At 38.0% G+C, this 112,895-nt stretch overlaps 9 protein-coding genes and 1 long non-coding RNA gene across 17 annotated transcripts; 2 read left to right on the top strand and 8 right to left on the bottom strand.

Moving 5' to 3' along the window:
* The first annotated feature begins 15,249 nt into the window (after positions 1 to 15,249).
* On the top strand, positions 15,250 to 19,335 carry LOC121889955 (complement C1q-like protein 2). The gene is made up of 4 exons (XM_042402200.1): positions 15,250 to 15,303; positions 18,228 to 18,453; positions 18,609 to 18,737; positions 18,951 to 19,335. The coding sequence occupies exons 1-4, from the start codon at positions 15,250 to 15,252 to the stop codon at positions 19,229 to 19,231; spliced, it is 690 nt and encodes a 229-aa protein (XP_042258134.1). The 3' UTR covers positions 19,232 to 19,335.
* A 4,792-nt stretch (positions 19,336 to 24,127) lies between these two features.
* Positions 24,128 to 28,241, top strand: LOC121889954 (complement C1q-like protein 4). The gene is made up of 4 exons (XM_042402198.1): positions 24,128 to 24,181; positions 27,238 to 27,463; positions 27,619 to 27,747; positions 27,961 to 28,241. The coding sequence occupies exons 1-4, from the start codon at positions 24,128 to 24,130 to the stop codon at positions 28,239 to 28,241; spliced, it is 690 nt and encodes a 229-aa protein (XP_042258132.1).
* Positions 28,242 to 29,643: 1,402 nt separating this feature from the next.
* LOC121889561 lies at positions 29,644 to 31,094 on the bottom strand. The gene is made up of 3 exons (XR_006093565.1): positions 30,886 to 31,094; positions 30,346 to 30,523; positions 29,644 to 30,145 (listed from the first exon to the last, which is right to left on the bottom strand). It is a non-coding gene; the product is annotated as an uncharacterized LOC121889561 (long non-coding RNA).
* Positions 31,095 to 33,920: 2,826 nt separating this feature from the next.
* On the bottom strand, positions 33,921 to 39,701 carry LOC121889282 (E3 ubiquitin-protein ligase TRIM39-like). 3 transcript variants are annotated; one of them, XM_042401123.1, is made up of 15 exons: positions 39,627 to 39,701; positions 39,444 to 39,529; positions 38,997 to 39,084; positions 38,804 to 38,889; positions 38,459 to 38,546; positions 38,274 to 38,359; positions 37,835 to 37,922; positions 37,593 to 37,735; positions 37,376 to 37,489; positions 36,813 to 36,908; positions 36,622 to 36,725; positions 36,363 to 36,471; positions 36,095 to 36,239; positions 35,972 to 35,998; positions 33,921 to 35,293 (listed from the first exon to the last, which is right to left on the bottom strand). In XM_042401123.1, the coding sequence occupies exons 1-15, from the start codon at positions 39,637 to 39,639 to the stop codon at positions 34,758 to 34,760; spliced, it is 1,809 nt and encodes a 602-aa protein (XP_042257057.1). In that variant the 5' UTR covers positions 39,640 to 39,701; the 3' UTR covers positions 33,921 to 34,757. The 3 variants fall into 3 exon arrangements, with proteins under 3 accessions (XP_042257057.1, XP_042257058.1, XP_042257059.1); XM_042401124.1 differs by having other exon boundaries at positions 33,921 to 35,298; positions 35,977 to 35,998; XM_042401125.1 differs by having other exon boundaries at positions 37,647 to 37,735.
* Positions 39,702 to 42,846: 3,145 nt separating this feature from the next.
* On the bottom strand, positions 42,847 to 63,235 carry LOC121889536 (nucleolar protein dao-5-like). 5 transcript variants are annotated; one of them, XM_042401551.1, is made up of 45 exons: positions 63,136 to 63,235; positions 62,185 to 62,239; positions 61,923 to 62,072; positions 61,660 to 61,809; positions 61,509 to 61,546; positions 58,591 to 58,777; positions 58,276 to 58,464; positions 57,943 to 58,166; positions 57,655 to 57,736; positions 57,466 to 57,560; positions 55,797 to 55,889; positions 55,651 to 55,720; positions 55,471 to 55,556; positions 55,178 to 55,273; positions 54,100 to 54,192; positions 53,718 to 53,810; positions 53,228 to 53,335; positions 52,958 to 53,039; positions 52,833 to 52,876; positions 52,621 to 52,719; positions 52,393 to 52,491; positions 52,174 to 52,263; positions 51,616 to 51,694; positions 51,481 to 51,524; positions 51,305 to 51,397; positions 50,949 to 51,068; positions 50,399 to 50,477; positions 50,266 to 50,309; positions 49,752 to 49,844; positions 49,591 to 49,641; positions 49,282 to 49,363; positions 49,157 to 49,200; positions 48,951 to 49,049; positions 48,723 to 48,821; positions 48,504 to 48,593; positions 47,948 to 48,026; positions 47,803 to 47,846; positions 47,010 to 47,088; positions 46,875 to 46,918; positions 46,699 to 46,791; positions 46,382 to 46,468; positions 45,627 to 45,722; positions 45,371 to 45,548; positions 45,239 to 45,265; positions 42,847 to 45,088 (listed from the first exon to the last, which is right to left on the bottom strand). In XM_042401551.1, exons 1-45 carry the CDS (start codon positions 63,151 to 63,153, stop codon positions 44,559 to 44,561), a joined length of 4,515 nt encoding a protein of 1,504 aa, XP_042257485.1. In that variant the 5' UTR covers positions 63,154 to 63,235; the 3' UTR covers positions 42,847 to 44,558. The 5 variants fall into 5 exon arrangements, with proteins under 5 accessions (XP_042257485.1, XP_042257486.1, XP_042257487.1 ...); XM_042401552.1 differs by lacking the exon at positions 49,591 to 49,641; XM_042401553.1 differs by lacking the exons at positions 61,509 to 61,546; positions 61,660 to 61,809; positions 61,923 to 62,072; positions 62,185 to 62,239; positions 63,136 to 63,235 and adding an exon at positions 60,596 to 60,734 and having other exon boundaries at positions 58,591 to 58,802.
* A 758-nt stretch (positions 63,236 to 63,993) lies between these two features.
* LOC121889294 (E3 ubiquitin-protein ligase TRIM39-like) lies at positions 63,994 to 70,734 on the bottom strand. 2 transcript variants are annotated; one of them, XM_042401146.1, is made up of 7 exons: positions 70,674 to 70,734; positions 67,462 to 68,039; positions 67,212 to 67,307; positions 66,546 to 66,779; positions 66,204 to 66,351; positions 66,093 to 66,119; positions 63,994 to 65,991 (listed from the first exon to the last, which is right to left on the bottom strand). In XM_042401146.1, exons 2-7 carry the CDS (start codon positions 68,035 to 68,037, stop codon positions 65,426 to 65,428), a joined length of 1,647 nt encoding a protein of 548 aa, XP_042257080.1. In that variant the 5' UTR covers positions 68,038 to 68,039; positions 70,674 to 70,734; the 3' UTR covers positions 63,994 to 65,425. The 2 variants fall into 2 exon arrangements, with proteins under 2 accessions (XP_042257080.1, XP_042257081.1); XM_042401147.1 differs by lacking the exon at positions 70,674 to 70,734 and having other exon boundaries at positions 67,462 to 68,088.
* Positions 70,735 to 72,379: 1,645 nt separating this feature from the next.
* LOC121889953 (E3 ubiquitin-protein ligase TRIM47-like) lies at positions 72,380 to 73,834 on the bottom strand (the record flags this gene model as incomplete). Its single annotated transcript, XM_042402197.1, has 2 exons — positions 73,302 to 73,834; positions 72,380 to 72,593 (listed from the first exon to the last, which is right to left on the bottom strand). Coding segments are annotated over exons 1-2 (747 nt in total), but the record flags the coding sequence as incomplete, so codon positions are not given.
* Positions 73,835 to 75,731: 1,897 nt separating this feature from the next.
* Positions 75,732 to 84,887, bottom strand: LOC121889951. Its single transcript, XM_042402196.1, has 14 exons — positions 84,821 to 84,887; positions 82,696 to 83,704; positions 81,385 to 81,480; positions 81,005 to 81,235; positions 80,687 to 80,834; positions 80,540 to 80,566; positions 79,900 to 80,448; positions 79,088 to 79,115; positions 78,180 to 78,810; positions 78,012 to 78,107; positions 77,693 to 77,926; positions 77,187 to 77,334; positions 77,076 to 77,102; positions 75,732 to 76,969 (listed from the first exon to the last, which is right to left on the bottom strand). The coding sequence occupies exons 2-14, from the start codon at positions 83,659 to 83,661 to the stop codon at positions 76,392 to 76,394; spliced, it is 3,759 nt and encodes a 1,252-aa protein (XP_042258130.1). The 5' UTR covers positions 83,662 to 83,704; positions 84,821 to 84,887; the 3' UTR covers positions 75,732 to 76,391.
* Positions 84,888 to 85,647: 760 nt separating this feature from the next.
* On the bottom strand, positions 85,648 to 97,570 carry btr12 (bloodthirsty-related gene family, member 12). The gene is made up of 8 exons (XM_042400442.1): positions 97,530 to 97,570; positions 94,890 to 95,389; positions 94,418 to 94,609; positions 94,169 to 94,264; positions 90,426 to 90,659; positions 89,140 to 89,287; positions 88,160 to 88,186; positions 85,648 to 87,133 (listed from the first exon to the last, which is right to left on the bottom strand). Exons 1-8 carry the CDS (start codon positions 97,534 to 97,536, stop codon positions 86,595 to 86,597), a joined length of 1,743 nt encoding a protein of 580 aa, XP_042256376.1. The 5' UTR covers positions 97,537 to 97,570; the 3' UTR covers positions 85,648 to 86,594.
* A 563-nt stretch (positions 97,571 to 98,133) lies between these two features.
* Positions 98,134 to 104,447, bottom strand: LOC121889950 (E3 ubiquitin-protein ligase TRIM39-like). Its single transcript, XM_042402194.1, has 6 exons — positions 103,872 to 104,447; positions 102,759 to 102,854; positions 101,498 to 101,731; positions 100,121 to 100,268; positions 99,606 to 99,632; positions 98,134 to 99,377 (listed from the first exon to the last, which is right to left on the bottom strand). Exons 1-6 carry the CDS (start codon positions 104,445 to 104,447, stop codon positions 98,830 to 98,832), a joined length of 1,629 nt encoding a protein of 542 aa, XP_042258128.1. The 3' UTR covers positions 98,134 to 98,829.
* Between the last annotated feature and the right edge of the window lie 8,448 nt (positions 104,448 to 112,895).

Here is a 112,895-nt window from a genome sequence, read left to right as displayed (position 1 = left end):
CCAATAATCTTTGCACAAATTCAGATTTGATCCTATAGTTTGAAGTTTCACAGATAGGCTGCTGAACCAGGCCAGACACTCTGAATAATCGATCGTCAGTCACACTCATACAAAGGGTGCCAAATATATAACTCTTACAGTATTCATAGTTCTGCAGGACACAGTAGAAGAAACACATGATGAACATGTTGGAGAGAAGTGGGTGTAGTGATAAAAATGAAATGAAATAATTAAGGTGCAGCATAAGATGTTAATCAAAAGCCTCAAATTTGATTTAAAAAAGGCAGCAACATTGTGCATTACCTACAAGCTTGTCTGTGCTTCACTATGCTGGCAGTGGTACAGACAGAAAAGTCTAAAGTCTAGAGGTGTGTGATTTTGTTTTTTGAGAATGAGATAAAACTAAAATTGGCGGTTAAATTAAAAAATAAAAATTGATCAGTGTCCCCCAAAAAATAGGTGAAAATGGAGAGTACAGAGTCTCCCTGTTTGACATCAAATAATGAGAGAAATTAACAGTGTTTTGGAGGAAGTGAGGGAAGGAGGTCCAAAAGAGCCAAGAACTTACAAAATCAAAAGACTGAATATCTCCCAAATACAAAATGAGAAACAAAAATGAATGGGGAATCGCATGAAATGAAGGAGACAAAAAAATGGATTAATGTGAAAGACTGTGTTAAACTCGTCACACACTGACCGCATAATGTACAATATGTGTTTCAAGCTGGTGAAGCACAATAAGATGTAAGACAATGCAAACTTGAACCTTCCAAAGGATGTGGCTAGAAGTCAAATTTAAATGGATGAAAATCACAAACTTTGCTGTTTTAGAAGAGTCCACTTGACACCTGCAAGACAAAAGCTTGAGTTTTCCTTTCAGTGTGTGCTGTTTAACCAAAATGCAAAGTAATTTATTTCTGTGGCATGATTCTCCATCAAAAAATATAAAATGCTATTTAAGTTGCAATGGTCCTTGTTACTATGTTCAGTTGAGCTCAACACAAACTCAAAAGGCTGTTCTTTCCTCCTGCATGTTCTGAAATGGATGTTATTAATATCCTGAGCTTTTTTTTTTGTATTAATATGTGATCACATTTACAATAAAGAGAACTAATCATTATCACTTCAATCAAAGTGAAAAAGTTACTGCTACTGAGGTATAATCTTTTGTTGTGAATGGAAGCATAATCTAAAAGTGGCAACAAATGCATTTATAAAAGTTTAGTACAGATGAATTAATACATTTTTCACTTTCACACAGCTGAGAAACTTTGTGAGAGTAGAATTATTCTGAGCCTGCGATAAGTTCAATGACACAAAACAAAACAATAAAACAAGAACAATTCACTTTCTAAAGAGCACTATTTTAACCCAAACATGATGCAACCCGATACAAAACAGGAACATGAAGTAACTTTCATAACACTTTGCAAGATTTGAATCGAAGCAATAACACTGAGAAATAAACGACTTATTGTGAGTAACTATTATGTAAGTATTTCACATACACAAACACACAAGAGAAAAAAATCCCACTTTGTTAATCATTTGGATGTGTGGACTTTCGCTGCCATTTATTTAAAATGTTTAACCTTTGCTGAACAAGTATTTGACTTTTAATTCATCACAAGATTCATCACAATGATTTTGGTGGACACACATATGGCAATCTGAACTATTGTGTGCAACTCTCTGAATAGCCGTTATAGCCTTAACTCCACTGATTTCCTGAATCAATTATGAAACCTTGTTTTGAAAATCTAAAACCATGTCTTCTGTAAACCCAACGGGGTGTTAGCAAATACACTGAAGCAACAGAGACCACAAAATAAGCAACACTCAAAGATGTGATCAGACAGTTGGTTGTTTTTTCATTTGGCATGACAAAGCTTTATCCGATTCATAAAGCTGTCAGTTTATTTCTTTAGTATTGTATTGACCTCATCCATTTCAGCAACAAGGAAGTATTTTTGTCCGGTCCCAATGTTCGTTAAATGTAGTTTGCAAGACAGATGAACTTTCATTGTTTGTTAGTCAGTTATCAAATCACCAGTGAAAGCATTGGCAAGGCAACCATATACAAGTCACAGATTCAAATACGTCATCAGCAGAGGCTTAAAAGTGTGTTACAATGAAGTTGTTTGAATAAAATGTTCTTTCCGCAGGTATTTTCACCACACCTGTTACAGACATTTACTACTTTATCTTCTTTTATGATGCCGGAGGAACAAACCCAACAAATCTATCATTCTACAAGAACAATGAGTTTGTGGCTACGACCTCCGATCACAGTACATCGCACAACAGGGCTGACCCCGTCGGGGACCAGGTGTTCGTGTGCTTGGGTGCAAATACACATATTTTGGCAAAACACCAACAATACATGACCTCCTTCAGCGGTTTTCTGCTTAGTCAAGGGTGAAAAGGAGTCCAGTTTTTGTTATGTGTTTTATTTGTAACTGTGTGGACTGTTGGTGTTATCAGTATTTTTGGTGAGTGTTGTATGTTTTTATTATCTAAAGAGCATATTATCTGCTGACCTCCAGTGGTTTAACTTCTCATCTTGCTGCTGTGACCTAGAAGTGTACTTGAGGGTGTAATCAGTACACTACGACATCACTGTTGGGTGCTGTCACAGGTGCAACAGAGCATACTTCTGACCACACTCATCAGTGCTGCTTGGTGTGGTTATTATTATTAATTTAACTGTTTCCTGGAAACGAGATCTCCTTAAAGGATTACAGAAACAATGCTCTGAAAGTGACACATTTGAAAATTGTCATTTGCATATACTAACCACATTGTAATGATTCAAAGCTGGTTGAAAATTGGCAAAGTTTCCCTTTCACATCAGACTTTATCTCCTTTTGACAAGACCCTTAGAATAACCTTTCATGCAGTTGAACTGGTTGAAACCCTCAGACTCAGACAGGTCTTTAACAATAAACTGGTTAAAGGCATACTATGCAGGATTTTCCTAAAAAACAATCTATAGATTCATACAAAAATAATCTCTCTCAGTCATCACTTATGACCTACTAGAAGTGTGTGGCAGCAAACAGATTATTTTAATTGAATCATAATATCAGGTCGGGAGCCTTCTGCTGCCATCTGCTGGACAAAATATGAATATATGAATGCTGAAGATTATTCCTGAAGCCGTATTCAACTTATGCTTCTTTGTGTGTCTCACTCTATTCGGATCATCAGAAATACATAGTTACATATATTTTTCAAAAACCATGAATTGGATATAATTAGGAGAAGAGATATTATCCCAGGTGGACTACTTATGTTGGACTGTTTTTATCAAGGTAAAAAAAAATATCGTGTTATTGATGTTTACACCGGATGCACATATGAAATGTCAGTTATTTAAAAGACTTAGAGAATTAACTTTGGTGGGATGTAGTATTATTTTATGTGGAGATTTTAATACAATAACTGAGGAAAATGACAGAGTAGGCAGCACAGTGTTTAGACTGAGTCCTGAGGGTAAACTTTTAAATGAAATCTGTGAAGAAGCAAAGTTAACTGATGTTTATAAAGCTGTTAACCCCTTCGGAATCAATTTCACTAGGTTTGATTTCAAAACTAAAATGCGTTTGACCGGATGTTTGTGTCCTCAAATTTCAAAGTAACTCACTACGGAACAATTTTAAATGATTTCTCTCACCATCTTTTAGTTAAAACTTCTTTGTCATCTGGAACCTCAGCTAACAGAGGCTTGTGGAAACTTAATACACAGAGCTTAAAATATAAGGATTTGATAACGGATTTAAAACATGAAATACATAAAGTGATTCAATTAATTGTTCCAGATAAATCTGATACTAAACTATGGGAAATACTAAAATACAGACTGAAAGATTTCTTTAAATTTAAATGTAAAGAATAAAATAAATTTTAAAATAAAAAGTATGATGCATGAATAAATCGATATATTTGTTTGAGGCAGATGAAACAAAGATCAACTATAGATTAAGAAACAATATTAAACTTAAAAACATGAATAAACACCTGTAATTATGAATTATTATATAATATATAAACAAAGTAGAAAAAGAGGAAACCTTGTTCATGCTATTAAATCTGGACAAAAACAATTTCAAGTTATTAAGGGTTTATGTGCAACTAGAAAATAGAAAATAAGAAAGAAGAAAATAGAAACTGACACCACATCTGTGAACACTTTTTTGGCCATCATACAGAACGTCGACTTTTACCTCACTTAGTGGTGATATAAGAAAAGACGAGGTAGTACAGGCCATCAAACAGTTAAATACTGGGAAAAACCCCGGTCCAGACAGTCTGCCCACTGAGTTTTATCAGTTATATTTCGATTAAATCATAAACCTGCTCACTTCCATGTATAATGAAGGTCTGCACAGTGGCTGTATGGGGGACTCTTTTTATGAAGGTGCACCTTGCACCTCACTGTAAAAATTACAGCAATTTGCTGCTGTGATTTCTTACATTACATAATTGTTACTGTGATTTTACTAAAATGGTTATTTTGATGCAGTAACATAATGGTTTCCACAGTAGTATGAATATTAGTATATTTTTCTACAGTAGCTCAATGTTTACTGTGATACTCTATAGTGGCTTTATTACTGTGATACTCTACAGTAGTGAAATTATTACTGTGATTTTTACAGTGATGATTACTGTGGTTAAGGCCTAGACTTAATCATACATTAGAGGAAATTATAGATAAAGAGCAAACTTGTGTAATTAAAGGATGGGTAATGTGGGACAACCTTAGCATTTTAAGAGAAAAACCTTTAACATCAAAAGGTTTTTATATTATTGGTCTTTATCAAAAAACATTGAGATTATGTCTAGGCTGTGATGAAAACATACAGCTTTCGTGACAGCTTTATTCACATAGTAAGATGTCTGTATTTTAAACCAAGTGCTCGTGTAAATGTCAATGGGTTTTTAGTCTTTTGAAGTGGAGAGAGGAGTGAGGCAGGGCTGCCCGTTGAAGCTCTTTATATTTTGGCCATCAGCCCCCTAATTAAATATATAAACAATCGTTTTGCTGGAACATGTGTAGGCCATGCACACAAAGTCACTGCTATTGCTTATGCCGACATTACCGTCATTATAAAAAAAACAGTCAAAGATGGATGTTTAAACAACAAGTATTGATCAGAGCGGACAAAGACAGACAAAACATTAATATCGAAGTCAAACAAAAAATTAAAATACTTGGTCAAGAGGACTCATTGCACTCATTGGTCACATTTGTAACAGTAAATGTAGTGAAAGAAAGTGGGAGAAAAAAGAAGACATACAGAAATGGGAAAACAAAGATACTAATTATAAAAACAATAAAGATCTTGAATGAACTTTGAGAATGAATTTGACAATTTTATTGTTTGTGTTGCTGTTACACACATGTATTCATTTAAAGATTTAAGATTTTTGTAAGATCAGCATTTCAGCAGGATGCCTTCCCTCATGAACAGGATGGGCAGGTAGTAGGTGCAAGAAAACAATGGAACGATAGACACATTTCATCTGAAACTTTCTCCTAAAAAAGTTGTTGTTAGGCCACACACAAAAACCTGTTTTTGTTTCCACAGGTACCTTCACTGCACCGGTTGCAGGTGTTTATTACTTTACCATCTTCTATCATGCTGGAGGAGATTATGAGGGAAAGCTGAACTTGTACAAGAACAACCAGCTGATGGTGGTGACCCATGATCACCCATCAAACTCTGACTCAGCTGATAATGGAGGAAACGCAGTGTTCCTGCAGCTGCAGCAAGGTGACCAGGTGTATGTCCAGTTGCCTGCAAACTCACATGTTTGGGGAACCAACTACCGCACAACGTTCAGTGGTTTTTTGGTCACTCAAATATGAGAATGGATAAATAATTTACCATTTTATTGTGATACAGACTCATTTCTGACCATTAGAATTTAAATTCAGATGTCTAAAAAGAAGGCAGTCACTCACAATGTAAATCAGAGAAATAAATCACTTGAAAAAGAGTGTAATGAGTCCTCTTTTATTTACTGTGTTGTGTCATGAAGTTGGCAGTTTTGTTACATAAATAGATTTTAAAACAGTTACATGTTGCACCCAGAACATTGTTTGTTTGTAGGAAGATGAACAAATGTGTCACCAAATTCTGACATTGAATGGATTTATTTCATGCACAGTCATGCTCTGTAATTGCTTACTGCTGCATGACATGAATCATATGAGTAGTCAACAGAGTGTGTATGTACCTGTCTATAATCCATTGATATATACTTTTAAAGCTGCTACAGCAAGACAGTAAACTTAAAGTTTGGGTTGTTCAAGCTGGAAGTTGTAAATACTACTCATCAATGAAAAAGACCATTGAAACAACAACAATTGTGGCCTCACAGCAACAAGGGTCACACCTACACAGACTCTTGTTGCTATGCGTGTTTCACCCTGCGCAGATGTGAGTTTATTCCCACAATAAAAATATCAAAATGTATTTTCAATACAAAGGAGAAGGGCCTGTATAGATCATATATATACAGCATCTACAGATTAAAATACAGAAAACCCACATTTTCTTGTTTTATTGATTTTCAAAAGGCGTTTGATTTTGTTGATCATGATCTCCTGAAATATAAGCTTTACCAAATAGGTGTTGATGGAAAATTTTATCTACGCTCTCTGACGTTAAGCAAAGTGATGTTCTATCACTAACATTATTTGCTGTTTTTTTTAATGATTTGGCAAGAGAGGTAAAGCAGCTGGGGAAAGGGGTATTATGTGGCCATTTTGTTTGAAAAAGTTTATGTTCCAGATTTAGATTTGATAAGTTTTGAGAATGGAGCTTTAATTGAATATCTTTTTGATGATGTTTTTGCATTTTCTGAATGCCTTCCTAAATCATGGGGTAGGAGGAGAAAAGTGACTTATGATAGTTAAATTCCTCAGACTCTATTCTATATGGACTGCAGACTATTGGTTTATGCACTGGATCCTGGAGCATTATTTGTGGGAGGTTACTGAGGTACTGACAAACTCTTGAGTACACTTCTACATCACTGCAGCAAGGTATGAAATTCAACCAGTGGGTCAGCAAAGACATGATTGTCAGCTGCTAAGTAGTGTGAAAAAAAGCTAAGCAAATGTCATGTCTTAAACAAAGAGGTTTAAGGCATTTTACTGACAATATACAAATCAAATCAAACAGAAATCCAATACAGTTTCACAAATATTCTCTGTAATAGAAAGACACTGGATACAAATATTGGGAAGATGACACTGTTTGACCATGAGAGATCATATGACAATAGCTTGATTTAATGTAATCAAGCAATTTACATTCTAACTATAAGGTTCAGCAACAGATTGAGGTTAGCACACAGATTTTGCAGCTGAAAAATGTGTTTTGTATGAATGAAATGAAGCTATGTAAAAGTGGATCATCTATCACCTAATACTGGAAAATTGTAATTTTAAAGACATCAGAAAAGGTTCACATACACAACAGACACATATGTCTGACATTTTATGTCTGACAAGTCACTGGTAGCACATAAAACAGCGCCCTCTGCTGCACCAAACCAGTGCAGTGAAGCAGTACTGGACGTTACCAAGGTGTTGGACCATCTGATGGGAGTCAGCATTAAAGAGCCTAAAATGTTGAGTGGAGAGGCAGTGACTTGGTGACTGAAGTCTGTGGCTGGATGAGCTCACTGTGTAAACTGAATTTAGTTAAAGGCTTTTAGTCTCTTTTTCTTTTTCCTCTTGTTTTTCTTCTTCTTAATATTATTATTATATTATTATTATGAATAGTAGTATTAACATTACATTTTAAATGCTTTATTTGAATCCACTAATTACATTTCAAATAAAGTAAATACTAAAAAATTAAATAAATTAAATATCAACAGAGGTTATATACATCTTTTGTGCTAATGGTGTGTTCCTGCAGCAGTACCAAGGGGACAGGTGTATGAACAAACACACATCACTACCTTCAATGGTTTTCTGCTTAGTCAAATATGAAAAAAGGATAACTCTTGAATGATTTAACCTTTGACTGGGACACAGTTTTACACAGTTATTATTCATGAAAAGAAAACTGGTGCATTTATGACGGTTTGAATTGAGTATTGTTCATTGTTTAATGAGTCAAACAACATTTAATGTTGCAAAGCTTTCAGTTTTGTTACTCTTTACATCTTTTGTTCAGTGTTTATCAGTTTTAGATCAAGTGAATTTAAATTTTCTTGCTACCAAACGTAAAACAATTTCAGAAATTATAATATTTCATAATCAAGTTCACATCTTAAAACATCTTTAAAAATCTGTTCAATGAATGTTCAGCTGAACTCAATGGGTTTTTTTGACATTCTTAACTTTTTAGGATACATCCAAGCATGCATAGTACTGAGTTAAAACTCTTCAGAAATCCTCCATTCTTTTACTTTGAATAAAGTGACGTGATAGAAGCTTGTTATGTCCTTCATGCATCTTTCAGTTTTCTTTTTTTTTTGATGAAAAGAACAATCTGTTAAACATAATTTATCCACATAATCTATCCACAAGAATATGCACACAATCTTTTCTCATATGTCACTCACTACAGATAATTCATTAATACAAGTGTTAATATTACAAATGTGGCTGCTAATGTTGCAGCAAAATGATGCAACATTATGTTATTTCTAATGATTCAGAAAATATGAATGACAGGATATTGTGATAAATAAATAACATAGAAAAATATTAAAAACCCATTTTTCTGCACAGTTTGGTTGAAAGTTTTGAGTCTGTTGTACCTGTAACCACAATTAGCATCAGGAGCATGCTCTGCTGCACCTATAAGCACAACAACTGTGATGTTCTGGTGTACTGACACACTCTGGAGTACACTTCTACATCACTGCAGCGAGGTGGGAAATTCAACCAGCAAAGAAATGATTGTCAAGCTGGTTGAAGGCATTTAACCGACAATATACAAATCACAACAAACAGAAACTTAATACAGTGTCACAAAAATTCTCTGTAATGGAAAGACACACTGGATACAAAATTTGGGAAGATAAGACTGTTTGACCATGAGAGATCATATGACAATAACATGAAATGGACACATAATTTAAATGTCACATGAAAACAGTTTATTGTCATTAAGCAAGTTACATTCAAACTATAAGGTTCAACAATTGATTAAGGTTAGCACACAGATTTTGCAGCTGAAAAATGTGTTTAATATGGATGAAATGAAGCTGAAATGAAAGACATCAGAAAAGGTTGTGTGACCACTGTAATTATGTAGCAAAGAGACTATTCTGTAGCACAAGCATAAAATCACGTCAACATTTTTTAATAAGCAAAAAAAGCATAATTTAGCCAAGTTTGACAAAGCTGTAGATAGCAGGCCATTACTAAATCTCTGAAAACTTGGCCTTACACATGTCAAAAATATCATATGAAAGATTTATAGCTTTTACTCAGGATTTTTTTTTTAAATCCATCCATTGGCATGTACAGGGAATCTGAATGTTTAATATAATACAAAATACATATGCATTGTATTTTAAAGCATCACTTTATTCATCGATAAGAATTAACCATTCATGAAAAATATATAAACTCACATTTTTTGGTGAAAACAGGTCTCTTAAGACTATTAAGTTTTAATCAAACCAACAAACCAACTGCTATTTCTGTGAATGAAGAAGTTAACTGTATGTGTGATTCTGTCAGGGTGGATCACTGTGGCTGAGACCTGATACAAGAAATTCAAAGACTGAAGCATTAATCATGTACACAGGAAAATACTGTACTGCACATAATCTGCAACAGTCATAAAAATAAATACAGAAAGGACAATATGTGAGTATAACAGCAGCTGCAGCACAGTGACATCAACAAATGTAAAGCCAAACATTTTTTTATTTTTTACCAACACCATGAAAAAGAAAACAGAGAAAATGTTTTTAAAACTTCTCAAACATCAGCTCTATTCATTTCACCTTGCTTGATACAACACACTGTATTATCTGTAACATGTGATTTACAAAATATATGTAGCTCAAGATTCTTTCATATTTTCATGAACACAAATTATTCATTTAGCAAAGCTTGACAGAAAGTTTAGATGCAGGTTTGATTGCCTGGATTTTCTTCGTTGTATTTCTCATAATGGACAGGGAGGCAACGGTTATCAACCTTATCACATGCCACAATTACAGGATGATTCCTGTTTTGTTTATCAAAAACTGTGCAATCCTTATTGGATTCGACATCATATACCAACATGGGTGACGCGCTGATGCACAAGTTATCTTGCAGGCGCCGGCCAGCGCTGCTACAGATCTTCAGGACATTGTCACCGGCCTCTTTGATGAAGGACTGCACTTTAGCTCTGCCACAGAGTTTGTTATCCTTTAAGTACCTGTAAAATGAGATCATGTTAAGGTTCTGCTTTTTTTTGGCTTGCTGAGTGGCTGCAGCACTTTTGCTCTAACCACAAAAAGATTTTTTTATATTGAACAAAGCTCACATGTTCCTGCTGTTAACTAAATTGCACACGACTGCGTTTTTTTTAATGGGCTTTTTCATGGACAAAATAGCAGAGTTGTCATTGAGTATAATCAAATTGTCCTGTATCAATGCACAAAGGATTGTACAACACGGAACAAACTTTCGCAACCGACTAATTGCATTTACCTGCTTTTGACCAGTTTTTAGAGGACTAGTTTATATCTGAAGAGAAACAAAATGTGACCTTTTGCTACAACACATACTTGTTTCAGTTTGAAGCTAAATCTTTCTGTGTTGTAGTCTAACTGCCAGATCACTCAGGTAGGCTAATTATGGGTGATCCCATCCAAACTTAAACATTACACTGATATGGGATTAAGAAGAATCCACTAAATTACAATTTAGCATATGTTTTCAGCATTACTGGCTCTTTCACAAGAAAAAATAATTGATTTAACATTTTGACTCACTTTTTCCATGCATCTTCAGAATTTGTGTCAAAGTCATATTGAAGGATGTGTTTCCAGATGAAATCAATGTGGTTGCTCATGTTGTTTTCATCCTGACAGGGGATTGAGCAAACAAAGGCTAGACTGAAGATGATGGGAGTCAGGAGAATGATGTTCATTTTGTCTGGAGTGGAGAAAGAATGAGAGTTTGAGTTATTGAGCAGAGTAATTAGTTGTTCAAAAACAAAAAGTAATTTGTCAAATGCTGTACATGCAAGGTCTAAAATGAACACCCAGCAACTGCAATGTTTGCTAAATAAATCATCATCATGACATCTAGCTCTTGTTCCTCTGGAAGTATGATTTGAACTACAATACATTGAACAAAGCATCTGCCAAATAAATATATTACTATCAATAACCTACCACCATCTTCATCTGGACATGACATACTGTATGGGCTAACTTGTAGGTTTTCTCCATATTTTAAATAAAGGAGGAGACACCAAATAAAATGAATAAGTTGAGATTAAAAGTGAATCAAATTAGACATAAAATGAGAATTTTAGAGAGGATTTCTTACCTTTCTCTGTTGCTGCGTTAGTCTGGAGAGGAACAATACCGATTGATGTTTAAGTGCCTGTTAGAACTTCTAAAACGTTTCTCCCCTTTTAAACTTGCTCTCTCCACCACATCAACCAATTATCTTCAGCCAAAACAAAGCTTAACAGCCAATCAAAATACTGCATATACAGTCTGATTACCAGTAATTTAGTGTATGTGCATGTGTTTGACACAAACCAACTGCTGTTTCTGTAAATGGAGAAGTGAACTTTTGTTGTGACATACTGTAGGTGTGAACATGTCAGTGTGAGTCACTGTGGCTGAGACCTTATACAAGAAAATAGTGAGAACGAAGCACTCATCATCATGGCCCTTGTAAGTTCAACAAATGTACTGCACAGAATCTGCAACAGTCATTAAAACAAATACAGAAAGGACAACATGTGTATGAACTTCAAATTCTGTTAATATAACAACAGCTACAGTACATGCATGCAGTATTCAGTGGTGGATGTTGTTGATATGATATGATAAGACTTTATTATCAGCTTACTCTTGAATTCATTTTGCATTTTGAACTACAAAACACTGAACAAAGCATCTGCCAAATAAATATATTATTATCAAAGACCTACCACCATCTTCATCTGGACATGATATAAACTGTATGGGCTAACTTGTAGATTTTCTCCATATTTTAAATAAAGGAGGAATCATCAAAAATACCAATGGAGGATTTTTTTAGTTGAGGTTAAAAATGAATCACATTAGCCATAAAAATGCCAAAAATTTAATATATTAGAACTTTAGAGAGAAAGAGAGGTTTTCTTACCTTTTGCTGTTGCTGTTTTTATCTGGAGAGGAACAATACCGTGGTGGCAGTTCCTGTAATAAAAGACTCACAAACCAGAGGATGTCTTTCTGGGTTTAATACCCTTGCAAGCAGGTACAGTACCAGACACAGATACAGAGAGCTATCTTAGGTAAAGTACAAAGTTATGCTCTGAGCAGTCCATTATTATACTCTCAGCAGATAGATATGGCCGGCCTCCTCTTCAGTTATCTCTACACACACAGTTTGCTATTGTACACTCAACAGAAAGTGTAGTTGGACTCCTTTTCCTATCTCTACACATGTACAGTCCATCATTGTCCTTTAAACGGACAGGTGCTGCTGGCTACTGTTATCTCTGAAAAGTAGTTACGCCTATACACAGGATCATAGAACATGACCAAAGCATAAGTGTAAGTAAAACAGTATCAGAATAGGTGTAACATATTGTATTTTTCCATAACAATTACCAATTGATTAAGTGCCTGTTAGAACTCCTAACAAGATGTTTCTCCCCTTTTAAACTTCCTCTCTCCTCAGCATCTTGGACACATTTGATCACAAGCAATTATCTTCAGCCAAAACAAAGCTTAACAGCCATTCACTTTACTTCATATACATTATGTCTAATTACCAGTAATTTTAGTTTATGTGCATGTGTTTGTTGACACAAACCAACTGCTATTTCTGTAAATGGAGAAGTGGACTTTTGTTTTGATACACTGTATGTGTGAACATGTCAGCATGAGTCACTATGTGTCTGAGACCTAATACAAGAAAACAGTGAGACAGTAACACTCATCCTTGTAAGCACATGGGAAATACTGCACTGCACATAACCTGCAATCCATCCAGTCATTACAACAAATACAGAAAGGACAATATGTGTAACTGAACTTCAAATTCTGTCAATGTAACAACAGCTACAGTACATGCATGCAGTATTAATGATATGATATGACTTTATTGATACGACACTGAAATTCATTTTGCATCCTTAGGCTGTTCTGTTTAAGAGGTTTACACACAGATTAAACATATAGTTACATATATAGTTTAGTTTGAAGTTGCACAGATAAGCTGATGAACCAGGCTGTACTGCAGTGCAGCATGACACTCTGAATAACTGATGGTCAATCACACTCATACAAAGGGTGTCAGATATATAACTCTTACAGTATTCATAGTGAGTTCTGCAGGACACAGTAGAAGAAAAATGATGTGGGTGTAGTGATAAAAATGAATTGAAAAAGTTATAGACAGAGGTGAATAATAGTGTCCAACTAAATATTATATGTAATGTGGATTAAATAAAAAAAATATATACTGTATGGTCTGATATATTCATGATATTTGTCTTAAGAAGCTAAAGATGAACCAAAACATGCCTGGTTTGAGTCCAGCTGGGGACCCTTATAAAATGTCATTCCCTGTCATCTCTCTACTGTCAATGATCTGATTAAGGAATAAAATGCTCAAAACCAAACATACAAAACACCAAAAAAAGTACCAGGTGTCACACAAAGCTCTGTACCATGAATATATGAAGCAAACACCTATTCCAGTTTCTTGGAGTACAAGGTTCAGAGACATCAGAAGGAACCATAGACAGGAGCCAAGCTACACAAGGTCCTGGGTAAAAACAGGGAAGAGACCTTTGGACCTCTAATGCATGGACCAATCAGGTGAGAGGAAAGGCAGGTGAAGGGACCAGGAAAAATATATCCTGCTGTAGGAAATGCAAAGAGGAGGGCCACCAGACGAGGGAGACAGATGCAGACACAAAACACAAGGGTTCTCCTAGAGGTTGCATATAATAGCATTTCACTGCAGTGGTGGTGAATAAAATAAATCGTGAGTGTTATTACTATTACATTTGGCTGTTAATATACAAAATATTATATATTTTTAAAATAAATTTCCTTTGCGAAAAGGGTGTACTAGTATTTAAAGTAATGAACATTTAGTTTATGGTTACACATGTGGCTACACATCTATGACAAATAAAAATGCCTGCTGGGAATAAGTAACAATGGACATGTATTTTAAAGCTGAGCTTTGGGAAAACTATTTCTATAAAAGGAAGAGTGGGTAGATTGAGTTTAGGTGGGTGTACACTTCATCCCTAGATTACATGAATAACATAACGGTGAGAGATACTCAGTGAATAGAAGAGTTCTGTTTAGAATTGACGTTTTTTAAACTGAATGTTGTTTGTGTAGACGGTGACAATTATGTAGACAACAGTTGTGCCTATATAGACGGTTTTGGTTGTACTGGTGCAAATGGAAGTATGTCCTGGAAGAATGTGGGTGGCTCTTAAAAGAGCCTTTAGGTTAAATATTGCACAAATGACACCATCACTGTGCCAAGGAACAGCACCGTCCAGGCAAAAGTGTGAGGTGAAGGTCTCCCTCAGTCGAATGGCCTCCCGTGTGGTGTTGTTGGAGCCCATCCTGACAACATCCTGGAGAATATCAGCTGCACCATGCTCCTCTGGCACACAGCGAGCTTCTGGTCGTCCTCCCTCATATCTGTGAGCCTCTTAAAGTTGTGAAAGTTACAGGTGGCCTTCACACAGAGCTCAGCAATGGCAGGGCTGACTCCAATAATGAGTCAGTACATACACCACTGGGAGGAAAGGATACCAAATGTAGTTGAATATCCTCTGCTCTCTGGTGATGTTGGAGCCTGGGAAGGGTCACATCATATTTCTATGGAGGGAGAAGGCCTCATCTCCCATGAAGACATAGGGCAGGTTTCCATGTAGCTCTGCTCCTGGAATCACTGCGTCTGGTGTGAGGTCCAGGGTGCCGTCTCTGAGGCCTTCACCAAAGGCAGAGTTGTACAGGATCCCACCATCACTGGTTCTGCCATATCCGCCAGTATCAATCACAGACATAATGGGCATCCACAACTGCCTGGGGGACGATGGAGAATATCCCCTTGTGATTGTAGTACAGCAAACCAGAGTTTGATGGTGCTTGGATCACCACATGCTACCTGCTGTAGAACAATCTAGCAGTACATCATTTAAACCCTCTATGTCAGTTGTTGGCATAAAATGCTGTTCCCACAGGTATTTTCACTGCACCTGTCGCAGGCTTTTATTACTTCACCTTCTTTTATCATTCTTTGGGATCACACCAAACATGTCTATCCTTCCATAAGAACGTCATGGTGACAACCTGAGTGGATAATAGAGGCAACACAGAGTTCTTGCAGGTGCAGCAAGGAGATCATTTATACGTGTGCTTGGGTGCAATTGCAACACAACATTTCAAAAAACGGAAAAGGTAGGCCACTGTACTTAATAGATATATATTTTATTGTGCCACAACCCAAAGAAATCTTGTCATTGTGTCAATTTCACAATGTTTAAAGACCAACAAAAAGGCATTAGACAGGTAACAATCAAAGGCTAACATCAATAGTGTCCATAAAATGTTAATATTATTTCCTCATTGCTCTTCCACTGAACAGTTACAGTTACTGAACAGATTATTTACAATAAGATAATAAAGTCACATGTCAAGTGGAATGTTAAAAAGTAACAGGTCATTAATAAATAATATAAAAGCAGTCAGAGGGATCATAGCAATCAGAGTGTAGGAGATTGAGGGATCTTGAATGAACTTGGAGGATGACATTTACAGTTTTATATTTTGTGTTGCTGTTCTTAGGCTTGACTTTGGCCCAGGATGATGCCAATGCTACTGACATAGAAATAAATAGTCAAACACAGTTTGCCTGCTTGCCTGACATGTGATCTTCCAACCCAGTCTTACAGCAGTGTGTGAAATAGTCACGAAATTGAATCTATAGATTTGTGTGCATGGACACGAGTTTTCCATTTTTCGTAACACTCAGCACGACTTTGTATGTATTTCAATTGGAAGTATGTTTCTTACCTGCATCACATTTTTTTTCAGTCGGGACCCGGGGGCACAGAAGTTTTGTTCTCAATAACAAATGTCTGTATCCGTGTTTTTATTTCTTTATTTTAATTTTATCAGTAGCCTACAGTAAATGGTCTGAATCAGCTAAGAGGCTACAGTCCATGGGTGCTAGCATCTGTTGCAAGCATGTCTCATAGGGTGTCGAGAAGTGATGTTTACTCACTGCACAGCATTGTACCCTTAGCGTGTCTAAACACAGTCTGTCTGCTCTCCAAACATTTTCTTAAAGTAAACAAAGCCCTTCTTTCCAAAGATTTTCATGGCAAATGATTAATCTGTCAATTGTGACCCACACTCTGTTTCCACAGTCATCTTCACTGCACCTGTTGCAGGTGTTTATTATTTTACAATCTTCAAATATTCTGGAAAATAACAGGAGACAAGGCTTTTTCTGTACAAGAACAACCAAAGAGTAGTCATGATACAGAATCACCAAGTAGTCCATGAAACTGCTCATAATGGAAGCAACTACCATACAACTTTCAGTGTTTTTTTGGTCAGTCAAATATGAGAATGGAATTTACCACTTTATTGAGATAATTATTACCTAGATGTATAGATATCTCCACTTCAGCACTTCAGGTCAATAATACATTTCTCATGATTAGAATTTAAATTCAGATTACTAAAGAGAAGGCAGTCACTCACATTGTAATTCCAGAGAAATAAATCACTTGAATATGAGTGCAAAGGGTCCTGTTTCATTTACTGCTTTATGTCATGAAGCTACATACAGCATATAGATTTAAAGCAGATATAAGCTGCATTCATAATGGATTTATTTCATGCACAGCCATGTTCTGTAATTGCTTACTGCTGCATGCCATGAATCATATCAGCAGTCTACATAGTGTGTATGTACCTGCCTATAATCCATTGATATCAGCTATTATGATACGGATATTGATTCCAGCTGATAGCATTTCCAGGGTCATGTAGCTTGACAATCTCAAAAAGAAACCATAAAATTCTCAGGTTTGCTGATCTTGTGTTATTGTTTCTTTGAAGCTAGATTTCCCTAAAAGTTTTATAGGAATGTTGTTATCCAAAACTGTAGCCTCAAAGTTACCCTTTATGTCACATCCCACAATCCAGTGAACTGCATGTCTTCTGAACGACACAGATCTGTTCTGCTGTTGTGATTTGTAAGAGAATTGTTTCTAGCCTCTAACATACCAAAGCTGCAAACACAATCCAGCCATTCACTCATAACCACAACTCTGCTTTACCTGCTTGCTTCAGCCATCAAAAAGAGAACCAACAGGAGAAAAAAAAGCATTTTAAGCAAGAGAGATAGGCTGAGGATGAAGACATATATAATTAGCTTACCTTTAATCATTTGTTGGTTTACTTGACTTGCCAGTTGTAAAAACAAGTCTCCAGAGGCATTTGTGGGTGCTCACCTAAGTGTGTGTGTGTGTGTGTGTGTGTGTGTGTGTGCACCTAAAATGCATCCCAGGTGTGTTGCGGCTTTACAGAAATTGTTCTGCCTCTAAAAAAAACCCCCACTAATCTAAGTCAATTACATCATTTCAACATTTCCATTTCGTAAAATGTTGTGTTTTCCGAAATGTTGTGTGTTATGTTTTTAGTTTTGTAAATGTGTTTTCCAAAGATATTGGATGTACTTAATTTCATTGTGCCACAACCTAAAAAAGTCTTGTCATGTCAATTTCACAAAACAACAAAAAAGGCATTAGACAGTAACAATCAAAGACATTGATGGTGTCCAGAGAAAATATTATTTCCTCATTGCTCCTCCACTGAAACAGTTAATGGATAATTTACAATAAAATAATGAAGTCACATGTCAAATGGGATTGTTAAAAATTAACAGGTCGTTTTTAAACAACATAAAAGCAGTCAGAGGGATCATATCAATCAGAGTTTAGGAGACTGAAGATCTTGAATGAACTTTGAAGATGACATTTACGGTGCTGTTTTTTGTGTTCCTGTTCTGCGGCTTGACTTTGGCCCAGGAGGATGCTAACGCTACTGACACAGAAATAAATAGTCATACGCAGTTTGCCAACTTGCCTGACACGTATGAGCTTCTGAGAGAGTTTGGTGCCATGGAGGAAAAACTGCAGACTGTTGAAACCAGACTGCAGGACAGTGAAAACCAGATTATGGATCTGAGAAACAAAGGTAAAGTCAAACATTTCCTGTGGTTGATTTAAAGACTTTATTTAAGAATGAATGAATTGTTTTGTTCATTATGATGGAATAAACAAAGATGGAGGATATTAGTAGGATGGAAATACTTGACAGAATAACAATGTAGGATGTTTTACTTTACACAGAGAGAACCAAGGTAATATTCAGTGCAGCAACAGGTGGCAATGGAACAATCGGACCATTCAACACAGATACAACTTTAATCTACAGAAGAGTGATAACAAACATCGGTGGAGCCTACGGTCAATACACAGGTAAGATATGATAAATACATACACACATATATTCATTTAAAGATTTAAGATTTTAAGATCAGCATTTCAGCAGGATGCCTTTCCTCATGAACAGGATGAGCAGGTAGCAGGTGCAAAAAAATAATGGAACGAAAGATACATTTCATCTGAAACTCTCTCTTAAAAAAAGTTGTTGTTAGGCCACAACCAAAAACCTGTTTTTTGTTTCCACAGGTATCTTCACTGCACCGATTGCAGGTGTTTATTACTTTACCATCTTCTATCATGCTGGAGGAGAGCATAAGGCAAAGCTGAACTTGTACAAGAACAACCAGCTGATGGTGGTGACTCATGATCACCAGTCAAACTCTGACACAGCTGATAATGGTGGAAATGCAGTGTTCCTGCAGCTGCAGCAAGGTGACCAGGTGTATGTCCAGTTGCCTGCAAACTCACATGTTTGGGGAACTAACCACCACACAACGTTCAGTGGTTTTTTGGTCACTCAAATATGAGAATGGATAAATAATTTACCACTTTATTGTGATACAGAATCATTTCTGACCATTAGAATTTAAATTCAGATGTCTAAAAAGAAGGCAGTCACTCACAATGTAAATCAGAGAAATAAATCACTTGAAAATGAGTGTAATGAGTCCTCTTTTATTTACTGTGTTGTGTCATGAAGTTGACAGTTTTGTTACATAAATATTTTTTAAAACAGTTATATGTTGCACCCAGAATGTTGTTTGTTTGTAGGAAGATGAACAAATGTGTCACTAAATTCTGACATTTGAACACTGAATGGATTTATTTCATGCACAGTTAAGCTCTGTAATTGCTTATTTATGTGCTGGTGGTGGGGCTCTTGACTGGGCTGCAGAGGTGGATAGCTGTATGTTTATGCCTGGCTCCATAACTGGCCTTGCACAGCTGCATGACATGAAACATATCAGTAGTCTGCAGAGTGTGTATGTACTTGCCTACAATCCACTGATATTGATATTCTACTGTACAGCCACAACAAATTAATACACTGAAAAGTTTACAATGTTGTTGGTAAATTGTGCTTTTAAAGCTGCTACAGCAAGACAATAAACATGAGGTTTAGGTTGTTCAAGCTGGAAGTTGTAAATACTACTCATAAATGAATAAATCACTGAAGCAACAACAATTGTAGCTTCACAGCAACAAGGGTCACACCTACACACTTATTTTTGTTAGGGAGGTTTTCTCATCTGCTCTGATCAGCCAGCCTCAGTCTAAAGGTGATCAATACCAAGTAAGTTTAAGTCTCTGTTAGAATTTCAAAAGTTAACCTGCCTTTTTAAAACCTCCTCTTATCTTGTGAACATTTGATCACAACCAATCATCTTCACCCAAAACAAACAGTTTAACAACCAATCAAATGACTGCAAATGTATTTTTTACTATGTATGGTATGTCTATGATAATTACCTGTAAATGTACAAACAAACTGCTATATCTGTAAATGAGGAAGTGAACTGTATATATGACCCTGTCAGGGTGGATCACTGTGGCTGAGACCTAATACAAGACAATGCAAAGACTGAAGCAGCTTAACAGCCAATCAAATGACTGCAAACGTATCTTTTACTATATACGGTCTGTCTATGATAATTATCAGTAAATGACTGTACAGCAGGGTAATGCACATGTGTTTGTTGACACAAACCAACTGCTATTTCTGTAAATGAAGAAGTGAACTGTATGTGTGACTCTGTCAGGGTGGATCACTGTGGCTGAGACCTGATACAAGAAAATGCAAAGACTGAAGCATTAACCATGTACACAGGAAAATACTGTACTGCACATAATCTGCAATCTATCCAGTCATTAAAACAAATACAGAAAGGACAATATGTGAGTATAACAGCAGCTGCAGTACAGTGACAACAACAAATGTAAAGCCAAACATCGTTTTATTTTTTACCAACACCATGAAAAAGAAAACAGAGAAAATGTTTTAAAAACTTCCCAAACATCAGCTCTATTCATTTCACCTTGCTTGATACAACACACTGTATTATCTATAACATGTGATTTACAAAATATATGTAGCTCAAGATTCTTTCACATTTTCGTGAGCACAAATTATTCATTTAGCAAAGCTTGACAGAAAGTTTAGGTGCAGGCTATATTGCCTGGTCTTTCATTGTTGTATTTCTGATAATGGACAGGGAGGCACTGATTTTCAATCATATTACATGCCACAATCACATTTTGATTGAGTTTTGTTATATCGCTAGCTTCAACTTCGCAACCCTGTGTGGATGTGACATGATATACCAACATTGTTGACTTGCTGATGCACAAGTTATCTCGCAAGAGCCGGCCAGCGTCACTACAGATCTCCACGACTTTTCCCTTATTGTCGTTGTTGATGAAGGACTGCACAGGAACTCTGCCACAGAGTCCTAACCTCATTAAGTATCTGTATAAAGAGATCATATTAAGGTTCAACTTTTTTTTGGCTTGCTGAGTTGCTGCAGCACTTTTGCTCTAAAGTCCAAAGTTAAACATTGCAATGATATAGGATCAAGAAGAATCCACTAAACACCTTATACAAGAAAATAGTGAAAAATGAGCACTCATCATCATGGCCCTTGTAAGTTCATGAGAAATAAGCTGCACATAATCTGCAACAGTCATTAACATACAAAAATCATTGGACATACAAAAAACATTAAACAGTCATGACAATAATACATATCACCTCAGAATTCTTCAGCCTGTTGTGTGTACATTGACTCTAAATCACATATTAAAGGGTAGAAGTTGGTGTTCTCCATTTAAAAACATGCAACGAGTCAGAAGAGATACTGTTAGCGACTTAGTCTGAGCAGGCTCTTGTTGTGAGCTACTTGTAAGGAGTGTGCCACAGGTTGGCTAATCATCTTTGCACACATTTGGATTTGATTATATAGTTTAGTCTGAAGTTTCACAGATAAGCTGCTGAACCAGGCCATACTGCAGTACAGCATGACACTCTGAATAACTGATCGTCAGTCACACTCATACAAAGGGTGTCAGATATATAACTGTTAAAGTATTCATAGTGAGTTCTGCAGGACACAGTAGAAGAAACATGACTTCCTCTTCACATGATGAACATGTTAAAGAGAAGTGGGTATAATAGAAAAAAATGAGCTGAAACAGTTATAGGCGGAGGTGAATGATAGTGCCCAACAAAATATTATATGTAATGTGGATTTAACAAAGACATATACTGCATGGCCTGATATATTCATGATAAGTGTCTTAAGAAGCTGATCATGAACTGGAACGTCCCTGGTTTGAGTCCAGCCCATGGCCCATCTCTCTCTCCTCATTCTCTGTCATCTCTCTACTATCGATGATCAGATTAAGAAATAAAACGCTCAAAACCAAAAATACAAAACAACAAAAAAACTACCAAGTGTCACGCAAAGCTCACCTGTACCATGAATATATGAAGCAAACACAGAGCAAACACCTTGTCCAGTTTCCTAGAGGACGAGGACCAGAGACATCTGGAGGAACCATAGACAGGAGCCACGCTGCACAAGGTTCTGGGTAAAGACGGAGAAGAGAGGCAAGACCAGTTGTGGAGCCAGGCATAGACATACAGCCATCCGCCACTGCAGCTCAGACAGCCGACCCCCATCACAGCCTGCTGTCCCTACAGGCCAACCAGCCACCCATTTCCGTGAGCTAGACACCCCCACAGCAGGGCCAGCAGTCCCACCTACTATAATAAACAGGGCCAAAGTGGCACCTACAGTCTTTGGTTCATTAATCGTTCCACCCAGTTTTTGTGGATGAATGTTTACATTTTTCTGGATTGTATATTTGATTTATAGAAGAACTCAATTATTAAGCACAACTTGATATCACTGTTGTTTATTCAAAATATGACATTGGATTTGTGTGTGTGTGTGTGTGTGTGTGTGTGTGTGTGTGTGTTTTTTTTTTTTAAATAAATAGTGTTGGAAACTGTTGTAATAAAGCTTTTCTGTTTCTGTACTTTTGTTGCAGCTATGCACAGTTTTTAACAACAATAAACAGTTACAGGTAGAAAGAAATAATGGGTCAAAAACACGAAAAGGACAGTAGAGTATATTTATTTACAGTCATGTTGTCCAGGTGGTGGACAGGGATTTGACATTGGGATCTCTGATGCATGAACCAGTCAGGTGAGGGGAAAGGCAAGGAAGATATACCTGCTGTAGGAAATGTAAGGAGGAGGGCCACCAGACGAGGGAGACAGATGCACACACAAAACACAAGGGCTCTCCTAGAGGTTGAATATAATAGCATTTCACTGCAGTGGTGGTGAATAAAATAAATCGTAAGTAGACTATTAAATTTGGCTGCTAGTATACAAAATATTCTATATTGTTAGAATAAATTTCCTTTGTGAAAAGGGTGTACTGGTATTTAAAGTAATGAACATATAGTTTATGGTTACACATGTGGCTACACATCTATGACAAATAAAAATGCCTGCTGGGAATAAGTAACAATGGACGTGTATTGTAAAAGCTGAGCTTTGGGAAAACTATTTCTATAAAAGGAAGAGTGGGTAGATTGAGTTTAGGTGGGTGTACACTTCATCCCTGGATTACATGAATAACATGACGGTGAGAGATACTCAGTGCATAGAAGAAATGCTATTGAAGAGCTCTGTTTAGAATTGAAGTTTTTTAAACTGAATGTTGTTTGTGTAGACGGTGACAATTATGTAGACAACAGTTATGCCTATATAGATGGTTTTGGTTGTACTGGTGCAAATGGAAGTATGTCCTTGAAGAATGTGGGTGGATCTTAAAAGAGCCTTTAGGTTAAATATTGCACAAATGACACCATCACCGTGCCAAGGAACAGCACCGTCCAGGCAAAAGTGTGAGGTGAAGGTCTCCCTCAGTCGAATGGCCTCCCATGTGGTGTTGTTGGAGCCCATCTGGACAACATCCTGGAGAATATCAGTTGCACCATGCTCCTCTGGCACACAGCGAGCTTCTGGTCGTCCTCCCTCATAGCTGTGAGCCTCTTAAAGTTGTGAAAGTTACAGGTGGCCTTCACACAGAGCTCAGCAATGGCAGGGCTGACTCCAATAATGAGTCAGTACATACGCCACTGGGAGGAAAGGATGCCAAATGTAGTTGAATATCCTCTGCTCTCTGGTGATGTTGGAGCCTGGGAAGGGTCACATCATATTTCTATGGAGGGAGAAGGCCTCATCTCCCATGAAGACATAGGGCAGGTTTCCATGTAGCTCTGCTCCTGGAATCACTGCGTCTGGTGTGAGGTCCAGGGTGCCGTCTCTGAGGCCTTCACCAAAGGCAGAGTTGTACAGGATCCCACCATCACTGGTTCTGCCATATCCGCCAGTATCAATCACAGACATAATGGGCATCCACAACTGCCTGGGGGACGATGGAGAATATCCCCTTGTGATTGTAGTACAGCAAACCAGAGTTTGATGGTGCTTGGATCACCACATGCTACCTGCTGTAGAACAATCTAGCAGTACATCATTTAAACCCTCTATGTCAGTTGTTGGCATAAAATGCTGTTCCCACAGGTATTTTCACTGCACCTGTCGCAGGCTTTTATTACTTCACCTTCTTTTATCATTCTCTGGGATCACACCAAACATGTCTATCCTTCCATAAGAACGTCATGGTGACAACCTGAGTGGATAATAGAGGCAACACAGAGTTCTTGCAGGTGCAGCAAGGAGATCATTTATACGTGTGCTTGGGTGCAATTGCAACACAACATTTCAAAAAACGGAAAAGGTAGGCCACTGTACTTAATAGATATATATTTTATTGTGCCACAACCCAAAGAAATCTTGTCATTGTGTCAATTTCACAATGTTTAAAGACCAACAAAAAGGCATTAGACAGGTAACAATCAAAGGTTAACATCAATAGTGTCCATAAAATGTTAATATTATTTCCTCATTGCTCTTCCACTGAACAGTTACAGTTACTGAACAGATTATTTACAATAAGATAATAAAGTCACATGTCAAGTGGAATGTTAAAAAGTAACAGGTCATTAATAAATAACATAAAAGCAGTCAGAGGGATCATAGCAATCAGAGTGTAGGAGATTGAGGGATCTTGAATGAACTTGGAGGATGACATTTACAGTTTTATATTTTGTGTTGCTGTTCTTAGGCTTGACTTTGGCCCAGGATGATGCCAATGCTACTGACATAGAAATAAATAGTCAAACACAGTTTGCCTGCTTGCCTGACATGTGATCTTCCAACCCAGTCTTACAGCAGTGTGTGAAATAGTCACGAAATTGAATCTATAGATTTGTGTGCATGGACACGAGTTTTCCATTTTTCGTAACACTCAGCACGACTTTGTATGTATTTCAATTGGAAGTATGTTTCTTACCTGCATCCAATTTTTTTTCAGTCGGGACCCGGGGGCACAGAAGTTTTGTTCTCAATAACAAATGTCTGTATCCATGTTTTTATTTCTTTATTTTAATTTTATCAGTAGCCTACAGTCAATGGTCTGAATCAGTCCTGTGGGCGTACCACATCTCTATCACCTCTTTATTCCTCCCATTCCTAGAGCCATGCTGCTAATGTGACCTGTGTTGTGTAGACAAGCACAGTCCTGCACTCACAACCTTGGACATGGGAGGCTGGTGCACCAGCTAAGAGGCTACAGTCCATGGGTGCTAGCATCTGTTGCAAGCATGTCTCATAGGGTGTCGAGAAGTGATGTTTACTCACTGCACAGCATTGTACCCTTAGCGTGTCTAAACACAGTCTGTCTGCTCTCCAAACATTTTCTTAAAGTAAACAAAGCCCTTCTTTCCAAAGATTTTCATGGCAAATGATTAATCTGTCAATTGTGACCCACACTCTGTTTCCACAGTCATCTTCACTGCACCTGTTGCAGGTGTTTATTATTTTACAATCTTCAAATATTCTGGAAAATAACAGGAGACAAGGCTTTTTCTGTACAAGAACAACCAAAGAGTAGTCATGATACAGAATCACCAAGTAGTCCATGAAACTGCTCATAATGGAAGCAACTACCATACAACTTTCAGTGTTTTTTTGGTCAGTCAAATATGAGAATGGAATTTACCACTTTATTGAGATAATTATTACCTAGATGTATAGATATCTCCACTTCAGCACTTCAGGTCAATAATACATTTCTCATGATTAGAATTTAAATTCAGATTACTAAAGAGAAGGCAGTCACTCACATTGTAATTCCAGAGAAATAAATCACTTGAATATGAGTGCAAAGGGTCCTGTTTCATTTACTGCTTTATGTCATGAAGCTACATACAGCATATAGATTTAAAGCAGATATAAGCTGCATTCATAATGGATTTATTTCATGCACAGCCATGTTCTGTAATTGCTTACTGCTGCATGCCATGAATCATATCAGCAGTCTACATAGTGTGTATGTACCTGCCTATAATCCATTGATATCAGCTATTATGATACGGATATTGATTCCAGCTGATAGCATTTCCAGGGTCATGTAGCTTGACAATCTCAAAAAGAAACCATAAAATTCTCAGGTTTGCTGATCTTGTGTTATTGTTTCTTTGAAGCTAGATTTCCCTAAAAGTTTTATAGGAATGTTGTTATCCAAAACTGTAGCCTCAAAGTTACCCTTTATGTCACATCCCACAATCCAGTGAACTGCATGTCTTCTGAACGACACAGATCTGTTCTGCTGTTGTGATTTGTAAGAGAATTGTTTCTAGCCTCTAACATACCAAAGCTGCAAACACAATCCAGCCATTCACTCATAACCACAACTCTGCTTTACCTGCTTGCTTCAGCCATCAAAAAGAGAACCAACAGGAGAAAAAAAAGCATTTTAAGCAAGAGAGATAGGCTGAGGATGAAGACATATATAATTAGCTTACCTTTAATCATTTGTTGGTTTACTTGACTTGCCAGTTGTAAAAACAAGTCTCCAGAGGCATTTGTGGGTGCTCACCTAAGTGTGTGTGTGTGTGTGTGTGTGTGCACCTAAAATGCATCCCAGGTGTGTTGCGGCTGTACAGAAATTGTTCTGCCTCTAAAAAAAACCCCCACTAATCTAAGTCAATTACATCATTTCAACATTTCCATTTCGTAAAATGTTGTGTTTTCTGAAATGTTGTGTGTTATGTTTTTAGTTTTGTAAATGTGTTTTCCAAAGATATTGGATGTACTTAATTTCATTGTGCCACAACCTAAAAAAGTCTTGTCATGTCAATTTCACAAAACAACAAAAAAGGCATTAGACAGTAACAATCAAAGGTTAACATTGATGGTGTCCAGAGAAAATATTATTTCCTCATTGCTCCTCCACTGAAACAGTTAATGGATAATTTACAATAAAATAATGAAGTCACATGTCAAATGGGATTGTTAAAAATTAACAGGTCGTTTTTAAACAACATAAAAGCAGTCAGAGGGATCATATCAATCAGAGTTTAGGAGACTGAAGATCTTGAATGAACTTTGAAGATGACATTTACGGTGCTGTTTTTTGTGTTCCTGTTCTGCGGCTTGACTTTGGCCCAGGAGGATGCTAACGCTACTGACACAGAAATAAATAGTCATATGCAGTTTGCCAACTTGCCTGACACGTATGAGCTTCTGAGAGAGTTTGGTGCCATGGAGGAAAAACTGCAGACTGTTGAAACCAGACTGCAGGACAGTGAAAACCAGATTATGGATCTGAGAAACAAAGGTAAAGTCAAACATTTCCTGTGGTTGATTTAAAGACTTTATTTAAGAATGAATGAATTGTTTTGTTCATTATGATGGAATAAACAAAGATGGAGGATATTAGTAGGATGGAAATACTTGACAAAATAACAATGTAGGATGTTTTACTTTACACAGAGGGAACCAAGGTAATATTCAGTGCAGCAGTAGGTGGCAGTGGAACAATCGGACCATTCAACACAGACACGACTTTAATCTACAGAAGAGTGATAACAAACATCGGTGGAGCCTACAGTCAATACACAGGTAAGATATGATAAATACATACACACATATATTCATTTAAAGATTTAAGATTTTAAGATCAGCATTTCAGCAGGATGCCTTTCCTCATGAACAGGATGAGCAGGTAGCAGGTGCAAAAAAATAATGGAACGAAAGATACATTTCATCTGAAACTCTCTCTTAAAAAAAGTCGTTGTTAGGCCACAACCAAAAACCTGTTTTTTGTTTCCACAGGTATCTTCACTGCACCGGTTGCAGGTGTTTATTACTTTACCATCTTCTATCATGCTGGAGGAGAGCATGAAGCAAAGCTGTACTTGTACAAGAACAACCAGCTGATGGTGGTGACTCATGATCACCAGTCAAACTCTGACACAGCTGATAATGGTGGAAATGCAGTGTTCCTGCAGCTGCAGCAAGGTGACCAGGTGTATGTCCAGTTGCCTGCAAACTCTCATGTTTGGGGAACTAACCACCACACAACGTTCAGTGGTTTTTTGGTCAGTCAAATATGAGAATGGATAAATAATTTACCACTTTATTGTGATACAGAATCATTTCTGACCATTAGAATTTAAATTCAGATGTCTAAAAAGAAGGCAGTCACTCACAATGTAAATCAGAGAAATAAATCACTTGAAAATGAGTGTAATGAGTCCTCTTTTATTTACTGTGTTGTGTCATGAAGTTGACAGTTTTGTTACATAAATATTTTTTAAAACAGTTATATGTTGCTCCCAGAATGTTGTTTGTCTGTAGGAAGATGAACAAATGTGTCACTAAATTCTGACATTTGAACACTGAATGGATTTATTTCATGCACAGTTAAGCTCTGTAATTGCTTATTTATGTGCTGGTGGTGGGGCTCTTGACTGGGCTGCAGAGGTGAATGGCTGTATGTTTATGCTTGGCTCCATAACTGGCCTTGCACAGCTGCATGACATGAAACATATCAGTAGTCTGCAGAGTGTGTATGTACTTGCCTACAATCCACTGATATTGATATTCTACTGTACAGCCACAACAAATTAATACACTGAAAAGTTTACAATGTTGTTGGTAAATTGTGCTTTTAAAGCTGCTACAGCAAGGACAATAAACATGAGGTTTGGGTTGTTCAAGCTGGAAGTTGTAAATACTACTCATAAATGAATAAATCACTGAAGCAACAACAATTGTAGCTTCACAGCAACAAGGGTCACACCTACACACTTATTTTTGTTAGGGAGGTTTTCTCACCTGCTCTGATCTGCCAGCCTCAGTCTAGAGTTGATCAATACCAAGTAAGGTTTAAGTCTCTGCTAGAATTTCAAAAGTTAACCTGCCTTTTTAAAACCTCCTCTTATCTTGTGAACATTTGATCACAACCAATCATCTTCACCCAAAACAAACAGTTTAACAACCAATCAAATGACTGCAAATGTATCTTTTACAATATGTGGTATGTCTATGATAATTACCTGTAAATGTACAAACAAACTGCTATATCTGTAAATGAGGAAGTGAACTGTATATGTGACCCTGTCAGGGTGGATCACTGTGGCTGAGACCTAATACAAGACAATGCAAAGACTGAAGCAGCTTAACAGCCAATCAAATGACTGCAAACGTATCTTTTACTATATACGGTCTGTCTATGATAATTATCAGTAAATGACTGTACAGCAGGGTAATGCACGTGTGTTTGTTGACACAAACCAACTGCTATTTCTGTAAATGAAGAAGTGAACTGTATGTGTGACTCTGTCAGGGTGGATCACTGTGGCTGAGACCTAATACAAGAAAATGCAAAGACTGAAGCATTAACCATGTACACAGGAAAATACTGTACTGCACATAATCTGCAATCTATCCAGTCATTAAACAGTGTAAAGTACAGTGACAACAACAAATGTAAAGCCAACCATCGTTTTATTTTTTACCAACACCATGAAAAAGAAAACAGAGAAAATGTTTTAAAAACTTCCCAAACATCAGCTCTATTCATTTCACCTTGCTTGATACAACACACTGTAGTATCTATAACATGTGATTTACAAAATATATGTAGCTCAAGATTCTCATTTTCGTGAGCACAAATTATTCATTTAGCAAAGCTTGACAGAAAGTTTAGGTGCAGGCTATATTGCCTGGTCTTTCATTGTTGTATTTCTGATAATGGACAGGGAGGCACTGATTTTCAATCATATTACATGCCACAATCACATTTTGATTGAGTTTTGTTATATCGCTAGCTTCAACTTCGCAACCCTGTGTGGATGTGACATGATATACCAACATTGTTGACTTGCTGATGCACAAGTTATCTCGCAAGAGCCGGCCAGCGTCACTACAGATCTCCACGACTTTTCCCTTATTGTCGTTGTTGATGAAGGACTGCACAGGAACTCTGCCACAGAGTCCTAACCTCATTAAGTATCTGTGTAAAGAGATCATGTTAAGGTTCAACTTTTTTTTGGCTTGCTGAGTTGCTGCAGCACTTTTGCTCTAAAGTCCAAAGTTAAACATTGCAATGATATAGGATTAAGAAGAATCCACTAAATTACAATTCAGCATACATTTTTAGTATTACTGGCTCTTTCACAAGAAAAAAATAATTGATTTAACATTTTAACTCACTTTCCCCATTCCTCTGGAGAATTTGTGTCAAAGTTAGGTGGAAGGATGTGTTTCTTGATGAATTCATTGTATTTGTCTATCTCACTTCTCCCCTGACATGGCCTTGAGGGAAAGGTCACGCTAGCAACAGGGGCTAGAATGAAGATGATGGGAGTCAGGAGAATGACGTTCATTTTGTCTAGAGTGGAGAAAGAAAGAGAGTTTGAGTTATTGAGCAGAGTAATTAGTTGTTCAAAAACAAAATAAACACACCAACAAGTAATTTGTCAAATTCTGTACATGCAAGGTTTAAAATTAACATCCAGTAACTGCAGAGTGGAAATGCTTGCCAAATAAATCACAAAGATCTTCATCTGGACATAACATATACTATATGGGCTAACTTGTAGGTTTTCTCCATATTTTAAATAAAGGACGAGACACCAAAAATTCCAAGGAAGGAGATGGAATTTTTAAATTGAGGTTAAAAATTAATTAAATTAAAAAATGCCAAAATTTTTAGAATTTCAGAGAAAGAGGGAGGAAGAGGGGTTTTCTTACCTTTCTCTGTTGTCGTGTTAGTCTGGAGAGGAACAATACCGATTGATGTTTAAGTGCCTGTTAGAACTTCTAAAATGTTTCTCCCCTTTTAAACTTGCTCTCTCCACCACATCTTGGACACAACCAATTATGTTCAGCCAAAATAAAGCTTAACAGCCAGTCAAATTACTGCATATAACCCATGTCTGATTACCAGTAATTTAGTGTACGTGCATATTTGACACAAACCAACCGCTGTTTCTGTAAATGGAGAAGTGAACTTTTGTCATGACATACTGTATGTGTGAACATGTCAGGGTGGGTCACTGTGGCTAACACCTTATACAAGAAAATAGTGAGAAAGAAGCACTCATAATCATGGCCCTTGTAAGTTCATGAGAAATAAACTGCACATAATCTGCAACAGTCATTAAAACAAATACAGAAAGGACAATATGTGTAATTGAACTTCAAGGTTTACACACAGATTAAACATACAGTTATACATATGACACTTTTCATGGACATACAAAAAACATGAAACAGTCATGACAATCATACATATCACCTCAGAATTCTTCAGCCTGTTGTGTGTATATTGACTCTAAATCACATATTAGAGGGCAGAAGTTGGTGTTCTCCATTTAAAAACATGCAAGGACTCAGAAGAGATACTGTTAGCGACTTAGTCTGAGCAGGCTCTTGTTGTGAGCTACTTGTAAGGAGTATGCCACAGGTTGGCTAATAATCTGCACAAATTTGGATTTGATTATATAGTTTAGTCTGAAGTTTCACAGATAAGCTGCTGAACCAGGCCATACTGCAGTACAGCATGACACTCTGAATAACTGATCATCAGTCACACTCATACAAAGGGTGTCAGATATATAACTGTTAAAGTATTCATAGTGAGTTCTGCAGGACACAGTAGCAGAAACATGACTTCCCCTTCACATGATGAACATGTTAGAGAGAAGTGGGTGTAGTGATAAAAATGCGCTCAAACAGTTATAGGCAGAGGTGAATAATAGTGCCCAACGAAATATTATATGTAATGTGGATTAAATAAATATATATACTGTATGGACTGATATATTCATGATATTTGTCTTAAGAAGCTGATCATGAACCAGAACGTCCCTGGTTTGAGTCCAGCTGGGGACCCTTGTAAAATGTCATTCCCCATCTCTCTCTACTCATTCCCTGTCATCTCTCTACTGTCAATGATCTGATTAAGAAATGAAATGCTCAAAACCAAACATATAAAACACATTCTATTTTTTCTGTGTCATTTTTTTCATTTCTTATTTGTACACAGGACACCAAGTCACTGTGGGAAACACCTTATCACTGAGTCACTGTGGGTGTGACTCATGTTATAATCTGCAGTTCATCCACTACTACTTTTAATCCACTGGGCTCAGTTAATCTAAACCCACCAGTTAACAGTAACCTCAAACTAAAATTGCATTTGTTTTTAAGACACAGCATAGCTATGTTATATAAGATGATGTACTATCACATTTTAAGCCTGCCAACTAAAAGCAGACACTTCAACATAACCTTATGTGGTCAATGGATCAAGAACTGCTGCCAAGCACATATATAAGAGCATCATAGCATTTACTTTCAATAGTTAGTAGATTGTACTTTGAAAATTGAATACTTTTCAACTGTTTTACTTCTGTTAAGTGTACTATTACTTAACTAAAGGAATAGTGTACTTCTTCCACCACTGTTCACACATCAGCCTTTACTGAATGTTATTTTAGTCTTGTTTTCACAAGAGGACATCTGCAGATCAAGGTGGAGGAGACTCAGGAACACTTTTAAAAAAGAAAAAAAAGGAGAGGGAAAGACACAGGAGTGGAGCTGGGGCCTCAGCTCAAAGGCCTTGGAAATTTGTGGCTGTCATGGAGTTCTTGACACCCTTCATTGAAAATTGTGGCACCACCTCAAACCTCAGAAGAGGAGCAAGGCCAGTTATGGAGCCAGGCATAAACATACAGCCATCCACCTCTGCAGCCCAGTCAAGAGCCCCACCACCAGCACATAAAGCCTGTTTCTGGAATTTTATTGTGGCTTTGCACAATTTTGAAAACCTTCAGGCTGTCTAAAGGATGTAGAAGTGTGTTTAACAACAACAAACAGTTACTGGTAGAATGAAATGATGGGGCAACAACACCAAAAGGACAGTAGAATATATTTATTTACAATCATGTGCCAACACACAACCAATGCAGTGCAAAATCTATATAAATCCACACTTTGTAGTCAGAGTGGTCTCAAATCTAATAAAATAATCCATGTAAAATAAATAATAATAATACTCTGTCTACTCAAAACCACCCTGGAACCTCCTCTAACCCTGTGATTTTAACATGTAAATCCTATGTGTTGAAATGTACAGGCCACCCCAAACTTACCTAGTCCTGTGCCCTGGGTAACTGAAGAATCACATAAACACAGACATCGAACAATTAACAGAACAATGGAGTACAAGCTTTCCTGCCTTTCCTCTCACCTGATTGGTCCATGCAATGGAGATCTCAAGGTCAAATTCCAGTCCACCACCTCCCAGATAAAATGCTACACCTTAAGCTGAAAAAGGCTACTTGTTATCTCAACCCGTGTCACTGCTATACCTGCTGAAGGAAATGCAAAGAGGAGGGCCACCAGGTGAGGGAGACAGATGCACACACAAAACACAAGGGCTCTCCTAGAGGTTGCATATAATAGCATTTCACTGCAGTGGATAAAGTAAAAAGTGAGTAGACTGTTAAATTTGGCTGATACACACAGAAATGCCATCACCAATAAACAAAATATTATATAGTTTCATAATAATTGTCCTTTAAGAAAAGGGTGTATTGGTATTGAAAGTACACAGCCAGATATAGAATAATGAACATGGCAACTGGTGGACAGATGGAGAATAACACAGTCCAAAAAAATTCCAAGAAAATGCAAAAGAGCTTCTGAAGCTGTGAAGAGAGAAAGGGAGACATCAACAAATACAAAGTCAAACTTGTTTTATTGTTTTTATTTTACCCAAACCATGAAAAAATATAAATGAAAAATACAAAATATATTATACAGTAAAATGTTTCCCAAATGGCTGTCCTATTTAAGTAATCAAGCTTCAAATCATAAAACATATTTTAATACCAGTGAACTAGCATATTTAGGATGACTCATGCAGACCACAGCAGTTGCAATCTTATTTCATATCAAAATCACCAGAAACCACATTGTGAACATGTTAAGAGACAAACAGATGAACATGGAGATTAAAAAAAGGGAGTTGTCAAGTGTCCACCAAAAGTAAGATGTTTTAGAGTATAGATAAATATAATATAGACAGATAAAAACAGCAAAAGAGCAAACCATATATTTATAATCAATTACTTATATGTGTCGTACATGAAAGTATATTAAGATGCTAAATATATTTGCAGCATAGTTTGAATGAAAACAAATGTATTGACAAGATTAGCGAGAATATCTTTCTTATTCATTCATCCTTTGGCATAAAATATGGGTATCATTTTGCAACTTTTTCATATATGTAAATTCATATATACATTTGTTATCTTACACATTTTGATTGAGATACATTTTGCAAAACACCAACAATCTCTTAAATGAAAACGAAAAACTGAACTGAAAAGAAATTATAATGTCGTCATCAATATAGAAATAACAATGTCCTGTTTAAGAAGAAAAAAAGAAAAAAAACTCCTGTGGATGAAGGTCAAAAAACCCAATTTAAACCCTTTAGTAGTTACAGTAAACTGTTGTTGTACACCCAACTCATACTTTTAATAACCAGTGGTGCACTATAACTTACAGCACACCAGTAAGACATTCCCCTCATATAATTACTACTGCTTTTACACAGCAGAGATAATCAGAGGATCCACGTTTTCATCATTTTGCTTGAGATGTGGACTGAAATACGGGAGGATCTCATCCCTGAACGAACAATTAGTAAATGAGTAGATGTGAGATTGAGCCGTCACATCGTAAAAGGACACAAGACCTTCCTCGTAAGCCACAAACACCCCCACCTTCCGTGGTTTCTCCTTCAGGGTAAGAGGAACGGGTGGTGCCGTCAGAGCTGCATACTTCTTGCCTTCATAATGTACAATAGCCCAGTAACCGTTATCTGGATTCAACGACAGTTCCCCTTTGCGGTTTGCGTCACCTCTCGCTACGCCCAGATCCCACCCAGTCTTGTTGCTGACCTCCACCTCCCAGTACGACTTCCCAGTGGTCAACCTGTTGAGCCCCAGGATGCTGCCATACAGATCAAACCTCTTTGGAGAATCAGGAGCTGGCTGGTTCTTTCCTCCATCTCTCACTCTCTTCCAATCGGGAGAAAGAACAAGGCATTGGTGTGCAGAAGTGGGGTCCAGCTTTACATCAACTGCAGTTGAATACAATAGAACAGAATCATGATGCAGCTTTAATAAATTCAGCTCTAATGTGGGAAGAAGCACATCAACTGGGTAACACATGCTAAAACTTCACATATGTTGATGCATTTTATGGATACTACTCCATAATAAAAGCAGATATAAAGCACCCCTCACTAAAGTAAGGATCAACCAGTGCAGAAAATAAATGTCCACAGAAGAATACATTTTCAGTGAGGTTCTGAGGGTGTAATATTGATGATTTGGTGTTATTTTACTCAGGCAAAAAGGAGGAATATTACATCATAAACACACCAATATTAAAATGTCATTGCATAGAAGAACGTGTGCTTTTTGGAGACAAGATAACTGACTTGCTTTCTGCAGAGTAGTTCATTCACAACAGAAAGAGGCACATCAAAATTCCTTGTAAAATAAGTGTCAGAGTAGCTAACTAGCAGTTAATTCGTTTGGTCGCTAACTGGACAATTAGTTTAAGTTTATTCAAGAAACGTAATTTATTTGTACCATTGATTCATTATTTTACACTTATCTTTTTTGTAGACTTTACCAAAATGAAACTCTATGTGAAAGCTTGTCACAGATTTATTTTTTACTTTTTCTTGTTAAGATAGTCACATTCACATAGTTGAATATTTACTATTTAGTAGTAGTTTTAAGATACACACCTGCAAATGCAGGAATCCTCTTGAGTTCTGTGGGAAGAGAAATTACATTAAAGTAAATGACAATAAGTTGGACACAAACCTTGATTTAGTAAAATAAAAACCTTGATTAACATAGGGACTCACCAACAGAGGAGAGTTTTTCTAGTTTCTGGTGAATTTGTTCCATCATGGCAGAAGTTGTAGCTCTCAGGGTACCGAACGAGAATGAAGTGTCAACAGTTAGATGTTTCCAATCTCTAGATTCATCCAAGCTTGTTAGAGCGGAAACCTGTGTGTCAGAAATATCGCATTGTCAATACAAATTGTAAAATACAAAACAAGTGGAATCTGTATTGTCAGAATTAGTTTGAAAAGTACAGTAGAAGCATAATGTCAGATCCTTCGGGCTCACCTGCAAATCTGGGTTTTTGTCCAACTCATCGATTGTCCTTTTGAGCTCATCAATTTCTCTTTGCAGCTTCTGGACCAACTGTTGTGCTTCTTTCTTTACTCTCTGTCTCCTAAAAAGTAATCAGTACGTTAGTTTTAATAAAATGTACTGTACCATAACTGCATACAGGACATGCATTGATGACCTCTAACTGTGGAGCTCCTAATGAACTCGTAATCAAGGAAGTGTTATCTCCATCACTGGTCTACACAGGACCTACCTCTCCTCCAGAGGTTGAAGGGCTTTCTGCCGAGTATCCTCCACAACTCTCATCACCTCTGAGAACACACTGTTAATCTCCAGCCACTCAGCGTCCAAGCTGCCCTGAAAAGAGTGATGGATAGTAAAGATGTTAAAGAAATATCAATCAAATCCAAAATCAAAAAGTTCTAAATCTCTGCTGCAGCTTACCTTGCAGGCTTTCAGAGATGATCTGACTTCAGCCACCTTTTGCTCTCTCATCTGAGTTTTCTGCTGTAAGTCAGCTCTGGTTCTAGCTTGTCTTGCCTTGAATCAAGACAAAAAGTACATTGGTATGCACACATTGTAGTGACCACTTGCATGCTAACACATAAGTAAAATGGTAGCATTGCTGAGTATAAAAGTATAAAATACCCTGTAGAGTCAAACAAGAAGAAGAGTCTACATCCATGCTAACAGTTCTGTGAAGCTGTACATAGGCATAGCGATGTCAGCATGCTGATGAAATGCTAACGTTAGCATGCTAACATGCTAATTTTTGGCAGATATAATACGGTCACAATCTTGCACAAGCATGTTATAGTTTGCTTATTAGAACTAATACTGATTTTTGAATGGGAGTCAAGTGGAGCCAGCATCTAGCAGCTGTTGGTGGTATTGTACTTTAAGTCATAAACAAAAGTATTGGACAAACTACTGACTGACCAATTGACCAACATTGTCATCCCTAGCATGGCTAAAAACAATATACTGTATTATTAGAGGTCTTGTACCTTTAATAGTTTTTGAGCCTCTCTTTCTTTTTCTTTTTCTTTTCCCTCCACCTGTGGTCGTACTGCTGTTCCCTGAGCTGTGGTCGTTGGTGGCCCCCACATCACTTGGTCCATCTAAAGGGTGAAAGCACTCAGTGAAAGTTGGACCAAATGATAATATAATGGTGAACCTGAAAGTGTATACAAGTGGATTAATGTGCTTTAATAGGTGACTCACAGGATAAAACCGGTTTTGCTCAACATCCGGATGTTCAAACAAGTTATTTTGTACCTGCTGTACGCCAGTGGAGAAATCAAGCGCTCGACGAGCTTTGTCCAAGCTGGTGGCACTTTGATGAGAGCGCTGTGGGCTCTCAAAAACTGTAAAGAAAGCACATTAAACATAGTTACTTAGTATTTTTTCTCTGTATTAGACTTGTTCTCTTTCTGTAATGAAACAATTACAATTATAGAGCATACATGACTTGTTTGTCTCCTTTTCTGTGGCTTCTGCAGCTGCAGGATTCCTTTGGAGGCTGAGGTCCTGTAACACTGGCATCATGGGAGGCTGTCAGAGAAAAGTGTATAAGATAAGATTTAATGGATCTCACTCAACGAAACTTTGCTCACTTTTCCTGATCATTCAATATTTCCATGACACTTTCACCTTTGTTTATAATGCAATATCTTATCCGAAAACTTTGGTATTCCCTTTAAACAGTTTTGTATAAAATAACTTTTCTCTATTTTGTCCGGAACTGATGCATGTGCATGAGAAAAGTGGAAAAGCAAGAGAGTTACAAAAAATTTAATTCTATACAGCAGGTAAACATCTGGATGAAGTCATTTAAGCTGAAACTGTTTTTTTTTTCCTCTTTTCCAAAGAAGGTTGTTTAAACAAGTCAGAAATCTGTTGTACCTGTGCGCCAGTGGAGAAATCAAGCGCTCGACGAGCTTTGTCCAAGCTGGTGGCACTTTGATGAGAGTGCTGTGGGCTCTCAAAAACTGTAAAGAAAGCACATTAAACATAGTTACTTAGTATTTTTTCTCTGTATTAGACTTGTTCTCTTTCTGTAATGAAACAATTACAATTATAGAGCATACATGACTTGCTTGTCTCCTTTTCTGTGGCTTCTGCAGCTGCAGGATTCATTTGGGTGCTGAGGTCCTGTGACACTGGCATCATGGGAGGCTGTCAGAGAAAAGTGGATAAGATAAGATTTCATGGGTTTCACTTCACAAAACGTTGCTTACTTTTCCCGATCACTCAGTGTTTCCATGATATTTTTTTTTTGTTTTGTATAATGGGCAACAACAGAATCAATTTTTTTTCTGGATTATGCATGAGAAAAATGGTGCTTGTTATCAGAGGCAACTGGGTTATAAAAATGAAAGGAATAAAATGTAATCTATTCAGTAGGTAAACATAGAAACAAGTCAGAGATCTACCCATGCACCAGTGGTGAAATCAAACGCATGATGAGTTTTGTCCAAGTTGGTGGCAATTTGATGAGAGTCTTGTTGAAGTTCAAACCCTGTAGAGAAAGACGAAGGTCAGTTTCAAACACAGCTGCTTTTACAACCCCTCTCCTGTATGTAATTCTTGTTCACTTGTATGAAGTCATTTATTTATAGAACATACATGGTTTGTTTGTCTCCTTTACTGTGGCTTCTGCAGCTGTAGGATTCATTTGGAGGCTGAGGTTTTGTGACACTGGCATTAAGACATGCTGTCAGGGAAAAAGTGGAAGATAAGATTTAATGGATCTCACTCAGTGAAACTTTGCTCACTTTTCCTGATCATTCAATATTTCCATGACACTTTCACCTTTGTTTATAATGCAATATCTTATCTGAAAACTTTGATATTCCCCTTAAACAGTTTTGTATAAAATAACTTTTCTCTATTTTGTCCTGAACTGATTATGCATGAGAAAAGTGGAAAAGCAAGAGGGTTACAAAGAATGAAAGGCAAAAATGTTAATTCTATACAGCAGGTAAACATCTGGATGAATTAATTTAAGCTGAAACAGCTTTTTTTCTTCTACTCCAAAGCAGGTTCTTCAAACAAGTTAGAAATCTGTTGTACCTGTGTGCCAGTGGAGAAATCAAGCTCTCGATGAGTGTTGTCATAGTTTTGGGCCATTTGAAGAGAGCGCTGCTGATATTCCAAAACTGCAAAGAAAGGATATGTCACTGTCAGACATAGCTGCTTCATTTTTCGGGTGTTATTTCTAATGTTATATTAATAAACTAAAAACAAAATGCATACGTGACTTGAACATCTCTATTGCAGCTTCTGTGGCTGCAGGATTTGTTTCGGTGGTAAGGTCTGGTGGCGCTGGCACATTCTGTCAGAGAGAGGCGGGAGATAAGATTTGAAAGGTTTCACTTGACATTGTAATGTTCTACTGCAAGACTGATTGACTTATATCATTTTTATATATTTATAAAGATGATTTACCAGAGCACTGGTATTTGGTTTGCTGTCCTTTTGGTGAGATTCTTGCAACTGATTTTTATAGATGTACGGTTCGCTCTCTTGTATCCTAATTCCTCTTGGAGTACTTTCCATCATGCTCTGGTGAATCCTCAGGCTCGGGAAGAGCATCTCTGCAGGCATGTCTGTTGTGTCTGTTTGAGACATAACTAAAGAGTTCATTTTTATAAAAGAAAAAAAAAGTTAACTGCAAGAAATCATTTAACCCTTAACTGAAAATTAATTTATCTTCATCATTCATTATATTGAGCAGTTTGGGAGAAGGCTATACACTTGACCCTCTGCATACAACTGTACAAAGTACTGAAATTATGCCAAGCAGTGACATACAGTATGTTGTCAATTATGCACAAAAGAGGGCCTTTTTGTTGGTATGACATCCCAAACACAAAATGCAGCCTTGCTGTAACACTGTTTCACTGTATAAAGGTGAATGTGTGCTAAGAAGGTGACATTTAATTCAGGTATTCAACGCTACATCTGGTGGGAATGTTGGTTCTTTTTTGGGAGCAGGTTAATTAATGTGATAAATGAGAACACAAAGCAGAGTCAGAGGTAAACTACTTACCAGTCTTGATAGAGGTGTAAGCGTCCAGGAAAGGGTCTTCTATTTTGATTGGAGGCATCATGTAGGTAATTGTAGGTTTGTAACTATTAAACATGAACTGGTCACATTGAGGGATGTGCATTCCCTTCGGTGTGCATCCCTTTTTTCCCTGGTGAGTTCTCAGGCCCTGGTAAGTTGTCACTTTTGACCAACCGCAGTGGCAAACCTGCTTACTCATGTCTGATGTGTTAAGTACCTGTAGAAGACAAATATGTATATTTTTGTAAGCGTGAGTTTTGCGCTTCTTCTTCATTATGCAACACATTTAGGAAAGCACTTGCTTGACTTTTGTAGGAGCAACAATGACTGATCCATAACATGTTCACAACAATGTACCAAACCTTGAAACAACTGTGACATAAGGCATATTCTAACAGAGATCAATAGTGTTATTTTTGTTTGTTTTAAGCATAAAATCAAACATTTAGTAGCACTGTCCACAACAGGCCTCAGGAAATGCTTTACTGAACTGTTTCTCTGCTTCTCTCGTGTCTCAAGGCTTTACTTTCCTAAAGAGGAAAGTTTGATTTGAAATTAAGAGCATATCCTAACATGAATAAGAATAAGTCTGGCAACACCTTTTGGTTATATTTACTCTAAGTTGATATTTGATTGCATTTTCTTAATTTTGTCTCAAAACCATAATTGGTACAGGCCTGAGATTAGACACTCATTTGTCGCCCTCTAGTGGTTCTGAGTGTACTGCACAGTATCTACTACAGTCATCCCAGCTAATTATACACACATTATCCACCAGTGAAGATAACCTGTGAGGACACATAGACTAGATAATATCAAATTTTTTGATCCCGGGGAAATCCCCATAGATAATCAGCACTACAGCAGCACAAGAAGAAGAGCAGAGAAGCAGATAGCAGCTACATGTTTACATGTACATACTGTATGTTTATACTGTATAACTATGCAATGTATATACATAAATATGAGGTAACAGAGTACAACAATACAATACAGTAGTATTATAAAGTATAAGAATGATTTGACATAATATAGAAAGATAGTAATAATAATAATAATAATAAACTTCATTTATACAGCACCGTTCAAAACAAGGTTACAAAGTGTTTTACAATAAAAACAGAACACATTTAAAACACAAAGCAGGTTTTTAAAAGTGATTTAAAAGACGAGACAGAGTTTGCAGCATTGATCTCTTCTGGCAGGTCATTCCAAAGTCAAGGAGCCCTGATAACAACAGCTCTGTTTACACCTGTTTACACCTGTTTACAGCTGTCTTTACTTGTCACCTTTGTGTCTTAAACTGAACCTTGGAACAATAAGGAATTACACAGGGCATTAATAGATCTGAGAAATAACTTGGGGCAAGGCCTCTCTGGGCTTTGCAAGTAATCAATAATATCTTGAAATCAACTCTAAAAGCAACAGATAGCCAATAGTATTATATAGTATCAGAATGATATAACATAATATAGAAAGATAGTATTTATATATGCTATTATTGTAAAATGGTGCCTGTAGTTCTGTGGTATAATAAAAAATATAGGTTTTTAATCGCTGTTCAAAAAGAAACTATTACTACTCATGTTTATTGTGTTCAGTTTTAGAAAAAAAAAGTGTGCTTCCTTGTCATCATACCACTGTGTGGTTTAATATCAACGTAGTAACCGGATCTAAAAATAACTTTCATCACAGGAAACTTGATTTACTTGATTTACTTCATTCTGACATCAGCAAAAGACTGAACATCGAATAAAAGCCCATTGAAAATTTGTATTTACATTTTACACACGCTCCACTATGTTGTGTGTATTTTTGTGCACGCCTCGAAACCTGTGGTTTTCCTATATTTGCATGACTGCACCTGTCAAGCCGTATCGTCCTTGTAATCATCGACAGTGTTATGAAACCCGGATATATCGGTCACAAGTATGAAATCGCTCTTTTTGACATAACATACTGTGCATGTTTAAACACGACCTCTAATAACTTTACAACACGCATACAAATCTAAATTATTTCTTTCAAATGCTTACAACAGTTTTCAAGATGATTTCCTTCTATTACATATTCGCCAAACAGGAACACTAAACTTCTAATCTGTGTTATCATTCGTGCTTTATGTTGCCTCATAATTCTACCAAAAAAGTGCTTTAAAGTAAAAAGTAACGATATCATAACCTGCTTATCTCAGCCTACCTCGGTCTGTATCCTTGATGATCCTGTGTGTGATCTGTCGGTCATTTCCCGTCTCTCCTCCTTTCTATTAACTTTAAACTGTTTCAGTTTCGTTTCAGCCAAAACAATTCTTTACTAGTTCAAAACCTACTCGCATCATGCACTGTAGTGTCGTTAAGCAACACTAATCTGTCAGACTCATTTGGAAAAAAATGCAGGAACAATTGATAGTGTCAGAAAAAGAAAAAGAAACTCTTTATTGGGATTTTCATTCCCCTGTGCGTTGAAGTATAAAAAGTTGTTATGTAACAGTTTGTATTACACCCTTGCATGTGATTTTATAGACTATGTCAAATGTCCTAACTAATAGCTTACAAAAATAAGTAAATGATATAAATTCCCACTTTACCATCATGTGACAAAACCAAGGGAAGACAGGGCAGGGGTCAGAGGTCACAGTGATGGTGTACATGTGGTTTTATACAAGGATGTAACTAGAAATAACAGGTTATATGAACAGAAAGTGACAGAATGAGGATTTCACTAACTGTCCTCTGGTGTCCTCATCAATTTTTTTTTATCATTGTCTACCCATCCATACATGAAATGGACATCAAAACATTTAATAAAAACACTTTGACACTTTTGAAAATAATATATAATGTAGGTTTTAAAGATTGTCCTGACATTAGTTTTTAAAAAGTGTTTTTGTCTGCTGTAATTAGGAGAAACTTTTAGTTACTCTCCTTTGAACTCTAAGAAGAGTAGCTAAGAGTAGATTTGGTAGCTTACAGGGATTCAAAAAGAAGACACCAAAAACAAAAATACACAATGCTTAATATAAAGGAAATGCATACTTGTAGAAAAATATTACAAATTTTCTTTATCTAATTGCAGGACATGTGAACTCAACAAGGGAATTCTTTTACATTATATATATATATATTATATTATAACAATTAAAGGTGCACTCTAGTGATTTTACACATTATGTTCAGTTAACTCTTAATAACAAGTACAACTCAACCTGAAAAAACTCTTTTATAACATATATTGACATAATACTTTCTATGTTGACTCAAGAAGGAGCTTTACGAGGTCTAAAAAAAAACCCTGAATATTTTATTTGGAAGAAGTTGGTGTTTACCAAGCAGGTAGGGCCTTACATAAGACACTATTCAGTTGCATTATAGAAAATAGGATCCAGTGTTCCAGCTCTACATTTATATTCTGAGGCTTTACTTGAATATCTTTGAATGTTTTACAGTTTAAAAAACTCCTTATTTATCTTATACCGGCCGACTTCCAGCGGCTTGGGAGGCTATGTAAGCAAACGGTAGAAGCAGGATTTCACTTCTTTTTCTTGTTCTTTACTCTAAATGTAAACTGCTCAAATACATCCATAAATGCTGGGTCCGAATCCGACCCAAAAAATGCAAGTGAACAACGCAAACAACACTTGGAACCACCTTAGCAACAAAGGTTACGAAACGGTTGGCCATTTCTGGGCATGCGCGAACAACCTGACATCATCAAGAGGAGAAAGTAGAGGTAACATTGTAAACCAAGCGTGCAGAATGAAGCCCTGACTTTTGACTTGCAGCGAGCATTTAACATAGGTTCAACCCAATTTTTTTGACCTTTGACTATGTTTAACATAGACATCCGACATTGTAACAGTAAAAAAATAACAGAAAATCACAAAAAGCAAGATATGCCCCCTTTAACAAAACATAGCTTTAACGGAAATGCTAACATTAACAATAAAACACTTATTGTAAGTAACTGCACCAATGATGAAAACACATATTCCTTGTAATGTTACCAAAAAAGCACCATTTTCAAAACCTTGCCATTTCTATAAAATCTGTAAAAACCAGAGTAAAATGGCTGTAAGAGTATGTTGCATACACACCCTTGTAATAACATGCTGCATATAATTATTGGTGTTTCACAGTTGAGATGATAAGAGGATCAGCACTTTCACCAAGATGCAAACTGAAATATGGGCAGATTTCTCCGGTGAACGAACACAGAGTAAAGGAGTAGATGTGAGATTTAGCCGTCACGTTGTAGAAAGACACAAGACCTCCCTCGTAGTCCACAAACACTCCCACCTTCTGTAGATTTTCTTTAAACAAAAGGGGAACAGGTGGAGCTGTCAGGGCTGCGTACTCTTTGTTTTTAAAATGTACAATAGCCCAGTAACCGTCATCAGGCCTCAGCAATAGTTTCCCCTTGCGGTTTGCGTCGCCTCTCGCTACACCTAGATCCCACCCGGTCTTGTTGCTGACCTCCACTTCCCAGTATGATTTCCAAGAGGTAAACTTGTTGAGCCCCAGGACGCTGCCGCACAGATCAAACCTCTCTGGAGCATCAGCCACGTCTGTCTCTTGTTCGTCTCTTACTTCCTTCCCATCAGCAGAAATAAGGCATCGGTGTGCGGTGGTAGGATCCAGCTTTATATCCACTAGAGTTAAGAGAGAAACAGTAGAAGTAATAGAAAACTTCACAGTGAGCTTTAAAAAGATCATCTTTCTTTCTTCTGAACTTGAAGAATTCCTTGTATTTGCTTCTTTTCCTGTTTAGATAACATTTTTTTACACTTTAAAACACGCACCTGCAAACTTGGTAATCCATTCAAGATCTGTGGGGTTAAAAAAATACTGTTAGTTAATAATCAGTGTCCGTAAATTACGGTTGCAAATGCAAAACAATTAAAGTGCAATGATTAGTAAGTGTATGGCCTTACCATTAGAATATGGCTTTTCCAGTTTCTGGTGAATTTGCCCCACCTTGATCAATTTTGTATTTCTCAGAGTTTCATTGGAGATTTTAAGGTCTAGAGACTTCTGGCAAGCATCCTCCATCACCTTTGAGAGCTCACTGTTGGTCTCCACCGGTCTGCAATCCAAGCTCTCCTGTAAAGGCTGATGGACAGCATTTTGGTATCAAACCATATTGAGGAGAAAAGACTAAAATAAAAAAGCTAAATATTCAAAACTTACTTTACAGGCTTTTACAGATGATCTGTCTTCATCCCCATTTCGTTCTCTCATCTCAACCATGTGCTTTACGTCATCTGGGATTCTGTCTTGCCTTACCTTGAATGAGTTTACGCAAAACAAGGCTTCTAAGTACAACCGTATGTGCAGGTACAACAGCAGCATTGTTTTTTTTAAATAGTTTTTGGGCCTTTTTTGTCTTTAACGGAGAGTGGATAGTGGAGAAGCAGACAGGAGACAAGGGGAGAGAGAGGGAAGGATGATGCAACAAAGGTCCCAAGCCAGAGTTGAAGCGGCAATGTTGCCGTTATGTGGTCTGTGCTGTAACCATTCATCTACCAGAGCACTCCTAATACCAGCATTGTTACGCAAGTAGAAGAATATAATAGAAGACTTACATACTGTTAAAGACTGAATTTGAAGGATTTCTCTTAATGGCTGAACAGTGTATAATAGTCATAAATCATATAGATTTTAGGGTCACTTGCTGAGATGGCAAGTAGAGTACGCTTCTTTTATAATTTTTGTCAGGAAAAGTGTGCTGACCAGCAAACAGCAGTGATAAAGTCAGCCCATTCCTAATTGCTAAACCACAAAATTTATAATAAACTGACTTGTAAGTGGACTTGTGATTCTCATATTTTAAAACTAAGATTTTCTTAAAATTGTTGTCTTCCGCACCTCAGTAGGTTAATGAAGCAAAACTACTATAGGAATGATTAAAAAAAAACAACACAATAGAGGCACTGGTACTGTACCTGTGATAGTTTTTGATCGTCCCTCTCTTTCCCCTTTGCTGTTTCCTGGGCTGTGGCAGCTGAAAGCTTTTGGCCTAATGGCTTCACCTGAAAGACAATGAACACTCAAATATCCAACTTACTTATTAATACACCCTAGAAACCTAGTAACCATCTCAAACACCCTTGCAACCATCTCCTATTGGTATCTTACCAACAAACTAGCACATATTGCCAGACATACTAAACTGAGTCCCGAACACACGTTTGATCTTTTTGTACTTTCTGGCATCTAAATGAGGTGAAAAATCAGATTTATAGAGAGTCTACTACTATACCTGTGCTGGTTTACGTTCCTCCTGGTGTTTTTCCTTCAGTTGGGCTGCTGTTTCCTGGTTTGTAGCGGAAAACATCCAAGCCAGCTGCTTCACCTGAAAAATGTTTAACACCAAGCACAAGCTTGACACAAATAGTTATTGAACATTATATAATTAATGAATGAAATTGGCTATACCTTCAGTCCAGTGGAGCAATCAGAGAGCTGTGCAGTTTCAGACACTGTAAAAACAGAGGAAGGTCACTGTCAATCGCATTCCCTTAACTATTTAGCAGTTTCCTGTGTTAAATTAACCATAACACAACCACATACATGCTTTGGGGTCCTCCTTTGTTGCGTCCTCTGTCACTGCAGGATTCATTTTGGTGGTGGCACTTGTTGTATCTGGAACCTTTTGTCAGAGAAAGGTGGAATATTTGAAACATTTAAGCAAGAGCATCATCTCACCTGTATATGAATCTCTGAGCAAAGGAAAGCTCTTTATATTGGAGTGATTTCTGCTTTACAAAAATGAATGTGTCTTTTTAGGGGGGATTATTATTTTAGTGTTTTTAGTTGCATAGACATCTACAACATCATACATATTTTTGAGCTCTATCATAAGCTCTTGTGTTGTTACTGTTGTGTTGTTTTGTGCTGTTGTGTTGTTATCTTCTGATGATTATTTTCACATTTTTTCAATTAATCAATTAATTGTTTAGCCTAACAAATGTCAGAGAATAGTGAAAAATCAATCTGATAATTGTGACGTCTTCAGATGTCTTGCAAATAAACATTAAATTTAAAAAAAACAGTATGTCAGTTGTTTTTATTATATTTTTTAATTGAAATATGCTTTAAAGTGTATCTTAATGTGGGGAGGTTCATTGGACAGCCTGTTATCAGTACAGAGATATTTAGTTCTCAAGGTTTTAAGTGAGACTCTCCCCTCTATCCAATCAGAGGAGGCCAAAGTCAGGTCAAGTACTCCTCTCATACTGAGACTCCATGCTAGCATTAGCTGCGTTAGTGTGAGTTTAACATAAGAAAAAGGGCTGTAATAGAACAAGAGAGGCAAATATCAGATAAAATGGACAATTACACAATTGTCAAAAATCTGTTGTACCTTCAGTTCAGTGGAGAAATCGCAGAGCTGTGCAGTTTCACATGCTGTAAAAAAAAGAGAAAGGTCACTGTCAACCACATTTCCTTAATTTTCTTGGTTATTTTTCAATTTCCTGTGTTGAATAAACCTTAACACAATTACATACATGATTTGGGGTCCTCCGTTCTCGCAGCTTCTGCCGCTGCAGGATTCATTTTGGTGGTGGCACTTGTTGAGTCTGGCATCTTTTGTCAGAGAAAGGTGGAAGGTTTAAAATGTATGAAGCATTTGAGCACGTATGTAGTGTTTCATCTCAACTGTATGACAATCTGTGAGCAAATGAAAGTTCTTCATATTGCGACTAGAGACACTACAAGACGGATTGATGCATTTCAAATTGAATTAGGTTTTTTAGGGGTTGTTACATCTTCTACGGCTGAAGCTGAGGATTATTTTAATACTTCCTCAATTAATCAATTAATTGTTAAGTCCAATGTGACGTCTTCAGATGTCTTGTTTTGTCAAACTAACAGCCTAAAACACAAATATATTCAATGTACAATGATATAAAACAGTGGAAAGCAGAAAATCCTCTCACTGGAGAAACTGCAAAGCATTATTAATGTGTGTAGGATTCATCTACTTGGGATTATGGATATCTGTAGAACAATTCAAGGGGATCCATCCAACAGTTATAACTAAAAAAGACACTAGTTCTTTACCGGTGATAGTTTTTGATCCTCTCTGTCTTGCTTCTTTGGTTGGACTGCTGTTTCTTGGGCTGTGGCAGCTAAAAACTTCTGCGCCAAAGGCTGAAAGATATTTAGCATTCAAGTATCCAACTAATTAATAATAATATGATCATAGCTGTTAGCACAGCACTTTTCAAGTCTGTCAACAATAAAATGTGAAGCTGCATTTTCTGTCCAAACATCTATCACCTGTGGTAGTTTTTGTTCCTCCTCGTGTTTCTCCTTTGGTTGCTGGACTGCTGTTTCCTGGGCTGTGGCAGCTAAAAACTTCTGCGCCAAAGGCTTCGCCTGAAAGATATAAAACATTCATGTATCCAACTAATTAATAATAATATGATCATAGCTGTTAACACAGCACTTTTCAAATCAGTTAGCATAAAACTTAAAAGCTGCATTTTCTGTCAGAACATCTATCACCTGTGGTAGTTTTTGTTCCTCCTGGTGTTTCTCCTTTGGTTGCTGGACTGCTGCTGTTTTCTTGGTTGTAGCTGAAAACATCAGGGCCAGTTGCTTCACCTGTAACATTTTAAACATCCACAAAAAGATCATAACTTTTCTGAACAATCAGCAAAAACACAACTGCGAAAGTGTTTGCATAACATTGGAAACAGAGTCTGCTGTACCTTCATGCCAGTGGAGAAATCAGAGACCTGTGCAGTTTCACTCACTGAAGAGAAAGAAGACAGTGAATGGTTCATTTTCTTGATTATTTAACAATTTCCTGCGTATAATAAATCATACTACATACATGATTTAGGATCCTCCTCTGTTACGGCATCTGCTGCTGCAGTATCGGTTTGGGTGGTGGCACTTGTTGAATCTGGGACACTCTGACAAAAAGAGGTGGAAAGTTCATAATATTTGAGTGATTTAATTTCAAAGTAAAGTGTATATCCAATAAAGACTTTTTCAGCTGGTTTCACACTGTCCAGCATTTTTATCACAAATTTGTTTACAGAATTCAAATAATTTTTTAAGTAGCAGCAATAACTTCATATAATAAATGATGAATAGAGTAATTTAGAGTAAAAAACAGTCAAAAACTTAAGCGCAGTACCTCGCAGGCTCTCTCCGCTGCTCTGATGTTACTCATTTTTTCTTCTCTCATCTGAATAAGATGAAAGTCTTGTTAGAGCACAGTTGGTGACATATGTTTAGGTTCTTCCTGGCACCTCAATGAGATGAAAAATAAGATTTACAAAGGGTCTGCTACTATACCTGTGCTGGTTTTCGTTCCTCATTGTGTTTCTCCTTTGGTCGGACTGCTGTTTTGTGGGTTGTATCTGAAAACATCCAGGCCAGCTGTTTCACCTGAAAAATGTTAAACACTCAGCACAATCTTGACACAAATAGATAATGGAAACATAATAACCTTTGCTGATTGTTCTGAAAAGTGCAGCAAATAAACATTGAATTTAAACAACAGTAGGTCATTTTTTTCTTATATTAATTGAAATATGTTTCAAAGTATGTTTTAATGTGGGGAGGCTCATTGGACAGATTGGTATCAGTACAGAGATATTTAGATCTCAAGGTTTTAAGCGAGACTCGCCCCAACCAAACCAATCAGAGGAGGCCAAAGTCAGGTCAAATACTCCTCTCGTACTGAGGCTCCAACTAGCATTAGCTGTGTTAGCGCAAGTTTAACATAAGAAAAAGGGCTGCAATAGAAGAAAAGAGGCAAATATCAGATAAAATGGACAATTGCACAATTGTCAAAAATCTGTTGTACCTTCAGTCCAGTGGAGAAATCGCAGAGCTGTGCAGTTTCACATGCTGTAAAAAAGGAGAAAGGTCACTGTCAACCACATTCTTGGTTATTTTGCAATTTCCTGTGTTGAATAAATCTTAACACAATTACATACATGCTTTGGGGTCATCCTTTCTCGTGGCTTCTGCCGCTGCAGGATTCATTTTGGTGGTGGCACTTGCTGAGTCTGGCATCTTTGGTCAGAGAAAATTGGAGGGTTTATAATGTATGAAGCATTTGAGCACGTATGTAGTGTTTAATCTCAACTGAATCTCTGAGCAAATGAAAGCTCTTCATATTGCGACTAGAGACACTACAAGACGGATTGATGCATTTCAAATTGAATTAGGTTTTTTAGGGGTTGTTACATCTTCTACAGCTGAAGCTGAGGATTATTTAAATACTTCCTCAATGAATCAATTAATTGTTAAATCCAATGTGACATCTTCAGATGTCTTGTTTTGTCAAACTAACAGCCTAAAACACAAATATATTCAATGTACAATGATATAAAACAGTGGAAAGCAGCAAATCCCCTCACTGGAGAAGCTGCATAGCATGATTAATGTGTGTAGGATTCATCTTCTGGGGATCATGGATATCTGTAGAAAAATTCGAGGCAATCCATCCAAAAGTTATAACTAAAAAAGACACTAGGTCTTTACCAGTGATAGTTTTTGATCCTCTCTGTCTTGCTTCTTTGGTTGGACTGCTGTTTCCTGGGCTGTGGCAGCTAAAAACTTCTGCGCCAAAGGCTTCAAAAGCTTTTGGCCTAATGGCTTCACCTGAAAGACAATGAACACTCAAGTATCCAACTTACTTATTAATACACCCTAGAAACCCAGTAACCATCTCAAACACCCTTGCAACCATCTCCTACTGGTATCTTACCAACAAACTAGCACATATTGCCAGACATACTAAACTGAGTCCCGAACACACCATCACGTTTGATCTTTTTGTACGTTCTGGCATCTAAATGAGGTGAAAAATCAGATTTATAGAGAGTCTACTACTATACCTGTGCTGGTTTATGTTCCTCCTGGTGTTTTTCCTTCAGTTGGGCTGCTGTTTCCTGGTTTGTAGCAGAAAACATCCAAGCCAGCTGCTTCACCTGAAAAACGTTTAACACCCAGCACAAGCTTGACACAAATAGTTATTGAACATTATATAATTAATGAATAAAATTGGCTCTACCTTCAGTCCAGTGGAGCAATCAGAGAGCTGTGCAGTTTCAGACACTGTAAAAACAGAGGAAGGTCACTGTCAATCGCATTCCCTTAACTATTTAGCAGTTTCCTGTGTTAAATTAACCATAACACAACCACATACATGCTTTGGGGTCCTCCTTTGTTGCGTCCTCTGTCACTGCAGGATTCATTTTGGTGGTGGCACTTGTTGAGTCTGGCATCTTTGGTCAGAGAAAGGTGGAAGGTTTATAATGTATGAAGCATTTGAGCACGTATGTAGTGTTTCATCTCAACTGTATGAGAATCTGTGAGCTAATGAAAGCTCTTCATATTGCAACTAGAGACACTACAAGATGGATTCCTGCATTTCAAAACTGAATTAGGTTTTTTAGGGGTTGTTACATCTTCTATGGCTGAAGCTGAGGATTATTTTAATACTTTCTCAATTAATCAATTAATTAAGTCCAATGTGATGTCTTCGGATGTCTGTCTTGTTTTGTCAAACTAACAGCCTAAAACACAATTATATTCAATGTACAATGATATAAAACAGTGGAAAGCAGCAAATCCCCTCACTGGAGAAGCTGCAAAGCATTATTAATGTGTGTAGGATTCATCTACTGGGGATCATGAATATCTGTAGAAAAATTCAAGGCAAACCATCCAATAGTTATAACTAAAAAAGACACTAGTTCTTTACCGGTGATAGTTTTTGATCCTCTTTGTCTTGCTTCTTTGGTTGGACTGCTGTTTCTTGGGCTGTGGCAGCTAAAAACTTCTGCGCCAAAGGCTGAAAGATATTAGGCATTCAAGTATCTATCTAATTAACAATAATATGATCATAGCTGTTAGCACAACACTTTTCAAGTCTGTCAACAATAACATGTGAAGCTGCATTTTCTGTCCAAACATCTATCACCTGTGGTAGTTTTTGTTCCTTCTCGTGTTTCTCCTTTGGTTGCTGGACTGCTGTTTCCTGGGCTGTAGCGTCTAAAAACCTCTGGACCAAAGGCTTCGCCTGAAAGATATAAAGCATTCATGTATCCAACTAATTAATAATAATATGATCATAACTGTTAACACAGCCCTTTTCAAATCAGTTAGCATAAAACTTAAAAGCTGCATTTTCTGTCAGAACATCTATCACCTGTGGTAGTTTTTGTTCCTCCTGTGGTTTCTCCTTTGGTTGCTGGACTGCTGCTGTTTTCTTGGTTGTAGCTGAAAACATCAGGGCCAGTTGCTTCACCTGTAACATTTTAATCACCCACAAAAACAGCATAACTGTTGCTTTTCTGAACAATCAGCAAAAACACAACAGCGAAAGTGTTTGCATAACATTGGAAACAGAGTCTGCTGTACCTTCATGCCAGTGGAGAAATCAGAGTCCTGTGCAGTTTCATTCACTGAAGAGAAAGAAGACAGTAAATGATTCATTTTCTTGATTATTTAGCAATTTCCTGTGTTGAATAAATCATACTACATACATGATTTAGGATCCTCCTCTGATATGGCATCTGCTGCTGCAGTATTGGTTTGGGTGGTGGCACTTGTTGAATCTGGGACACTCTGACAAAGAGGTGGAAAGTTGGTACTACTTGAGTCATTTCACTTTTAAGTGTGTTTAAGTGGCAACAATAATTCCCTAATGGTAGAATATGATATGAAGAATATGATTAATCAAAGTCTTGGAATAAACTCATGATGAGTGAAATTCAGAATCAAATCCAAATAAGTTTAGATCTTAGCTGCATTACCTCGCAGACTTTCTCTGCTGCTTTTTTCTGCAGTTTTTCCTCTCTCATCTGAATTTTCAGCTCTAGTTCAGATTTCAGTCTCTCTTGTATGGCCTTGGCGGCACACACCTACAGTGTATGCACACACAGAGATAAGATGAAAGTCTTGTTAGTACAGCGTTGAATACAAAGTAGCTGTTAAAGTTTGACTTTAAAATGCTAAAGGTGACACAAGTAAGTGACTGATGTGTAGTTTTTGACATGCTGTTGGTATCGGGTATCTTGCTGATTGATCTACTCACCTGAAAGATGTTGAATGAATTAAATGGTTATTTTCAAACCAATCAGAAATTAAACTGTAAAGGACATTGGTGCAACTACAATATGTTTAGAAAAGAAAACAACAAAGAACTACATTGGTGAAATTTCACTAATTTTTCAAAAAACAAGTCAAACATTAGGATAAAAATACCTTCAAAGATGATAATTGAGTCTAAAACCAACTGTTTACCTGTGATGGTGTTTGATCTTTCCCTTCTTTCTTAGGTGGGACTACTGTTGGCCGGGGTGGAAGAGTTGGACGCTCCCTAACGGATCTATTCACCTGAAAGATGTTAATTCCATTTACATTGTACTTTTCAAAACACTCACATGCACTAACATGCACGCTCACATGCACTAACACGCACGCTCAGACAGACCTGCTGTCAAAACAAAGAACAGAGAAGCTCGGATAACAACACACACAGAAGGAGTGCGACTTCATTCACTGGTAAGGACGCCATTACTCCACGATATCTCTACATAGCAAATAGTTGTTTTCTGACAACTAATACGACTAAATATCATTTATTGCAACTTTAAAATAGGGCATAAAACAAACAGTTTAGTACCTGTGATAATATTTGATCATTCTTGGTTTTCTCCTTGGCTCGGACTGCTGGTATCGGGTATATCGTTGGACGCTCCCTGATCGATCTGTTCACCTGAAAGATGTTCATTTCATTTACATACTGTGGTACTTTTCATACTTTGCTATTTAGTGGTGAGAGAATTTAAACTATGCATGTTGACAGGTAAAGGTGAAAAGTTAAAATAGTTAATAAAGAGTTAATATTACTTATTTTAAAGTTAATGACAAATGAATAAAATCTTTTCCCGGTTCATCATTAAATGACTCAATTTTGTGATTGTGATATAATTTATGGCAATTTATTAAGTTGGTAAAAGACTAATCATTTAATTATTGTCATTTTGTTTTGTATTGTTGTGGCTGTGATGTGACTCATGTTACAATCCGCAACATGTTGAAGAAGGAAAAAAACAAAAACAAAGTGAAAATAAGGATAAAATACCTGAAAATGTGTCACAGTGTGTGTGTTCATTCCTAGTTCCATATTCATCCTTGTCTGTTTTTCTGCCTCGTTACATATTAACTCTCCTGACATTTCAGATCTGGTCACACCCATCTGACCTGCAGTTACCTCTTCCCACCATTTCTGTCCACTCACCTGCTCACCCGTTTCCACTTCCCTAATCAGCCCTGAACCATTTATACTGGTACCAATTTCATTCATTCTCTTCCAGTTCATCTTTTGTGCCAAGTGAGTTTTCATTTGTATAGGCCAATATCACAAATTTTCCTCAAGGGGCTTTACAATCTTCACAGCAATACAACACCCTCTATCCTGACCCTCCATTTGAATAATGAAAAACTCCCTAAAAACATCTTTAAAGGGGAAAAAGTGGAAGAAACCTCAGGAATAACAGGATAAACAGACATGCAATACATGTTGTGTGTACAAAATAGACAAAGATAGACCAGTTTGTCCTGCCAATCTGTTATTTTGCCTGTTTTCAACCACTTGCCTGCCCATTTTGTTCACTTAGCCTGTTGTCTACCAGGATTTTTGACCTCTTCCTGTTTGTTCAATAGGTGTGTAAATCTACTTTAAACAAACAAACTGTCACCTGTGATGGTGTTTGATCTTCCCCTTCTTTCTTCTTAGGTGGGACTACTGTTGGCCGGGGTGGAAGAGTTGGACGCTCCCTGACTGATCTATTCACCTGAAAGATGGAGGAGAATAAGATGTTAATTCCATTTATATTATACTTTTCAAAACACTCAGCAGCTAAACAATAAACTTGTGTGTTTATGTCACCATCTGGAACAAAAAGCGAGGTAAGAATTTGCATTGAGTAGCTAAAAACTAACAATATTGGTTTCATTTCATAGTCAAACATTTCCAACAAATCTACTTTACCTGCACACCGGAGGAGGAATCATGCAGCTCATGGCCTGACTTTGAGTTTGTGGCTGTTTGGAAAGGCTGCTGTTGAATTGCAAACGCTGTAGTGAAAGGAGATGATCAGTCTCAACCAAATAGCTGCTTTATTTTCCACATTGATTTGCTAAATTCTCTAAATCTTCACTCAGTACATACGTGTGTGGGGCTCCTCTTTGATCGTGGCTGCTTTTGCTGCATATCCTGTCATTGCTCCTCTGTCTGCTACCTAATTAAGGCAAAAATTTACTGAACATACTTGAAATAAAATTTTAAAATAGGGCATAAAACAAACAGTTTAGTACCTGTAATAATATTTGATCATTCTTGGTTTTCTCCTTAGCTCGGACTGCTGGTATCGGGTATATTGTTGGACGCTCCCTGATCGATCCGTTCACCTGAAAGATGTTCATTTCATTTACATACTGTGGTACTTTTCATACTTTGCTATTTAGTGGTGAGAGAATTTAAACTATTCATGTTGACAGGTAAAGGTGAAAAGTTAAAATAGTTAATAAAGAGTTAATATTACTTATTTTAAAGTTAATGACAAATGAATAAAATCTTTTCCCGGTTCATCATTAAATGACTCAATTTTGTGATTGTGATGTAATTTATAACAATTTATTAATTTGGTCAAAGATTAATTATTTGTTGTCATTTTGTTTTGTTTTGTTGTGGCTGTGATGTGACTCAGTCATAATACTGATGATGAATAAAAATTGAATTCATTTATTTATTACTTTTCAAAACAGTGATTCATGTTACAATCCGCAACATGTTGAGGAAGAAAAAAAAAAAAGTGTTCATTCCTAGTTCTATATTTATCCTCGCCTGTTTTTCTGCCTCTAAATCTCTTGAGGTTTCAGATCCGGCCACACCCATCTGACCTGCAGTTACCTGTTCCCTCCATATCCCTCCACTCACCTGCCTCCCGCCCGCCTGCTCATCTGTTTCCACTTCCCTAATCAGCCCTGTAGCATTTCTACTGGTATCAATTTCATTCATTCTTTTCCAGCTCATCTTTTGTGCCAAGTCAATTTTCATTTATATAACCCAGTATCACAAATTTCCCTCAGGGGGCTTTCCCTCTATCCTTAGATCCTCGATTTGAATAATGAAAAACTCCCTAAAAAAACTCTTTAATGAGGAAAAAGTGGAAGAAACCTCAGAAAGAGCAACAGAGGGTTTCCTCTCCCAGGATAAATGGACATGCAATACATGGGGCTCTTCTCATTTCTCTACTTTGTGCCTCCTCGTCTCCTCTCTCCTAAATCCTCCTGCCTCTGACCCGCAAATTGATCTCAGCGTGTCACATTTAAGGATTCCTAAAATGCATCTTGAGGAGAGAGGAGGCTTGCTGGAGGAGCTATGAGCGAGGATACACAGGTGTATCCTTTGCGGAAGTCTTTTTGGCACCTGTGCTGTGACGTATAAAAGAGCTGGAATATACAACCATTTGTAGTGTGAGTGTGACAATGTATGACATCCGTACATTCTTGTCACATTGTGCCACATTGTGATATGAATTGAAAGTAAATATAGGCTATAAGTTGTCATGAACACCGTTATGCTCATCTGACAGAGATCATAAAATACAGCAGTACTCTACAAGAAAACAAAGGACAGATGAAGCAGCTCTGCCACACGTCATATTTAATTGACATGACGGCTCTGAACCAAGGATGTCTCATTTTGTTAAGTGCCTGTTGCTTTGACTCATCTCTCCTCGTGTCTCTTCCTCACCTCCTCCGCTCGCATCTCAGGTGGGAGGGACTAGGATGCTAGGAGAGGAGGTGAGGATGTACAAACTTAGAACGGAGAAGAGGGGAAGTTGTGTGCACAAAACAGACAAAGATAGACCTACCAGGTTTTTTTTTTTTTACCTGTGCCTGCTTGTTCAAAAGGTGTGTAAATCTGCTTTAAAAAGTAGTAAATGAAATATACTCTGAAACCAACTGTTTCTGAGTATACCTGTGGTGATGTTTGATCCTTCCTTTTTTTCTTCTTAGGTCGAACTACTGCAGACTGTGGACTACTCAGCGTTGCAGAACGATGTGGAATTGCAGCTGTAGTGAAAGGAGATGATCAGTCTTACAGTAGCTGCTTCTGCTTTTCAAATTGTTATGCAAAGTCTCAGTTTTACTATAATCTTACACGTACATGCTTCATATTCCTCCTTGATTGGGGCCGTTAGTGATGCAGATTTGGTACAGACGTCGATTCTCGGTGGCGACGGCACATCCTGTCAGGTAAAGGCGGAGAGTAAAATAATGATAATGATGCCAAATTGTTCCTTTCACTGCTGAATAAATGAATGACAGAATGAGATTTAGACAAAGGAATTCATTATGACACATAAGAAATAAAATAGGGATGCACGATATTATCCGCACGTCATCAGTATCAGCCGATAAAAGCTCTAAAATGAAATATCTTTCTAGCACATACCTCCTTCTTGATAATCACTTTCAGAGCTGGCTGAAGTTTCTTTTGATTGACGTCTTCCAACGGATTTTTCCAGTCATGCTGCTCTGTCGCTGGGATCCTCATTCCTTTCGGAGTGCATCCCATCTTCCCCTGGTGAATCCTCAAGCCCCGATAAGTCGTCTCTTTTTTCCAACCACAGTGACAAACCTGGAGGCTTTTGTCTGAAGAGCAGCCTGCAGTTGTCTCTGTTTGAAAGGTAATTTGAGTGATTAGATCGTTCTCATTTGGAAGTTTTTAAGCAGTAAATTGAGGATCTTGAATGAACACAATCGGGAATCTTTGTACAAAACCCACCGGTCTTGACAGAGGTGTAGAGTCCCACAGACCCCCACATGTTCTGCTGTTTAGACTCTGCACCTCTCACACCCCTCTGCGTGCATCCCATCTTCCCCTGATGAGTCCTCAAGCCCTGATAAGTCGTCACTTGGGTCCAACCACAATGACAAACCTGGAGGCTTGTCTGTGAAGAGCAGTCTGTTGTGTCTGCTCGAGAAATAATTGAACAGTCGATTTCAATTAGTTGAAACAGTTGACTCTTTTGGGAGTTTTTAAACAGCAAACTGAGGCTCTTGAATGAACACAATCAGTAATATTTGTGCAAAAACCCACCAGTCTTGATAGAGGTGTAAATATCCACCCAGAGGTTCTGTTGTTTGTTTGGAAGTCCCACATTCCCCCACATGTTCTGCTGTTCAGACCCTGCACCTCTCACCCCCCTCTGCGTGCATCCCATCCTCCCCTGGTGAATCCTGAGGCCCTGATAGGTCGTCACTTTGGACCAGCCGCAGTGACAAACCTGGAGGCTCATCTCCGGCGTGTGTCTGCATAAAACATATTTCAATTCTGTAGACATCGCTCAACCCTACAATGTACCCAAACTTACTTTACATCTGCTTCAAGGTGAGCTCATTTGAGCTGCTTTATATACTGCTGGATAGTTCTAATCAATAATAACGCATCATATTTTATCTGTTATTCATATCCTTTGTGTGTAAAATCTTAATCTGTAAAGTAACCAGTAACAAGCTGTCAGATAAATATAGCAGAATGACAAGAACAGCATTTCCCTCTGAAATAGAAGGAACTGAAACCCTAGTAGAGGTGCCTTTTCTTTGTGTGTCTTTCTGAACAGTGTTGTGTTTTAGTAAGCACATTGAGAGCCACTAAACCTGAGTCAAATTCCTTATATGCATAAAGATATTCGGCCAATAAAGATAATTCTGATAAGGAATAAAATTATGTTAAAATTGACATTCAAATTAACATTCAAATGCTTGTTATAATGCAATATGTCTGTGATAATAATACAAGTAACATGTAACATAATATAACACAAGTAAAATTTGAAATACAGGACTTTGACTTGTAATGGAGTATTTCTGTAATGCAGTATTTTGCAGTATTGTTACTTTGAGGATGTGAATCTTTCTTCCATCACTGGCAGCAGCAGTTTGCTGCACATTGAAAGCAGTTTTCTATTCTTACAGACTACTAGTTGACACTCTCTCTCCCTTGAATGCCATTTTTTCATATCATCATTATATTTGTCTGTTTTCATGAGGGTTTGGGGGGGGAAGAGGGTCGGTGCACCCATCATCTAACAAGTGAGTAAGTGCGACAGGAAAACGTCATTAACTGTGGTCCTGCTGGTTGTTTCAGGAGAAGCAACAGTTTGAACAATGATTGCTTGATTTTTCCTCTTAGTTTCTTCTTCTGAGATTCGCTCTGAGACAACTCTGTTTGATGTTATGTTTAATTGCAGATTACCTGGGTGAGCTCCTACGTATCTACTGTATCAAAACGTCAGTCGAGTGCTGCGCGCGCTGGTTCCTCCACTGAAGGAATAGTCCATTAATCTGTAGTGCGCAGGGGGGTCTTACACTATGTTTTAAAGGGCTTTGGTGACCCTTTGTAAGTAATTGCAGGGGTATAATGAGTTAGAATAGTAACATAATTTCATATGTTTGATATCTGAACATCATAATAAATCTATAGTTGTTTGGGACCCATTTTTAGTCGGGGGGTCTCGGGCAGTTGCCTACCTTGTCTAATGGTCTGCTCCGGATATAACGAGAAAAATAACTCTCCTATGAATTCTCTTATTGAAAAAAACCGAGAGACAGACATACATACCTACTTCATCATGGATCTTTTCAATAAAAAAGGGATTCAGATGGACCATTCTGTCCTCTGGAATAAAAACTTTCTAATTAAATGTGCTAATTAAATTCATCTTCAAAGTTGTAGCTATTTTCAGTGTAAAGAATAACGGAATCTTTTCAGAATTTTTAAATATTATTAGTTTACATTATGTATATAAAACACACCTTGACAACTCAGTGATTTGGTGAAGTTGTTAGGGCTAACGTACTAATTAAAGGCTGTTCATTAGGGCTGCGAGCGTGCAAAAAAGATTTCAAACAATAACAAAAGAGCTCTCGATCTTCATTATTCTGTTTCTGTGTTGTGGTTTAACATTGTAAAAACCAAAATACAACTATCATGCTACTAACAACCAACGTGACTTGAAAAGCTTGCAGTCTGTGCAGCCACAGTTCATTAACTATCATTAAAAAGTACAATAAATAACAGCATGTATGCATGTGTTGCCTACCTAGCGATCCTCTTCTGTGTTCTGTTGCCTCTCTGTCTTTATTTTCTCTCTGCCACAATAACGTTTATGGTTTTTCTGCTTTCAGTTTCATTTCTGAAAAAACAAAAATCCCCGCCAAAAAGTCTCTTTCTACCAACCCCAGCCATGAGTCACGATGGGTGTGAAATACTAATCTGTTCAAGGTGGTGAATTTAAAAAAAAAAAAAAAGCCACAGAAACATATTTCTTAAAGGAAAAAAGATTTTATTCAACTATTGGAATTTAATTTGGATTTAGATTTTGGAGCTTTGAAAAGAACAAATGTATAACACTTACTAAATAGTCAGGCTACACTGTACATAGTGTTACAGTAGCTGCTTTATTTTCAAATTATGTGAACTCTTAACCTAAACGTAGGTGAACTATAATCTCATAATCTTCATATTCCTCGTTGATCAGGGCCGTTGGTGCTGCAGATTTGGCACGGGCGTTGATTTTTGATGGCACCGGCACATTCTGTCAGGTAAAGGTGGAAAGTAAAAAGAAAGTAAGTTGATAATACGTATTCAAGCTCTGACCTCCACAGTAATGATGCCAAAGTGTTCATTTCACTGCTGAATAAATGAATGACAGAATTAGATTTAGACAAAGGAATTATACCATAAAGACACATAAAAAAAAAAAAAAAATTCTAAGTGAACTTCAACTTTTTGCCTTTAAAATCTCTCTTGTAATTTCTAGCACTTACCTCCTTCTTGGTAATCACTTTCTTAGCTGGCTGATGTTTCCGTTGATTGACGTTAATCCACTGATTTGCCCAGTAGGGCTGTTCGCTCTCTGGGATCCTAATTCCCTTTGGAGTGCATTCCATCTTCCCCTGGTGAGTCCTCAAGCCATGATAAGTCGTCACTTTTTTCCAACCACAGTGACAAACCCGGAGGTGTTCGCCTGGAAAGCAGTATGCAGCCTTGTCTGTTTGAAAAGTAATTGAACAGTTGATTTAAATCACTCTCTTTTGCAAGTTTTTAAGCAGTAAACTGAGGATCTTGAATGAACACAATCAGGATTATTTGTGCAAAACCCACCAGTCTGTTCAGACTCTGCAACTCTCACATCCTTCCGTGTACATCCCATCTTCCCCTGATGTGTGCGCAGACCCTGGTATGTTGTCACTTTGGACCAGCCGCAGTGACAAACCCGGAGGTGTTCGCCTGGAAAGCAGTATGCAGCCTTGTCTGTTTGAAAAGTAATTGAACAGTTGATTTAAATCACTCTCTTTTGCAAGTTTTTAAGCAGTAAACTGAGGATCTTGAATGAACACAATCAGGATTATTTGTGCAAAACCCACCAGTCTGTTCAGACTCTGCAACTCTCACATCCTTCCGTGTACATCCCATCTTCCCCTGATGTGTGCGCAGACCCTGGTATGTCGTCACTTTGGACCAGCCGCAGTGACAAACCTGGAGGCTTTTGTCTGAAACGCAGTCTACAGCCTTGTCTGTTTGAAAAGTAATTGAACAGTTGATTTAAATCACTCTCTTTTGCAAGTTTTAAGCAGTAAACTGAGGATCTTGAATGAACACAATCAGGAATATTTGCACAAAACCCACCTGTCTGTTCAGACTCTGCAACTCTCACATCCTTCTGTGTACATCCCATCTTCCCCTAAAACATGTTACAAAACATATTGTTGGTATGGTCAATGTGTTGTCTCTTCCATTAAACTCTCAATTACATTTAAGGTGTTTTAAAATTGTACAGCAAGGACATTTTAAGGAAAGCTGCTTTCAAAACTCTGAGGTTTGATGACAGTTATGCCAATTGATGAGTCAGATGCCAGAAATCGAACAGTTTTAATGATCAGTTGATTGTTTTCAAGTCATTTATAAATCAAAAAAAGTCTGTTTCCAGTTTCTATAATGTGAGCTGAGTTTCTCTGTTTTCTATTGCTGTAAAGCTGAATAACTTTGAGTTTTGGGCTGCTGAAAAAACAAGTATAGTGTCTGTTTTTTGACACGTGGATGAAGAAAGGCTGAGATTATAAATAGGTTGTAACAGCTGCATTGTCATCACTTCCCTACATGCAGAGCAAATATTAAAAAGCTTTCCTCAGATGAATTACACACACAGGTCTTTTTTATGTACAGTATCTATATCATTGGTTTTGGATGCAACACTGCTTACAAACTTCTTGATATAACCTTCCTCTCTCTGTTTCACAAGAAATTAACTTTCCTATGAATTCTCTTGTAGGAAAAAAGAGAGATAGACAGATAGCCTGATCTGAGAAATTGTCTGGAGGAGTAAATTTGATAATCACCCTGCAATAACTGACCCTTCCTGATGTTAAGAGTCATTATAATGTATTTCCTTCATTCTGTTCTCAAAGACTTAATTAAGGGCTTTTTTGATGATTGATTGATTTTGATGGACCATTCTGTCCTCTGGAATAAAAACTTTCTGATTAAATGTATCAGTCAGAATTTCAGTAACCCAGCATTAAAATCAACATTAAAAAGAAAAATGAATGAATGAACAACATGTATTCATGTGTTGCCTACCTTGCGATCCTTTGTCATTCTGTTGCCTCTCTGTCTCTGTTTCCTCTCTGCCACAATAACTCTGAGTAGGGAATGTTTTTGAGAAAAAAACCCCTCCCAAATGGTGACATATCTGGAAAATCTTCCATGACGTGGCAGTGGATTGGAAACAGGTTTGGCATGATGGCACAGAAAGGCGTGGTATGTGGGGACGTTGAGTTCAGCTGTGTGTGAAGGCCTTGACAGTGGATGACTGTAAAGGGACATGTACCCAATGGATAAAATCTCAATGAGCAACTGTTTGTTTTTTTGGAAAAAGGTCATGGGTAGACATCCATCTGTGGAAAGCTGAGACAAAGAGAGCACGTACACATAACTTTGATTAAACGGGGGGGGGGGGGGGTAAAAAAATAATGTTTAGACTCATACAAAAATTATCCCTCTCAATCATCATTGTCCATTGACTGTATACAGAGATGGACGCCATGACAGCTCCCTGAAAGTGAAGCCAAAACATTTCAGTTGCCCCCTGGTGGCTGGCTGCAGTATAGACTTCATAAGTCCCGCCCCCTCCATGTTAGCATGGATGGGACATGAGCCAAACTAAAAAATCAAAGTACTCGTCAAGTTAATTTTTCCCAAAGATGGTCATTTTAGGTACTTTGGGTACACTTTTGGGCCTCAACCTTTGGTCGGTGGGTGTGTAGCCCCCAGCCAATCACAGTGTGCAGGGTGTGAGGTCTGGGGGGGTCTACTAAGCCTTGCCATGATTCATGATGATTATGAAATACCAATCTGTTCAAAGTAGTAAATTAAAAAAATAAAGTCAGAGAGATATATTTTTGAAAGAAAAAAGATTTTCAAAATTTGGAATTTTATTTGGATTTAGATTTTGAAGCTTTGAAAAGAACAAATATGTTACATTTACTAAATAATCAGGCTACACTGTATGTAGACTGCAAACACACATTTGACATTACATGCCCAGTATAGAATAAGTTGATTTTCCTCCCATCACCAAGAGAAATGTGCTGATGATGCCAAATGTGCTAAAATTACTCAAGTTCCCATATAAGTCATGTTACACACTGCACATCCTTCACCCACCATTGTGTAAGTCTGTTGTAACCACTAAGTTCTCATTTATTATAGTGTAACTTTGGAAAAATGCTATATTCGCTATGATGGGGCTTCTGTGTCCCAATCATAGCATGAGACCATACAAGAGTTCACATGTTAGATCATAACACAAGTTCAACCTGTTACTCTACATAGTTTTTACCATGACTATAGACAAAAGACATTTATAATTTGCTGGCAGTTGTTGGCATAGTTATGGTCAACTTAGGTCTAAATCCCTGCACAAGGTATATTAAACTGCACATAACATCAGCTTAGCTTTGTGCTATGATATTGAAATGTGAAATGGACCAAACCATGAGTTAAACTGGTACAGCCTCTCCTTTTTCTTCTCCTTCTCACTATATTTTGCTTTTCTTTATCTACCTAAGCCAGATTCATTCAAAGAAAGCCAACTACAGCAACACTGCATTTAAATACACATAAAAAAGTAGTTTAAAGTAGTTTAAACATTTGCATTATTTTGACAATTCTGAAACTTGGATTGGTTACATCTGTTTACGTCTATGTTTGCTAGCTAGCAGTCTTCTTCTTTCCTATCTTTCGAATGCTGGGTTTTGGGAGTTTGTTTTGTTTGTTTTTTGGCGTGTTAATAGGTGAAATCATGTAAAACCATTGGTAGAAGTGTGTATTGTGTCACCCATGAACAAAACAGGCAACTATGCATAAAAACATTGCTCCATAGTGCTAGTAGTGGTCAAAAACTCCACAGGGTAACTTTGAATACATTGAAGAAACAGTTAAGAAATTTTAAAAAACACAGTCATTATTTGGTGGTATAATTAGTTACACCACAGCCTTTGGTTGTGTTACCCTGCTGATTAATGGCAAAAATAGGTTGCTGTTAACAATATTACATTATTATAATAATATAATATATAATATTAAAAAGTTAAACTAGTACATGTATTGTTGTTACATGTAGCATTATTACTCCCCAACGCTTTTTCTATATATTCCACTGAGACCTTTGCAATTAACTCTACTAATTGTAATTCTACGAATTCTCCACCACTTTGCTGTTGTTCATTTCTTTCAAATCCACCAAGCCTCTAAGAGCAAGATTTTCCACAAATTCCCCATTTACATTCTACTAAACACAACTTTGTTTTTGACTGCCAACATTTCTTAACCTCCCCTAATAAAACTGGAACACAAACACATACATCCTTCATGACTCGTCCATGACCTCCTCACAGTGTTTCACAGCAGAGATAATCAGAGGATCGGAGTTTTCATCATCTTTCTTTACATGTGGACTGAGATATGGGAAGAGCTCATCAGTGAATGAACACTCAGTAAATGAGTAGATGTGCGATTGAGCCGTTACATCGTAGAAGGACACAAGTCCTTCCTCATAGTCCACAAACACCCCCACCTTCTGAGGTTTCTCTTTCAAGTTAAGACGAACTGGTGGATCTGTCAGGGCTGCGTACTTTTCCCCTTCATAATGTACAGCAACCCAGTAACCATTTTCTGGATTCAGCAAGAGTTTCCCCTTGCGGTTGGCGTCACCTCTTGCTACGCCGAGATCCCAACCGGTCTTGTTGCTGACGTCCACGTCCCAGTAAGACTTCCCAGATGTCAACCTGTTGAGACCCAGGACACTGCCAAACAGATCAAACCTCTCTGGAGTATCATCTGCTTTGTGGTCCTCTCCACCATCTTTCACTTCCTTCCCATCATCAGAAAGATCAAGGCGTTGGTGAGCGGTAGTTGGGTCAAGCTTTACATCCACTGAAAGAACAAGTTGGGGAAACAATTCTAAGATCTAATCACTACAGAAAAGTCTGTCTTTTCAATGATATTGTCAGGAAGAAACAGAATATATCACGCACCTGCAAACTTTGGAATTCTCGTAAGTTCTGTAAATGACGAAAATAGTTTTATCATTTAGGTCTACAGTACATGTTAGCTTTTTACGTTTACTTTGATAATTTAACTCCTACCAATAGGGGTCAGCTTCTCCAGTTCCTGTTGAATTTTTTCCATCATGGTTGTTGTAGTTTTTCTCATGGTTCCAAAAGATAGTGATGTGTCAAGATCCACCTCTGTCCAGTCTTTGATGTTGTTCACATCTTGTAGAGATGGGTATCGCTGTGAGACGGAAAGAGAGAGAGAAAAAGAGATCAACCAACAGACACGTGAACTGACTGTAGTACATATCAAAACTTTAGTGTATAGTTCAGCAAAGAAGATCTAATGATACAAGCCAAATTGATTGAACGAAAAGTACTTTCAAGTAACTGGAATATCTCGAGTCTTCTAAAAGGTCTGAAGTTTCTGCTTACCTGCAGAAAAAGGATGTGATCCTCGAGTGCAGATATATCATCCAGCTCAGAGATGGTCTTCTCCAGTCTGTTGATCTCTGCTTCCAACTCGTCTATGAGATCTTTTGCCTCTTTCTCCAAAACCTCCCTCCTTTCCTTTAGTGGCTGAAGAGCTCTCGCATGGGCTTCCTCCACAATGGCAATCACAGCTGTGAAAACACCCTCAATATCCCACCACTCATCCTCCAGCTGGTCCTGAAAATTGAAGAAAATCAGGCATTGTCCATTTGACATTTTGCAAATTGGACAGTATGATGAAGTATTTTTCTATGTAACTTTTTTCTGTCATGTAAATTTCACTTGGGTACCTGTGGTTTGGTTTTAACAACACTTGAAGGTATGCTACATATCTATAAATCTATATGAAAATCTTATCTTATCTATCCCTACAAAACTACACTGATTGGCCTGAAAAACAACATTGGTCATATTTTGACTCAATCAGAGACAGTTCATCTTATTACCAAGTATCATTTATAAATATACATTTGTGTGGGATGATATAATTGCTTAACAGATGCTCCATTTAATTGCCATAGTGTTTGAAACTCATTCAACTAACCACTCTGTCAGTTTTGACTTGACAGACTGGTCTGATTGGTTATGTTTGTCTCTTGTAAGACTTACCTTGCAGCTCTGTAGAGACGTATTAATCTCATCCACCTTCAACATTCTCTTGTTTATTTTCTGTTGTAACGCTGTCTTACTGCTCTCAAGCTTAGTCTGCAGTAGACGAAAAAGCAGTTCAATATCCCAACTTCAAACATTCTCTTTTCCAATGTACATGCTATGATATAAAATTATTTGGTTTCCATCAACAAACTATAAATGCCAAGAATTCAACCAAAACATATAGGGCCTCCCATATGTTATTTACCTTCTTCTTGTCCCATTCATCTTCAGTGGAGACAACCTCCTCCTGACCATCTTCCATACAGCGTACACAAATGCATTTCTGCTGCTTTTTGCTGTACAGCTCCAGGGGGCGTCCGTGAGTCAGGCAGGCCCTCTCATCAAGGTTCTCCACAGGTTCCAGCAGCTTGTGACCCTTCAACCTTTCAGTTGATAAATGATTTTCCAGGTGGGTCGAACAATACGAGGCAAGGCACACAAGACAGGACTTCTTGGCCTTCAGCGTTTGTTCTGTACAAATGTCGCAGGCCACCTCACCAGGTGCCCCAGTGAACTTATCATCATTTTTCTCTGGGGTCTTTTTAAACTGTTGAACAATGTTTCTCAGGACGATGTTCACACCTGGGGTTTTGCTCAGAGGCTGCTTGCAAAGAGGGCACATCCTGTCATTGTAATTTAAATTGCAGCGCAGACATTCCTCACAGAAGGAGTGGCCACAATCTGTAGTGACAGGATCCACAAATGGATCCAGGCAGATGGAGCATGTTAGATGTTTCTCCAGTGGGACTGTCTCACTGAGTGATGCACTGGCAGAGGCCATATCTGATTGAATAGAGCAAAAATGTAATGTAATACAATAATTAATTCTCAGGTGATTATGTTGTTATTGTTTTGGAACTTCAAAGGTGTTCACTGCCGACATTTTTCTTTTATTACTCCAGGGCTCGAGACTAACGATCCCTAACATTCTATACGTCGTCCATTATTAATTTATTTTAACCTATTGCTTAGCAAATGACAAACTGAACTAAGAGCTGACTACAACAGAATGCATCTTCTCATGCTTTTTTTTGTCTCATACTATACTACTATCGTTACTAAAATTGGGTGGCTACTCAGTGTGAGACCTGAAATGTTCCTGTGGTACCGGCCTATCTATCTCCTCAGTCACAAACAGTTTTCTGGCAGGAATTTGCAAATACGTTGTGCTGGTTAAACAAAACACAGCAAGCTGGCTGTGTGTGAGTATATTAGCTAAAGCGTAGGCTACATTTAGACAATTTAAATATATTATTATGGTCTTTTTTTGTTATAATCTAAGCCTTAAACATTTATCAACTTGTACGTGGACAGTAGTGATGCGCGGATTGCAGTTATATCCGCAGCAGCAGACAGCTTCATTTTTCATCAGGCACAAAATACTGACTCACAACTAAGCAAACTAACAACGGGGAATACTAAGAAATATACAGACTCTAATGACAGTTACTTTTACAATTATGCAAGAGAGATTGCTGGAGAAATTGGTGTACTCAGCTTGCTGCAATCTTTCCAGACCGCATGGGTTATCAGGAGCAGAAACGGGGCTGCAGCAGGCAGCATACATAATAGGCTACATAAATATGAAACTGTATTACAAAGGCACAGTTCACCATGGAAATGTTTACAGTTACTGAAAATAGCATCTCTAAATTAGAAATTGTTAAAGAAAACACTCACACATCAACAGGGGCGAATTTAGTGATTTGGGGCCTCCAGGCAAACTCTGTCTTGCTTTATAAAGTAAAGAAACAACAGTTTAATTTTGGGAAAGTTTACTTTTACTTCAGGATGGTTAAAATTGTTTATCAGGATGGTTCTGGAACAGTGGTGAAAAAAGTTAGTCTGGAGCCCTGTTGTACTCAAATATTGTCTATATGTTAGTGAATTACCAATGACTAAAAGCAAGGCTATGTAACTTTTCCTGAACAGCACCCACTGTTGCCACGGGCAACAATTACAGGATTATAGTAAATACTAAAAGATAGTGTAACAATAGCACAAATACAGAAGAGTAATAGAGTCAGTGAACTGGCTCCATTGTCCTTGCTTTGCATTGTTCTGCTTTTGCTTTGTCTGTCAAAGCACTTTGTAAACTCTGTTTTTAAAAGGTGCTATATAAATAAAGTTATTACTATTATTATTATTGTTAAATATCAGTACTGTACACAGGACTATTGATTTAAAATGTGCTAAGATTAGCTAACATTAGCCACCATGAGCTACTGGTCATGACACACCAAGTAAGGTTGTAGCAGCAAAAACCCTGAGTGTAACAAAATGAGCAAGGGTGAATTCTCAGCTTTTCATTTGAAAGAGGAAGACTGTTAATGCCTCTTTCAAAAGTTGCATAGTGATGCTTTAAATCGTGAGCTGTTTATTGAGCAACTTTTTGATGTTTAACATATTTATGCTTTATTTAAGTATTTTCATTTTTAATTTGGAAAGTCCTAAAGTGGTTGTTAAAGTGCAGGTTTAACGCACATTATAAACCTTCTCTAATGGTAAGTATTAACAATTATTTCTACTTTGCATTTTTTAAATATTTACTTCAAGTGTTGCCTTTTGCAAAATGAATGTAATGTACCTTCAGTGTGGTCCATTAGGCCATCATCCTAAAGGGCAATGAGTATATGCTGCTGAATGTGTGTGTACATATATATATATATATATATATATATATATATATATATATATATATATATATATATATATATATAAAAGATTGATATCAAATGATTCAATTATTTATTCAACAGTCGCTAAGATCTACGCATATCAGTACTCATTTTCCACCCACAGTTTGACCAGCATTTTAACCTGGCCAGTTATGGAGGATTTTGAAAATCAGAGTGGTCAGTTTCCCTTGTCTTAGGTGCAGTTTAACTCTTGATGCATATCCAGCATCCAGTGTTGTATCTTGGCTGTAACTAATTACTGGTCTCTATTATGAAATGACTTAGGGGTCAGAAGACATATTCCAAAAGTCAAGATGACGAAGCACATATCTCTCTGCACAATAAGGAAACACATACATAAAATCACCCTTTGACACTGTTGTAGCTCTAAGGTATTACCATTGACACGCCCACTTGATAATTCAACCTTGGGTGTGTGTATATCGTTACAATAACAGAAAGTTGGCGAAAGTAGACTTGAAGAACAACCAACACTAAAACTCTTCCCAAACCATCACTTAGATAAGAAAAAGTCTAAAACATCAAAGGCTTAAACCTTAAACCAAGGAGCTTTACACAGTAAAGCAATAAACCAACAGTCAAGTCAGGTGAATTTAAAAAAAGGCTCAACAGAACCTTGAAGTAAAAATCAATATCTTCCCCCCTCATTCTCGTAAAGAGAGATAAAGTCTAAATGTAATATGATCAGAAAATACTTATATGTGGAGTATATTATTACCTTTCAGCTATCGAGATGCTCCTTTTCTCATAGACAGTCTCTCACAGTCACCGTCTCTTCCTCTCTCTCCTCCCACTGAGTGGGAGTGTCCCTTCTTTGCTTATACCTCTTCTGTTAAGTTTCATTTCTGTTCAAAAGCTCTGCCAGTCTGCCACTTCCTTAATTCAAAGAGGCATGTCAGCATGTAAATGAACAACCAAATCATCTGTTTGTCTGCTACAGGGTATGTTACATGTTGAGCAAGTTCGCACAGATCAAATATTGAGCTTGGCAAGAGATTTTGCTGGGAAATGAGCTTAGGGTTTTTGTTTACTCCCTGTCTATTGCTCAATGTGAAGCATGTTTCACTGTCAGACTACGAGTGAGTAATATCCATAAGTTTCATTTTTCAGTCTTTGAGGTAAAAACATAACTCCAGCAAAATGTGTTGTTTTGCTGTATTGCTTTAATGTTCTTTATTTACTCAAAAAATACACTTTATTAGTTTGTATAAATATGTTGTTTTGGGTTTGACATTTTGTTCATTAGTCCAAAAAAGGAAAAAAAAAACAACAACAAAAAAACACTGAAATCCTGTACAGCATTTAAACACACATCATCCTTCAAATAAATTACATCATCCACCCAGGCATAAGTTACATTCATACAATATGTTCTCAGTGTGATATACCATACTCTGGACCAATCTGATTTACTGAACTTCAGCAATTATTGTAGTTCTTAAGGTTTACTGTTTCTTCAAATTGGCAGAAATCATCATTAGTATTTTATTCACACATAATTGTTTTTTTTGTGTGTGTGTGTGTGTGTGTGTGTGATGAGTTGCAGGTGGTGCTCCCTGATTGGCTCAGGTGACGGGATAGCTGCTGGCTGACTGGCTAATGCAGACCAGCTGATGCCAGCTTCCGCCCTTCTCCCTTCTCTCCCGTTCCCAACAATGGAGGCTCTCCTGCTAAACCCTACAGTTGTGTGTTAGTCCAGTGTATTTGAATGGTTTCAGTAGGGTTTTGACTTAAGATGCAAGCACAGTGTGTTAGACAACTTTCCAACCATCAGATGTTTAGATGCACACTGTAAATATTTATACCGAGGTAGCAGTCACAGTCAGTAGGAGTGAGAAGCCCTTTTTCTATTTGTAACCTATTTTTCTCCTGTTTTTTTTTTTTTTTTGTCAGGGAAGTTTAGGGTTGGGGTTAGTTAATTTTTGTTTGTTATTTTGAGCATTGTTCAGCTCTGAAGCTTTTGCCAGTAAACTGCTACATTGTGAACATTGTTGGTTGTTGGACTGACCATTCTTGGGATTGGCAAAAGCGGGGGGCTCTAAGCATGTTGTGTCCAGGTTTCCCCCTAGAGTAGAGACGTAACACCAGCAACTCCAAAGCTCACTAATTAACATGTTACATCTTGTTTTTCAACCTACATAAAAACTGAAGTGCAAACACAATAATTAGCCTATTTACATGGGGTTATGTGCCGTACTATTTTTTTAAATAGAAAAAAACCCCAAAACATTTGTTCCAGTGCTCTTGAGGGTGAATCATCATCTTGTTCGTCCAACCATTAATATGAATCAATGTTTAGAAATCTCTGTAGAGACAAGAGAGAGACTGCGTTATAAGATCAGTATTTGTCACAAAAAGAAAATAAATGATTTGATTTGTCTGATGAGTGATATATTGTCTTTCATAAGTGACCTGTAGGAAATGGAGGTTGTCTTCAGTCTGTGAAAGCTGCTCCAGTTCAGTGTTTTTTCTCTGTAGCTCAGAGATTTCTTCTTCCAACTGTTTAATGAGCTCTTTGCTTTGCATCCATGCTTCTTTCTGATTTTCTCCATTTATGTTTGCATTGAGCTTGATTTTCTCAACTTTACTCAGTCTCTCCTGAACTGCTTGCTGAAGTTTCATCTTTATCTTTTTTAGTCTGACCTGTGGAAATAAAAAAAGAAGTTTGTCAGCACAGCTACAGCCTTTTATGGCTGATATAAAACAGACTTGCTTTCATTGATATTTTGAGTCACATCCATGAAAGTTTAGAGTTTAGAGTGATTCATTGTGTATTTCCTCTTCAAAGATGCTATGTCTTTGTTTTAAATTGAGATCTTTGTCACATAAATTGTGGTATTTTTGTTTAAATATGTGATGAAAGGAGATGTTTGGTTTTTTCTCTTGTTTTCCCGAAATTAAGACCAGATGTTCTGTAAAAGTTGTAGCTTACTGTTACAGAAATGATGTTGACACTTGCCCCCTCAGCAGTCTTTTGTGTTCTCTTTCACTTTATTGAAGTGGTCAGACATAATACTTCATCATGAGTAACTGCTGAAATCTTCAGCCTAGTTTTTGAGCACCCTCGTAAACACAAAACCAGACACTTACTGCATACATGTAGATTTTCCGCCAGTTTTGTAAAAAAAAAAAAAAGCAGAGGGCCAGAGGAAACTACAAGTGTTTTGTGTTAGTCTGAATCATTTCCACAATGTTGGAGTGATTTAATGATGATTTCAATTTGTTAAAAGTGCAAACTGATAAAATCAGTCTCTATGAAAAGCAAATCCTCTAATATTGCATTGCCTATGTTACAAAACAATAACTGAACTCATTAATGTTTCCTGATGTGGTGCTTTTATTAGACTTTACCTTCTTCTTTGCCGCTTCCTTGTTGATAGAAATAATGTGATGGCCCTTGTGTTCTGTCTGTGCACACATGGCACAAATACATGTACGATCGCTCCTGCAGAACCTGACTAACTGCTTCCCGTGCAGTCTACACACAGAGCCCTCCAGGTTCTTCACCACACTGATCAGAAGATGGCGCCCAAGATCTTCATTCTTGTAATGTGGCTCTAGATGGGTGTCACAGTATGAGGCCAGGCACACCAGGCAGGACTTCACTGCTCGATGCTTTCCTGGGCAGAAATCACAGGGAACCTCTCCGGCTCTTAAAGCCATGGTTTCTTCCTCAGTCGGGGCACCGGCATGTTGACTCTGGTTCGTTTTGAGTTGTGGCCTGGTGGGGAAGAAGGCCTTGCAGAGGGGGCACTGACAGGCGCCATTGATCCTCCAGTATTCTCCTATACAGCCAAGGCAGAAGCTGTGTCCACACGGGAGGGAAGTGGGGTTGGTGAACTCATCCAGACAGATGCAGCACTTGGGAAGCTCTGACATGAGGTCAAAAACGTAATGTGTGCCTTTACATGTGTGTGCACATACATGCATACAACCTGTGGTCTGATTGGATGTGATTTTAGCATACACAGAATGATGGTTTATTCCACTGGTTGCTGAATACCATATATCTGTAGACAAAGCAAAGACTATATTAGCACACATATGACTTACAGCAGTTCTTCATTAGTTTAAAGGGTGAGTGCAAACATTTGTCTCACTCTTTGTGTCAGGTGATGGGATCAAAAGATTAAAGACAGTTTTATTTAACTTTAATTACAAGTTATGTGAAGTGCTTAGTGAGCTGTTTAGTCACTAAAATTGGCCTGGGTAACACAGAGCTGAGTCCAACAGGGACTGGTATTGTGACAAGTTACTGTTATAGGTTAGGTAACAGAGTACAGAGTCAGGAGGGGGCTGGTTATTTATGGAAAACCATGTCCCAAAAGGTAAATCATATGTAAATTTATTAGTGAAAGAGTGTTTTGCTGTTATAGGTTCTAACAGCAGCCGCATGTGTTTCACTATAACCAAAACAAGTTGAGATCAGCACTCCGCCTAACTTTGTGCTCCTTTCTATATTTCTTTACAGTATGTAGAACTGCTTTGATTTCTTACTTCAGAAAAGTTCACATATTGCATGTTGTGTGTAAGCTTCTCCCTGGTGCCAGGTTAATAATTATTTATAAGACAATAGAGGCCGACATCAAGTTTCGCAAGTAAGTAAAGAGTCATCAACAACAAGCTGCGCAGTCATCAAAAAATAACCCACAACGCAGTGTAATCAATAATGTCAGGGAGGCAACATTTTAAAATGGATTTACATATGAGAAATATTAAGAAAAAGCACTCAGTGGGGAACACATATATTATACAGTGTGTGGCAATGGATGAGTTTGTTAAATGGTATGGTTGAGAGCAATCAATCAAATTTCTTACTGAGTTAGGTAAGAGGTTTTATTGGTGTTGGATGCACCATATTTGGTCCACAGTCAAGAGTTGTAAGTTGAGTAATAGTTTTATCAGCAACTGTAGTCATAAATACATGCGTAGGAGTATTTATTAAGTATTACTTATTTCAGTTTTTTGAGGGAAAACACTCTTTCAATGTTTTTGTTGACATAAAATGAAACATTCCATTCCTCCTCCAACAAGTAGAAGTCATGAGTATTAATCAGAGACTGCATATGTCAGAGTGGCGCGATTACTGCGTCACAGCCATGTGGTAATTTCAAAACGTTGCACATATTCGGGCCAATCAGAATCCAGTATTCTATTTAACAGTGAAATAATGTTTCAAGATGGACCATTGATTGCTGCATGTGTCAACAGAGTAAAATATATTTCTAATTGTGGATTTATGTTTTGACATGTCAGTCTACAGTAAATCAACTAAAACTGGCTCGTAACTATAAATAACTTCTAGTTAAACATCATCACACAGCTTGTCACTGATATCACAAAAAACTTCAACAGCAATTAAAACTTTACTTACCAGAGCATCAGAATTAAAATATAAAACTCTCATACCTTTCTTGTGTAACTGCCAGCTTGTCTTTCCTGAGGCTCATACAGTGTTGAGTTACACTCTTATCTTTTGATTCGTCTTCTGAATATTGTAAGTATAGACACACCTTTTACTGCTGGGAAAGAGGGCGGCTCTGTTTCTGTTGTTTCCTGGGTGCTCATAAACCTATATACTCCTGATAAAGCAGGTTGTAACATTTCCTTATAACAAGTGAGCTGAAGCTACAAAAAAGGGCAGCAAATGTCTGTTTTTTAGGAATATAGCAAACTCACACGTTTATGCTTTATTCAACATTTATTCCAATGAGAAAAAAATAATACAAGTTAATAGAATGATACTAAAATGAAAGAAACGCAACTTTACTTTCTCATTGTTTGGGATCCCACAGACTTCAATCCTGTATGTGTAAAAATAACAATAGTTGCAAAGATTTTCTCATTTTTCACCATGAAATATGATTTTTCTGTTCCTCTGATCTCATCAAAACCCAATATGTAGAAAAGTACTGTGCCACAATGTGAGCATGCACTGAAAATAACACAAAGCATTGTTATTAGACCTTGCCAAAAAGTCATTAATGGACAAAGAAACAGTATCTTATCCTACATATTGATATGTTTGGGGTAAAAACAGAGTTATTGGGGATTTGGGAGATGTAGTGCTGCATAAAGAAGTACTGTCAACACAAATCACAGATAAAGAACATAGGAAAATCCATTGCATTTAAACATATCTGCCCAGACAGAGGTTATGAATCATCTTCTGTAGTGGAGTTCTGAAGTATATCATCAGGTCAAAATCATGTTCCAAAGCAATTCACATATAATTAGGAAAAGTCATGAAGTATCAAGCTGATAAAACAATGTTAAGTATGTTTTTTGAGCTGTTAAAGAGGGCCCAGGTCTTCAGGAGAGCAAAAGAGAACATTAGGATAAAGTTACTGTATGTGGTGAGTCTTGAAAGGTTCAATCATTGCAGGCCTTTTTGGAGTTGTGAGGATTGACCTTACAACAGTTTTATACTGATTAGTTATTCTTTAGCTTGTGTGAGGAGGCGAATGCGAGAGAAGAGAAGTGCTTGATCTTCCATAGAGGTAATAATCAAAGGCTCTGATTTCTTTGCCCAACTGTACAGATAAAAGTACGGGAACAGTTTCTCTGTGAAAGATTCTCCCGTGAAAGAGTAAATATGCAACTTCTCATTCACATCATAGAAAGAGACTCGGCCTTCTTCGTAGTCCACGTAAACTCCCACCTGTCTTGGTCTGGGACTCAGGTTAAGAACTGTGTAGGGTGTGCGTTGAGCTTTATATTCAACACCTTTCTTCCCTATGGCAAAGAAGCCATTTTCTCTTTTCACAATGGTTCCCGTCCTGGATACCGTTTCCTTTGCAACACCAATGTCCCATTCGGTTCTGAGGCCCACTTGGACTTCCCAATAGTGCCGCCCAGAGGTGAAGCCCTTTTTGCCTAAAACCATGGGACAGTCAAACCTGTCAAAGTCAGCAGGCGATGAGGTGCTCGCAGTTTTGGAGTACTTCAAACGTTTACCAAATTCAGACACCACAAGGTAGCAACCGGCAGTGGTTGGGTCAAAGGTGACGGACTCTGAGAAAATTAAAATTAGATCAAGCACAGCTTTCATCTGAAGTAATAATGACTGAATTCAATCAGCAAGTTAAAAAAATGAAGGTATGTGTGTTTATTATCTTACCTTTGTATTGTCTCATTCTTGTCAGTTCTGTAACATATGAACACACAACACCTCAGTTATGGGAAACTCATACGAAGAGACTTCATCTTCACTGATGAAACAGATGCTTACCCATGTTTGTCAGAATTTTCAGTTCGGCACGAAAAGTGTGCACAAGATGAGACATGGCTCTCCTCAGCGTCCGCACATACACGTCTGAGTAAACCCTGACCTGAGACCAGTCCTTGCCGTCTGAGAGGGTGTTCAGGGACTGCAAAGTCTAGAATGATTCACAAACACATGATCATGAGTAACACAGGGCTATAAAACCAAACCATCTACACCAAAGCAGATTTTGTATCCTGATGCACTGTCATGAAAAATAAAAATTAAAAAAAAAAACAAATGTAAAACAAACATTAACAAATGTACGATATTTTTGGCAAACAGGTCTTTTCATCAACTTTTGTGACAAGAACATTAATACTATTTCTGGTCTTTTTGCATACTTTAAGTATTGACGAGTGAGGATAAGATGCAAGGGAGGGAAACAAGGAAGTGATTGAACTATTGTGTATTACAGGATCATTATTTGCATGTTAAGTGTATGTTGGTGGCTGTTGAGGGTGTTCAATAACCTGCAGAAGGTGAACGTGGTCATCAGTTTGTGAAAGCTCCTCCAGCTCAGACTGCTTCCTCTGCAGTTGGGTGATTTCGTCCTCCAGCTCTTTAATCATCGCTTTGTCTTTCTCTTCAGATTTTTGGAGCTTCTCCTGAATATTTGAATTGATTTTCATTTGCATCTCTTGAACACGAGTCATCAGAGTATTGAACAGCTTATCACTGTCCCCGGCCTCTTTATTTGCTTTCTCCTGTAATAAAGTAAAGAAACTATGTCATTAGGACTGATATATAAATTGTTAAATTACACTTGTACAAAATGTTCTCAGTACTTACTCTCCTCATTTCAGAAGAAACCGTAAATTCTTTTATTTTTTCCAGTCTGGCCTCAATCATCGTTTGGATCTTAGCTTTTTTGGACTCAATATTTTCCTAAAAATATAGAATTAAAATATTTTTAAAAGGGCATAAACCAGACATTCTCTCATTTGGAGTTCTTCTTACCTTCTGTAAAGCCCCTTCTTCTTCAACAGGCACTGTCTCGTGGTATTTGTGGTCTGTCTCATTGCAAAGCAGACAGATGCACACCTCTTCACCCCTGCAGAAAAGGTCCAGCATCCTCTCATGCTTCACACACATCCTCTCCTCCAGGTTCTCCACCGGGTCGATCAGCTTGTGTCTTATCAGGGAGGGTACTCTCTGGTGAGGCTCCAGGTGGGCTTCACAGTATGACGTCAGACACACCAGGCATGACTTGAGGGCCTTGAACTTAACTTCAGAGCACACATCACACTTCACCTGCCATGGCGCATCAGCGCTTTCCAGTATCTCAACTTTTCTCTTCTTTATTTGGACCGAAATCTCGTCAATGACCGCGTTTGTGGAGATCTCAGGTTTGATGTAGAATCTTTTATTACATGTCGGACAGTGACACAACTCACTGTTGTCCCAGTGCTCGCTGAGGCAGGTCTTGCAGAAGTTGTGACCACAAGGTGTGGTGACCGGGTCGCTGAAGACATTCAGACAGATTGGACACTGGAAATGATCCTTTGGCAATGAGTTGAGGACACTGAATGATGACATTATGGCTCTGTGCAGGACAAAAGGTAATTTATATGTTTTATATTTCGGGTCTCTTTTACATCACGTGCAACCCTTACCACCATGGTTTTGTCTTGCACTGAATACAGACATAAAAACTACAAAATATGCCAAAAATGTCTTTTGAACCAAGTCTATTTTTAGGTTGTTTTTTAATGTCCCGAGTCCCGACCCGCCCAGTGACTCACTTTCATGTGAATCAACTTGCGGTTTGCACATCTTAATCACACACTACTGTACATTCTTACAGATGTGTTTTTTTAATAGCAAACATGTAACAAACAGTAAAAAGTGTTGGAAATATAACTCACCTTACGCTTCGTAGTTCTACGGTAAATTCTGAGGATCGAACCGACTTTCACATGCAAGATGGAACGCGGTAATTATGGCACCAAAAACAATACAACACTCATCATCTCTGGAATGGAAATAAAAATAAAGACCAGCCCTTGAGAAGCTGAGGCAGCTCCAGTCACTTTAGTGGGTGTGTTCAAGTGACCTCATTTTACTGAAATGAAACTTAGAAAAGTCCATGAAGCCAGAAATAGAGAGATTTGGCAATATTTGAGACATTTATTGTCCTAAATCATGGCACACTTATCTTCAACAACCTTTGCAGCATCAGTCACATAAAAATTAACATGCAATCATTAAACCATCAAAACATCATTAAAGAAAAAACTACTATTACTTTCTTTTAACTTTAGCTTGGGGCATTTATGTTCTTGCTGAGAGTTAGATTTTCTGTATACAGACATGAAGGAGGTATTGATCTTTCCCTCTGCTGTTTCCAGTCTTCATGCTATGCTAAGCTAAGCTAACCGCTAACTATTGCAGGCAGTAGCTTCATATTTGACAGCTTATTGAGCTTCTCATCTAAGTCTTAGCAAGAAAGCTAACAAGTGTATTACCCAAAATGTCAAACTATCCCATTAAGGCTTTTGTGGAACCCCCATGAGCTAATATGAATACATAAGATGTACAATTAACATATTTTTGAGCTATGCTATACATGTAATAAATATACACAAAACACTGGATTTCAAAATAAAGTCTGTTTGCATTTTCATAAGGGTTTTCCAGTTCTTTTGTGTGTCGTTTTATTTTAAAACTTGTCCTTAACTTTGCTTGATCGGGCTCTTCTCATTCGCAGGACAGATCACAAAGGTATCAGAGGCTTTGTCGCAGCAGTACAGGTAGAAAAAGGGCAGAATCTTCTCCGTGAATGTATCTTTGAACGTGTAAATATGAGTCCGAGCTCTCATGTCATAAAATGACACTTGGCCCTCCTTGTAGTCCACGTACACACCCACTTGCTTGGGCTTGGAGTCGAGGGTGAGCAGTACCGGCGGGGATGTTGACACCCGGTACCCTTGGCCTTTCTTCATGGCCAGAGCCCAGTAGCCATGGGTGGTGCTCACAGAGATCCTACCCTTCCTGTTGACAGAAGACTTGGCTACGCCCAGGTACCAGTCATCCTTGTCTCCCACCTGGACTTCCCAGAAATGTCTTCCTGAGGTGAAGCCCTCACGGCCCAAGACAATGACCACCGTGTCAAAGCGGTCAGGGTGGTCAGGGAGGTCCTGCCATGCACCCAGGTGTCTCACCTGACGTCTGTCCTGAGAAAGCTGCAACCACGGGTTTGCTGTGTCAGGGTCCAGAGTGACATCCGCTGCAGAAACATAACAAAAGATGTATTTAGTTGGAGTATTTTGAGAGGATGAAAAAAATTAAACCAAATCCAAAAAAAAAAAAAAAATTACCTGAATATTTCAGAATCTTTTTGGTCTCTGTAAAAAACAAAAGACAAAAGTATCTTTATTCAGCTTCTTCAGGTGATGCTTTCAATTTAAAATCAAAATGAACAGAAACATATAAAAGATATATGGATTTGTTAAAGGAAATCCTACCACTTTCTGCCAGTTTTTCGATTACTTCATTCAGTGTTGCCTCCAGTTGGGACACAGATCTCCTGATCATGCCTATGCACATGGCAGTGGGAACATTGGTCTCAGACCAGTCTTTCACAGATGGTGTAGTGCTAAGAGCCGGGAAACTCTACAGGGATACAGTACAAGACATGAAATGGAAATAAGTTGAATTTCCAAATGGTATTTTAACAATATAAGAACCCTTTCCTGGCCCGTTTTCAGGGCCAAAGCTCAAATATGAAACTTAGATTTAACTTTGAAGTGAACTTTGTTCATTAAAACAAAATGCTCTCTCACCTTCAAGAAGTGAATGTGGTCTGTACGAGCCATGTTTTCCAGATCTGTATTCCTCCTTTTTAACACAGCGATTTCCTGGTCCAGTTCTGTAATAAGGTTCTCGGCCCATCTCTCTGTCTGCCTCTGCTTCTCCTCTATGGCCAAAACCAGATCGGCCTGAGTCCTCTGGATGGAGCGCACCAGCTCTGAGAAGACCTGCATGCTGTCCTCGATCTCTCTCTGAGCGCTAGCCTGAAATCAGAGAGTGTTTCATCGAGCCATAGTGTCATAGTGCTCAAAATGAAATAGAAATACAATATAAAACTCTATTGTAAATATTTATGTGTGTGTAAATACGATCACTGATGCTAATTAGAGACTTTGTGCACTAGCTCACTCACTTTGTTGAGCTCCACAGAGTGTTTGATCTCCTCCACCTTCTTCACTCTCTCCTCGATCATTTGCTGGACATCCATCTCTGTCCTCTTCAGCTGTGCCTACACAACAGAATGTCACATAAACAACGCTGATGATTCGACATGAATGAATATTCTTGATCTTCAGTTTACAGTTTTCAATTATTTACTTGTGGGAACAGGAAGACTTGTGTTTTTAGAGAGGCTGATATGGGCTATAGAGCAGTTTGATGTATATGTGGTGGTCCCTGCTATTGGCCAACAGTCTTATAATTTACATTTGAGATTAATAAATAACGTTTTTCTTGGATTAAACTCTGGAATTGACTGCATAGAGTCATTGAACCACAGGTTTATAGAGGAGCCTACAAGTTAGTTTAAAACTCAAGGTTCAATCTTGTAAAATTAGCAAGGTAGCTACCTAGCTTACTTGGCTGTATGATGGCATTAAAAATGAGCAATTACCGAGACAACTGGCTGGCTGTTTCCGTGAGAGTATAGTTGTGGAAAACTCCATATTTTCCATATTACAACATAAGGCCATTTATGGGTTTGAGAAATTCTGGCTAAGTCTGGACAGAAGGCCAAAACTTAGGAAAGACGCATTTTCAAATTCAGCAAGGTTAGTTTGGACATTGCCTTAGATACAAACTAAATACATAATGTAGATACAAACTAAACTGAACATAGAAAACTAGCTACAGTAGGTACTTTCAGGTCACCACGGTGCCGTCTTCTAGCCACAGAAAAGGGGTCTGGAGATTGGTATGGATCAAACAAGACAATATAACATGTTAGTGATCTTTAAAAGTGCTAGTGGGCAGTCTTTGTTGCCTTTGGACAGAGCAAGGCTAGCTGATTCCCCCTGTTTGCAGTCTTTATGCTAAGCTAAACTAATCATTTGCTGGCTATAGCATCATATTTACTGTACAGACATGAGAGTGGTATGAAACTTTTCTTGGCAAGATTTTTTACCAAAATGTCAAGCTATTCTTTTAAACTCTGGAAATGTTTCACCTTGAGATATCCAATTCATAATGTATTTATTGCTGTCATCTGGGAGTTTTTTTTCTTGCTTTTTCATTCATTTTCAAGCCTCAAAACTTGTTTCAAAGCCTTTTACTTGAGAAATTAATATTGGGACTTAAATTTTTTCTGTCTTGCACATTTATGGTAGAATTCTTTCAAATCTTCTCCCCACTGAGGTTTCTAGCTTGAAGCTACTCTACCTCTGAGAAATATTTGCCTGACTAAACCTTAACCCTGTATATGTGGATTTTAGCAAATCTGTCTCACCTTTTTCTCTGTCCATTCTCGCTCCACAGGGACAGTGTAGTGCGCCCTGTGGTCTGTCTCAGTGCAGAGTACACACACACAGGTTTGATCCTTCTTACAGAACAGCTCCAACAGCCTTTCATGCTTAGGACACATCCTGTCCTCCATGTTCGCGACAGGCTCCATCAGCTTGTGCTTCGTGAACCTGGCAGTGTGAGATTTTAGATGCTCCTCACAGTAGGAAGTCAGACATACGAGGCAGGATTTGACCGCTTTCGGCCTGCCTTCCCCTAGGCAAACATCACACAGGACCTCCTCCCAGGAAGAAGGTAGGAGCGAAGAGGAAGTAGGTGAAGGTGAGGCTTGAGGAGCTGGAGAAGGAGGGATTGGAGGTGATTGTGGGCGTGATGTTTGAGCTGATGCCTCGAACAATGGTGATGGCAGAGAGGAAGTTTTGGTGGCTGACCCTCGGGGAATCAGCGGTGGTAAATCCTCTGGCGGTGGCTTCTTCTCTCCTGGTTTCTCCTTTGACGCCTCTTTCTTTCTCCTCTCCTCCTCCTGCTTCTGCTTCAGCTCCTCCAGAAGCTGCTTCTTCTGATCTTTCTCCAAAAGCTTCTCTTCATCCTCCTTTTTCCGTCTCTCCATTGTCCACTTCTTTTCTTTCTCCACTTTCCCCTCCTCCTCCTCCTCTTTGCTCAAGTTCCCTTTTACACTTTTAACCCTGATTTCCTTGAACTGCTCTGCGATTTCCCTCAGGACAGTGTTAACGCTAATATCGGGCCTTTTGTAGAAGGACTTCTTGCACATAGGACACTGATACAAAGGGCTGGTTTTCCAGTATCCCAGAATGCAGCTCTGGCAGAAGTTGTGTCCACAGGGGATGGATACGGGATTGGTGAAGACGTCGAGACAGATGGAGCAGTGCACCTGCTCTTCAGAAAGGTTCCCAGTGGTTGCCATTCCTACACGGCGGAGAGGCAGGGTCATTTTCAGCTCAAACAACCAGCCTTTGAATGGGGCATCAAACCTGCTGTGATATCGAGGTCAGTAGGGTTAGATGATGTTTCTTCACTTAGGGTCATTTGCATGCAAATCTGCTAAGGAAAGCATGACGGGACTCATTTATAGTGTCAAATTAAAGCCAAAGGTTTTTTTAAAAATATATTCAGATTACCTAGAATTTTAGTTATGGAAAGCTAAACCTTTTTTTTATTATTGTTTTACTCTTTTTTTTTTTCAATAAATGAGCCCCTGTGAGTCTTCGGGGAGTGTTGTCAGACTGTTTATTTTTGTTTATTCCACTGAGCTTGACTGATTTCTGAGGCCAATCCATATTTGAGGGTTTTTTTTAAATCTGATGATGATGATGATTTTTGATAAGGATCCCTTAAATATAGTTCTTTCTGGACAGTATTGTGACCTAGATGTGTACTGAGTGAGACACATTGCAGTTGAAAAATAAACTTACTAGTGCCCCCTGATGGACAAACTACATAATGGTGACATTGTTTCTAAATTATATCAAACATTTCTTTGCCATTACTGTACTGCACTATCTGCTAAGGTTGGTTTCTACTAAGTTATTTCAGACTTAGAAGCTTTAACATCAGACATTTACTTTTTAAGTAAAACACATTTGCATCTTTATTTTGATCTCAAGCTAAATATATTAAGCTTTTTTAATTAGCACACTAGCAGCATGTGAAGCTGTAAGTGAGTTTGACTTTTAACGCAGGCACCTCTCTGCTTGAGGCCTAGGTATTCATGGCAGACAAGATTAACATCTTTCCAAAAATATTGGTCTAGCCAGTGACACTCCTTGCAGTACTTCTCTGCTCTAAACAAGAACATGGACTTGTCTGGATGATTTTATCACATTTAAACACCTCATAGCTCCAAAAGAATACAGACTTGTCACTGCTGTTTTTTTTCGAGAAATTTCTCAATCTCTACTGAACTGACTGCAACAGAAAAAAATATTCAGGTCACAGCTCTTAGGCAGCCAAACACTATTTTAAAAAATTCAAAATACAAACAACACCCCCTAAAGAGACTTATAAGTGCGTTGAAAAGCATATGTGACAGCATGGAAATGAAAAGAGAAAGTGAGGAGAGACAGCAAAAGAAGAGATATGGGGAAACTCACCAGAGAGCAGCTGCCTCGAGGCTCTGCTGTACACTGACACATGAGACAGACTGTAACCACTGCCATCTCCAACCCCCCAAACCCCCAACCCCCCAACTAACACACGCTCACCTAAGACCCAAAATATACCCCCCTCCCTCCCTCTCCTTTTACCCCAGATACAAATTTATACTCCCTGGCCTTGGCCCTCTGAGCTCCAAGAGAAATGACTTTACCAGCCGTGCAGCTTGGGTCAAATACAGAAGGTGGACAACAAAACACCGTAAAGTGCAGCAGCCCTGCAATACTAGAATTGTCGGTGTTATTTCAGGTCAGCTGATTTTGAGTCAGAGTTTATTTTTGAGGTTATAGTTTGTTAAACGTTTTATTAAAAGCATTAAAATCTGAAATTTGTGTGATTTGAAATGTCAACAAAAACATTTTGAGCTTCACTTACTTGGAATTTTAAGGCTACTTTAGTGTACTGTAAGGTGTTCTTACCATCCATTTTTAACGTCTCTCTTATTCATTTTTAACTCGTATCGTCTTTGCTGGACTACATGTTTAAAACTGTTGATTGAATAATTTATTAGTTGATTGACTGATTCGTTGCAGACTCCAGCCTTCCAGGAACTTACATTATAATGTATTTATTTCCTTCTACCGCCAGTCAAATACTTTGATGTACTCTTCAGGAGTTTGGGTTTAAAACCCTGAAACATTCTTAAGAATGACAACTAAGTCCCTTCTAGTTTCAGAGCCTGTTCAGAAGCTAAACCATTTGTTCTCCCCTTGATTGAAAGTTGGAAAAAATAATCAAGATAAAATTTATTTTTTGTGGCTGATCATGTTTATTGAATACATTCAGAAAGAGGGTACAAAAGCAATCATTTCATATAAAAAATACAGCACATAGCTTCATGGTCCTTAAAACAATACTGTGTCCATGATATGTTTTTAAAAAGGCCTGTTTCAAACAATGTCATAGTCCTACACTACAGTACGTACAAAAATCTTTCATTTTGGCTCCCCAGACAAGCCTAAACTGCCAGAAATTAAATGTGCATATATTAACTTCATTGCTTTAATCTGTAAAGTCTCCAAAGCCTTATTGATACAGTTAAACAAAGACTTAAATTGTAAGGAAAAGTGCCAAAGCTGTAGCATCACTCAAGATTAACAAATCTCCTTATCATGTCCAACTGCACAAAGTGAGAACCCCCGATCAAAACTTGACCTTTGTAGAAATTCTCGCTAGTCCTTCTCATGTTTTCGCACTATGATCTACGTCTTGTTTTTTTTATATACAATTTCAGAGTTTACAGTATGAAGAAACAGTTGGCTACTTGTGACATTTGAGTAACAAAATTGTAAATTGACGTCAGTGTAATATGTAGTCAGTCAATAAAGTACCATCAATGTTACATTTTGGTTTCCATTGACCTAAACACACACTAGTAATACAATGCATGCTTTTTTATTGCTTTAAAACAGTCACAATACAGTAGGATATATATTGGACCAGATTTTTTATTGAGAAAATGTCATAACCTGACTGTTTCAATTTTGCAGTGTGTCGTTTTAAAATGCAAAATTGTTTCCTTTTTTAGCTTTCATGAGATTGGAATTTGTTTGAAGTAAAGTGCTTTGAAAACAAGGGAAACCGTCATGACGTTGCTTCATTTAGAAACACCAACTACAGGACAAAATCACCTGTTCAAAATTTTTAAAAATGTCTGCACTTTACAACCAAACCTTTTCTTTTCTAACCTAAAGCTATATGTGTGGTGTCAGGTCAGGCGTGTTTAACAGGGGTTATAATGAGAGGACAGGAGTTCTTCCCATCCTGGGTGAGGCAAGGACTGAAGATAGGGTACAGACTCTCATTAAAGTTGTCTATGAAGGTGTAGAGATGCAGGCGTGCCTTCACGTCATAGAAGGAGATCTGGCCTCCTTCATAATCCAGGTAGATTCCCACTTTGTGGGGTTGGAAAGGCAGCGGTAGAGGCACACGGGACGATGCCAGAGCCTTCACCTCCCCGTTCTTCAGCCACAGGCACCAGTATCCTCCCTCTGGACTCAGCTTGATCTCACCTTTGCGGCGGGCCGAGGCACGGGTCATGCCGAGCGTCCAGGCTGTCTTACGCCCCACGTCCACCTCCCAGTAGTGGCGTCCAGAGTTGAGACCCTCTCTGCTCAGGACAAAGAGGGCTGGGCTGAAGCGTTTCGGGCCTTCGGAGTGAGAGGATTTGCGTTCTTCATACCTCACCTGGCGACCGTCGTCGGACACAACCAGGTTCCTTTGGGCAGTACCAGGGTCTAAAATCACCTCACCTGGCCAGAAAAAAGAAGAGCAGAAGAATGACATTTTTTATTATCACAATAATGGATTTTCAGTGTCAGAACACATATGCTTGATGCAGTGATTCCTTCACATCATGACTGTCAAAAATGTGCCTGTTATAGTTCATGATTTGATTTCTGAACTCCTTAGATGATTATTTGACCCCAACTAATGCTGTCCTTTGGACTGTAAAACTGAATTTCACCCAAAACAAAACTGTGACAGTGAACTTGGCACTCTTTGACCCCCTCATCACTGAGCTTGCTCCTACTCACACAGCATTAGTTTTAACTTTGGATGGGTTTATTTTAAATGTGAGGACCCATCACTTCGTGTAAAATGATCTATCCAGCCACTCTGCACTGTACTTTCCCTGTCAGCAGTCGTTTATTATGCACATGCGCACTTGTAAAAAGCTAATTAGAAACCTGGATATGTGTATACATGGCAGGGAAACCCCCGTTCTCCAGGAGAAATCTACCTGGAAAATCTGGTTTTCTCTAATCCCCTACCCTGACTATAGTAACCAGGTTTCTCTTTTACATGACAGTTAAGAAAATCAGCTGTCTGGAGAAAGCCAACTGTAACCTGTTAACTTACATGCATGTAAACACACTGAAAGTCCAGTTTGAGGCTTCTTCTAAATGTCTTGCTCAGCATTTTATTGTCATTTCCCCAAATTTTGACATATTTGGAAATTTGGGGATAGCTGCAAGATCCGACTACTACTAGAACTACCAGAATGTGGGTTTGAGTAATGTTTGGCCGCACTGTTTGTAATCACTAAATGGTTAGAAAGGTTTTAACTGGCTAACTGGATTCATCTTGTCTGTACTGTGAGAATGTGGCGTCATCTTGTGGCCATTTACAAGAACTGAAACTCATATTAAGCTTTGATTGCACTGTCCAAGATCGCCAAACACACTCTCTTCCAACAACACTTATTAGAAGTGTCATGCCCGATTGAAACCACCAATATAATATCACCAAGCTGATAAACTTGAAGTGTTACTCACTTGAGTAGTTCTGCACCTTCCGCAGTTCTGAGAGGGAGAGAAAGCAACACAGAAATAGAGAGAGAGAGTAAGTCATACAGCTGAAGAGTCAAAGTCGAAGCAGATGGCACGTGTGGGTGGTAAACATGTAGATCTAAGCCAGAGCTTTAAGTGCTCAAGACATGTGCTGCTGTCAGTCAGCCCTCTGCTGCCGCCTCCCCATTGATTCCAAATGGATGAACTGTGGAATCAACACTATCTCCATCTGTCCAGCCATCTTGTATGTGTGAACGTGTGAGTGTCTGGGGGGGGGTTGTTGGAGAATGATGAGTCACTTTTCTATTTCAAAGTGCTTGTAGTGACCTACATATCCCTGTTTTGGATTTTACACAGGAAGTGTTGTTGAAATTGGACAAGGAGAGATGGATTTTACTGTATATTTAGCACCCAACTGGATGTGGTTGATTTTTAAGTTTTAATATATCACTTTGGACATTTTGGATATTATTCTTGCTTCCAAATCTTATATATTTTTTGCAATTAGACATGTAATATGACATATCACATAAGAAGGGACAGTACAATGGTTTTTTAAAAATACAAATTGTTGGAAAAATGCATTTTACTAGTCTTTTGTAAAATTGGTACAAAATTAAGTGTGTGACATTTGGTCATACAAAATAACATGAACATGTAATCCAGTACAATAGCACTGTAATGAATACTGCTAATGTTAATCTTATGATGTTTAGTTTTTGTTATTTTAACAAAATCAAATGTTTCATTCAACTCTTTACATCTTTATTGGTATTATTGGATGTGACCACATGTTCATGTAATGTCCATTTTGTCTTGGGAGTCTGCACGTTATCACTAAGTTACTACACAAAGAAATTCTTGTGTATTTACTACTAAATTTATGGACAGAGTGAGTCTTTCAAAAATCTGCGAATCTATTGAAAATTGTGTGAGAAATGAACTCTGGCTATGGCTTCCCTCACCTTTCCCATACAATCTTTTAAGCTCCTCTTGGAACTTGTCCATGAGGCTGCTGACGGAGGAGCGGATGGTTCCCAGATAAAGGTCAGTGTTGATGCTCACCGCCGACCAATCAGTGGGCTCAGGAGGGGGCTGCAGCGTCACCAGGTTCTACAGGAAGTGGAGGAGAAAGGTTATGGTATAGAATGAATAAGAGGTTTGAAAAATAGATGTTACTTAGTTCAGTACTGACTTATTGATTTATACAAATATATGGGCTCTTGATAGTGTGCAGATTTATAAATTTGCTGCCTGTCTCTGTAAATCTAAATCTTGTAATGCAGATAACCAACACAGAGCTCTCTGCACATTGTCAGTTTGACAAGAAAATCAAAGAACTTTTAGCAGATGATGAGGTGCAGATGAGCACATTTTTGTCAACAGAAAAAAAAGTCACAGATAAAGACCAGTGTGTCCGCAAGGAAAAACACAACTCAAAATCCAGTCTTACTCTTGCTGTAGCTTTGTTCTTCCAAACACTGTATTTGGGTATGCAAGGCCATATGCCTTTGCTTCCCCTTCCTACAGTACTATCTGGAAAAATTCATCTACTTCAAAGACATCTTTCATATGAGAGAGAATCAACATTTTATCCAGATAAACAGTCCAGGATAAATGCACAAGGGGAACTTCCACAACAGCTGGCTCTGTTCATAGAGGCTTTTGATGTTGTGTCACAAATCTCCTTGCAACTACAGCTGGTGCAACTATGGGTAATTAGCTGTGTAAACATTACGGCTAGATAATTATATTTTCAAAAATATATAGTGTCGGTCTGCAAGTACAGGTCAGTAACATTACTATAAAAGCCAGTAGTCTGTTAAAGCACATTTATTTTCATTTAGGTGTTACACATGGCTTACACAGTAATGTGTTTAGCTTCAGTCTCTGAAAATGTTCTCCTTTGCTGTGTCCCAAATGCATACTAAGTGTGTTTTGAGTATCTAGGTTACACACCGAAAAAAATGAATAATGAAATAATACTTAAAATTCAAGCATGCATTTTTAAAGTTGGCATTTGAGGATGCTGTTGATTTAAACTATTAAAGGCTATATAGTAGTATAGTATACTACTATATCAAAAACATTATATAATAGAAATGGTGACCAGCTGCTGAAAAAAAAGTGAAAAGACACAAGGCTTGAATCATTTCCTGTTGGTTCCAAATGTGACAGCTCTTGAAACTGAAAAAGCAAACTCTTAAATAATAGTCAGTGTTATGTGACCTGAAAGGATGTACTGTATTACCTGCAGGAAGACCACTTTGTCCTGGGTCTGTGCATAGGCCTCCAGCTCATTGCTCCTCCTCCTCAGCTGGCTCAGTTCATTCTCCAAACCTCGGGCCAGCTCCTGAGCGTGACGCTCAGCCTCACGTTGGCGTGTGGCGATCAGCTCCACCAGCTCTGCCTGACTCTGCTCCACCAGGCGCTGCAGCTCGGCGTAAACCTGCCAGCTCTCCTCCAACTCCTTCTGAGCACTGGCCTGCAAAGAAGGCGACAGGGGAGGAGAGGTTAAGGTGACTATGCACCATAGCTGTCAAGACCACTAAGTGCAAATTGAAGCAAATGTAAGCTCCAAAAGGGCCCCAAGACAAGGTCAAGACCAACTTTCTTCAAGACCAAGTAAAAAGTAGGAAATTCATCAAATTTTCTTGGTTACATGATATACTAAATTTGAGCCTGTTAGCAAAACTATGCAAATTTTATAAATTTATTAGGGAGATTTTTTAAGTCTGAGAAAATAACTTGCGTTGAGGCTCGGAGACTTCAAATTTAAAATATATTTCCGCATTGACCAGTTGAAAAGCTGCCTTTGAGCTGCCATTATGGGAAATGTCAGGTACTGTGTTTTTTTGGAGATTGACAATTACTAGAGAGCAAAAAATCTAAATATTTTGCCTCTGATGCTTTGATTTTTACCATTTTCTGTTATTATCTGTCTCTTGTGAGGCCCCCTACTTTATGGAAGTCTAATACTAAATTACTGTAGTTACACTTTAAATGTTTTATACATACTAAAGATTTAAGGACTTACTGTACAATTTTAGATTTTTGAACATATCTGAAGGACAATTTGCATGATATTTTATTAATTACCACTCAGCACCTCCCTGGATTGATCTTTCATTGACTGCTGTCTAAGCAAAAGCTGAAATGTATTTTATCTTGTATTTTATTTTTAATATTTATCACTTCTGAGGGTAACCCAGTATTTAAATTGTGCACCTCAACTGCATCTCACCTGATCTATGTCTAGCCAGTTAAAAGTTTTATGCACCTTATATCTGGAGCCAACTCCCAGAAAACCTGAGGTGTGCTTCAAATTGAAATTTAAAACATTTTTGTTGGCCATTGACTTTTATGAAATTGAATTAGGAACCATTCATTTGCAATGCCTCATAACTTCACTGTATATTTTATTTTTATTCAATCTTATTTTTATCTTCTGTCTTATTTAACTCATATTTTTATGTCTTTTTATGTCTCATGTAAAGCACTTTGATGCCTTGATGTTGAAAAGTGCTATACTACGGAAGCCAAGAACGGTTGCGCTTTCAGTTATTTTTTTAACGCCGTTATCTTGAGATCACTAGTTAATTATTTCATTATTATTATCATGAGAAAACAAAAGGTTATTTCCTCTTCTTACTTATAAATATATCTGTTTTTCTGATATTTTCTGTCATATTTTATTCATTAAAAGTTATTTACCAAAAACGGTCTCAAAAATGTGGATGTACAAATATATATGGAGATAATAAGTCATTTATTAATAAGGCTTATAGTAACCCCTCACTGCTTTTATAAATCCTTTGACGAATTAGGGATGAATCCTCCTTGACAGTCATGACAGCCATCTTGAAGGCTGAAATCAGCCGTGATCAAATGAACCAGACTCTCATTTTCGAGTTCTCCATAATTATCCTGTGATCTCGAGAAAACAAGTTGTTATCTCATTATCTCGAGAAATCAGCCTTTTGTTTTCTCGAGATAATGAGATAAATTAACCCATTTCACGAGAAAATGAGCTTTGTTATCTCAAGATCACGAAATAATTAACTCGTGATCCTGAGATAACGGCATTAAAAAATATAATTGCAAGTACGGCCGTTCTCGGCTTCCGTACTATATAAATAAACTTGCCTTCTCTTCAAGCGTCTGCCGTCTAAATCCCATATCTCTGTCTCGCCTGATTTCTTTCCCTCTCAATTACTGACTGACAGGGTTAGGCCTCAAATAAAACCTTCGAAACACATTAGCCTCTAACAAATGAACCTGTGAAATGCGGTAATGTCAGTAATCACTGCTCCTTTTGTCCAGTGTCTCCTGAGTGATTTACTGTCTGCTGCTTGTACAACTGGACTAACAGGTTACTGTGTTTTCCCCCAGTCTGGTAAAGGAAACCACCAAGCTTTTCATCTCAAACTTACCCCTGAGTGGGTTTCAACATTATTCTATAATTTCCAGTTAGTTTTTTTTTACTCTCTGGCAAAAAGTGCAAAAATATTCTGTAAACTGATGAAGTGTTTTGCATTGTTTGACCATAATTTAATCCCAAAGATTCAAAAGAATTAAGTGATGTGTCATTGTCTCCATATCTACAAGTATTTGTAGCATGCAGATGGACCCACACGACAACATGCACATCGTGTCGCAGTCGTGTTTATACAGTACACACACACAGATATGGACATCTTGACAGTCAACCCTTTGGTAACTGAATCCTCTTTGTATTCTTAAAAGCAGATAAACATGTCATCAAGCAGGAAACCAACTACCAGGAGTAGCACTGAACCTGGGAAATGTTTGCTTATCTGAAAAACAGATTTAGCTATAATGTCCTCTAGTTTCTGAAAAATCAAAAATCAGCATCATGTTTCTAATTTGTTATTGGACAAAAAATATGCGTAGAAAAGGCCTCTACACACAATTTATTTTTAATTTTACTCATTTGGCACACTCATTAATTGGATTGTTATTGAAAATCATCCAAAGCCTCAATAGCAGTTTAGCCATATTACAACTACAATTACAATTCTTTCAGTCACACAAACCAAGACATTAAATCCTTCATGTTTGAGGTTCATACTGTCATGAGTCAGTAGGTAAAAACAGGGTGTGGGAAACTAAAGGGAAATGTCTACACTGGTCACACCGGTTCGACGGCCTCAGACATGCATCTGCGTCTATATACCCAAAAGAACAACAAACAGAATTAGCAGGCCGTCTTCTCCACTACCGCAGAGCATGAGTGGTACAGTATGAGAAAGGTCCTGTCCAAATATTTTGTAGATTTTCCAAGGAAGCCGAGGTAAACAGAGAGTTTGTAACTGAAAGGTCATCCCACCAACAGCTTTGAGTCCTGTCAGAGTGCCCTTGAGCAACAGGCTACCCACGTTTTATGCATCTGTATGGATTAGAGAGCTGCTTGAAGTGTAAATAAAGCCTTTGAGCTTCAGCACATGAAGAGTGCAACATCAGAGTGCACTAGGCAAATATTTAATACGGGATGGAAATGACAACAGCAATACAACAGACTGCTGGTCAAACAGAATTTAAAACATAAGACATGCATGATTAAGATCCGGTTGAAATGGAATAAATTTCAGTGAATCACAAAGTAGTGATTTACTATGAAGTAGGTGAGTCAGTGTCAGTGATAAGATATGTATTGTATAATTTGACCGATACTACACTGATTTTCTAACATCAATCTAATGTCTAATTTGGACACAAAAAAAGTATCAATAATATATCAGCAAAGTTCTTGAAGAGATCAATTTACATTTTATTTTCTGTTTTTTCCATGAAATTGTTGATGTGGAGTTAATCAAAAAGGAGCTGTAGGCATCATTAAAAAAAAAGGCTGATACTCACTGAAAACTGACACCAACACTTTCAAATGCCTGGGCTGTACTGACACACACACACACACACACTCTCACAGGCAAGGTGTTGGTTCTTAGCAGATCAAGCCTTCAGTGGACTCACCTTGATGACCTTGATGGATTGTTTGATTTCCTCCAGTTTCTTGGCTCTTTCCTTGATCAAATGCTTCAGCTCTGACCTCTTCTTTCCCAGATTACTCTGTAAATATTTTCAAGAAAATCTGATTTTGAACACACCGTTTCATTAAATTTTTTTATGGTTTTGTTAATTGAATTATAGTTGATTTTCACACTTGTATACAAGCAAAAAAATATAGGATTGGTGGTAATAAGTGGGTACAGATGAGCTCACCATCTTCTTCTTCCACTCGTGGTCAGCGGAGACGATTTCATGGGATTTGTGTGACGTTTCAGCGCAGGCCGTGCAGATGCAGGTGTGGTCGGTGCGGCAGTAGACCTCCAGAAGACGTTCATGTTTCTTACAGATCTTCTCCTCCAGGTGGAAGGTGGGTTCGATCAGACGATGAGACGTCAGAGACTTTACCTGCGAATTAGTGCATGAATTTGAATGGGCAAATGTAAGCATAACAAACCCAGGACTGCGGTTTACTAGATCCCCAGACATGGAAGGAAATCTAGTTAAGCGAAATCCTCAAATGCTCCCTCATCCAACGCTACTGATTTACCTTTAAGCAAGACCCTTAACCACATTCTGCGAGTCTGCTTTGTACAGTAAAGAAAAGTCTTACAATATGAAATGAGGTATTTCCCAGGAGGAAGAAAACAGATACTTTGCAATAACCCTAAAAAAGCAAACAACTGACCTTTTTATGATGTCTGAGGTGGGTCTCACAGAATGATCCAGGGCAGTTTACACAAGACTTGAGCGCCTTTAACTTCCTCCCAATACAGGCATCACAGGGGACCTCCCCGGCTCGGGCGAACTCCCCGGTGTCAAGCACTGAAGAGCCCCCGTGGCCTGAATCTGAGCTCAGATTCAGCGTGGATCCTCGAGAGGCTGTCCCGGTTCCCCCGGCTCCCCCGGCTCCCGCGGCCCCTCCTGCTCCTCCAGCCATCATCAGCCCCTGGAACTGGGAGGAGATTTCAGCCAGGACCCTGTTGACGCTCATCTCTGGCTTTTTGGGGTAGCTTTTCTTGCACATGGGGCAGGAGAACTTCTTGCTGTGGTTCCAGTAGCCCTGCAGGCAGGCCTTGCAGAAGCTGTGGCCGCAAGGGGTGGAGACAGGCTCCACGAACACCTCCAGGCAGATGGAGCAGCTGAACTGCTCCTCGGAGAGGACCCGGCCTCCCGGAGAGCTCATGCCTGGAAGAAAGAGGGACAAAAGGGAGAGAGAGCGGCATGATATACTATAGGTTAGATGCTAAATAGAGAATCCATATCTAGAAGTCCAAAATCATCAACTCCTGGACTTATTTGGCCTATAACAAGTCTCAGCTCTCATCCAAGAGGGATGTTCACACCTTTATTTCATGCATGAGTCACTAAGATCATATGGCAGTCGTGTTAGACTGAGAGTGACACGGATTAAAGTGTGAATTGCTGTGAAACCACCTGGGATTGGATATCAGGACAAGTTCATTATAAATAGCAGTTTGGCACCGGTACTGGCAGATTTGACATCTTACATTATTTTTATTTCCAATATTTGACTAAGAGAATGACTTGTTAAGATGTAAGTTGTGTTTGATGTGTGAAAACTGACTGTATGTCAGGCTGATATAGGATAGAAACCTTGTGAGGTTGCCACAATGGTAACACGATGTCCCTTTAAAATGTAAACACACTGAATAACACACTTTCCAAAAATATTTACATGACATGTTATGTAATGAGAAACTATAGCGCTCCGTGAGAAAGACTCATGAACAGTTGATGTTCAATTAAAACTCAGGCTGAGGATATGTGATGTCATGCTGTGTTACCTTAATCTGACAAAGGTCAAAGGTCAAAGGTCAGTCTGTGCACGGCTACAGTCAGTTTGTATAAGCTGGTATTGTTCATTTGGCACTTGAATCAGGTCATGTAGAGTCCCAGAGGAGGAGAGACTAAATGACTTGTGTAATTAGTTTAATGAGGTCATTCTGTGTAATGACCCAAAAAAATATTCTATGACGACCTGCAACATCTTTCAGACACATCCATATGTAGTTTGGTTAAGTCATAAAATCAGGATGTAGTTGATGTTCAGAGGCGTTCAATGTCTTATCTGAGTTATCGTAACAAAGGAAAAGTGCATCTTCTCCTGGATTTTGTTACAGCACCTTCAAATCCTAAAATTTCCTCCACCACCCAGTGCTGAGTTTTGAAACTCAAAACTGTTCACAAGTGAGTGTTCAAGTCATCAACAGTGAGGTGGAAATATTGGATTGTCCTTTTGATAATTACTGTTTTCTGGTTTAGGTAGTTTCCAACATACTGTAGATTGATGCTGTGGGGAAGCAGAGAGAGCTGAGATTTCTGCTTGCTATTAGGTGCAAAAATAAAGTGAAGCATTTAAGAACTTTTTTTGGGATAATTTACTGTATTTTGTCTGTTCTGAATTATGTAGCTTACAACATACAGTAGATGTTGAGGAGGAAGGGATGCAGTGAAGTGAGCAAGGAGAGGGTGACCATTTAAACTATATTTGGAAGAGTGATAGATGATTGACACAGTGTGAACTCAACAGACACAGCACATAGATGACTGAGTGATGAAGGACAGGGGAATGCCGTATGACTCATTACTTTCACATTCCCACACATTATCAACGGGAGGCAGAAAATCAGTTTGAGGACGAGAAAGGCTACAAGATCAGAAAACATACTTTTGATCCCACAGATAACAAAAACTTTACAGTTCAAGCAGGAAGTTAAGAAATGTAATAGCGTCGTTCTGTCCAGAGGTGGTGAGAAAGTATCTAAGGAATGCAGAAACTCAGGACCTTCTACCTGACATGCTGCTATCTCACTTCAGGTTTAAAAGAAAACAAAGCTCCCACTGGAAAGTTAAACAGTACCAGCTACGTCAAACTACCATGGTTGTTGTTAATCCAAATGAACTACATTTTTTACAGAATCTCTATTTAGAAATGTTTCCCCTCCCAAATTAACACATATATATATATATATATTTAAATGTGTTGACAGTAATACAGATTTGTGAGAGGACATCTGCTTCCTGTATGTAACAGCAAATGAGAATTTAATCAGACGAGATTAACACTGTAGCATAATTTCAGGATCAAATCAGCCTCATATTGTTTAAAAAATATCAACTATTGATCATTTTTTTCAGGCTAAACACATCATACTTTAAGATGTACATTTTTATTAATATATTTTGGATTTTCCAAATGTGTTTTTATAGAGAACTTCACTTGACACGGACTGTAACTCTGTACTGTAGGTTTACATACACACAGTCAATAGTTAATCACTAAAGCAGATAAAACAGAACTTACTCTGCATGTTTTCCTCTGACGTGGAACGCCACAGTCCTTCACTTCATGTACTTTGCCTTGAATGACACACCAACAGGTGTTGTACTCTTCCTGAAACTTGGAGCAGCACCTCCCACTCTCAGTGCGACACACCCAAATTTACACACATGCGCTGCTTTTGTTCACACAGTTTTCACTGACTTCTATGGCTCTGCTGTGTGGATATGCAAACACCCTAAACTTAAAGCTGCGTTGTGTTTTCTCCATTTCAACAGGCCTCTACCTGAAAAGACTAAATGAATGATTAAATGAATCCTTCAGATATCAGCAGTAGTTGGTAAGGTTTTGCTGTTTGTTTGCCCCCAATATGTGATATTCAATAAATTGTCTTTATAGTTTAAGATTAATTGTTGTAATTTTCTTTATTCTTTATTTTGATTCATATTGGATTCACAAAGCGGTTTCTAGTCTTTAAAAAAAAAAAAAATGAAAAGAACCGCAATATAAAATCAAACAGATTAGTGTAACAAGAAAAACAAAACAAACAGGAAACAAGTGAACTGATTTGATTTATGAATTTTCAAATGACACAAAACAGTCAAAAAATCAAACAATACAAAGGACAAAAAACTTTTAACTCAAAAAAATTACAGAAGATCTCAAACAATGATGATTAAAACAAAACTAACTCTATGTGTTCATCAGCATTTGTTATAGTTACTTTATTTTCTATTACGTTATGTACTGTAACTTTATTTGTACATCTCCCAAAACCACAGAGGCAATTCAAAGTGCTTTACATCAGGCAAACAGAAGATTTAGGACAATCTAAAAACACAATAACAAAAAAATTTGCTCTAAGATGAAAAGTAAATAAAATGTAAGATAAAATCAAACGAACAAATATAAAAACAATAGATCAGAAAACACCCAGATAAATCCTGTTAACTTGTTGCACAATCCATCACACAAGTAAAGCTGTGATTTTTTTTAATAGTAATGAATTTTAAAGTTGTAAATGCTGTGCTACCTTATTATAGCTTTAGTACACTGGAAATATCTCAATGTGAAAAAAATTAATATGTAAGCAAAACGGCAGCAAACAACACACTGACCCTAGAAATATACAAGAAGCACTGATGGTAATGTGATGCAGTAATTATAAGGTGTAATATTCCTTTTAGGCTTCAGGGTAAATCATAACTATTACATTAGATCAGTGTTTGTGTCTGGACCTATACAATCATTATCTAGGCTATATATGTAACAGTAAGAAAAGTAGGTCTGTTTTGCTTTGGATGATGACATTTGGTGAGTGTTTTCATTTTGTAATCTCTACTGTCATAATTTTCAGAGGAGCCACCTCCTTCTTTTCTGTCGTCAAACATGGATTAAATACGGGGTAAACCCTGTCTGTAAAGGTACACTTTGTGTAGGTGAAGATGTAAGTCTTGGCCTCTACATGGAAGAACGACACCTCTCTCTCTTCGTAATCCACAAACACCCCCACCCTCTGAGGACGAGGAGACAACGTCAAAGGAAAAGGATTTTGCGTGAGCACAAAATACTGCCCTCCGTCCACGTGACTAACAGTCCACATTCCACTCTCAGGGGACGGAGTGATCTGCTCTCCTCTCTTTACAGCGCCAGAGGCGACTCCCAGCACCCAGTTGGATTTCTCCTTCACCCCAACCTCCCAGTAGTGCCTGCCTGTGGTTAGACCCTTCATCGCAAGAGCAAAAGGGTTTTCTGTGAACCTCGCTGGGCTGCTCTGAACTTTCTGCTTCTTTGGAGACTGCTTGACTTCTTTCCCGTCTTCAGAGACGATGAGCCAGGGCCCCGCAGTGTCGGGGTCAATGGTGATGTCCTCTGTAAGAATAGACAGGATGTGAGGACTAAGCAGTGGTGTGGAGGGTTTTGTGTGGTTAAATGATTCTTTTTGAGACCTTGTAAAGGCTACGTTCAAATTTTAAAGGAAAAGTCAAACAAACAATACATTCTTTTATGTTTTTTTCTTATAATGACATGTAACATTCAGAACTATGAGGTTATTACTGACGGAAGTGAACACCTTGGATGTTGACTTTGAGAAGTTACCTGCATATCGCCGAACTTTCTTGAGCTCTGTGGGGAAAAGACAGAACATAATGAACAATGTGATGGATGATGCTGTTGACGTGATCGGTGATAAATGACAGAGCGGTTAAATGATGTGAAATAGATTGATTTATCAAATCACCTGCAGTGACCAAATGATCTTTAGTGAAAGCACAGTTGATCTTTTTTTTTTTTTTAATGTGCGTTTTCGTCAAATCAAATTCCACCCGTCAAACTGTCAATGAAACAGTGTCAGAAATATTGAGCAATATTTTCATTTATTCATTCATTTCTTCTGTAATTTTAATTTAACTCTCTCTTTAGCAAAGCCAGCATGCACTGGGCAAAAGGAAGGGCCAACACAGATCATCCCTTTCACATTTGTATCGCAATTTCACATCTACAATTTATCTCATCTCCATGTCTTAACAGTGAAAAAAAGCAAGGAGACCCAGAGGGGTTAAGTTAAATTTTGCATTATGGTCATTTTTAATGTGACTTTGTGTCAAACCTACCAGTGGCTGACTGCTTTCTTATTTCCAGGTTGATGAACTCTCGTGCATTAATCAAAGATGTGCGTATATAACCCAAAAAGTCCACTTCATTAACAGGGATGCTGAGCCAGTTCTGAGTTGATGGTAGCGTGTAGGCTTCACTGAATGCCTGTTGAATGAGACACAGAAACAATGTTGAAGTTTTTTCACTGGCTGTTAACTTGCTGTTGACTGAGAACACGCTGAAAGCTCTAAGCACAGGTGACACCAAGCACAGTTGGCGCTAAAAGTATTGCGTTGAAAGTTGAGCCAAGACTCACAAGTTAAATGTAAAGTGAAATGAACAACATGACCTTTCGCAATCTGGCGCCATCATCAGGCCAAGGTACACGTTTCTTAACTTTGTCTGCAGACAAGAACATTAGTATTTGACAACTCTGCAAAACCATCGATTACATTTAAACCTACATTAGCTTTTAGAGTTTTTTTGGCCACTTGGGGGCAGCAGAAACAAGTTGTGAACAGAACATTGACATCTCATCACTTTTAAATTGATATATTGAACTTGTTAGCAAACAGCTGCTTATTTACACATCCGGTAGTTACGGAGCAACATTCATTTGGAGTCGTGTTTCTGTCCATCTGATGAATGTAAGTTCAATATTCACTCTCCTTTTAGCTCTGTTTTTGGTCTCTACCAACTCCTGAGGGAAAGATCTGGCTCTTTACCTTTTCACTATGCTAGTTGCTAACTGTGTCTGTTTGGTGCTGAGAAGGTACAGTGGGTTTTAAAAGCTTTTTCTTTGCAAACAGCCTGTTTTGGTTGAAAACGGCACTATGAGAGGAGTGAACCAAGTTGCAGCCAGACAGCTAAATGAGGTGAAATTCGCTATAAAGCTCTATAAAGCTGAGGGGAGCTGCAGAGTCGCTGATAATTCACTGTAGGTTCATCACTACCAGCACCTCTCAAACTACACTGTCATGTAATTTTTATTATAAAAAAATAGTGATAATAGGTTTTAATGGCAATTCTAATGTCTGACTATATCTGCACATGGCATGAAATCAGCAAAGTGACTTGAAATTTAGACAGTAATAAAGGTTAGGGAAAGACTATAGTTATGGCAAATACACTAGACGACAAAAAAAAATTTCTTTAAGGAAAGATTACAGTTAATAAAAAGGTGAATGTTTATTGTACTGTAGGTCTGCGGAAAGACTCAAATCCGCTTTCTTGCATGACAGTCAATCTTAATTTAATGGTACAGTAAGAGAAATCTGTCAACTCAGACCAAACGCACATACATTTAGACATGCATTGTTGTAAGCATACTGTACATAAAGATACATTCATACATTCACATAACAGACAAGTTTAGTCCACCCCCCCCGACTGACCTGCGTGAGGGTGATATGGTCTTCAATGTGCAAGAGCTGCTGCAGTTCAACATTTTTCTTCTCCAGCTCAGAAATCTCCTGCCTCAGTTCTTTGATGAGCTTTTCAAATCTCATCTGTTCAGCATCATGTCTGGCCTCAATCTCTTCCAAAAGCTCTTTGTGGGTCTTCTGAATGGACTCTATCACAGACGTGAAGACCTGATCACTTGCTTCCATTTCTTTCTTTGCATTCTCCTACAAGTCAAGCATATAAAACATATCCATATTTTAACAGTGGATCAACCTAGTGATAAAACCATGCAGGCAGTCATTTCTAAGCAAATATGGGAGTTGTCAATTTGTACTTGATAACATATATAAACTTGAACAAGTCTTACTATGTCCATGTACCTTGTAGTAGAAAAAGAAAACTGCAAATGAATACCATCCACTTTTGAATTTAATTAGTTGAAGTAAATGTATCTTATTCATCCGACAAATGTTTAGAAATCAATTTATTTTAATTTCTTCTGCAATGGCTCCAACCATAACCCTGAATCTGTCAGCAAAACCACAAACACCAGCACTGACAAACACAAGTAAATGGATTTTGAAATGTAAAGGCAAAAAAAAAATAAATAAATACAATAAAAAAAAAACAGGCAAAAAAGCAACGATACAAAGAAAATAAAAATAATGACAAAAGATGTCAATTCAAGAGTAAGTACAGAGTTCAGTTGAAGATTTAGTTGAAGTTCAAGCAAAGAAATTTCACTGAAATTGACATTTCAGATGGAAGTATCATTTGAAGTTGAAGTTCTGAAAGAAATCTGTGCCAGTTTAAGTTAGTTGCATAGAAATGTAGTTGTCAGTGGAAGAGTAAGAAATGAAAGCAGTGGAATTGTCTGATGACTTGAAAGTAGTTGAAATGTTGTGGATGAAAAAAAAAAAGTGGATAAAAATAAAATTTCATCTGAGATTTGTCGGTTTTTCTTTGACTTTTTAAAGAAAATCTGCCTTTGAAGCTGCACTGAAACAATGTCAACTTCAACTTCACCTCAAGGCTCAAGTTTTTGTTCTTTGACAGCTTTGTGGCCATAAATGATAACTTTTGGGGGCATTTCTTTGAGTAAATGAGATTACTAACAGGTGTGTATGAGTTGAGGCAGGTGTGTGCAGCTGATAAATATCTGATGCGCTGTGCTGTGTGTGAATTCCCTTCCTCCCGAGTTTAATTTCTTTGAAGTCATTCACCATTTTCTTGAGTTGACTTTGAACCTACCTTGGTTTGTTTCTTTGAGTGATTGATTTCCTCAATCCTCTTTTGCCGATCCTGTATCATCAGCTCCACCTCTCTCCCTCTCCTCTTGACCTGAATCTGCAGGAAAATTTAAATAGTAGTGGTGAAAACGTGAGCACACAACTCAACTTTGAGCCAACAAGTCTCCCCCAAGTTTATGTGTTAATGTGATTGCTGGGATACAAACTTTTCTGCACTTATACCCACAAATTTCTGTGTAATATGGTGCAGTGGCTAGTTACATATTTGAACATTTAATGCAGATCAACTGGGAAAACTGGAGAAAATTACTGTTGCAAAAAATGAGACCATGACTGAGAAAATTATCAGTGTAACTATTAGCATAATTTGGCAACCCTGACCCTAACTTTTAAAAAACAAGACCACATTTCCTATAAATCTCAATGTTTCCTGAACAAAAATGAATCCTTGCATCTAAGCTAACGTCATAATTTACCCTCACACTACTTTCCCTAATAACGACCACATTTTATGTAAGTGTTTCCTGCAACAAAGAGTCATTTCATCTTTTAATCTTTCTACTGTCTTTCACTGCAAGACAGCAGAAGCTTTTCTGCCACATTTACTATGAAAAAACTTAACCTTTTGCTGTTTTGTGCTGTAAAGCAATTCAGGAGATAACCTACCAAACTGGACAAAGTAAAATTAAGTGTAGTGGCAACAAGTCCTCCCAGCTATGCAGTGTGTTCAGACTTCTACTTTTTACTTTTAGTACAATTGGGACACACTGCCATTGTAGCACCTGTCATTGCAGCGTCAATGGTCTGTGATCTCTCGGTGGCTCAGCTGATGTGACAAAGATTGCGGATCAGAATAGCTAGAAAAGCATGGATGTATGGACATCCTAGTACTTTTGGCATACTGCATTTGACTTACTATGTATTGGGGCACACTAAATCTTTTTCTGGCATACTAAATTATTCCAGAAAAAGGTCATATGGTGATGAATTATTGATCAAATTTAAAATGCTACACACAGTGTAAAAACTTTTTTGGGCAAGGGGAAAATTAAGAGCTCTTTTAAAGCAACAGGAACAACATGAAACTTGGATTAACAAAATAATGAAATTTTACCATTTTTTGCTGTAACACGGACTCTGCTGTTACAACTTTGTGTTGGCTGTGGTCGGTCTCAGCACAGATCTGACATATGAACTGTTCCTCCTTCCTACAGAACTGCTCGAGGATCTTCTCATGCTTTTTACATATTCTCTCCTCCAGGTTTCTGATTGGCTCAATCAGCTTATGTCTACCCAGAGCTGCTGCTGTCTTGTGAGGCTCCAGGTGGGTCTCACAATAAGATGCCATACAAACCAGGCAGGACTTCATGGCCTTCAGCTTCACACCTGCACAGACATCGCAAGCCACTTCACCAGGTTTGGCCTCACGGGCTTCATCGCTCGTCACTGTGACTGCATTCGTGTTTTTAAAGTGATCGACCACCTCTCGGAAAGAGATGTTGATCCGAAGCTCGGGTCTTTTGTAAAATATCTCCTTGCACAGGGGACAGCGACACAGCTCTGTGCTGTCCCAGTACTTCTCAATGCAGAGTTTGCAGAAGTTGTGTCCACATGGAGTAGAGACCGGGTCAGTGAAAAGCTCCAGACACACAGAACAACTAAATGAGTACTTATCCAAAGTGTCTGCCATGTCTGAAATCATTAGGAAAGGGAAATGTACTCTTAAGAAATCATAGTACAATCGCAGTAGTAGTCAAATGATGCAAATAAAATGTTGCTCTTTTAAGACTTTAGTGTCAAGCAGACTGACTTTTTTGTTTAATCAAAATCAAAACATATAAAACATAAAAATCAAAAATAATTTGTGGGGAAATGTACCGGGAGGGTAGGGGATTTCATCTTTGATTAAATCCATCTATTTCTTCCTTCATCAAACAGGTTTAATGGAATGCAAAAGATTAAAATAACCTTCCACAATGAGGCTATGAAGGAAAGTATGAGGAACAGGTGTAGGAGAAAATAACTTAAGGAAGGGTACAAAGGATGGCCTGTATTGCATGTTATCTGCATAAAAATTAGGGCTGGATATCATTTAAAAACTAACAATACCAGTATCAATTCCAGTACCCTTAAAGTGATACTGATACCAGTAGAATACTTCATTTGATACCTTTTTTTTCCACTTCATTCGATACTCATCATGTGAATGGAAGCATTCAGCTGCGTAAAATACCACCACTCCTCCCTAACCAAATGATTTTTACATGAATACATTTTGAAAGTGTTCAAATTATTAAAACATTTATTAGAATGAAGTATTATCACCACAGACTGTATGGGTTGTAGCTGCTGCGGTAAAGGAGCCAATCACACATTGCATTAAATCAAAGAACGCTTGTGGTGATTGACTGCGAGCAAAACCATACAATTAGTCATTTTTTTCTAGATCTGGGTACAAAAAGGGTTGAATGCAGGTATCGTTTGACTGGAGAAGTTTTGATACAACTTGGTACTGGTTTATTTTGGTTGATTCCTTAAAGGTATTGAGTACTGATACCTACCGATAGTTTGGTAATTTGTAGGAAACATCACTGCAGGCTTACTGAAATGTATTTGGCATGTTTTGGTCCCAAAATCATCATGAGCCCAGCAGTTAATTTTCATATTACTATGCCAGTTTTGTTGTTATACTCAGCAATAGCAATATAAATCTATCCTCATTAGGTTTAGACACCTTAATATAGTTAAGTAAGTGAGTAAAGTTTATCTAAATAGCACCTTTCACAGACACCAGTCATAAAGTGCTTCATAGTCAAATAAATAAAACAACAACAACAAACAGACATTAAACACGAGTTAAAACATAAAATACCACATGCTACCTAAATGCCTGTCTGAACAGATGGGTTTTAACTGCTTTTTTAAAAGAGTCCACAGAGTCCAGAGACCTCAGACTTATGGGAGACTATAAAGCACATAGTATAACATACAGTAGTAGTGTGAATTCTTAGCTATGCAGATATTCTTTAAGTATGCAAGAAAATAAGTCATAGAGCAAAAACTTCCTAGAACTTCAATACAATATCATATTTATTAATATACATAGAATATAAAGTATCAGGCTACAGTACCTGTGTGTCTCTTGGCTGTTTGCTCAGGTATGACAGGTATCAGGTATGTTTTTTCTTCCTGTTTCAATCATTGCGTGTAGCTGCTGAAATATGACTTGTGATTGGTGGGTTTTTTTCATATGTATTTGCATGCATGAGTAATACAGTAACACTTCTCCTTTTAATGCTTTTTATAGTTAGCTGGTTTTATTGAAAAAGTTTGTACTTTCCCAGATACTGAGGTTGCCAGTTTTCAAAGGTCATTTTCTCATCTGTTTAGAACAACATAAGACAAAACTGCTCTGCATGAAGTCATTTTAATTTTATTTATACACATGGGCCCTCGTTTCAGATGGAGAAAACATAACAAAAAATATTTTTAATTTGTGCCTAAGAGTCTACAGCCATGTTAGCAGCAGTGCTTTGAGCTAAATGCCAACGCAAGCGTGCTAATATGCCCATTGCTAACGTTTGCTAATTAGCTCTAAACAAAAAGTACAGCAGAGGCTGAGGAGAATATTATTAGTTTTGCAAGTATTTTGGCATGAAAGTCATTTAAAAAGTATCGGACAAGTTGAAATTTTGACTTGACGCTGCTGCAAGAGTAAAAGTGTCAACAATTGTCAACCTCATGGTGGTGCTTGAAGAAAAGTCAAGGAATAACTCAAGTCACTGGTCATCATCTGCGTATTATTTTAGTCTTTAAGTCTTTTTTCACCCTTTTTTTTTGGTAGTGTATCTTCTAGACTCATCAGTTTTAGTCAAATGAGTTGTGGTTGAATTTACTGAACCCTCAACATTTTCTAAAGGTGCAGTGCAATTGTTATTTGTAATCCCCTTTTAAAAGTTCTAATTCACATTCTCTGAACTGGCATCTTCACGTATCTGACCGCTTTGCAGACAGAAGCAATCCTTTACCTCCACCACTAGTGTGCGGCATTGGGCTGGCACTGAGAGAGAACAACCAGTTTCTACCAACAGACACTTTATATTCATGCTGCATTTTTACCTAATACAGTAACTGATGCTGTCGTCCATGGCAACATATGAACACAACAATAGAACAGGCCACAATTCTCAGGTTACTCGCACTAAAAACATCCAAAAGTAACCAGGGTTTGGCTAGAAAAGTGTAGCATGAGACTTAACAATCAGGCAGAAAAATGAAAGCGATTAATATAATTTTACTGAATCTTCCTCTATGTTTATAGTCTACAACTTTGATTTCTTTGCACTGCAGCATATTGGCACCATTGATGTCAATAAGGCATTAAAGGTAGGAAGGAGGGGGGTCTGTTCTAAAAAAGGACCACTTGTCTTGGTCTTTTAGATGTTATCGATCTCCCTCACTTCCTGCAAATGTCACTGCATTTCTATTTATCTGTTGCATGTTATCGATCGCCTTATGTCTTCATTTTCCTCAGTTTCTATTGAGAAACTGTTCTATGCTTGTGTTGCCTCAGTCTTATTCCATTAGCTCTGAGTTTTACTTTAAATTTGCCTCAAAATACACAACTTTTCATGATTTATTTTTTACTATTGCAGTAGGGCTTTTGCGGGTGTTTGATCTGCACTGATGTAAAAAGAGATGTCTTACCTGAACGCTTCCAACCATAATCTTGCCTTACCCTGTGATTACTGCTGTGTGTGTGTGTGTGTGTGCGTGGCCATGCATCTGTACGTGCATGCTCTAATATTCAGAGTATCCCTACAGCAGACCCACTGCAGAGATTGTGTCGCATGATGTTATGGAGCTACAATTTCTTGGAGTGGGGATTCTGCTTTCTCTCCTTGTCGCAGTGTCAGTCAAGGTAAATGTATTTCCCCCCCTCCGCCACCCACCCCCTTCTCTTCCTCTCTTTCTCTCTGATTTCCACTCACAGCCCCTGCTCCCCCAGCTCTGTTTTCTTTTACATCCATCCATCTTTTCATCTTTTTTCACCGATCTGCCCATCTTTTCTGTACTCCCCCCTTTTGTTCTCTCTGTCTCTCTGCTGTTTTATTTTCCATAACGCTATCCAAATGTTCTCTTTCAGGTTTATAAATAGAAGCTATACCCTTCTCCTTTGCTGTTTCTCCCTCTCTTATTCTTGCTTGGTGTTTTTTCACTTAGCAGAGTCCCCGCTGGAAGCTACACTGCACTGTGTTTTTCCTGTCTTGAAATCCCCCCCCCCCCTCTCTATTCTCCACACCTCTCACTTTAAACTCCCTCATGTTGCACCTCCATCTCCCTCTTTCATGTTATAATTTGAAGCACGCTGTAAGAAGCTTGCCTGCAAATACACAGATCTTTCTCAAGAAAATGTAGCTTTAGGTTACCCGCTCGTCCGCATCTTCCTCTTTTCTCTCAAACACACACACATGAAAAAAAAAAAAACAGTCAGCTGTTCTCCATATAGTTTTCTCACATCTCAGCATATTGCTTTCTCTGCTTCCTCCACCCTCCAGCTCACGTCTACTATGTCGTCTTCCCCCTTCCTCCTGATGCTCTCTGGTTTCTCAGAGAGAGTATCAGTGCTCTCACCTCCTTTGGGGGATACGGTAGCGTTAGTGAGCATTATTGAAAATCAGTGCGGATAGTGTCACACTCTCTATGTTACTGATAACCTCACTGTGCCCCGGCAACCAACAGTATCTGATCATGTGGCATTTCTCGATGGGGAAAACAGGCAATCGTGTTGCACCATTAGCACTCCTAATAACACTGTGAGACTTTATATTGATCCCAGTGGGGATATTCTCTTTGGACTCCTCAGGGAAGTGAGATCAGGAGCTCAGAAGCGGATACTGAGTTTCTTGCTCAAGGGCAAGAAAAACGGGTGCTTGCTAATGCCTTGAACCCAGGTCTGCTTGCTGAAAGGTATTTCTGCGGCCAGTGGTTATGTAACAGTCCTGGTGCAGATGGAGAAATTGATTGTTCCAAAGGAGTATTGTGGTACAGCTGATTTGTGAATCAGTGACATAACATATAGATTACATTTGCACCAATACCATCAACTACATTAAACTGGAGCACTAATTCATTTAGTCATTCACACAGAATCAGGAAACTATCATATGTTGCACTGTTGCTTTCTCACCAAGAATTAGACGAGAAGATTGATACCAATTTCATGTTTGTACGGTAAATATGAAGCTACCACCAGCAGCCGATTAGCTTAGCTTAGCTTAGCTTAGCAATAAGACTGGAAACGGGGAAACAGGTTGCCTCTATCCGATGGTGACACAATAACCCTGTAAAACTGCAATGTGACGTTTTTACACTTTTGTACAGATAAGTAAACAAGATGTATTATGTTTATTGGTGAGTTTTAGATGTTCTAGTTGGTGGATTTTGTTATCTTTGGACAGAGCCAGGCTAGCTGTTTCCCCATTTCCAGTTTTTATGGTAAGCTAACCTTACTGGCTTTTGGTGGTGGCTTTATATTTACTGTACAGATGATATGGAGAAAGCAAATAAGTACATTTCCCAAAACTATTAACTATTCCTTTAACTTTTCATCTAGTGCCATCATCAGGTCAAAATTTCACTTTATTTAAAGGGGACATAACATGTGGGAAAAGGAAGCAAAATCCAACCGCTGCTGTCTGCCAAGAGGCAGCTTGCAGAAGTTGACCAATCAGAACAGAGTGGGCTCATCGGGAAGCGGGCCTAAATGAGACAGGAGCTAAAACAGCCTGTTTCAGACAGAGGCTGAACTGAGGGGTTGCATAAAGAGCCAGTTTAAGATAAATAAGTAGTTTTTGAACTGTAGATCATGCAAATATATTCCAATAGAGCCCCAGAATATAAATAAAGACCTGGAAATGTGTATGATATGTCCCCTTTAATGCTTTTGTTTATGACTGTAAAGACTCCCATCAGCCTCAGTTGCAGTTTGTGTTTAGCGCTAATTAGCAAATGTTAGCATGCTAACATGTTAAAAGATAGTGATCATGATAAACATACTTTTAGTTCAAAGCACCACTGTGCTTAAGTACAGCTGAAAAGAGAATGACTGTAGACTTTGATGTTTTGCATTGTAGATGCTGGAGCAAAAAACTAATAAACAAGACTCTCAGTGTTGTCCTTGGTTCAATCATGGTTCAATCATGGCTTTAGGTAAAAACCCCCGAATATATGCACAGATTTCAACAGAAATATTGGTGGAAGAGGAAATATGTATACAGTACAAAATATTGTTTTAATAATAAGACTAATTATATGTTTTTTTCATTTGTTTTTTGGCTTTGGAGAAATATGCTTTATTCTCTCATTGCACCATTATCTCTCGTAGCAACCTTTCAGATCAATATTGTATATATGGTCTGTAAAATTGTATTTATTTGACCTTTATGATTTGAGCAGGCTTTGTAAAGACTGTCACTACACACAAGTGTGAATATGTATGCAGCAGTGTAAATGAGAAAGCAATGATGAGAACGCCAAACCATACAGGTAAATAAAAATGAAATACTCTGGCTAAGCTTTTTTTTTTCTTCCACATCATCATACAGCTGAGTGCTTTATTCACATGCAATATGTGGTGGACTGTTCCTTCAGCTCCTGCCTGTTGCTACATGTTTGCTCTCTCTCCGCATGTGTGTGCACGAGAGTGTGTGTGCTTGCACAGTCCTTGGATGTGGGAAGTGAATCTCTGTGTCCTCCAGTGAATTCTTTCACTGTAATATCTGTATCACACCCGTGTCACGTAATACCTTTTCATGCATGAGGCGGCTTTTGTTGCCCTGATGACTAATATGTGTTTTCTCTACGTAATTGAGACATGAAAGCATGCGCAGTCGGGCCAATGTAAGATTTTCTTGAAACCATATTCTGCTTAAACAGCATAAAACATCTGAGCACATGGCTGCGGTTGACAGCAGCGTTATCTGCTCTCCCTTCTGATGTGATCTGATCTAATCTGATGCCGTCTGATCTGATCTTGTCTCTCCTCATCTTGAAATCTTCTCTGCATATGTCTTAATAAAGACAATGAAAGCAACTGAAGACAAAAGGCGAGCAGCGTGTCTTATCATTGTGTGATCACTGCAGACATTTTGAGGCAAAAGATCATAAGGTTCAATAAACATGTGAAATCCCATCCTTGAATTATGGATTCCAAAAATAGGACTGTTCAAAACAATGACTCTTTTTGGTTTTTGTTAAAGTGAAAGGTAGAAACAGAATCTGCGCAGCCAGGCTGAACCCAGTCAAAAGCTGTGGGATCAAGTTCTGAGTCTGCTGGAAAAAATGTTTTCTTTTCATTAGTCCTTGTCTGAGCAACTTATCCAAACATAAATATTAAAGTCTGTGTAAAGCAATAATAAATATGTGTCTTCAGTTTTTCACACCACAGAAAACTGTGTTATTTACCACCCAGCCAAATTTGACTGATTAAAAAAATCACCAAGTATATAAAATTAGGTTTAAAAATCATGGAAAAACAAACAGTATTCTGAGGGTGTGTCTGCTGAGGGAGCTGAAGCCGCGCCCCCAACTGAACAGTCTCTGAACCTCTGAACTTAACAACACACATGCCGAACTCCTTTAAAAAATATACAATTTACAACAGGCCTTGTTTGTAGGTGTAGGACAAGCAACATGGACGATATTTCAGAAATAAAGTAACGCTAGGAGCAACTGTTTAATTCAACACCTATTTTGTGGGTAAATCTGGACTTCAGTAAAAATGTAATTTAAATGAGTAGTTAACAAGCGATCCATCACTAATCATCATTATGTTAAATTATCATTTTTTTTCAGTGAAGTTTGGTGTCAACATTATTCGCTTCTTTGTAAAGCGCTGGCGAGGGGCCGGAAATGCAACCGCAGTAGTATGTCTGCAGTGACGGTGAAGGCACCGGAATAGCGTCCGTCACACAGCTGAGGCAGCGAGGATGAGACTGGACAGAGAGGCAGAGAGGGCTGCTAAACAGCCACGGCTCCCACAGCATGAGCAGCGGGACATGGATATATCTTCTCCGTGGCCTGGAGCTTTAACATCAACTCTACCCATCATCGGACGCTTCAGCTGGGTTTGAGCCTTGAGCGCTACCGTTGACCAAAAATGGCCCCATTTACCAGTAACAGCTCATATGTCTATCAACTCAGCTACGCCAGACGAGAGAGAGTGTAAGCAAACACAAACTTCATGATCTAAAGCAACGTCCCCGATAGCGCCTGCTACATCCTCAGGGTGGATACAACAGCTAAAAACTCCGGTAAGACCAGAGGAGGGTTAGGGATTGTGCATTTATGTAAACGAAGCTTGGTGCACGGAAAATGCCATTATGGAGAGGCACAGCTCTGCTAACCTATAATATCTCATAGTTAAGTGTCGACCTTTCTATATGGGGCGCGGGGGGGGGTCATGCTAGTAACGCTTCTGTCATGGTGCAGCCATTAAAAGAATGCCCAACAAATCTGAAACACAGTATATTACATAGTTCACAGTTTTTTCACGTTTTCAACATTTACTTTCTAACATGTATAATGTTTTTCAATGGTTTAATGTTTCTTGTAGTTATTTAGAAATGTATTGTGGAACTTTGTAAAATTATCATGATGTTCACCTTTAACAATCCACAAACATGCTCTCCTTATTTGACTCCTCTTGTTTAGCTCCAAGAACAAAGCACAGTGTCGTTTGACCTCTTATAGTATTTCTTTACAAAACATTGTATTGACCAAAAATTCTCCAGGGTAACATGGATCTCCCTTACATCCTTTACCTGGACGCTCATCTTTCTGCCCTCTGATGTTCAAGCAAATTGAACTGAGTCTAGTTTTACGTACCGCTTCAAAACCACTTTAAGCATCACATTCTCTGCTTTGAGATCAGCACGAACCCCATCCTTGTGTCAATAAAACTTGATTGATTTTTGGCAGGAAAAAACGACCAGAAGGCAAATTGATCCTCAAGAATAAAAGTTGATCCTCCAAAAGGAAAAAAAAGATCTTTCAGGGAGAAAATTGATTCTCAAGAGAGGAAAAACTGTAATAAAACACAGACACAGATATCTCAACATAATAAACGAAAAAATAA

Source organism: Thunnus maccoyii, chromosome 22 (genome assembly GCF_910596095.1).
Source record: "Thunnus maccoyii chromosome 22, fThuMac1.1, whole genome shotgun sequence".
NCBI lineage: Eukaryota > Metazoa > Chordata > Actinopteri > Scombriformes > Scombridae > Thunnus > Thunnus maccoyii.
This window is presented reverse-complemented; position numbering and strand designations above follow the sequence as displayed.

Bases quoted from the DNA above. Each gene is read 5' to 3' on its own strand.
- LOC121889955 (XM_042402200.1), top strand. From the start codon at position 15,250: ATGGGCATCCACAACTGCCTGGGGGACGATGGAGAATATCCCCTTGTG. The intron at 15,304-18,227 runs GTACAGCAAACC...TGAACTTTGAAG, and splicing joins AATATCCCCTTGTGATTGTA to ATGACATTTACGGTGCTGTT. The intron at 18,454-18,608 runs GTAAAGTCAAAC...TACTTTACACAG, and splicing joins TATGGATCTGAGAAACAAAG to AGAGAACCAAGGTAATATTC.
- LOC121889954 (XM_042402198.1), top strand. From the start codon at position 24,128: ATGGGCATCCACAACTGCCTGGGGGACGATGGAGAATATCCCCTTGTG. The intron at 24,182-27,237 runs GTACAGCAAACC...TGAACTTTGAAG, and splicing joins AATATCCCCTTGTGATTGTA to ATGACATTTACGGTGCTGTT. The intron at 27,464-27,618 runs GTAAAGTCAAAC...TACTTTACACAG, and splicing joins TATGGATCTGAGAAACAAAG to AGGGAACCAAGGTAATATTC.
- LOC121889282 (XM_042401123.1), bottom strand. The intron at 38,360-38,458 runs GTATGCTCTATA...CTTTCTTTACAG, and splicing joins AAAGGAGACAAGCAAGTCAT to TTTTTGAGAGCCCACAGCAC. The intron at 36,726-36,812 runs GTAAGCTGCAGC...CACTCTTTTCAG, and splicing joins CATCTCTGAAAGCCTGCAAG to GGCAGCTTGGACGCTGAGTG.
- LOC121889536 (XM_042401551.1), bottom strand. The intron at 53,336-53,717 runs GTAAACAGTTGG...CATACACTGTAG, and splicing joins AAGATCAAACACCATCACAG to GTGTGTGCCGCCAAGGCCAT. The intron at 53,040-53,227 runs GTAATGCAGCTA...CCTCTTTGTCAG, and splicing joins CAGCAGAGAAAGTCTGCGAG to AGTGTCCCAGATTCAACAAG.
- LOC121889294 (XM_042401146.1), bottom strand. From the start codon at position 68,037: ATGGCCTCTGCCAGTGCATCACTCAGTGAGACAGTCCCACTGGAGAAA. The intron at 67,308-67,461 runs GTAAATAACATA...CGTCTACTGCAG, and splicing joins ATGAATGGGACAAGAAGAAG to ACTAAGCTTGAGAGCAGTAA. The intron at 66,352-66,545 runs GTAAGCAGAAAC...TCCGTCTCACAG, and splicing joins ATCACATCCTTTTTCTGCAG to CGATACCCATCTCTACAAGA.
- LOC121889951 (XM_042402196.1), bottom strand. From the start codon at position 83,661: ATGACCCTGCCTCTCCGCCGTGTAGGAATGGCAACCACTGGGAACCTT. The intron at 80,567-80,686 runs GTAGGATTTCCT...TGTTTTTTACAG, and splicing joins CGAAAAACTGGCAGAAAGTG to AGACCAAAAAGATTCTGAAA. The intron at 77,103-77,186 runs GTAAGCATCTGT...CATATGTTACAG, and splicing joins GAAAATTCTGACAAACATGG to AACTGACAAGAATGAGACAA.
- btr12 (XM_042400442.1), bottom strand. The intron at 88,187-89,139 runs GTGAGGGAAGCC...TCTCCCTCTCAG, and splicing joins TAAAAGATTGTATGGGAAAG to AACTGCGGAAGGTGCAGAAC. The intron at 87,134-88,159 runs GTGAGTAACACT...TTTTCTGGCCAG, and splicing joins GAAGGTGCAGAACTACTCAA to GTGAGGTGATTTTAGACCCT.
- LOC121889950 (XM_042402194.1), bottom strand. From the start codon at position 104,447: ATGGCAGACACTTTGGATAAGTACTCATTTAGTTGTTCTGTGTGTCTG. The intron at 100,269-101,497 runs GTCAGTCGGGGG...CTCATTCAACAG, and splicing joins ACCATATCACCCTCACGCAG to GCATTCAGTGAAGCCTACAC. The intron at 99,378-99,605 runs GTAACTTCTCAA...CTATTCTTACAG, and splicing joins GAAAGTTCGGCGATATGCAG to AGGACATCACCATTGACCCC.